General features: G+C 39.1%; 2 protein-coding genes across 4 annotated transcripts; both read right to left on the bottom strand.

The window, feature by feature from the left end:
• Positions 1–18,505: 18,505 nt before the first annotated feature.
• Positions 18,506–91,749, bottom strand: HEATR5A (HEAT repeat containing 5A). Of its 3 annotated transcripts, none has more exons than XM_086750053.1 (38): positions 91,632–91,749; positions 81,985–82,068; positions 80,185–80,486; positions 78,922–79,133; positions 74,291–74,399; positions 73,612–73,761; positions 73,177–73,348; positions 71,194–71,354; positions 67,667–67,922; positions 66,389–66,544; positions 65,309–65,559; positions 62,003–62,114; positions 59,430–59,582; positions 57,966–58,065; positions 57,136–57,245; positions 52,831–52,994; positions 52,538–52,713; positions 50,981–51,086; positions 49,999–50,189; positions 49,394–49,553; positions 48,127–48,316; positions 47,385–47,554; positions 43,085–43,111; positions 41,089–41,227; positions 39,777–39,959; positions 38,699–38,938; positions 37,743–37,924; positions 35,924–35,992; positions 35,323–35,502; positions 33,425–33,659; positions 31,653–31,901; positions 29,843–29,970; positions 28,794–28,941; positions 27,825–28,097; positions 22,540–22,764; positions 21,891–22,045; positions 20,422–20,635; positions 18,506–20,172 (listed from the first exon to the last, which is right to left on the bottom strand). In XM_086750053.1, the coding sequence occupies exons 3-38, from the start codon at positions 80,308–80,310 to the stop codon at positions 19,871–19,873; spliced, it is 6,174 nt and encodes a 2,057-aa protein (XP_086606179.1). In that variant the 5' UTR covers positions 80,311–80,486; positions 81,985–82,068; positions 91,632–91,749; the 3' UTR covers positions 18,506–19,870. The 3 variants fall into 3 exon arrangements, with proteins under 3 accessions (XP_086606179.1, XP_086606180.1, XP_086606181.1); XM_086750054.1 differs by having other exon boundaries at positions 39,777–39,956; XM_086750055.1 differs by lacking the exon at positions 43,085–43,111 and having other exon boundaries at positions 39,777–39,956.
• A 9,314-nt stretch (positions 91,750–101,063) lies between these two features.
• Positions 101,064–110,351, bottom strand: DTD2 (D-aminoacyl-tRNA deacylase 2). The gene is made up of 3 exons (XM_086750004.1): positions 109,849–110,351; positions 104,162–104,231; positions 101,064–101,575 (listed from the first exon to the last, which is right to left on the bottom strand). Exons 1-3 carry the CDS (start codon positions 110,278–110,280, stop codon positions 101,250–101,252), a joined length of 828 nt encoding a protein of 275 aa, XP_086606130.1. The 5' UTR covers positions 110,281–110,351; the 3' UTR covers positions 101,064–101,249.
• Between the last annotated feature and the right edge of the window lie 1,996 nt (positions 110,352–112,347).

Raw genomic sequence — 112,347 nt, 5'->3', positions numbered from 1 at the left:
AAAGCAAGGAGGTCAGATATTACAGAATCTTCCTTGCTGTATCAGGAAAGGTTTAGTTTTACAGAATTTGGCTATTTAGACTTATTTACTTCTTAAGCATATTGTCAAAATGATTTTCTTCTAGAAAACTTATTTTTTTTCCTAAACACAGTCTGTAAAAGCTTTTTTATTTAAATCCTCCTATGTTGTCACGGTCTCTTCTTAGCCACTTTACTGTTGCACAAGCCTGGGGAGCACAAACACGGTGTCAGCGTCTTGCCTTTCCAAAAGTACGTGTCAGTTTTTGCAGCCCTGGCGACGACCGAACAGTTCAGTGCCGGCTGCACAGCGCGGCGTGTTTGCGAGGTGCGGTCTTGCGCAACCTGCTGCAGCGGGCGCTGTGTGAGAGGTTGTCTCTTTGGGAGTCGGAGAGTCGCGGTGACACATGTTGATGTGGTGAGCGCGTGGCTAACGTTGACGTGATAAATGTGTGAGTGACGCGCTGGCGGCTGGTGTTTATGGAGGTACAGGGCTGAGTCATTGCTCTTCTTGTTAGACTCCTCCTCAGGAGAGCGTCGACTTCCTGAAAGGTTCTTATCCTCAGAGCTGAGTGAATGGACGTGGAGATGGACAGAAGAGCAGGATTTTCAGAAAACTGCAAATACTTCAAAATTACCTTTTCTTCTTTCTGAAATTATTATTCGAAATCATTCATTTTATAGGGCTTTTTCCTAAGTACACTCACATATGCGGTGGTTTTTGGTTTGTTTTTGTTTTGTAAAGTATAAGTTTACTTTTTTAGTGTTCCAGGCTGGAGAGTGAGAAGTGGGTTAACTTTATATCACTTGACTCCTTTTACCTCAATTTACCTTCAGCTATGTCACTTATTTGGACATAAAATAGAAAGTAACCCATCGTCACAGCCTGCCCTCACTCGTGTCCCTTCCATCTCCGATCGCCAAGGGGAAAGTGAGACAGAAATGGGGCAATGGTTTTCTATTTCGGGCTGCTAGCTGTGCCCCGTGCACCAGTGACATAGGCAACAGCAATAAATCTCAGTCTAAGACAAGTGCAAGGAAAGATCAGTGACTCAGATCACAGTGTTTCTTACCGTTCCTAATGGCACAGACTAGGCTATAACTTTCTGAATCAGAAGATTAATCAAGATTTGGGATTTATTCCTCATTGTTATGGGAGTAAACCACATGTAATCCTACCAGACATCTGATGTGGTTCCCAAAATTTCAATCAAGTATTACAAATTAATTTCAATTATCTGTGCTGATGAGAAGACTAACAATTAAGAAGGAAGTGTCTTAATCACCAAATGCTTTTTCTATATTTGGTGATTAAAAAAAACCCAGCTACCTAGAGTTTTATTGGAAAGAGTGTGACTTTTATAGACATAAAAGCTTACTAATGCCTTTTACTATTCTTGTAATGAAATTATGCCTGTTCATCACTGTTTAATGTCTTGACATGCAAAAAGAAGAAACAGTCTCAAGCTCCTAAAACCTGAATTTCTGGATTAGTTGCTAACTGGAAACAACTACGTCCTTAATTCAAATCGGGAAAAATCAACAGAATATTGTGATGGAGCATGGCAAAGTTCAATGCTAGCACTGTACTGGGGCACATGAGACAGACAACCAAAAATTGTATCACTTACTAATGAAACAGTAAAACTTTTTTTTGCCCCACTGGTAGCTCTTGGGGAAAATGGGAAAGTACTGTACTTCACTGGTGGTTTGTTCGTTCAGAAAGATAATCTGTTCACTCTGCAAGCTCGATTAAGACCTGGATTGTTTGATTTGTAGGAAAGGTGCCATTCAATAACTTAAATCCTTGTCAGAAGTGATGAAATGACTTTATTTAAAATCATAGGAGTGAGATGAAACCAGGTTTCTGCAGATCTTCAAGGAAAGAATACACATTCCTTAAGGAATGTATTACAGGTAGTAAACTGTGTACCTGATTTTCTCTTAATTAGTTTCTGTTGATAAATGAAGATCACATTTTGCATGTAGTGGGATTTGTCCTTCTCTATAACCTTTGGACTTACTCCCAGTCTACAAACTGTCTTAAATAGAACTGGCTGAAAATGGGAAAATTATTTTGCAAATAGAGACAAAGAACTTTTAATTTCAACAGGGTTGATCTTCATTCTTTGCACATTGCTAGTGAATGCAGTAAATGATGCTGGGGGGATTCCTCCTGTTTTCTTAACTTTGGTTTTCCTTTTGCTACTCTACTTTTTTTTAACATCCTTAACAGAAATGTTTTTTAAAAGAGCAAAAGTAACCCCCAAAGCTCAGAGCCTTGAAATTAATTCTGTTGTGTTGAATGTAAGAATGGCCGCACTCAGAGAGTGGTGGTCAACGGCTCAATGTCCATGTGGAGACCGGTCACGAGTGGCGTCCCTCAGGGGTCCGTGCTGGGCCCGGCCCTGTTCAACATCTTCGTCGGCGACATGGACAGTGGGATAGAGTGCACCCTCAGCAAGTTCGCCGACGACACCCAAGTTGTGTGGTGCCGTCGACACGCTGGAAGAGAGGGATGCCATCCAGAGGGACCTTGACAGGCTGGAGAGGTGGGCCCGTGCCAGCCTCATGAAGTTCAACCAGGCCAAGTGCAAGGTCCTGCACCTGGGTCATGGCAATCCCAAGCACAAATACAGGCTGGGCGGGGAATGGATTGAGAGCAGCCCTGAAGAGAAGGACTTGGGAGTGCTGGTGGATGAGAAGCTTAACATGAGCCGGCAATGCGCCCTTGCGGCCCAGAAGGTCAACTGAATCCTGGGCTGCATCAAGAGAAGCGTGGCCAGCAGGTCGAGGGAGGTGATTGTGCCCCTCTACTCTGCCCTGGTGAGACCCCACCTGGAGTACTGTGTCCAGTTCTGGAGCCCCCAACACAAGAAAGACATGGACCAGTTGGAGAAGGTCCAGAGGAGGGCCACGAAGATGATAAAAGGGCTGGAGCACCTCTCTTATGAGGACAGGCTGAGAGAGTTGGGGCTGTTCAGCCTGGAGAAGAGGAGGCTCCGGGGAGACCTGATAGGGGTCTTCCCGTACCTCAAGGGGGCCTGCAAGAAAGATGGGGAAAGGCTGTTTAGTAGGGCCTGTTGCGATAGGACGAGAGGTAATGGTTTTAAAATAGAGGGGGGTAGATTTAGATTAGAAATTAGGAAAAAATTTTTTACGATGCGAGTTATAGAACACTGGAACAGGTTGCCCAGAAAGGTGGTGGATGCCCCATCCCTGGAAACGTTCAAGGCCAGGCTGGATGAGGCTCTGAGCAACCTGATCTAGTCAGGGATGTCCCTGCTCCTTGCAGGGGGGTTGGACTAGATGACCTTTGAAGGTCCCTTCCAACCCTAACCATTCTGTGATTCTATGATTCTATGAAAAAGGATGAGAAACACAACCCCTCCCAGGCCATTAAAAACAAATTAATACACTCCTGATTAGAAAATATCTTAGAAGAACCAGGTTTTGAATAAGGAACTCATATGTCTCAAATGTACTTATACTAGGCTCTATTGGATTAAACAGCACTTCTAGCAGAAGGAAAAAAGTGGGTATACAGTGATGAAGGCTCAAAACATTACCCTTGGTCACTACATTTCAAACTGTGACCAAGGCAAATTAAAGAAAAACTTTTTGATCTGATAGTAGAGAGCTTTGTGGCAGAGCTGCGTGTTTATAGGAGAATAAGTGGCCACATGAGGAAACTAGTATAAGTATCCAAGTTTTTGCCTAAGAGCTTTCCGTTAGCTATCTAACACAAACATAAGGAAAATTATAAGTATACTTACTTCTTCAGGCATATAATACCTGGTTATTGCCCTATTTTTGAAAAGCTCCATCACTCATGTTTTAACTCCATAGGAGTTCAGAGATCCACATGAGGAGTGAGTGAGTAGCACGGGATAAATGATTCATACTAATTTTTCTTGTACCCTGCATTTTACCCTTTGGACCCCCATCGACTTACACCAGTAAGATGGGATTTCCATGAACAGGCCACACATTACTGCAGCTATTGCACAGGATTTTCTATTTCAGTTCTTGTGTACTTGGTATCAATACCTTAAAAAACGAGGCTGGCTGTAAAGTAGTAGTTACGACCTAATTCCAGCCCAAGTTTCTGCGGCCAAGCTTTTAATCTTGGTGTCCTGTTTGCATTGACTCTTAGTTACATATGGTAAGACATCAGCATTAGTTTGCTATGCAGCCATATTGTACTTGCTTTTGTTATCAGTTCGGTGTTACAGGGTTATATTTTTATACTGTAAAACATTGCTAATTGGGGTTTTGCTGTCTGTGTAATTTTCTGTGTAAACACTGATCTCAGTGGACATAGGTAACTTATTAAAATGACTACGTATTGTGTGTCTGAGCCTACATCAAAGCAGGAATGTACTCTACCCAGTTTTTTCATACAGTGCCAACCTTAAAATCAGCAGGCCAAATTATCTTTGTAAAGAAATGCCGTTCTGCTGAAGTCAATAAGGCCTGACCAGCTTGGGCCAGCAGACAATTTGGCTCAGATACTAGCACCTATTGTAAGAGCCAGCTAAACTTGTGTCTCCAGAAATGTAAAGTTTTGTAGAAGATTCTTGGCTGGCTTGACATTTTAAGGTGAGACCCAGACACTGAGGCACTTGAACTAAGCGTGTTGTTTCTATTCTGTCTCCAAGAAAAGATTCATCTATAGAGTCCGCGTCATACAATAACTCTGAAACCCAGAATACAGTTCCCTTCTGTAGAATTAAGTTCAACAGATCCAGTGGCAGCTCTCATCTGTTCATTTAGGGTGCAGCAAGTTGCAGATGTAAAGATTACAAAGAGCTGATAGTGCATTTGAAGACCTTCTGCTTGTATTTCAACGAGAAGAAGCACTGAGATTGCCTCTTGCAACCTATTTTTTAGGGAGCATCAAACAGTTATTTTGATAGAGAAATGTTACCTGTTTCGTAGTAAGTGGTGTGTTCTCGTAGTAAGTGGTGTGCTGCACTGATGATGTCAGCAGCTATTGTCAGTAGAAATATTTGTCTATGTCATTTTTGCAGTAGCATTTCATGTACAATTATGTTTGTATATAATTACAGCTCCTTGACTACAACACTTAGTCTGTCTCAGTCCCTGCTCAGACCCTGGTGAGAGAAGGAATAGCCTGGGGCTGCTGAATTTTATACTAGTGATTCCCAAGTATTTCATAGTAGATTATCAGTGTCATTGGTAGGAATTTTTAATATTGAAATTTTGAAAGGCCGCAACTGAGATTCAGGCCTGGCTGTACGTGTGTGATGAAAGACATCTCCACCCCAGAGTTTACAGTAAACGGAAAATTCAGACAAAGGCTACAAAGCAGATCAGAGAGTAACACAGTCCATACTGATAAGATGCTTGGTAGTTTAAATCTGAAGTCCCATACCCTCACTTCTACATGTTGGTGGTCTCACAACTATATTGAGCTAACTCTTTTCCCTGTGCAAAGAAAGCCAAGAGGAAACCAGAAGCTGTTCTGCATCTGGACTCCACATGGAGCACAGCTGCAAGCTAGCCTGCATCTCCTGGCCCAGGGACCACCCACTGAGACAAGGAAGATGCACCCCAAGGGAAGGGTTCTGTCCCAGTGCTGGAAAAAAGGGAGCAGTTAGAAGGGAGCTGGCCTTCCCAGCATGACACCAACTCAGAGCTTCTTTCCCTGTTGGGAAACTCTGATAACAAATCAAAGCCAGAATCCATTCCCGTCTCACAGGCAGGGCTGGTACCTCTGCCAGTAAGGTTGCCCAACATTTAGCACTACTAGTAATTCAATGGGAAAGTAATAAGCAATGTTTTGAGAAAAACAACTGATTAGTGGCCACAGAAGTCATATGCAAATATACTTGCAACTTTTCTCAAGCAGGTAGTCTCAGGAAGCAGGCTGAAGGCAGAAATTTAGAGGTAACTTGTGCCCTCCGTCACAATATTGTACCCCATCAGTGTGTGAAATTCAGGATGAAATCAATAGGTGTTTGTGCATGTAACTGTGGGCAGAAGTTAGCCCAAAAGCACATTTGAAAGTCAGAGACTTCCTTCCATGGTGTTAGGCAAGAAAGATGGAACTTCTGTGTTCAGGGTCAGGCACCCTATGTATACTTTAGTAAGAAGTATGCTGTAGCAACAGGATATCCAGTTTCAAATAATAAAGATAATCAAAGACTTCAAGACTGTAGCCCCATCTGCTTTTCTTCTTTACCTTGATTTACAATTATGGTAAGAAACAGGATACTGGGACTGATAGCCTGATGTCTCCTAAAATGGTATTAACCTGTACCTGTTGTAGGATGATTTGCTCTGACGCAGCAGTTTAGACACCCCACATGGCTGCTTTGGTCGTGCAGCAGAATTTGGAATAGAAAGAGAGTTTGTGTAGTTATCAATTCTAATCTGTAAATCGTAGTTGACTATTTATAGGGACATCCCAAGACAAGAGAATTTGAAAACACCATCACCGTTACCACGCATCCGCATTCATAGTTTTTAATGAAGAGGTAGCTCATTAGATTGTACCACGAGGTACATTACACATTTATCTTAAAAAAACAAAATTGACACCCTTAACACATTGTTAATATGGCTGAATTCTATATAAGGTGGTGCTGACTCTTTGTTCACTCCATGTTTGTTTTATTCCCCAACCTCTTCTTGTAGCAAATTTAAGCAGATTTCTGCAACTGGCAGAAGCTGGCACAGTGCCAGTGCGTACTGACCTGTCCTGGCTGAGCTCAGTGATGCTTGCTGCTTTACGCTGTTAGAGTAAGCACAGATCACAGATGAGGACTAAAAGCAAACCTAGTAATTAGTATTAGAAGCAGTCCTGTCAGCATGAGTTGTGATTTATGAAAACATGGAATAGCGGACTATGAAATGATGCAAAACTAATACATCTTGGACTTCTGATCTTGAAATACATAGTTGCATTGGAGAAGGGCATTGAGGATTCTCTTATCTGGTGGCCTTATAGATAAGACTGGCAAGTGAAATTAAATATTTGGATAAATTTTGTTAGTAGAAATTATGTAAATAAAAGTAATATTTTCAGTATGACTTCACAGTGAGGCTGGTGGGTTTCCTGTCAGGCAACCTCTATTGGTAGAGCTATTGTAGGTCACTCTTAAGACCAATCCTGAATGATAGAATGTCTTTTTTCCTCAGGCTGTTTCATGTCAGACGTGGAGCATTTCTGGGACTGTAGCAACACCTACCCCACCACTCCCTGGAAAGAGCTTCCCATTCTCTTTGCACATTCCCGATATCTCCAGTGCTATTTTTAGTGCAGAGTTTTCACAGGAGCTTAAAAGATTTTTAAGGAAACACATTTTGGCCTGTGCAATGCCTTAAATAGTTCTTCTCCAAAATTATAACTTACATGGAAAAAATAGTTTGTTGGGTTTTCCATCCTTCAAACAAGCCTCTCCCACTTCGTCCTTCAAATGACAGACACATCCTACAGGTAAACGTCTTTTATGAAGATCCAGCAGGACTGATAGTGGGAAGCCAGGAGTACCGCAGTACCCCCTCCATCTCTCAGGCACACCTAAGTACAAGGTCTCCTCTGCCACCAGACCCGTGAGCTCCTGCTTCCCGCCCCTCCCAACAGGATAATCGCTCAGTGGTCCATACAGTAGCTTCAGGCCTGGGGGCAGCAGTGCAGGCTGTCCTGGCTGAGAGGCCATTGCAAACACTTCTCCAGAAAACCTAAACCACTTAAATACCAATGCTGTAACATTTCTGAAAATTACCCCCCTTTAATACTTTTTTTTTTTTTCTTCTCATGTCTAAATCCAGTTTGTAGTAACTTCAAAGTTTTCCTTGCAGGGTCTCCAATTTTTTTCCTCCGTTTCTCCCATTTTCACTCCAGACTCAGGTTTACATGCAAAGCAACTTGAAATTCCAGGAAATTCCAGTATTTTAAATCAAAGTTTCACTACCAAAATGTGTAAATTTTATTTAAATAGTGCTTAAGTGTCGGTGAGGTCATTTTCAGCTTTCAGAGCCACTGGATCAGAATGCTCTTTGTAGGATAACTTTAAGCTCAGCCTCATGGCAAAGTTCAGATCAGATTTCTGAAGAAAGCAGTGAAGAAAGCAGTAAGTGGAGGACCTACATGAAAAAAAAGTACTTGGTAACACATTTTTGTCTGTTTCAGTACTTAAACCAGTTATACAAACTTCGGCTTGGAAACCAAAGAATATTAGTGACTGATCAGACATGACAAATACTTGAGAAAATGTAAAAAGACTAAGTTAATCCCATAGCCAGCCTTTCACAAACCCATCCTATTTGTCTTTTTGATTCTAAAGTGTTTTGTACAGGAAGCGGAGCAGTGATGTTGTCCCAAAACTTGGGTCCCTCACCGGGTGTGCAAAGAGCCAATCCGCACGCAGAGTGGCCGTATTTCCTTTTATTGCACACGTGCGCAGGTGTGGCTGCCTGTCCCAAGACAGCAGACCTCAAAGCTCCAAACTGCCTTTTATTTATACACAAAACATTAACATATTCAATTTTGTAATACATACACATTGTTATTTTATTGAATGATTGGGCAGGGTCTCTTTACCTAGCATGTAAATGAGTATACATGCTCAGTCCTGTTACTCCACCTACTTCTTTTGAGTCAGTGGTATGATTTGGGTAGAGGGTCCGTGAGTCCGTGGTCGTGGTTCTCTCTGCCGGAATTACCTTTCCCCTAGTTTCTTCAGTAGTTTGGCAAAATTAAGCAGTTCTTCACAGGTTGCTGATGGCGCTAGCATTTTATCATTTTATGCTTCTTGCTTTTAGACAGGTCAGACAAAGGCACATTGTTTAAAACCTTAGTTCCCCAGTTTCCATAAGTCTAGTAGGTTTAACTTTAACTTTTAACTTTTTTAATCTTCTAGATCACACTGATTTGGACATCAGTGTGATTTTAGACCAAAAACAACTCAGGAAAAAAAGCTTATGTAAACACTTTACCATATAGTGATATATAGCCAAATTTCTCAAATTTTCAACAAATGTTATAAAATTGTTATTAAATTTTGGGAGTTTTCCAGTGATGTTTTTATTTTCAGAATACTGTCTTGTTACAGTGTTAATTACTGAGAGTTTATACATCAGTTCTAGTGATCTAGTTAGTAGAATAGGAGTCAACAGTGACTGAATTGTAATTCAGCTAAGAGATTAGATGGTCTTGGATTTATAACTGGGAAAAACTATGGAACAACTTTGTTATCAAGATCAATTCATCGGCATTGGTGTAGCTGTGGATGAATTCAGAGGCTTTGATTTCTAGAGAGCATTTGCTACAGAGCAACTGTTGGGACTTCTCAGCCAGATAACCTGCACAACGAGTATCTTGTTTGCATGACAGTTGTCCAAGTGGCCTCAATATTTTTCTGTCATCAAAGTAGGTAAAACACACACTTTGCAAATAATTAGACCCTCTCAGGTGGGGTTGGGGTGTGGGGTATAGACAAGGGCACAGCAATATTCAGTCTTCACAGAACGTTTTCTCTGGCATCTCCATGATTTGTTTCTGTTAGTCCTCCCTTCCAAAAAGGGCAACAAGCACATTTATTTGTGCTTTTGAAAATCAGTTCCCCTCTTAGGCACTGCTTTGTGCAGGCTGTGTTATCAGTGGCTTCCATTTCTTCAGAACTGGGGAGTAAAAACAAGCTATAATTAAAGGCTGAAGGTATTTACCCTCTCTTCCCAGCCCTGAAGGAACTGACCTGTTGCCAGCAATTCCAGGCACTTCTCAGTTCCCTGGTATCACAATACCCAGGAACCAGTAAGCGCTCTCTGGTCTGTCTACCTGCCCTAGAAAAACTCATCTGACAGAGACAATGACGAACACTTCCCAACTCTTTCTACGTTCTTTCTGGCCTCTGAACGCCCTCCAAGGAATGGTCTTCATTTCCAAAGACTACCCACCAGTTTAGGTCAAAATCCTAATCTAAGAACAGTGGTAAAAATTTTGCAATTGAAGTAACACCTTATAAGTAATTTCAGAAATCTTAGTGAAAACATACGAAGCGTGCACGCATGGGTGTTGTAACCAGCATTGAGAAGGCAACGGAAACTAGAGGGGGTGTCTGCTGTTGCAGTTGATGAGTTACACAATTTCAAATTCGTCTTCCTACTTTGCATACTATGCAATAATTTTCTTTTTTTTTGTGTGTGGAACAAACACTGCTTTCTGGTGATGTTTCTGTCATTGTGGTGACTGTTTTCACGGGTTACTTAGAGGCCATATAGAATGTGATCCAGTTGTGGCTCCTTTGCATATTTTGTTAACAGGTATAGAGTCCCAGTATCGCACACCAGTAACTTTGCATTATTTTTTGAAGTAATCTCATTAATTTGTCTCATCCTGTGCTGCTAGTACAAAGTGTTTTGCTTTTACATGGATGGCTGGTCGTTTCATTTTTTCCTGATGGTAAATAATGGGCAGTACAAAACAGAACAAGCATCACAAAATTGTGTGAACTTTATGAACCAGAGTAGTTTCATTTGTCAAATATTTTGTAGGATTCTAGTCAACTGTTCAGCTATGATATCTCACACAGGCCGTTTTGAAGCAATGAGTCAACCACGTAACTGATTTAAATATTATTTTCTCTTCCTTCTCTTACTACCCATGCACATGTCTCTTATTCTGCTTTCCCCTTCCTCCCTCTCTGTCCTGTCCTAATCCTTCAGCATTTCTTTGATTTGAAAAATAAGCCCTCCAGAATGTTGTTGCTTCCTCTGCAGCCTTTGTGTTTGCTCCTTTCCTGCTGCTTTTCCCTCTGGCCTGCCTCATCTTCACAGCAATTGCTCTTGCTTCACTGTCTGGAGCATGTTGCCCTCTAGCACTTGGACCTGGCAGAAGTCACCCAGCCAGTCATGACTGGGTGCTGGCTCCCTGAAGGTAAGGAAGACAATCAGAAAGGATCTCTAACAGTGAGTTGCACACACTTCTGGGATGTTAGCATGAACAGGAACTGGATTTTCAATACCCGCTTGTCTGCTTCAGTTCTTGCACTTAACTGGAGATACACAGATACGAAAAAAAAAAGTAAAAAAGATTCACTTGTTTTGGGGGCATCCTGTGTAATCTAGGTACAGCTTCACAAACCTAGAGAGTCAGGAGAGAATCCCCAACAGTTAGCGTATTCGTTACCTCCTGAAGGAGAAAATTATGGCACTGAAAGCCATTCCTTTCGTTAATGTCCAGAACAAGCCAGTGATGAATGCAGTTTTGAATCCTGACCACCAGCTGTAAAGCTGATCCAGCCAAGATGAACCGCAGCCTGGAGCAGCCCGTATCCACAGGCAGCAGCAGGCACTTTGTGAGCTGCTGTCTCTTCTCACTCATGTATCAAAGCCGCTGGAAGTTTTTGGCAAATTTTGTATAATGGGAAAAAATTCTTGCACAACTACACCAAGGTGGTCCATCATACGTGGAGGTGTTGCAGCTGTGCTTGTCACCTCAAGCTTGACAAACTGGGTAAGTCCCTGCTCCCTCTTCCCTTTTCTGCTCACAGAAGCTTTGCAGTAGTCATCTCGTCTTCTGCTTCTGTGGTCTCTCTGCTCCATAGCCAGTACATCCAACAGCCTTTCCTCTTCTGTCTTGGCCAGAAAAGCTCCAGGAGTCTTTATGAATGATGGCTGCTTAGCCTAAATCATTGCAGTTCATGGTTTTGAATGTTGCTGCAAGTGCACAGAAGTGAGCAGGACAGCACGTGGCTGCGATGGCAGGCTCCAGCAACTGCTGCTCTGAAGGGTGTCCAGGAGAGACGTGTTTGCGTTATGGCACAGACCAATGTGAAGAAGAGCTCACTTCTATGTATTGTTTGGGTTTATCCACTCACTCCAGTTGCATTTGAGTACCAACAGTCAGCATGGATCCAGCCCACCGGCATTTACTGAGGAACACACATACACACAACTTAGCATTCCTGTGCGGTGGGAGCTGCATGGTCCAGTGGGATCCCAGAACAGGCAACCTGTGTGAGCAGGCACTTAAAGGAACCTACTGGAAAGGTCTGCTCTGGTGAGACCCCACCTGAAGTACTGTGTCCAGCTCTGGAGCCCCCAACATAAGAAGGACATGGAGCAGTTGGAGTGAGTCCAGAGGAGGGCCATGAATATGGTCAGAGGCCTGGAGCACCTCTCCTGTGAAGACAGACTGAGTTAGGGCTGTTCAGCCTGGAGAAGAGAAGGCTCCGGTGAGACCTTATTGCGGTCTTCCAGTATCTAAAGGGGGCCTATAGGAAAGATGGGGAGAAATTCTTCAGCAGGGCCTGTTGTGACAGGACTAGGGGTAGTGGTTTTAAAATAGAGGGAGATAGATTCAGACTGGACATAAGGAAAAAACTTCTACAATGAGGGTGGTGGAACACTGGAACAGGTTGCCCAGAGAGGCGGTGAATGCCCCATCCCTGGAAACATTCAAGACCCGGTTGGTTAAGGCTCTGAGCAACCTGATCCAGTTGGAGATGTCCCTGCTCCTTGCAGGGACCTTTGAAGGTCCCTTCCAACCCAAACTATTCTATGAGCCTATGAAATTGCCTACTTGGAAAATAAGGTATCCCCAGGTTCAGCTGCCCTCAGAAAAACCTCCCTTAGTAGTTCATACCATGCCCCCTGACTGGGTAGTGGTATGGTCTTTTGCCACGTCTCTAAGGTGATGCGGGAAAATCAGGATAGAAGGCTGCAAGCCTTTAAGCCCCGAGGGTCCACATGTATCTATATTTAGTAGAACTACAGATAAGTTGTGGCTCTAACTCAAGACCACTTGTTCTTGACTGCTTCTCTCCAACCAGCTTGAGAATTCTGATTTTACAAAGGTAAATTATTCTCAGATTTGTTGGCCTCAAAAGGGGACGAGGAGGAATATGGACTAAAAAAAGCCCTTCTACCCCCCGATCCTCCTCCTGACCACACCACTGTGTCACTTGTCTCCCAGACAGCTAAACAGGAGATTGAATCGTGCCGCAGATTGGAGGTGAAAAAACATTTACTTGTATTGTCTCTTCTATTACCTCTCTTCAACGCATCCTTGCTCATTTAATAAATATAGTTGATGAAGTATCATAAAAGAAAACATGGGCTTTTTCCTATAGGCAAATTCTTTTATTCCTCTAACTGAATTTCAGGTAAATTTGGTGGCAACAGCTTGAACCAGTTATCCTTGTATCTGTGTTTCCTATAAAACATGCATACATCTGGGACAATTTTTTCTTGGTGTTTGCCATGAACCGTACATGAGAGAGGATGAGGTTAAAAGCATTTGCCTTCATAATGATAGGTTGCATTTTTAAATTGCACAATATTTCTATTTTTAGATATAAATCAAAATTGTTTCCAGAATCCCTGAGGCCTGTACTTCCAATGAAAACCTGTCTCATACAAAACCTTCTCCTTTTCTTGCAGAAAAGGATACTGAGAACTGAGGCTTTAGGGCAGAAAAAACACGCTTACAAAATAGCATAATCAAAATCTTCCCTAGAGAAGGTTATAATAAAAAAAAGAAAAAAAATTCCCATTAGTAGCAACAGGGGATCTCGCCACTTTTATACTCATTTCATTGGCAGTGAGATAATTCATATAAATTTTATGACATGAATATTAACATTGGTTTAAAGAAATTCAATTTGAGGCTAGACAATTGCAATTCATAAGGCATTCTAAGCTTCGAAAAGGATTTTCTTTTCCATTACTAAATTTAGCGTCTTACCAGCAATTTGCAGAAACAGGCTTTCCTCATCTGCAAACTTCTTTACTTCTATAAACAAAAGGCTTTTCCGAGCAATAACCGGAGGAATGGGCACATGCGCCGATACGTACACTGAGAGCAGACTCTGCCGCGGCTGGTGCTCCTCCTCCCAGTTTGTTTTCTCCTGCGAGTGTCACGATTAAGCAGCTGGAGTGCACGCACAGAGGAAGGGGATTTGATGCCATGTTCTACCGCCCAGAATCTGATTCTGCACTTCAGATGATGGGGACTACAGAAGTGGGAATAGGATCTCAGAGCAAAATTGATATTCAGCTGCAGAGTGAGTGAATTTGGGTTCATCAAGCACAGATTATGTAGGAGCTTTTGGAAGCCTGCTTTTGCTTTGACCTGTTTCTCAAACAAAATCTCCAGCCCTACTTTTGCTATATTTAGATGTCACTTCCCTTTTCATTGTTATATGTATTAAAACATTTATTCTCCAGAGAATCCAGAGAACATTTTAGGAAAAAAAAAATCTACAACTGTACATCAAAACCAAAAAGAAGAACCACGCAATATTTTGGAGAGGCTGGTGGTGCAGCACTGGCAACTTTAGTGTTGCCTTGCACAGACAACATAGTGGATCAAATGCATCTGTTTTATTTTATTCTACATAATCAATTTCAGTACTCATTATCTAAAAATATGTTAGAGGCAGGTAAAGTGTGTCCTATCTGGCCAAATATGCTTTTTAATTTCTATATATTGAAGCTATAGCCCACTGTCATTAAGTAGCTTGAGCAGTATGTGTACACATGAGCAGCTTGTTACCTAGTTCAGCTAATTGAATTGGAGTCCTGTGTGAAACATCATCTACAGCAACAGCTCCCATGTTGCCCGGACAAGAGCACTACGGACAAATCTGAGCGCTTCTTTTAACACTTGGCTGCAAAGTACAGTTTAACTTTATTTTATTGACTGTTTTTAAGGCTCGGAGGTTGCAACTGAATGAATATTTAACGATGCCTTTATTTTACGAGACACTTCACTTGTCAACGTGCAATCAAGCCACACAGGTTTCTCATGTGCAAGAAGCAACGTCTAGCGATGCCCATGGGATCAGGGCTGTGGAGCGCTGGCCAGGTTGCGCTACCTCCGAAACACAAGGGAGGGACACTTCCTGTAGTTTTTGACACCCCAGTGTAGGGCAGTAGAACAATAATCCACCTTGCTGTATGTTCTTTTCTTCAAAAACTGAACAAAGAGTGTTAATTTCCTGAGGATTTTTCCCCTTGCTTTCCTGCCTTCCTTGAAGTACCATCGACCAAGTTTTTCAACTGGAAGAAAACACGAGCAGTAGAGGCCTTGACTGATTTCAACTACTGGTGGTCAGGAAACAACATGCTCTTGTAGGAGAAAGCTTCTGACCTCCTGTTTACTGATAAAATAGAGTTCCATTCAGGAAGCTGAAAACAAAAAATGTGTACCTAGCAGTGAGACTAGGGATGAAGCTTTAGTGCAGACTATCACAGCCACCCCTCGTAGTTACTGCTACAGATACGTCCAACTTCATTCAACTTAAAACTGTATTGAAATTCCATTGAATGAGCTGCCCGGTCCCTACTAACTAGTATTACTATTACTTCTGATAAACCAGCAAACTCTGCTGGATCACTCCACCTGTCCTGCAATTGCAACGACTCACATTGTTACTACTGTGGCAGTTTTGGAGGGCAAAACCACCCTAATCTTTAGAAATTCAAATAAATAACCAACTTTTATTAACAAAACCTTGCTCTGCTTCCCGTGCATTTGGTATTCCTATTTTGTGGTGATATTTGCATCGTTTTATGCATCTCTCAGCAACTGCTGCACCTCGGAACAAACCAGCACAGTCTCAGCCTAAGCACAACTACTAGAAGTGCTGCATAATTCAGCTGGAGTGTGACAGACTTGTATCCAATTAAAAACAACTGCGTCCCAACTGTGTCATACTTTTGCATGATTTTGACTAATTCTGGTTTGTTGCAGTCAACAGAAATTTGCCTGCAAATCATTTTTGCACGGCACTTAAATATTACACTCTGTGATGTAACCATACTTTTATATGTATACAGTTCAGGGTAGGCATAGGCAGGACCTTTTGTCACACAAAAACATGAGACTTTTTCAATAAACAGTGGAAATATAGAAAGTAAATATTCATGCAGGCCACATGCTTCATTGCAAAGACAATTTACTGGAAGAAAATTTATTGGTGGTAGTAAAGAAATGGCAAGAGAACCAATCAGCAAGGAGGCATGGGACACAGGGAGCAGTAGTGGTAAAAATGAGACTTGGGTTTATGGCTAAACATATCTTTGGCTCTTTTTGTTTGGCTAAACATAAGAGCTTGAATGCCAAGTAATGCCTTAAAAAAGAAGAGTGGTATTGTCGTAGTTCAGCCCCGATCGGACCAGACTACGCAGTCCCTCTCTCACTCCCCCCACCCTCCGAGAGAACAGGGAGAGAAAATATAAGGAAAAATGGCTCGAGGTTTGAGATAAGGACAGGGAGAAATCCTTAAAGTTACCGTCACGGGCAAAACAGACTCGACTTGGGGAAAACTATTCATTTATTACTACAAACAGCAGGATAACGAGACAGAGACCAAGATAACCTCCCCCCACACCTCCCTCTTCCCAAGCTTAACATTATCTCTACTACCTTCCCCTCCCGAGCGGCACAGGGGGGAAGAGGGAATGGGGGTTGTGGTCAGTTCATCACATGTTGTTTCACGCTGCTGCTTCATGGTTGGGGGAAGAACTCCTCACATTCCTCCCCTGCTCCGTTGTGGGGTCCCACCCCTACGCCACAGTCCTTCATGCAACTGCTCCGGCGTGGGTCATCTCTTCCACGGGTGCAGTCCCTTCAGAACAGCTGTCCCAGCGGGCCCTCCACAGGCCACAGCTGCCTTCAGGCATCCACCTCCCCCGGTACGGGGTCCTTCATGGGCTCCAAGTGGATCTCTGCTCCTCCATGGACCTCCATGGGCTGCAGGGGGACAACCTGCTCCACCATGGTCGTCACCACAGGCTGCAGGGGAATCTTGGCCAGGAGCCGCATTACTCCTCCCCCTCCTTCTGAACTGACCTTGGCGTCTGCAGCTGTTCCTCACAAAAGGCTGGTAGATGTCTCTCAGGATCTTTTTTACATCTTATTCACTTCTCATCTCCTCTCCACTTCTTGCAGCCGGGCCGGACCGAGTCGGGCCCAGTTGGCTGTCTGGCGAGAGGCCAGAGGGTGAGGCCTGCAAGGCCCATGAGGCCTGCGCCTCCCCCTCTGTGCCTCTGCCCCCACTCAGCTTCTTCACATCTTCTCTCCTCTCTCTTTTTTTTCCTGTTTTCCCTTTCTTAAATACATTATCGCAGAGGCATTATCACGAGACATTCTGCTACCAATCGGCTCGGCCTTGGCCAGCAGCGGGTCTGCCCTAGGCCTGGCCAAGTCCCCTGAACAAAGGGGAGCGACTTCTAGCAGTTTCCTACAGAAGCTACCACCTTAGGCCCCCCACTACTAAACAAAACCACGACAGGTATTAAAACCAAAATTGCTCTGTAGTCTTACTTATTTCTTCAGAGAAAAAGAAATTTATGCAAGCTCCTTGTAAATAAACAAGACTGTGTCAAAGATACCACATATCTAAAAGCCAAATTGTTTTTATAACTGAAACAAGATTATATCTGTAAGATTCATTTATAAAATCTTATATATTTATTCATGTGATCCAACTTGTTGTTTTAAGTGTACATAATAAAGCACAACTCAGGGCATAGGTATTTTTACTATGTGGATAAACTAAGCTCACACATATATCCTGATTTACAGTAGATATTGAGTTAGCAATGGTTCTCTTTATTGAATTCAGTTTTTGTTTCTGCATTTAGAATAAACAGATATATTGAAAATGGTACTTTTCCACATGTGGCTACAAGACTTGACCAGGAAATATCAAATCACATAATTACTGCACTTCTCAGTGACTCAGATGTGAGCTATTACAATGAGATCCTCTAAGAAATCTAGGACTAAGCTCTTCTAAACTTTAATTTTTGGCTTCTACGGTTTTGCTTGGTGCTCTTGCACCCGAGTCTGCTTCTTAAAGGTTTCTGAGCAAAGTAGGACTTCATTAGATTGTATTATCAACATTAAAAAATGTTAGTGAAAAAAAAAGGTTAATGCTGTTCTTGTACATAACAAAATGAAACAAGTAGCCACATACACTTATTGTAGAAGCTAACTTTCTCAGCAATATTTTTGGCTACTTTGATAGTAAACATGACATGAATTTCATTTAAATGTCTGAAGTATGAGGAATGTGCTCAGTAAAAGTTAAAGGGAAAAATAATGATATAAAAAATTACTAATGACATGAAGATAAGTGACTGCCAAATTTAACGTAACTCCCTTTCAACACAGCCAACAAACAGATTTGACTGCAATGAAGAGGTGGAACAGAGAACTTCTGGTTCTCCAGTGAAGGATTGAAGGTGTCTCAACTATAGTTCACTCATTTCAGCACCTGGCCCAGAAGAGGTATTTACACACATAAAGTCTATCTCCCTATTCCCACTTACTTACCCATTGTGCTATACAGAACAGAGGAAGTCCTGCAATGTCACATCACAGACCTTGGTGCATCTAGCCCAAACATTTCTTATCAGTTTCCTCCTGGCAGCATACAAACAGTTTCTTTCTGTTACAGAAGTCCTTAGAACTCCTCTGCTATTGGGTAAAATGACTAAGACAAATCTTAAGTGAAGAAAATTAGCTTTATTTATGTAAATTAGAAAAATGAACTGTTAGAACTTTGGTCAAATGGTTAATTCTGTACAATTTACAATTATATTTATATACAAAACTTATAATAAAATACAGTACATCACACTTTTCCTGAGTCACAGTGTGTTTCTCAGTTCTGTAAATATTTTTCTTTCTTTCTTTCTTTTAAAGTAATTAGATTCAAGAAGGAAATACTATCCTCAGCTTGATAGTGTTTGGTATAGGTAATACTGGTCTCAAGAAAGAAGTCAATACACTATATGTAGAAAATATTTTATAGCCATTGCAATTTTGATAGTTATTTTTCTATATTAAAATATGTTCCTTGAGAAAAACGTTATGAGTTTGTTGCACTTTATTTGACACAAAACAAGCTGACTTCAAATATGTCCGTCTCTCATTGCAGAGATACATAAATTTAGGTGAGTTACATGTATATATAACCGATCATTTAAAGATCAGGAAACATACATCCAGATAGAGCAGGTGTCTGAATTGAGGCACAGTATATTAAAATTGCTGTCCTATCCTGGACATGATATGTAAGCTTCAATTGCCTGGCTAGCATAATACAAAATTAACACAGGTATACATCCTGAGAAGTGAGACTGTGTCAAGCGGCAAGGCACCAAGCCTGCAGATACTTACATATGCATAATAGTCCCACCGTGTAAAGCACTACAGAGTCCTCAGTGAAGCAGCACTGTCAAGCTGTACGTAACAGCATTTGTTACGTCTTGGCCAGCTCAAGAAGTTACTAGGATTAAAGCTATCGATATTACCTTAATCGAGTTGAATTTTTTGAGATCAACAGTAATCTACTGCAAGGCTCAGAAGGATATTTAATCTGTTTACTTAATGATGCAGTGTGTTAAATTAGTAATTAGGATAGATTACAACCTGCAAGTAAATTTATGTCCCAGTTAAATCCAAAAACCAATTAGAGTAACTTATATTTGACAAGCATTGATTTAAACCAAAATCAATTTTACTTAATGGCAAAGTGCGGGTTGCTCCTAAGTGTATCTATAGTAAAGTTCACTACAGTTTTTAAATACAGGCATGTGCATTTCTGTATTTTAGTCCAAAATAAACAAAAAATATAGATTAGATGACCACTGATAGATTAATTCATAGTGTTTAGAGATGTTTAAGAAGACTTACTTGAGCAGAAAGTTATCTAGAGATTCACTTTCTCTTTAAAACTTTCGGTAATACTTCAGTGCAAAGTGAAATACATGAGACTGATTCATAGCAATCCTAGTCTGATTAGAAATTAAAAGGGACATTTTTTTTCCTGTTGATATCAAAGTGCGTAAAATGACAACAGGAGACTTTAAAGAAAATTGGTCTTTAGCTGAATGCTTGAACTTTTCCCAGGATTCTTTGCATGTTTAGCAGTCTTCACTTTGATGCTTTCTTGATTGCCTTTCACAGCTGACTCGAGCCTGGCTTTCATAGTTGGAGAGGAAGCCATTAGTTTTTTAAAAACTGATGAGTACTGTGGACCAATCTGCATCAGATTTTGCAAAGCAAACTCATGTAGATTTTTTGCTGAGTTTGTAGCAGAAACCAGGGCATTTTCATCCAAAAGAAAGGAAATAAGGATGGGAAGAAGGCAGACCACCAAATGAGCACCTATAAACATTGAAAACGCAATGTAAACATACACAAATTCTAACTAGAAGTATTTCTCTAAGTTAACATTTAACACAAGCTATAAAGCTGCTATTATTTGAACTGTATGGTAAAAAGCACCAACATTCTTGTTAGCAATTTTGTTAGCCATTACTGTTCAGGACTTGGATTCCTACTGGTTGTTTTAATTTGTTACCGATGGCAACTTTCAGCACGTCTAATGCTTTGGATAGTAGTAATGGAACTTACGGTGCTCTTCCTCAGCGGTGGCTGTAAGAGCTGTAACCACCTTTATTCCCTCCTGAATGACTTGAAGCTCAGCAGCATTTTCAGGTTTCACTTTTTCTGTTTCCTGCAGTTTTCCCACAATAGATGGTACTAAAGAATGAATATAAGGATATGACACAGTTTTGTTTGGATGCTGAAAGATGGAGTGCAGCAGCTGGTAGCACTTATACTGTACCTAAAGGGAAAATCAAATTTGCAGTTACAAAGTGTTTTACTTAAAAATACAAGTCAGAGTGTTTTAAAACCCACAGCTTCTCAGATAAAATTTTAGGGAGGGGGAAAAATGTGCCTCACAGCTTGAAGAATTCGTCAGGTTGCAGGCCTCTAATGCTCCTTCTTACTTTACAGGAGCATTATAACTTGTCATCGAATTATTAAGAGAAACTAGATCATGCTTCCTGTTTCTTTCCACTAAGTCCTAAGTATCTTCCTACATTTTTGAATTAAGGATAAAATATTATTTTTGTGTGAAGATCGTATCTTAGTATTGTTTTGAAAATAGACTCTTTTTTTTCCGCAAAAAATACAGCCGAATTAAAATAGGTGCTTAAAATGTTAAACGTTACCTCTGTCAAACTGCAGGCACAATTTTAAAAAGCCTCAACTGATGCAAGCAGCTTGCATATCATTGGAAGCCAACAGCATCGAAACTGTCAAGTTTCTACAGTTTCTGAAAGGCTCAGATGCCTAAACACGTGGATAAAATTTGCACGTGTATAGTACCATTTTCTTGCAGTCATATTTGACATCCTCATTTTCCTATCAGTGGAAATAAATTTTTATAAAACTAGAAATGCAATATATCAAAAAGTACTTTCTTACAGCTATTTCTCAAGTTAAAGGTAACTTTGTTTAAATTTTTGCTACTACATTAATATATTTAGAGAAAATGTAAGAAAACCAGTTCACAGTGAATTCTCGGTCAAACATGAAGTCTAATGTGTGTTATTCTCAGAGCTGGACTTTCAGAGTGAGGAAGTCCCAAATCCTCGAAAACCTATTTGTATTTGCAATGATCTTTTTTTTTTTCCCCTGATATCCTGTTTTTTTAGATGAATAATAGTAACAGATGAAGTGTGGCACTACAGTCCAAGGTAACTATGTAAAAATATACTAGCTCAATCATTCATCTAGTTCAATATACTGCCTCCAGCAGCGGCGACGAGCTGATGCTTGTGGGACAGCAGAAGTTATGTAGGGGTCCTTGCTCCAGCTCCAGAAGACCCACAGCTGAGTGATTTCTCTGATAAAATGCATTGCTGGACATGTTCTTGCTAACTTGTTCAAACTGTATTTTAAAATACAACAGATATAACCAGGACAGAATTATCTGGAATCAACGCACAGCACAAGTGAAACAACAGAAGAGAAAATAAGCTAAAGTCCATTTCATACGATATTGATATTCTTATAACTTCACCAGTACTTACAAGAGGATCTTTTGAGTCAAGTGTTATTTTAAACTTCTCGATACAACGCTTTTGAAGGCACTCTATGGTAGTAACTTCTGGACTGGTAGACATAACAAATACTGTAATAGCAGTGAGCAGGCTAACTTCATCCAGTTCTTGGAGAAGCCCATCTACTATCAATAAAGTAAGCAGTCTGTTAGATTTGCATTAAAAAGTAATTCTATTAATCCAAGTGTTAGAAAGAGGTGGAATAGAAGTATCAATGTCTAAATTTCTTTAGGAATCTCTTTTTTTCAAAGACATGACAAATGCTGATGCACTGATATGGACTTTTACTATAATAAAAGCCAAGGCCAACCCATAACTCCTGTTTATTGCATCATACCATGTAACTACATTGTGGCACTACATAATACAATAACTGCAGGCAGGGTAAGCCTGCAATCCCACGTCTATACCTTTACAGATGATGACTTCTCATGAATTGTGGGAACAAGATTGCACTATAGTTTCAACAGTACTTGGTAGCCAGTTAATTCTCCTGTAACTAAGATATTAGTCTTTTTTTCAGATGTGCATGAATTTAATTTAAATAAAACCAATCAACCTTTCACTCAAACAATTTCTGTTTTGTTTTTTAAACACACAACCTCCGAATTTTGCTTACCTTGATCCCAACAGTCAAGCACTGTCACCAAAGCACTACGTAAAAGATCAGTCCAAGCACTCCGACTCTTCTCTGCTCGAGCCATTGGAGAAGACAAGAGTCCTTTAAGAGCTTGTAGAGATGCAGCAACTGTCAAAGGTAACTGGCCATCTCGCGATTTCACAGCAGTTTCTTTAAGTACTCCAATAATTAGGTACAAGATAGTAGGAAGAACTGAAACACTTCCTGTAAAATACAGCAAATTAATTTCACAGATTAAGAAAACCCAGGTACCTTTTACATTAAAAAAAATTCAAGCGTTTTTCTTGAATTATATTTTTTATTTACAACTTCTCATTTTTCATCACCTATGTGAATGGAGGTACTGGTAATTTGAAGAAAGATTTGAAATATTGTGCAAAACATGGAGTCAGACTGCTTAAGTAAAGTTAAACCTTTTCCTCTTTCAAATTAGCATTGTATATTCTGGTTTTGTTTAGTGACAGGGGGCCTAAGGTGGTAGCTTCTGTAGGAAACTGCTAGAAGTCGCTCCCCTTCGTTTAGTGGACTCGGCCGGGCCGAGGGCAGACCCGCTGCTGGCCAAGGCCAAGCCAACTGGTAGCAGAATGTTCCGTGATAATGCCTCTGCGATAGTGTATTTAAGAAGGGGAAAACAGGAAAAAAAAAAAAAAAAAAGAAAGGAGAGAAGATGTAAAGAAGCTGAGCGGGGGCAGAGAGGGGGAGGCGCGAGCCTTGTGGGCCTTGCAGGCCTCACCCTCTGGCCTCCCGCCGGGCGGCCATCTCGGCCCGACTCGGCCCGGCCCGGCTGCAAGAAGTGGAGAGGAGATGGGAAGTGAATGAGATGTGAGAAGATCCTGAGAGGCATCTGCCAGCCTGTTGTGAAGAACTTTTCTTGTGAGAGGAATGGCTGCAGACACCAAGGTCAGTGAAGAAGGGAGAGGAGTAATGCGGCTCCTGGCCAAGATTCCCCTGCAGCCTGTGGTGACAACCATGGTGGAGCAGGTTGTCCCCCTGCAGTCCGTCCACGGAGGTCCATGGAGGAGCAGAGATCCACCTGCAGCCCGTGGAGGACCCAACACCGGGGCAGGCGGGTGCCTGAAGGAGGCTGCAGCCCGTGGAGGGCCTGCTGGGGCAGCTGTTCTGGAGGGACTGCACCCTGTGGAAGAGATGACCCACGCCGGAGCAGTTTCACAAAGGACTGTGGCGTAGGGGTGGGACCCCACAACGGAGCAGGGGAGGAATGTGAGGAGTTCTTCCCCCAATGATAAAGCAGCGGCATGAAACAACGTGTGATGGACTGACCACAACCCCCATTCCCTCTTCCCCCCGTGCCACTCGTCATGGGGGGAAGGTAGTAGAGAAAATGTTAAGCCCAGGAAGAGGGAGGTGTGGGGGGAGGTTATCTTATTCTCTGTCTCATTATCCTGCTGTTTTTAGTAATGAATAGTTTTCCAAAAGTCGAGTCTGTTTTGCCCATGACGGTGACTTTAAGGATTTCTCCCTGCCCTTATCTCAAACCTCGAGCTGTTTTTTCTTATATCATCTCCTCCTATTCTCTCGGAGGGTGGGGGGAGTGAGAGAGGGACTGCGTAGTCTGGTCCCGATCGGAGCTGAACTATGACATATATCTTTTCCTTAATTATTTTATTGTATGAAGTGTGGAATTATGTCATGTTCAGAGAAAAGCAAGGCAGGTTCGAAGAGCAGGTTCAGGATCATCTGAGGAACTTAAAGGTGCACAAGTCCATAGGACCTGATGAGATCCATCCTCGGGTCCTGAGGGAACTGGCGGATGAAGTTGCCAAGCCACTGACCGTCATATTTGAGAAATCGTGGTCTGGTGAGGTCCCCAACGAATGGAATAGAGGGAACATAACCCCCATTTTTAAAAAGGGGAACAAGGAGGACCCGGGCAACTACAGGCTGGTCAGCCTCACCTCTGTGCCTGGCAAGGTCATGGAGCAGATTCTCCTGGAAACCATGCTAAGGCACATGGAGACCAAGGAGGTGGTTGGCGACAGCCAACATGGCTTCACCAAGGGCAGATCGTACCTGACCAATTTGGTGGCCTTCTATGAGGGGGTGACAGCATCGGTGGACAAGGGACGAGCAACAGATATCATCTACCTGGACTTGTGCAAAGCTTCTGACACTGTCCCGCACAACATCCTTCTCTCTAAACTAGAGAGACACGGGTTTGATGGACGGACCACTTGGTGGATAAGGAGTTGGCTGGATGCACTCAGAGAGTGGTGGTCAACGGCTCAATGTCCATGTGGAGACCGGTCACGAGTGGCGTCCCTCAGGGGTCCATGTTGGGCCCGGCCCTGTTCAACATCTTTGTCGGTGACATGGACAGTGGGATAGAGTGCGCCCTCAGCAAGTTCGCCGATGACACCAAGTTGTGTGGTGCCGTCGACACGCTGGAAGGGAGGGATGCCATCCAGAGGGACCTTGACAGGCTGGAGAGGTGGGCCCGTGCCAACCTCATGAAGTTCAACCAGGCCAAGTGCAAGGTCCTGCACCTGGGTCATGGCAATCCCAGGCACAAATACAGGCTGGGCGGGGAATGGATTGAGAGCAGCCCTGAGGAGAAGGACTTGGGAGTGCTGGTGGATGAGAAGCTTAACATGAGCCGGCAATGCGCCCTTGCGGCCCAGAAGGCCAACCGCATCCTGGGCTGCATCAAGAGAAGCGTGGCCAGCAGGTCGAGGGAGGTGATTCTGCCCCTCTACTCTGCCCTGGTGAGACCCCACCTGGAGTACTGTGTCCAGTTCTGGAGCCCCCAACATAAGAAGGACATGGACCAGTTGGAGAAGGTCCAGAGGAGGGCCACAAAGATGATCAGAGGGCTGGAGCATCTCTCCTACGAGGACAGGCTGAGAGAGTTGGGGCTGTTCAGCCTGGAGAAGAGAAGGCTCCAGGGAGACCTTATAGCGGTCTTCCAGTACCTCAAGGGGGCCTACAAGAAAGATGGGGAGAGGCTGTTTAGTAGGGCCTGTTGTGATAGGACAAGGAGTAATGGTTTTAAAATAGAGGGGGGTAGATTTAGATTGGATATTAGGAAAATATTTTTTTATAATGCGAGTTATAGAACACTGGAACAGGTTGCCCAGAAAGGTGGTGGATGCCCCATCCCTGGAAACGTTCAAGGCCAGTCTGGATGAGGCTCTGAGCAACCTGATCTAGTCGGGGATGTCCCTGCTCCTTGCAGGGGGGTTGGACTAGATGACCTTTGAAGGTCCCTTCCAACCCTAACCATTCTATGATTCTATGAAAAGCAAGAACAGCAAGATCAGAACGACTGAGGAGCAGAAGAAGAGAAGCTATGGAAGTATACAAAGTACTGAATAGCAGAAAACAAATTATCAGCATCTAAGCATATTTTGCAATGAAGACAATACAGTGAATGAAATTAACAGGGGGTAATTTCAAAACTGTTAAGAGGAAATACTTCTCTCACATAATGTCTAGTTAGCCAAGGATGTCATTGCTCCAGGAAATCACTAAATTCAGTAGGATTAATAAGAGGATTGGAGACTAAAAATGCATAACAAAAAAATCCTAGAGTTATAATAAAAAACTCTAACAAATATCTTGAAAAAGAAGACCTAAGAAGAGAAGCAGATCGTCCCACAGCCTACTGAACAGATCTTATTCTCTCCCTGAAAATCTCATAGTTGTCCTGTCAGAATAAGAGACTACTAAAACAATATTAAAAAAAAACCAAACATCACAGGAATAACATGGCATAGCAGTTTTGCATATTCTTATGTCTTTGAATCTAACAGTGATACAGAATTCTGCACATATTGGGGACAATCTAGAAACCTGAATACTTATGTGTTGCTGCTATCTTAAGTTCTGATTCAGCAAAGCAGGGAGTTAAGTGTATGTCTTAATAAGCTTATGCCCTTCCTTAATCAGTAAAATGCTTATGTTTTTAAGATTTTAATATAATGATGTTGATGAGAGACCTGTCGAACAATGACATATGCATATTCATTCCTCTGAACCTGAAGATGTCTATTTTTAAACGGCCAAGTCTCTGAAAATTGACTATTGGAATTCAATTGGAAATGCAGTTCATGAGCATAATTTATTTGAAAATTTAATTATGCATATATATCATGACAGGTATCTGAAGTAAGAGACGTGGCAGTCACAGAACTATAACTTCAGTTACATACTTAAAGGGGAAAAAATTATGCAATTCCACATAGGAATTCTCTTGTCTTTGATTATATGAGTTGAATTTTGGAGATACTTCCTTATTCAATTGACTAAATAAGCAAGCTTAAGCTTCTAATTTTAGTCACCTGACTTAAACATTTAAGTTCTCTAGTGCAAACATTCCATCTGGTCTGATCCTGCAAGCTGTTAGTTTGTGGACTAACTTCAACAGCTACAGACAAAAAGAACTACAAGGAGATGATAAAAAATCACAGATTATTTTTCATACAAGATAGTTGCCCTCAGATCTATGTTTGTTTCCTTTTGCTTTGAACTGATAAATACCGAGCTGCAGTTGGAAAAGAGAAATTGTATCATCACCCTACAATGACAACAAGAACTACATACTATTCCATTTGGAGTATGCTATCCCTGGAAGAAGAATCTTGTAACAGAGAACAAATTAAGAAAAAATAAGACATTTCCAGAGCTGATAAATGCAAAAATTTACATAAGGTAACACAGATACCTAAGGTGAGAACACAGGAGTAGAGCAGAAATGGTTTATAGAGTAAACAGTACTGAAAAATCACATGTATGAATATGATATTGTGGGGAGTGGGGGGGTAACCATCTTGAAATTCGGAGTGAAGCCAAAAAGAATCACAGGTGAAAGTCAACTAATCTGAGAAATCAACCATAACTCCTTACAGTGGTTTCCTAATGTTTAAATGATGGCTTTTAGTGGAAGGTGACATGATACATTTCCCTTTTAAATTTAATTTATGTCTGCATTATAAATTCTAGAATAGACAATTCAGGTAGAATATAATCACGTAGCTATCATATACTTCCCTGTACAAAATGAATCTATTAATTGCACTGCTACTTGTGGGAGGAAAAGAAAAACTACTCCTTTAAAACTGCTTCAGTTTTGTAACTTGTTTTGTAATCTGACAGTCAAAAAATTAATTAGAACAGGAAACTGTCACAAGCAAATCAACAAAACCTGCTGCCAGATTTATCCAGCTGAGAAAATTAGGTAATAGCAAGTGGGCTCAAAAGAGCCCAATATTCTTTCATTAATCTTTCCTTGTAATGAAACAGCATACCTTCAGGAGAGCAGATTGCAGGAACATCAGAGAGAATAACTAATGCTGCTGCTACCAGTCTGTTTCCATCTTCTGACAATAACAGATGCTTTCCAGATTGAACTGCAGGGCTACAAGTTAATTTAGGGTTAAGCTGGGGAAGCTGTCTAACAAGAATACAAACACACAACTCCAGTGTTGCGAAGACTAATGATTTCCCAGGCACCAGTCCTCCTGTATCTTTGCCTTCTCCAAATTCCGGTAACGTTTCCTTTTCTGCAGCACCATCATCAACTAAAACAAAAAGAAGAAATATGGCAGAAATCTGGAAGCAAGGTACAGCCTGCAAAAAGTTTACTTCTTAAGACTGTTTCCTCACCAGGTGATAATCTTGATAGATATACATGTGCATGCATATATATGCAAAGTTCTACTGGCAAATATCCGTCCTTCTGAATAAGCAAATGATGCACTGATTGTCAAAAGGCAAACGTGTGTGCAATAAATTCAGACATAAAACGTGCTGAGGCACCATGCCAATATGAAGTCACCTGACAGAAGTGTTCTGTTTCTTCTCCCATTTTTTTTCATTTGGAAAAATAATTTTAGGAAGTTACAATCAGAGTAACTAGTGGAGTCTGGCTTGTAACAGCTGCATGTGCTGAGTCTCTCAGTTGCTCTACTGCAGCTGATCCTCGCTTTTTACTAAGACTCCTCCCACCCTGACACCACACAAGACTATCCTAACTGCAGTTCCTCCAGCTCTCTGCTTCACTTCATGCTCTCTAGTTACCACCAAAACCACCTGCTATCTATCATACCACCCCAATGTCTTATATCATGCACCTGGACTGACTTAAGTAAACCAGGATTAGTTGCAACACTTCAATTAAGATGCATCTTGGAATATCACTTCAAGAATCCAGTTTTCCAAGAAAGAACTGCTTTAACCCTGATAACATATACTCAACGTCTCATATATTACTGTACCTTCTGCACTTCTCCGCTTTTCCTTGACGTGTTCCTGCGCTGCAAAAAGAATCAGGCGAACCACTTCAAGGGCAGCAAGCTGAATATCAGGTGATTCTCTGGTCAATATTAGTCGATGCAAAACATTCAGCAGCTCTACACCCAACTCCTACAGTAAGAAAAATGCTTAATATATCCCCATTTTACTGCAGGAATTTTAGAAACTTGTTAATATTTGTTGAAGCAAACATTATTACTCTTACTAATCTCACTAATTGATACAGTCACAGGAGCTAACATTTTCTTAAAAATCTAGCTCCTAGCTCCCATTAGCAGCACTCCTGCTTGATTCTCCCCCCAAAAAATAGCAATCACAGTAATTTAGAAATAAGGCACTTAAAACTAGTAAAAAAAACCCCAAATAATCTTTATCTTACAGCTTTTTAACTCTTGAAGGTGGGGACGCTACACTGTATCCCTCCTACAGTATATGCATCTCCTTGGAGAGAGCACCAATACTCAGCAGAACTTAGGCATGTCCACAGGCTTTATCACTTTTGCTGTGTTAAACAACTGCATGGCACACAGGATGGTATAAAGCTTAATTTAAAGAAAAAAAAAAAAAAAGAATTTTGAAGTTACTACTTCTTCTTAGGATCACTGTTGTGCTGTGGTTTTTTAGGACTTTTTTTTTTTTTTTAATACCACTGCTTTTGTCCAGTTTCCTTTTATCATCTTCAATATTTACAACAGAATTGACTGAACTGGCCCTTGACAGAGGGAGTAAGATAACTTTTTTTCTGAAATTCTGTCTTTACCTGGCTCTCATCCTAGTCATCTAATTACTCCTTCCTGACCAAACGTCCTCAAGTTCTCTGCCTCTGTTCTTACAGGTTCCATGTTGTGCTCATTTTCTCTTCTCCCTCTAGGGCTTTGGTTTTCGGTAAACTGTATAATTCACCTACTACTTACATGTTGAAGATTCCTGGATATACTGTAGAGGATAGAGATATTGTTCTAACTAGAATTATGTCTTAATTCTGAGAGGCTTTTGATCATTAAGACATTACCTGATCACCACCTATTTTAGACCTTGGCCATGGAACATCAAAGAGTGCCTGCAGGGCACGTAAGCAGGCAATAATATTCTCCATTGCTGCATCTGATCGAGGAGAGCAGAGAAATTCCACGCTAATTCCTGTAAGCATCAGAAGAAAAAACAATGATATTTGCTTAAAATTTTAAGAAGTAATTTTGTCAGTTACTAAGTAACCTAAGAGTAGGTTGAGCAGACATAGAAATAGCATTTGCATTTTATATTAAGTGAATAAATCTCCTATTGCTAATACATTGGGGCAAGAGCTATATTTTCCTCAAAACGAGAGAGCTTCAGCTTCTAGACAGTATAAGACACAATTACAACTGGCTATTAATGTAAATAAATTAAGAAAAATAGAGCAATTTATGAGTAAAGCACTGAACTCTCGGTCCAATGAATAGGCAGATAATTCATAATGAGTATATAGCCGAATATTTGCCTAATCACACTGGTTTCTGTAATAGAAGGAAGTAATGGGAAAAGTAATAATAGTTCCCATACTCAAAGGCTGAGGCTTTATCTTCCCATTTTACAAAAATGCTAAAGATTGCAGCTACCACAACTGGATCACCAGCAACGAGTAAATTATATGAAAGCCTAAGCTTGCAAATCCGACACTAGATAAAAACAATCACTTTTTTTCTGAGCTTTCAGGACCCTTCAGATGACATTTTATGACATTGGAGATAAACTTCATATAAACTGTGGTCCCAGTTGTACAGCTGTAATTCCAAAATGTGTGATGACTTGGGAAACTAATCAATGTACACTAAGGAACTGCTGTGCAACAGAAAGTGTCCCTGTTTTAAATGTCTTTCAGTTTATCTGTAGGAAGTGAAAATGAACAAGTGGAATACGTTCAGAAGCAGAATAAATGAGCCAGGTGTCCATAGTAAAGCATACGAAGTCTGAAGCACTAATCCAGTAGTACAGGAAGCTGGGGAAATGAGTAGGTTTTTTTTTATCAGAGGTCCCACTTTTAACTGAGGGAGCAATGGAATTCAAAAGAAAGCTAGCTCTGTGCAGCAAGACTGGGATTCAAAAGAATCCATATGCATCTGGGTCATACAAACCCAGTCCAAATAGGGATCAAAAAAAGAAGTATACAAAAGGGAGACCAAAGGAAAAAAAATACCACCAGAAATGCCTAATTGTATAAATTTAGAGAAATGGGACTGAATTCAACTGTCTGATTAGCCTCTGCAGTATGAGAGGCTTAAACATATCTTTATGTGAACTTAAGGAAACACTTATTTACCGTGAAGGTGACTGAGCTCTGACACAGGTTGCCCAGAGAGGCTGTGGAGTCGCCATCCTTTGAGATATTCAAAAACTGTCTGGAGATGGTTCTGGGCAACTGGCTTTAGGTGGCCCTGCTCGAGCAGAGGGTGGACGACAAGATGACCTCCACCAGTCCCTTCCAACCTACACACTATTTGGTGATGCAAAACTGTACTTCAGTGATGCTAAACCATACACTCTGTAATTGCAGTGCTACAACCACTATAAAACCCACTCTTGAACTTGTACATTTATGAGTAGAGCAGTAAGCACTTGCTTAGGACTTGTTTAGCTCACACTGAGTGTTTTTTTCTACCACATTTGGGAAAACACTCTACAATTTCCTCACTAGGACTTAAAATTCTTCTGACTGTATATTTTTCTGAGAGATGCAATATTCAATGATGCAGTTAAATGTGAATGGTTAAATACTTGTTTGTTAACAGTTTTATCTATTAAAATTGACACTTTGCATCTAGACAGATTATGCACTCACTAACCCAAGATAAGATGAAATCTGTCAGTATTCACATCCTCAGGAGATTTCACCAAGGGCCTGGTAGAAGAATCTTGACACATTGTAGTTGGGGTGACAGGTCTAGAGAGATTAGTAACTCCTTCATCTGGATCAACAACGATGAAACCTGTGCTAGTAAGCCATAATGCTGTAGCATAAAGTATTAATGCCCAGGAGTTGTAGTAATGAGGTCTGGCTTTTTCGATTGTCTCTGCTGTATAAAATGTACCACCTACAAGAAGAGAAGTTAAAGTTTTAAAGATGTCATTTATTTTCAACCACCATTTCTTGTTCTTTTCTTATAAAACGAGATTATTCTTCTTACTGAAATTCTATTTACCGTATTTTATGTACAACTTTTTTTTTTTTCAAATGTGCAATATTAAAACTCAGGCTAATGAGGGCACTTCATTTAGATTTGTTTGGATAGAATCCAGTACAATTACATTTTTCTTCTTTCAACCATAAAACTACCCAACAAACAAGAATACCAAACAAACAGGTTTCACTGATGTGAAAAGTACTGTTCTCAAAAGCAGTCTTTATCTTTAGATAGGTACGTAAGTATGAGTATTCTCTATACAATTTAATCTTACCATAATCGTAACACAAGTCAGCTAGGACATTAATGATGTGCACTTACAAGTGACCTACTGCGGTAGTGTAGCCCCTCTTGGGACCAAGCTATGCAGACTTTCGCTCACTCTCGCTACCCTCCGAGGGAACGGGGAAGATAAAATATAAGAAGCAGCTCAGGGTTTGAGATAAGGACAGGGAGAGATCATTCAAGTTACTGTTACGGGCAAAACAGGCTCAACTTGGGGAAAACTATTTCAATTTATTATTAATAAAACTAAAGCAGGATAATGAGAAAGAGAAAAAAAAACAACTTCCCCCCTCCCCGCGCCCCTTCCCAGGCATAATATAATTTCAAATTATCTCTACCTCCTTCCTTCCCCGAGCGGCACAGAGGGGAAAAGGGAATGGGGGTTATGGTCAGTTCATCACATGTTGTTTTCCACCACTCCTTCCTCCTCAGGGGAAGAACTCCTCACATTCTTCCCCAGTCCCAGCGTGTGGTCCCTCCTATGGACTACAGTCCTTTGTGAACTGCTCCAGTGTGGAGTCCATTTCCCCGGAGTGCAGTCCCTCAGGAACAGGCTGCCCCAGCATGGCCCCTCCACAGGCCACAGCCTCCTTCAGGCATCTGCCTGCCCCGGCGTGGGGTCCACCATAGGCTGCAAGTAGATCTCTGCTCCTCCGTGGGCCTCCATGGGCTGCAGGGGGACAACCTGCTCCACCATGGACTGCACCACAGGCTGCAGGGGAATCTTGGCCAGGAGCACCATTACTCCTCCCCCTCCTTCTTCACTGACCTTGGTGTCTGCAGCCGCTCCTCTCACAAGAAATTCTTCACAATTGGCAGGCAGACACCTCTCACGTCTCTTCACATCTCCTCTCTTCACTTCTCTTGGCCAGGATGGGCCAAGTTGGGTCCAGATGGCCACCCAGCAGGAGGCCAGAGAGCGAGGGTCACAAGGCCCTCAAGGGTTGTGCCTCCCTCTCTCTGCCCCTGCTTCTTCACTTTTAAAAAACTATTTTCCCCTTCTTAAATACATTATCACAGAGGCATTATCACTGTCACCAATTGGCTCGGCCCTGGCCAGCAGTAGGTCTGCCCTAGACCTGGCCAAGTCCACCAGACAAAGGGGAAACCAGCACACCTATGAAAATACAATTGATTTGCCTTCTTACCTTCAGCAGGTAGTTGCAATGCATATTCTGAAGGTAAAGTTAAGAGAGCAAAATCCTGAAGTGCAGCAAGCCAGAGCTTGCTTAGTGTTCCAAGATCTTCCTGTACTAAGTCCAAAAGTCCACTGGCTGAAGATGTTACATCTCCGTAGCTTTCTTCTGCAGAGTTTGCAATTTTTAAATAGTGACTGTGTGCATCGCTTTTATTTTTCTGCTTTTCAACTGCTACTATGTAAACCTGTTTACACATTTGGAGAGAGATTTACAAATATTAACACTTGGAAAACTACTGTGATCATTAGCATGACAACTTGTTGAACATACATGAGGTTTCGCTCAGAATCTATTCCAGCTTCAAGTCCAGTAGGTATGGGTGGACCAAGCACTTGTTTTCAAATCTTCGGAATCCACTCCCCCAGCTAATCTTGAGGCAAGAGTTCCATAAAGGGAAAACTACTAAAATTCCTAAACACAGCTGCAGTTAACGTCCCTGCTCTTAAAAATTAGTATATTACTTGCCCAGCTTTAGCTTCCAACCATCAAACCCTGTAATAGTTGCAGCTACAAGACTGAAAAACTCATTACCAAATAATACACTTACAATCATGATCTGAAATCACAGTCAGATAATTCCTAAATATTTTTAACTGAAATGCCACATTGCACTTGCAACCAACATCTCAAAACTATGTATTACTCTGTGTTAGCAGTAAAGAGCGAAGAGTACAGCCTTACACCACCTGCAAACTTTGAGTGTTACCATCAGTAGGTTAACTTCAGTGTGAGAAGGTTAATTTCCCTAGATGCTGCTCTAGTTATTGAAAAACTAGTTTTACTTTGTCATAGTTTCTCATATCTGAGATCCAGTAGAAAGTTACACAGAGTTTGCTTTGAAGACTTCTAGTCATCTTAATTACACACTGGAACAATCTACAGATCTTCACTTCTTATAGTTAAGTCTCACATGTAGTCTGAATTTTGTCTCAGCTTATGACCAGTGGTAGGTTATTGTTATATGCCATTAAAAACTTTTTCTCCATATAATAATCTTAAATTGATCACAGCACCTTATCTTTTCCTGACCAGATGAAAGGGACTGATCTACTTAAATATCTCGGTGTAAGCGTATTTTCAAGATTTTTATTCTCCCTTGCTAGCTTTTCTCCAATGGCTTTCCTATTTTGCCAATATCCTTTCTCAAGTATGGACACCAGAGGTTGGTATGTTTTTCTACAAGTGTTCACATAAAAGCTATCTGTTGCCTAACTTCTCCTTCAAAATAGCTCTCTGGTTATACACAGAAGTGTCATAGTAGCTACATAACATGCTCAGATTTAGCTGGTTATCAACCTTCAGCATTTAAGGTGCTTCCTAAGACACATCTTCTAGAGATTACGTACATTGTCCACATTTTTTATTTTTAAATATCTAACCTTGCATTTAGATGTATTAAACCAGTATTCACGTGAGCCAACTTTAAGACAGTTAGCCAATGCAGTACTAAACTGACATTGTAAACTTACAAGAACTATCTGTAAGAAAATAAATGCCAATAGACAATGAGAAAAATGACACCTATTTAAGATGGTATGTTCAGTGGACCATCACCATAGCCATTTATACCACGCCAATTTAAAATTGAAATATTAGAACATGTTAAGAAATTCATATTTCTTAAGTACTATACATATGTCTTAATGCATAGTGTAATACAAACAGTTTAACTAGCAGTGCTTTTGTCAAGTTTACAAAGTTCACGTACTGTTTAGAGGTATCAAAGCAAAGGACCAGCAACTTCTATTTAATGAAGTATGTAAGAAATTCCTGAATCCATTCTGTCTGAAAGGTTCTAACTGACCTACCACATGTCGAGACTGTCATCACAGAGCTGTTAGACTAACCTCCGCCCAAGCCTTAAGCACAGCCAGTATCTCCATAGTTGAGGCGCTTTCATTATATTGTTGACTTTGTGCTTCTTTTCCAGCCTGCACTTTGACCAAAGAGGATACAAGCAACTGGTGAACCCTTCGTAGGTCATTAAGATCACTTACTACACCACTTGCTATCCAGGCACTGCATACCTAGTGTTGTAAAACAGAAATAGTGAGAAACAAGAGCCAAACACCACTGGATACTGTTTTTATAATTTATAAAATGATGTAAATGAGATTTAATTTCTACTGAAATACAGTTACTCTCAGATAACAATAAAAATTAAATGACATTACAGTTCAGTATACAAAAGTTACAAAAGCCAAAAACATTAGAGGGATATCATAAATAACAACGAAAGTATCAACAGCTACAGAGTTTCTCTAAAGATTTTAAAGTGCATAAAACCTTTGGGTTGTTACAACATACAGGTAACATGGGTGACATTATTTTATGTTCACTGAGGATTTGAGACTAGATGATTTATTTCCTTTTTCCTGTGTGGCGTATCAAGCAAAAAGAACATTTCAGAGGGTCTATTACCTAAAATTTCTGACTTTCAACACTTGCCTGACATGCTTTTGCAGTGACATCAGGAGGAGTTTCTGGAGCAAAGGCAGGCCTAAGCGCTGCTCCAACCTAAAAAGAAGTTACACAGCACGTGATAGATAGTGAGCAATTAACTAAATAATGAGTTTTCATAAGTAGGCTTTGTTGCAGTTTTCCTTTATGAAGTATAGTTTCCTTTTCATTTTTCCACTGTTTCAGTGAGGTTAAAGAGCAAGGAGATAGTTGCAGTCATACTTTTATTGGTTTGTTTTGCTTACACTGAAGACATGGTTCTCTTTCAAAGGTCTTCAAAGTTGATTCTATTTTTTGCACAGTCTAAAACTGAAACAGAATCCTCTTCCTTCCTAACATTTAACTTGATGAGTAGCCCTCAGAAGAAAAAACAATGTCCCAAACCATGAAAGACTTGCAAGACACCTAATGAGTGGTATTTCCTTACTCATAAAGAACACAGATTTAAGGAAACAAACAGCTGAAGTTGGTCAACTTTGCAACGTGAAAGAAGGGGAGAGCACAAATCCCATTCGCCTAATAAAGAACACACAAACATATACTTATCAGGTTGCAGATTTTACCTACTCTCATTGTTGAAAGGTATTTAACTAAAGGCTAACGCAAATTTCCCTTGCTGCTTTAGCTGATACCTGGAAACTCAGACTTAAGTCTGATACTCTTTGAAATGGAAGTATGAAGTGTAGTACAAGTACACAAATACAAGTTTGTGAAAATAAGTGAAAAGGGCATTGTTTTTAATGACAATTAATAACAGTTTCTTAAGATCCCCTAAAGCTCAGGCTTCATTTAGGGAATTTCTGAACAAGATTTCAGAAAACCATTCTGGAAAATCTATATCCATCTATTTCTGGTTATTGTTATGGGAAAAAAAAAAAAAAGGACAAGAAAAAGACTAGATATCTAACTGCTTCACATCTCTTCAACTTCTATGAAACAGTTCAGGAAAAAAAGAAATCTATGCATAGTATTAGTAGAAACTTTAAGGGAAATGATGGTTAAAAGGAGAATTAAAAGCTCTGCTTGTGACCTGCTTGATTGTCTTGGACACCAAGGACAGATACTGTATTTTTCCCCTTGGTAGATCCAAACTAGATCAAGGCAATTCTTTCCCACAAAGAAGTGCCTGTAGAATAGAACTGTAATGGCAAAAGCAAGATCAAAGTGGGTTAGAATGTCTTCAGTGCCAGGATCTCTCAACTTCGTGAGAGAAAATGATCCGACTTATTCAATGCCTGCTAGAAATTGAAGAATGAGAGCCAGATGAGGCTTAACATAGCTGCCTGTCATATTTAACATAAGTGCAGTCTGGAATTCAAAATGATCAGGACATCTTCTCTCTAAGTCTCAACCACGACTTAACTGAAATAGACCTTGTGAGTACAATCCACACTTTTACCTCCTCTAGCTTATTTATTGACCATGATCTCCTAGTGTGATCTCTGGTGTGCAAAAGCTGTTTATATTTAAATATTAGTTTTAAAATGATAGTTGCTCCTAATATTTCTTGCAATACTTCCAACACTTTGAAACCAATGCTTTAAAAAAAAAAAAAAGCCCCAATGCTCTATTCTCTTTTTGTGTATTCAAATAGGGAACAGGGAAAAATGCTGAAACTGGAAAAACTTTGGGGCTAAAACATTATATGCCAACTGAAAAGATGCTTTCTAAGGAAGTTAAGTTGAAGAAATTAGTAATAGTTTCAGTAACTAACTGAAACCCAACTCTAGCACTATGCACTGCAAAAAGCTAATTTCTTTTAGTGATTAATTCTAAACTTTCTAAAGTTATGAGCAATGGTGCTTACATTGGCTTGATATTGCTCCAGAATTATATGACCTGGAAACTCTGGTTCTGGAACAGCTGCAAACTTCCGAACAACAATCAGCAATGTTTGAAGCCCAGAAAGACGAAGTTGATCACTGTGATCTGTGGCAGCCATAAATGCCATACGGATCAAGTCAGCTAAATGCAATACCAAAAAGTCATCTGAAGACAAAACAGAAATTATAAAATAAAATAGTTTTATTACATTTAGACATAATATATTTTATAAGACTGCTCCCAACATTTTTGAAATGTATATTACCTTATATAAAGGTATTATATTTATATATAAGGTAATACACCTTATATATAAATGTATATTACCTTACCACATATCAAGAATTTACTTAATGCAGCTTGCATATAACAGTTTTACTTGGACATCTTATGTTAGCTGATCTTGGCTCCTTTCCATTTGAATGTGAAAAAAAAAAAGTACTTAGAATAAAACATAAATATCTTTATGTATGAGGCAGATTTTCTAAAAAAAGTGTTTTCAGGAAAAGACCTCAACATAAACACAGAGAGGTACTGAAAATTGGCACTGTGTTTCTACTGGTAATTATGCAAATTACGGAAAGAAAATAAGTGGAGTTGTTTAGTCACACTCCCAGTTATCAAACTGGGATGTTGTAGAATGGTGCCGCCTATTACTTCTGATTGCCAATGCTCATGCAGAAACAATGAATTCCTACACATATGCCACGGTACTATAATGAGGAAAGTAAGGGTAAAGTACTGCAGCAATATGCCAATATTATGGCAAATAAAAATTGCTCTACACCTTAATAAATACAGGCTTCCAATCCGAGTAATTAAAGGTTTCAACAATTACAAACAAAAAGTTTATTATTAATTTCTTAAGATGCAAACTGCTAACATTTATTTTATGCACAATTTGCATTCTGTGAAATTCTGTCAGTGCTTAACACATACCTCTTGAGTCACGTTGTTTTCTTTCCTGAGCCAAAGTTATGTCAAAATGTGCACTGCTGGCATTTTCGCACTGGCTTATAATTTTACAAACACACTCTGCTGCAAAAACTCTGGTAGACCATCGTGGATTACTGAAAGGATGGAACTTCTCATCGCTGTCAGACGTTAATACAGATGCATCATCCACTTTGGCAGTTTCCTCTTCTTGAGTGGTATCTACTGAAGCTACTGTATTGAAATCTGTATTTAGGACACAGGGGTAAAAAGAAGAAATGTAATATTCTTTCTTAATGTAACTGAAAACTACAGAAGGACTCATAAGTATCTTCAAAGACAATTTCTAGCCTCCAACTTGCTATGACTTCCTTCAATGTTGGGGTCTTAAAGTAATTAAAACTAAAATGTAACAAAACCGACCGTGTTTGGCTGATATTACTTGCTGGAAGACAAGATCAATACCATGAAAGTAAATGAAGAACTGCAGTGAAAGAAGTGACAGAAAAAAAACCTTGGAAGTAAGTGTGACACATCAGAAGCTAGTACCTTTCCAAATAAAACCTAAGTCCAAGACGTTTTTCTCCTGTACAGCAGATAAAATAAAAGAACTTCCTCCCCACCCCCCAGTATCCAGCGAGTAATTAATTTCATCTGCTCAGGAGTTTCATTATGATACAGAAGGTCTATATCATTCCTATTATTAAGAAAAGAGAGGGTCTGACTATTTTTCTTGTAGGTACTAGGCACAGGACCCACAAGCTCAAACATATTCTGTATTTCCACTTCTGATATGGAAATAAATTAATATTAGGACCAAAAATCAACAATAATATGAACAGGCAAGAATACCAAAACATTTACCAAACCTTGTTCGATAGCAAAAATGCAATCAGAAGGGAGAAAGTCATATTCCTTCTGAAAGAACTAAGTTAAAGAGTTCAGTGTTTCAATACGAAGGACGGCGATACACTTCATAAATGTCAAACATTCAAGAAACAAGAATACTTTCTCTCAGTGACATGCTGTACTGCTGCAGGCCTTATTTTCATTGTATTCTCAAATACAGTGTATTAGGACTTACCAGCTGAGGCAGCAAGAACATCTTTACAAAGCTTCAGCCAAAAAGAGAGCTTTTCAACTGCCATTGAAGTAAGCATATGAGTCAGAGTCTCTTTGATATCTTGGCACAATCTTTGATCCAATTCTTTGTCCAGCAAGCCCAGCAATGCCCCCTCCAGGCCTATTTCTCTGATGTTAATACCTGCTAAGAGCAAAGTCTGTGAGCTGAGCGCTGTACATCACAAAACTGCAGTAATAACCACAGAAATCCCATTGAAGGTTGCACACAGAGTATCTTGAGAACAACAAGTATCTAGCCCTGAAATACTTTTGAAATAATAGTATTAATTGCTTTAATACTATATCTAAGTCTTCTGAGTACAAAACAAAAACATTGAACTTTTACAGAAACATCCTAACAACAGGAAGAAAGTTATCCCAGGCTTAAAAAAAAAAAAAAAAAGAATCCTACTCTGAATTTCACAGCATTACCCATTACCATCACCACAGCATGTGAGCTCCTGAAAAAAAAAAAATTGTCTTTCACCATCTGATTCCTGACATTGACTCATAAAGAAATTCTAAAACAATGTTTTAACTTGTCTCCAACAAAGCTCAAAACCAGACACACAGAAATAATTCATTAAATGAATATTACCCTGTATTACCAATTTTAAAAATCAGCATCTTTACAAAATGGCTATAGTCTATCTTTTCTGAAAATTTCCAGATGAGCTTGAAATGAAATGCAAAGTGAAATCATTTATTACTGCTGTCCCCTCACAGGAAGGCACATGAGGATGAACTAGTGATCATTCTCAGGCCTTTTAGCAAAAAACCCAAACCTTTAGGAAGTTAAAAATTCTAGGGACCCCAGCTGATCATTAATTAACCAGTTCTCCAAAGAGGTCATCAGAAACTTTCTTCAACAGGCTTTGTACACCTTCCCTCAATGACAGATTTTTAATTTAAGAAGACATTTATGTGGGAAAATAAAATTATGAATATGCATGTAAAATGCAGGACTATGAAGCAGTTACTACAACAGCTACTGGCTAGATAGGCTTACGTTTCTCTGGAACTCCACTTGCATTTTCTCATTTAGTGACCCTTACTATCTATAGTATAAGAAAAGCAGTAGTATCTTCATTTTATCACTAAGAAAGGGTTTGGATGCTTCCATAATTTGGTACTATATAGAGAACTAAAGCAGAAAACCTTTTTGAGTTAAAGATTTCAAGAACTTAGCAAAGTTTTCACATCCATACTACAGCGTGTTTAAAATTCACTATCAAAGTGTCAAGCTCTTTGATTGCAAAACTTCAATACGTTACCTGGAGTAAAATCTTCTCTACTCTCTTTAACTAATGCAACAGCATATTCTGATACCTCAGCAGCTTCTCTTTGCACAAGTTGACGTAAGCAAGCCACCACTGCACGTCTCAACAATAGGTATGAGCTACAGAGATTTACCTAAAAGAAGAAACAGTAAGATAGCTAACAAACCTTTACAGCAATACCTCAGTAAGGCCAGTATTTTGTGAAGAATCACAGTTACGACAAATCTGTGAAGTCAGTAAGCATGTAATTGATTCTATTTTTGCTCAGTTTTTTTTTCATTTGTTTGATTTTTTAACCCAAAATGAAAGCTTTTGCAATTCCTGTAATCACTTTTAACATATCAGTACTTTTAATATTTTCTCTCCAAAGGTAACTTATAAGACTGGTTTGGAGGCAGATCCAACTCCCACTGCTATCAGCAGAAAGACCCCCATTAACTTCAACGACAGCTGAATCAGGGTCTCAGTGAACAATTAACTTTATTCTTTGACTACAGGTTATATGTAACAGGTTTGAAAACTCAGTACAAGAGAAAATTACTCAAATCATCCTCAGATGTAACTAGAGAAATGCCAGTTTAACCAAGGGTGAGACAGTCAATCAGGCTTTAGTAAATCTGAACTCCATGCATGAAAGGAAGTTTATAAGAAAGGGCAAAGAGAACAGTGCTGCAATTTCATTGCAAAAAATATATACTCAGATTACATTAAATTAAATTTTAGAGAAGGCAAGAGGAAAGGTGGGAGTTACTGGTAAATGTATCACACTGAGACAAGTCAGCTCTCCTGAGCAGTTTCTAGCAAAAGAAGTTTATAGCATCACCATATTTTAACACCACCAGGCCAGTGTTTGTTTTTTATACTGAAAAATACATGATAACAGATTCAATATTATAGGAACAAGGAAAAATAATTTAAAAAACCAAGACATAGCCTCAAGGGTTTTTTTGTTAAAGTGGGGTTTTCTGATTTTTATTTGCTTGCTTTCAATTTTAAGAACATTCTGAAGGGGATCCCAAAGATACAATGAAGCAGCTGTTCGGCCAGGGAAGACAGCTACACCAATATTTATGCAGCTTCTTTTAAATTAAGCTTGGGCTATCATGAAAGAAATTATTCTCTACAACTAAGCAATTGTGTACCCTTAGCTGTCACCATCCTTAAAATAGACAGAGCTGAGTGTCTGCTGCAGGGAAACCTTGCAGTAAGGTCATGCTCCTCATTTGTTAGCAGCAGGTCAATGAATGTTAGTCAAAATGACTAATATGTATTAGTTAACATACAGTTAAAAAGAACAACTTCAGGATAACAGGATGATACAGAATTTCAGCTTTGTTACATTAGCAAAACTAAGCTTAGTCTTGTGAATTTCTATGCATGCACATGGATTTACAATACCGAGATACATATTTAATACCCACAAAGATAGACGCCGCATAATTCTTCTAAAACAAAAGAAATCTGACTGCATTAATATATCTGCAAGACACTTTAATTGACACTTTAAAAACAAGTGAAGCTTTTAATGCAACATTTATGCAAGCAGGCTACACATTCTACTGTCAAGTTGGACATGCATAAACTGCGTGCTCATTTTTAATAGGGAAAAACCAGAGGATCCAATTCAGGCTATGGAATAATGCAAGATGCATATTTTTAATCTCTCTCATTCTCACACATTCTAAGCAGGGGACAGGACTAAATAACAGACACAAAATGCAAGCATCACATACAAACTTAAATGAACAAACAGTTCTCTTTCTGCGCTAAACATGTTAAAAACAAAATTATGCCTCACTAAACACATAAATGAAATGTATGTCTGCCAATCTGCAGGAAGTTAGGAAGGGCCTGGTTAGGATGACAATCAAATGTCACTTGACATGCTAAAAGGAATTACATTAAAATGGTTAAAAGGAAAAGATAAAAGATGAAATAAACACCACTGCAAACTGCAAAAGTTTAGGATTAACAAGGCACAAGGACCTACCAACACAGAATTATCCAACAAGATTTCCTGCACAAAAACAAATGACAGACCAGTCATGACAAAACCAAAATATCACAGTGATACCAACCACACAAGGAGACCATGTAAATTCAGCATAAATTAAAATTCAGAATATTATCTCAAACATACCAAGATCCGAACTTGCTTAGTTCATTTAATTTATATTAATGTTGAATGCACTTAAATTGCAAGCCAGCTGCCCCTAAAATTCGTACTTAAACAGAACCAAGACAACAGCACAGCATAGTTATTGACATTGTGTACTTCTTGTGTTTCAAAACATCTATCTTTAATGTCTTGCAGATGAAAATTGGTGTTCCCTACATCATAAGCTTACACAGATAAGCTCTTTAAAAATCTGTGATCACAGAAGTTAGTTTTAGAGCTAATGTTAGACATGATTAAAAGCATATGATTTCTATTCTGCTGGAGCCAGGAATTTTACTGACAGGATAAGCATTACAGTCTTACACGCAAAGCTCCATGAAAAAAGATCCAATTGACAAACAAGGAATACCTTCAGAAGCTGAAGAAGGGAAAGCTAGATAATGATAGGCACATGTACCTAATTAAAAAAAAAAACAAACAAACCAACAAAAAAACTCAGAAAAAACAAACAAACAAAACTGAGCCAGTGAAGCTGTGCATCCATTGCCCGAGTCATGTTTTGTTAGTGCTAGCACAGTCACAAACTGAATGGTCTGAATACTTCGGGGACCTGAACCATCTCATGCTCTATGCGGTGGGAAGACACGTGGAGGAGGGAAGGGGAGAGAAACAAGGAAACATTTTAAAAAGGGGGAAAAAAAGGAAAAAAAAAAAAAAAAAAAAAAAAAGAGAATGTCTGTGTTTTAGATTTTTAAAAAGGCAAGTCTGAAGATACAGAAATTTTCCAGGAACTCTGGGGAAAAAGGATGGAGAGGGGAGTTGCTTTAAATATTACTTTTAAAAAATATTTTTTTCTTCACATTTGTTTTCAAGATTTTATGAGTGAGAATTCATGTTTCTACGGACAGAAGAGGAAAAGATCACTTATCTAACTACAGATTCTTTACCTCTCCTGTTTTTTTGCCTTAAATAAAGAATGCAGTGGTGAATATTTACAGTATCTAGCACCCAGCCTTCATACTCCACTTCCCCTGAAGATTTCAAAGCGTGTTGCAAAGGAGGACATTCACACCTTGTTCCCTACTGTTCTGGTTTTGTTAGTGAGGGGGGGCCTAAGGTGGTAGCTTCTGTAGGAAACTGCTAGAAGTCGCTCCCCTTTGCTCAGTGGACTCGGCCGGGCCTAGGGCGGACCCGCTGCTGGCCAAGGCCAAGCCAATTGGTAGCAGAATGTCCCGTGATAACGCCTCTGCGATAACGTATTTAAGTTGGGGAAAACAGGAAAAAAAGGAGGAGAAGATGTGAAGCAGCTGAGCGGGGGGCAGAGAGGGGGAGGCGCGAGCCTCATGGGCCTTGCAGGCCTCACCCTCTGGCCTCTTGCCGGGCAGCCGACTGGGCCCAACTCGGCCCGGCCCGGCTGCAAGAAGTGGAGAGGAGATGAGAAGTGAATAAGATGTAAAAAGGATCCTGAGAGGCGTCTGCCAGCCTGTTGTGAGGAATGGCTGCAGACGCCAAGGTCAGTGAAGAAGGAGGGGGAGGAGTAATACGGCTTCTGGCCAAGATTCCTCTGCAACTCGTGGTGACGACCATGGTGGAGCAGGTTGTCCCCCTGCAGCCCATGGAGGTCCATGGAGGAGCAGAGATCCACCTGCAGCCCGTGGAGGACCCCACGCCGGAGCAGGTGGAGGCCTGAAGGAGGCTGTGGCCCGTGGAGGGCCCGCTGGGACAGCTGTTCTAGAGGGACTGCACCCCGTGGAAGAGATGACCCACGCCGGAGCAGTTTCATGAAGGACTGTGGCCCGTGGGAGGGACCCCACAAAGGAGCAGAGGAGGAACGCGAGGAGTTCTTCCCCCGACGATGATACAGTGGCGTAAAACAACGCGTGATGAACTGACCGTGACCCCCATTCCCTTTTCCCCCCCGTGCCGCTCGGGAGGGGAAGGTAGTAGAGATAATGTTAAGCCCGGGAAGAGGGAGGGGTGGGGGGAGGTTATCTTGTTCTCTGTCTCATTCTCCTGCTAATTTTAGAAATAAATGAATAGTTTTCCCCAAGTCGAGTCTGTTTTGCCTGTGACGGTAACTTTAAGGATTTCTCCCCGTCCTTATCTCAAACCTTGAGCTGTTTTTCTTATATCATCTCCCCCTGTTCTCTCGGAGGGTGGGGGGAGCGAGAGAGAGACTGCGTAGTCTGGTCCTGATCGGGGCTGAACTACGACACCTACCTGCTCTACAATTTAAACTTATGGACAATGACTTGCTGAGGGTCACCTTGCAAGTCAACAACAGAGTCAAGAGCAGATTTCAGGTCCAGTCCAATAGCTTATTCTGCTTCCCTAGCAAGATGGTGATATAGTGGGTGGAAACTACATGGATGGGTGGTGAGTTTTACAAATGCAGAAGTTTGCTTGTGCAGTGATCTTCTCACAGACCTGCAAAGCACACACTCAGGCCTTTTTTGTTTATGACAGCCTTGAGAGATGCATTGATGTTAACCGAATTGTCAGTATCAGCAGCATTGGCTGTAGTTCTGTAACCAGTTCATCCATGTAAGGCCATTGACTTTGCTGAACTCCTCCCCCCTGAAGCTCACAATCAGTTCTGGGATAGAGGGGCACACACACATGTGTACAGATGCAGACACTGAAGCTATGAACCATGCTACTTCTTAACTGAGTAATTTAATATTATAAAATTAATAAAGTATTGTATTAAGAACTTTGAGGCAATTTGTAAAAACAAATAAAATATGTAATACCATATAGACGACTTTATCACAACATCCTCTTTATTATTAGGTACTTGCTATTAGTTAGAGAGATCATATTGTACATGGAAGCAGACTGTACATGGACTTACATATGATCTCAAATGCTAATACATCCTCTGAGCAACAGAGTGACTTATATGATTTGTTGTGATTTTATCAATGTAAGAACGAAAGAGGAAGAGAAAATCATAGCTGGTATATGTTAAAAGAAAGAACACTTCAGATAAGTTCCAGTTCTGCAGCTAGCGTACCCATGCCTAACACAATATGCAGCTGAAACAGCTTCTCCTTCAATTTTTCTGGCTCCTACAATCATGTTTCTAGTCAAACTGAACAGAGATAAATTGAAAGAATCTAAGCTTTATACAAAATCAATATATGGTTACTATCGATATACAAGTGCTACCTAGGGGAAGACTTGAATAAGAACTGTGTTAACACAGACAAGAGAGATCAAAAAAACCCTGCCATACTTTATTGTCTATGGTTTTTTGTTTCTCTTTGATTTACAGGGAAACTAGATGGTCTGATTTAAAAACAAAACCAAACCAAACCAAACCCACAGAATCCCCCCAAATCTCCCTACATAGCCCCTGAAAACCCACCAAGGCTAATAACTACCAGGAAATTATTTTTGCTTTCTTCATAGAACTAAGTGTTCCAGAACAGCAGCTATTTGAAGACAGGCTTGGGGGCGGGGGGGGAACAAAAAACCAAAAAACCAAAAAACCCAAACCAAAACAAAACAAAACAAAAACCTCCCAGCAAACAAACAAAAAAAAAAACTCCACCTCTGTCAAACAGGGATGAAAGAGAGTTTTGTTTATTTTTCCTGAAGACCTGGTTTGACTATTATTTATGTAAGCGCCTGAAATTTTCACACTGACTGCCAAGAAGTCAGTACACTGAAGCGTTAGTGCTACAGAAATTACAAAATAGAGAAATCTACAATTTTTTTTGCCATCATGAAAAACCAAACCCAAACAAAACAATTCTCAGTAATTAGTACACACAGGTTTTTTTAATCAGTCCTTCACCTAAGACATAAAAAGCAGCAGAGGAAAAAAAACTGGCTAACATAAAATAGCTGGTAAAAATCCAGCACAAAGTTGTAATGGATGGTATATCCTGCCAGACAACTGGCCTTAATAAGAGCAGCAGAACGCACTTGCAAGCAGTTCAGAAAGGCCAAGATTTCTACAGAATGTTCTCATCTTGTAAAGGGGAAGCAGAAACTGGGGAAAAAACTGAACAAACAGAGAATACTTGCCTGTCGAAGGATATGAAACATCTCACCCCTACAAAATGATCAGTTTCTCTGGCTGAAGAAGCATCTACATTTTTAAAGTGTTTTTGAACAAAATGTTTTAAAATACAAAGATACAGACTAGTAAATGTATACTCACACAGAGGCAGCTTACAAGGCTAGACAAGTTGACGTGTCGAGGAGCAAACATGTGAAGCTGCTGAAGGCAGGAGATGGCTTGAGCCTGAACAAGGCAGTCAGGATGATCCTGCATCACTGCACAGCCCAGGAGGCAGGAAGTTCTTAAGGCTGAAACTGTAGTACTGCTGCCTATATTTGAAAGAAAAAAGGTTTTCGGTTTTTATTTTCAAAACATCAACTTTTTTTTTTTTCCCAAGACACAATAACCTGTATTTTTCCCAAGCCACACATAGCTCTCATCCTCTTGAACAATACTTCTACATCTGTGTTATACTCTGATATCAATGAGTAATTGCCATATTTCTTTCTGGAAATTTCAGTGTCCAGATATTTAAAAGTTGATTTAAATACAAATTTTAAATGTCTGCATCATAACTGAGACATAGACTGACTCCTAACTCTTGAAATATGAACACCTTCTATTCTCATGTTAAATGTAAGAATTTTCAGCCCAAAGCAAGGCTTGTAGAACCAGTTCAAACAAAGAAAAAGGTGTCAAAGAGAGATACTGTTTTTGAAAAACTAGCAGTCATGTCATCTCAAGTGCATAAACTCATGGCCTGTGAAATACTCTCTTACAACAAGTTAAAAAACTTGGCATGCACTTGATTTGTTGGTAAAATTTGAATTGCACATTCAAACAATATTTAGCAATGTTGTTGCTAAACCAAACAAAGCTGACACTATTGTATATTGCATACCTTGTAACTCAGGGCCCAGCGTGGTGATAAGTGCATTTAAACAGCGACCAAGGCTTTGGTGAACTTCAGCGTAAGCAGGAGGCACAGTCAACAACAACATGAGGACAAGAGATAAGGTAGGTTCTACGTGCACGTGATACAAGGGGCCAGCTAAATCTACTATCAGTGACAGAGAGTGTAGTGCCCATGCCTGTAAAATAAAAGAAGCAGCCATGTAATGTCTATATGATAGAATAAACATAAGATCTTTTAAAAAATTTGATAGTTCAAATGAAATTCAGCAATTAAGTGTAATAAAAGTTGCACTTATAAGTTCCAAAGGGGAAAATGGAGAGCTTACAGAAAGAAATTTTAAGAACCTAATGCTTAATAAGCCATTTTGAATATTTTACAAGGAAATCTATGTTCTGCAATGAAAGAACCATTTTAAATTTGTCATTGTCAACTAAAAAAATTAGTAAATTAATTTAATAGTGATTACTACTTCTGAAATACATTCTACTCTTTGGATAATTTCTTATAGTTACATGTGCAAGAACAAGAGAATTATGAAAAAATACAACAGAGCTGCTGAAGGAATATATTGTTTTATTCTCAATTACTTTGCTCTGATAGCCGCATCCGTTTCACGTCAACATATAACTGATCTCTGTGTAAAGATATTGTAGATAAAGCTTAAAAAAATTCTTGAACTGAGACTTAGACAATTACATGGAATATACTCAATATCTCTTAAAGCTACTCTGATAGATACTACTTGTAGCCACAGAGAAATAATTTGAATTAGTCTTCAAAACATCTTGCCTTATTCAAGGAAGTATATTGACCAAGTTCTACAGCACTGAGGTTGCAAATCCCTGTTATTTACTACATAATACTTCAACAAAAAAATGCTGTGAGGAAAATATCGTAGCCGAGAAAAACTGACACAAGCAAAAAAGTCTAGACACTATCTAGTCAAGGTCAAGATATAGGTGAATGTGAAATTAATCAATTTCTAAACCATCAAATATTTTTTTTCAGCCAGCACCTCTTAGCCTTATCAGCCTCACTTATCATTAGGTAAGAACCTTCCATTTCTCATCATAGTTCTTCCTTGGAAGGTGGATTTCAAGCAGGGGCTATGGTTTTCATTGCCTTTGCTGCTCCAGCCATCACCTGTGAGGTACGCCTATGAGGCTGTGAAGTGTTATTCTTACAAGAAAAAAAACTTATACTCCAGAATCAGTTTATTTGTAACATAACATTTTTAGGAAGTGACAAATACCTGTACATCAGGAGAAGTACTGTCCTGAGATAAAGTATAAAGGATTCCAACACATGCATTCAGGTGCTGAGTAGAACCTATTCCTCCTAGGTATCTATACAGACATCCCAGAGCCAAAGAATGACCTGTTCTTGATACCACATCCCTAGCAGATTTTAGCCTATTAATTATAAGGAAAGAAAGCTGTTAGTGTAATCACCAAGACTGACACTATCTAATGATCACATCTACAAATGGAATTTCTAGCATAGAATCAGCAAAATATTTTATTTGACACTGTTATATTGCAAAAATTCTAAGTTCATTTATCATCTTTTATCTGAAAGTACAAAAAATACTTTAGATATACTTAAATGATGTTGCTAGAACAGTAGTCAATTTAACTTATTTGAAAGTCTACACATTTACTTAGACAAAGATCAGCAAAACTAAGAAATACATGCAGAAGTCAAACAGTGCTTTTTCCTGTTAATTTCTGAACTGACATCAAATTCATGAAGGAAATCAGCTTCTAAAAATTATTATCATAATACAGGCCAGGTAGATTTCTCAAGTGTTTTTATAAACTGGACCAGTAACTTACCATGCTTTTTTTTTTAACTTACTTGTCAAAACTGACTTGTGCTAATCCAGCAGTGAAGGCACTGTCAGAAACTACCTGTGCTAATCTGGCCAAACACTCTGCAGCAGCACATCTCAGGAGTGGATTATTGCTTTCCAAGGCACCCATTACCAATGCCAGGGCAGACCTTCTAACTTCTTCTGGACCTAAATTTCCTTTGCAGTTAGCCAAGTGCTAAAAATAGATATTAAATATATTAAATAGCAAGACAGTATAGTAATTAAAACGTGTTGTTCTGTCAGTGATGGATAGATTGCAGTAGAGCCCAAAAAAACCCAACACACTAGCATAAAATTCAGGAAATAGTATCAGGAAGAAAACCTGTGAAAACAGAATAATGACACAAGGAAGAATCCCACTCAAAAAAAAAAAAATGCGTATGAGAAAAAGCTACAGCAGTTGTCTGGATTGCATATTAAATACGTCCCAAATACAATTATTGTGCAATGAAAGGTCTTGCCTATTCCGAAAACAATTTGCCTTAGTTTGAAGAAAGCCTAAGAAGAGAAGAATGAAAACTGCACATGAACAGAGGAAAAGCAGCAAATTGAGATAGTTATGAGATTACTTTATTTTACAAATCATTACCTTTTTATTTATACACTAAGAAATATGAGAGAGACAGTGATAAGGACAGAAATGTTACCAACAGAATTTTTCCATCTCAGTCCTATTTGAATGACACTAGTATGGATGATAGCATACTACAGTGTACCAGAATGGATTTCCCTAACCCTTTAGTATTAAAAAAAGGCAAAAATCAAACTGTGACTCTTCAGCACTTAAGAAAAAAGTGCAACACAAAATATATATATTATCACAGAAAACAGGACTGATCTTCAACTTGACTGTTAACCAAAATAAGAACTTCTGTGTAGACACAGTTGAACCAATAGATGCCATGTTTTAGTAACACAGAGAGAGAAACAACGGAGAGAAACAATGGAGAGAGAGGGAAGATTTACCTTTAAGGAAGTAGAAAAGGCTGACACAACATTTAGTTGCACTGTTTGCTGTCGTGATCCTTTTGTTTGCTTTATGGAATTCAACAACTGTTCTAACACCTGGAGCCTTAAACAAAAACAGAAAAGCAACTACAGAATTAAAAAAATAGGGAAACAAAACAAGCTTTAAAATTTTATTTTAAAACACATAACAAAGGCTATATATTATAGGAACAGGGGTGGAACAAATCTGTTACCATAACTCTTGAGCATTTTCCTTCAACTGGCGTCCCTGTCTACTACAAAATTTTTTTATGTTCCATATTAGAATAGGTAATTACTCTATGAATCTGAACTTTTTGTCTTTGTTTCCTTATAACGTATCTATTCACAGATAATCACTTACATCTAAGTAACATTAGACAGATGTCATTTAAAGGAATTGTGTATGGGAATGATGCAGTTTGGCTTACAACTGAGAAAGGAGAGGGAAAGGAAAAAGAAAAGGAAGTAGTTATCTGCAGCTGTTAGTTCAGGTCTTAAGAAACAGGTGAAGAAAACCAACCAGCAGCCTGGTGACATTAGGGGCAAAAAGCCCAGACAAACAGAAAAGAAAAAAAAAAAAAAAAAGAAAAAAAAAAAAAGCAGACAGAATAAGAAAGAGTAAATGCAAGTCAGAAGAACATACCATAAAGCATGTGCCATATTTGTTGGCAGGTATGCTCATATACAAACAGCTGCCGCGGGATTATACTAGATCCCAAGCATTCTAAGCAGTAAAGACATTCAGACTCAGGACTTGCATGCTAAGCACTTATCGTCACAAGAAATTACAAAACCATCACCACCTATAATGATCGCAATCCAAGGTCTAACTACAGCTGGCTTTGAAAATATAAAGCTGTTTAATTTAAAAATAACTAATTTGCTCTAATGCTACATTCAAGAAAATGACCAGCAGCACACAGAATAAGCAACAGCATGCAAAAATCTTGAGGAATTGCATGCCTCAGCAATCCGTGTGGTTATAAATGTGAAACAAACCAAAATGCTGTGTGTGCTGTAGGAAGATACATATACAAATGAAAAACCAAGAGAAGTCTGTGATCCCTTTCAAGGGATTCTTCTGTACCTTGACAGAACTATATCAAGACACACACTGTTGTTTCTTCCCATCCGCTCTTTATAAAGAATGAGGCAGGATAAGGGTTAAACTTTACTGCAGCTTCCTACTTCTTTTGTCCCTGTTGGTTCTAAGGTATTTAGTAATTAGGTATTAAGCACTATAATAATTCTGTAGTATCTCTTAAAATAACTTCAATTGTGATCTGGCTATTGAAATCAACAGATTTTATTATAATGACAGTAACCTCTTACTGGAGGTGCCTTTTCTTTGTGAGTAACTTTAAACAGAAAGTCTAATAATTTGTTATTCTGAATTATATTACTCAGATGGTTTACAGAATCCAGTTACACAATTCATTATTTTTTCAGAATTGTTTTTTTTTGTGTTCAGTCTCACTTTGACCATCTTTTAGCATCTCCCAAATTCCCCAACAGTTACAGTTACTACTTTACCTGTGAGATTCTGCTACATGGGAAAACATAACTCCAAAAAGATGAGTTGCTGCACTGATAACAGACAATACGGGAGGTAGTGGTTTAGGTACTGAATCACCTTTTGCAACTGTCTCATAAATTGAGTAAGGGTCATACTCCAGGCTGCCGCCAGCTATGCTGTTACCTAAAAGGAGCTGTAAGAAGTGAAAAAGTGAGAGCCCTATTTTTGGCCAAGTCAAAACCAGCACTGATACAAATAACTAGAACTGTATAAAAATATAATGCCACCATTATATGAGTCCAAAAAGTACCTGCTCTTCAATAAATCGATGGTCAGTCTCTTGCAGTAAGGGACCAAGTAAAAGGAGATCATTCTCATGACAAAGGGGTGGAAGCAAGAACGTAGAGGCATCGATCTGGCTATCTGGGACAGTCACATCAGCCACTAACTCTTTTAGAACAGCACAGAAGCTTCCTTTAAATTAAAAAAATATTCAAAATTTGGGGTTATTTACTTGCCACAAGCAACCTTGGGAGCAAGATATTTATACTGAAATAGCAAATTCCATCTAACATTTTTCTTAAGCCTTCAAATAGTTAATTGGAGAACACTGTCAGCACAGGGGAAACAACAGAGTTCTACCTAAGATAAGCAAACTAAGCACATACAGCAATCTAGAAGCTGAAAACCAGAAACCTTTACCTTTACAGAAGGCATAATGCCATACAACTGCTAATTTAATAAATTAGTTACATTTACAATTAAAAAAAAAAGGCAGTTACAAGCACAGACATATTTCTGCTACAAGCGTCCTGAAAATTAATGCTGTGGAATGTATTACATAACCATGCAGGAATACTTGGACTTGGCAAGCAGATGTAATTTAAAACATCCATGAGTTTGATAAATAACTAAAAGCTGCAGAATGTACTCCCCTATTTCAGGAGTTTGCACTCAAAAAGCAAAGCATGACGAATTTACTGGAGGTTATATTATGATAATTTACACTGGTAGTTAAAACTCACATATTTTTGTACATAGTATTTCAGACAAGATTGTGCATTATACATAAACAATAGCATCAGGCATTCCAAGTCAGACTATTTTAGATTATTAAAAGAGTCCCTGCAGTGAGAGAACATTTCCAGTGCTGAACCACATGTGACGAAAAAGGTCTGGCTTATCTGGTAAGTTGTGTTGAAAGACACTACAGAACTGATCTTAAAGAACATACACACTCTTCATGCAAATATTACAGAATAATTTACCTCTGGAGCATTGAGATTGCAAAGTCAAGTCCTCATGAATTGGGAAATAACAGCATTAAGGGGGGGGGAACTCCACATTCAGTTATTAGCATTCAGTTTTGTTGTTAGATGATCACAAAATTACCCATTTGCACTAAAGTCGCTTATAATTTTTTCAACACAAAGAAGTTCCAAAAAGTGGGACAACACAGTTGTCAGCACCTCACGAGCACAAGCAGAACATTTGTATAGCTGGAGTTGGTACCTGCAATCAGCTATTTTACCATTCCTGAACCTTCAACTCGTTCTGTGAAAGCTGACATCTTCCCTTCTACACCCCAAGCTCCTGTCCCCATCAGCCTCTCTCCCCTGCAGACTTCTGTTGCTTTGCCTGCCTCCCTGACTAATTAACAAGTATGTAATTTTTCCCAAAATGCTTAACTCAAATTTAAATGTAAAGGGTTATTACTATCAAATATATTCCAAGATGCACAGATAGTTTGTGAAAAGGACAAAAATTCAGTCTTTTTTAAAAACACAATAATTAAAACCAACCACAAGAAACTGTTCATTCATTAATTATTACAGAACATAATTTAAAAAAATTGAAAAATCCCCTTTCTGCGAAAACAGCTTTTCAAATAAAATATAATGGAGATACTCAGCAATTTTAAAAACAACATTTAATTTTAGTCTCAAACACTTGCCATCCTTAACACGTCAAATAATATTAAATTTTGAGCGAGAATGCCAGAATGCTGTTCCAGCATTGTAGCTATTCATCTCATCCTATTAAGAAAGAAAAGTGAATGCTCGTATTCAATTTTATGGTTTAGACAGTGGAACATAACAAGCACAAAAAGCTGAAGAATGAAAAGAACCCTAATGAGTTGTCTGACAAAACACATTAATTTCAGACCACAGAAAATATCAACAAATCTAATAATCAAAATTTATACTACTGAAATTATTTCTGTGAAATTATCAAATTGGACATTGTAATAACGAAAATTTTCATATTAACTTACAGGAAATAAATGCTTTAGCTTCAAAAACATGAGCACATCAGCACATCAAAACTAATAACACATGAAAATTATCAAGAATATAAATAACCATCTTAGAAACAGAATCTGCTTTTCCCAGCTTAACAAGCTCGTACTTTGTATCAGCTAAATTGCAGTCTTAACTATTCACACATGATGGAAGACAGCGCCTAGAACATGCTAAACATTTTTCACTGGTGTTCAGGTTAACCCAGTACATTCTTCTCATATCTGTCATTTCTGAAATAATGCAAAAAATCATCTACTACTCATGCAGACTCACAGTAAGCCTTCAAAATTCTGCTGTTTGAGCAGATACTGATTTTTATTTATGACGGAAAGCAGAAAGAGAAACATCAGAGAGGCTGAAAGAGAGCAGGAAATGACCAAGCAGAGCCTAAATAAGTCCTAGTATCTCCAGCCTCAGAAATCTACAGGTCTGAGTTGAGAAAGAGGCTTGGAGCTACGAATAAAGAATCTGTTTTCAGCTGTTAATTTTGCTGGGTATTTTGTTTTGTTCTTCTTCTGCACATTATTTGCAAACACTAAAAGCTTGAGTTACAACTCCTACTATGTATTTCCCCATCACTGAATTTCTCAAAAAGAAAAAACTTGCATGTTTCTAGCCTCTCACTAACCACTCAGATCAAAGAAAATTAAAAGAAGTGAAACCATGAACTGGTGAAAGCTTCTCACACACTGTGTCAACCTGAGCGATACAAAACGTGCTAGGCTGTGCAAAACAGGAGTACATCTACTAATCCTCCTAGTAATAATGACTAAAATTAGACATCAAAAAACTACCCTGGGTTCCATAATAATATTATTTTCAAAAAATTCTAGTATTTGCAAAGACACAGTTTCTGCATGAAGCTGTCAAACTGGAAATAATATGGAAAGAAAGGTATTTGTTTGAAGCTTTATCTTAAAAGCTTTTTTTTTTCATTTCTAAATGATATATACTTACATGTTAAAATATTTAACAGACCTTGAAAATAAGCTCTGGCAATATAGGCATTTCTGTTCTTTCCCCAGTCTCATACTGCTGTATTATAAACAGCTGAACAACTCTGAGACTACATCTGTCAAATTACTGTTTTGATTCTAAGGCTATTTACAAAGCTTTCAGCAGGGTGACCACTTATTTATAAAAAACCTTTTAACCTTTATTTATTGGTTCTAGATTGCAGCATCCCCAGCTAGGATTCTCTTTCACAAGTCAGACTTTATACATCACACTGCAAAATATTGTATATTTTTCAATATATTTAGACCATACCAAAAATCCTGAATAAACTAAGAATTACCAAAACCCACACCCAAATATCCATATTCTGTAAAATATTGCCCCTGTAATAACAGATTCAAAGAAATAACTTGCTGTAAGGGATGGAGGTGTCATTGTCAGTCTTTTAAGTCTAAATCACAAATTAAGATTATACACTATGCTTCAAGTGTTATATACAGAGTTCTAATGTGACAACAGCTTTAAGGCAAAGGTCAGGGATTTGTCCTCATGAAGACTCACTCAGTAGTTACCGCTAGATGGAGCGGATTATTGAGTAAGGATTCCCTCCATGACACTGAGGCTGGCTGGCCCATATTCTCTCTGTCCCGATGAAATACCCTGTACTACTTTTTACAATTGTCAAACACTCTGGTTCCTTATTTCGTTTCATACAGTACTCTAAGGCAAACTATATTCACATGCCAATTTAATATTAGTGTTTAATGTTTTAGCTGAACTGTTAGACTTGTCTAAATACAGTGCATAGTTATTGAATTAGAGGATTAGATTTTAAATACTACTAGTTACGTTCTGCTACAGAAAAGCGAGCTTATCCTCAGATTTTTTTTTAAATTTGTCTTTAAATACAAATTTTTTTTATCCACAATGTGCATAGGATCAGATGTATATATCTGTAATATATAAGTCTACTTGAAGCAATTAAATTTAATTATTTTAATAGACTATATTCAATTGGTTTATGCTAAGATTACCCCTTCTGGATTTAGGATTCAATGGAAAGTAAAACAGGCATCAAAGTCACTTCTTCAAGTAGTTTTATATTGCAAGGTTGTCTGCCTTCAAGTTTCAACTAAAAACAGGACAAAAGTCTGTATTTGTAACAGGGGAGGGGGAAAAAAGGTCATGAACATTAGCTTTTCAGAACCGTAGTGACTTCACTACAATTTAAACAGAGGGAATAAAATTTGTTTATTAGAAGAGGTGGAAATACTCCTTGCTAGCTGAATATACGTTAAATACAAAATAAGCCCATGGTATTTTTAACAGATCTGTCTCTTTAAGGAAATACGTACCTTCATAGGTCTTTGGAGGCAATACTGCTAGTAATTCATAAAGTTTATGTCTGTAAACCGTTGACGATGTTTTTAAAGAATTTCCATATGATTTACATATTGAAGAAAGCCTTAAAACATAAAAAGCACATCAGAGCTGTTAAAGACATTATGCAACACTCTAGTTTCATTGGTATCACTCTACTGAATACTTTAAAAATCTGTACGTAAGTACAGTTTCGATTTGCATTTCCAACAGTAGAAGCAAAATAATTTATTTCACATGTTCTGATAGAACTTCTCTGTTCTCGATTCCCAGTCATTACTTTTATTTAATACCAGAGAAATAAATAAGGCTTTCTATTGCTTTTCATTGTACCTATATTTATTACACTTTTTTGTGGATACGTCTCTGTAAATTTGAATTTAGACTCCAAATATATTAAATCACTACATATTCTGAAGGTAAAAATTTAAAAATTATATAACCCTTTTCCAGCTTAGCTCTGAATCTAAATATAAAAAAATGCCTGAGAGTATTCTTGAACTTTGTTTTTATTTTATAAAAAATGATCATGCTTAAGGATGAATCTGTATGTTTGACTAAAAAAAGTAGAATAAAACACTGAAGTATACAATAATTTCTTCCCTAGCTTTTTCACATGATACTGGAATCTGCAAGACACATTATGTCAGCTCAAGTCTTCAGCTATACCGCTGAATTCTATATTCTAATTTTTGTACTTTGAAAATAAAGTTCTTTAGAAAGTGCACTAAATAAAATACAACAAGATTACTCCATAGCTTTTCCAAACCAGAATCTCCTTTAACAGTCTGATACACACACTTACTGTGTCAATAAATCAACAGCACTTGGGAGTGGAGGAAGAAGTCTCTGAACAACTTCATCCGTAAGAAGACCAGCACAGTGGGATACAAAGCTTTTGACAGCTAGAAAAGGAATTGGATTTTAACTTACTTAGTGTGAGATATCTAGAAGAAAAAAAATCACATTAGTGAAGTAATCATGTTATTACCTCACTAATAATTTAAAAGTAGAAGCAGTATGCAAAAAAAAAAATTCAATTATTTTGACCAATAATTTAAGAAACTGACAAAAATCCCAAATGAAAAAAGTCATATTTTCAGATGCATGTTTTGGTGTCTCAGCTTGGACGTTCATACCCTGACTTTTAATTGCATATATAAATGCAAGCATTTTTGGCTTTTTGTTATGAATTGAGCTATGGGATGTAAGTCAACTTCACGATAATTCCATGATAATAATAATAATAAAGAAGAAAACAGGAGGAGGATTACGATCAGATGATCTACTGCTTACTTTGCTGGTTTTCTACTTAAATTTAGCTTAATTCCTGTACTTTAAGAGTACTTTAAGAAACAATTTATATGTACACAAGTATTTTTCATTATTTATGGAAACTTAAACTTGAGTTAGTAGTTCAGAAAGCATCTAGAGAAAATACAGTATTAAAGATGTTTTTCCAAAAGTAAAAGTAAATATTTAAAAGCTAGTTGTTTAGATTACTTCTAAAATGAAACTACTATTAAACTCCACACTTTCTGATAGATTTTAATACTGTGAGAAAGGGGTCATCACTGTAATAGGGTTCACATGTCTGCAATGCAAAGGACCCTTTAGTACTCTAGAATACATGACTGAAACACATTAAGTATTTAAAGATCACTGGAGTCATCTCTTGGAAACCCAAATTCACAATATTTCATGGTAAAAAATTGCAACCTACCAGACAGCAGCCAAATACATAGTACTCTACTGGCTGAGAATTATAACTTCCTTACTGTAATTTTCATCTGAGTCTTCCCACTCTCACAAATGTGTTTGACTGACTCACCAATTCTATTTTACAGTGAGTCAGCTATTAGGAAACAGAACTTCTATTTACCAAAGACAATAGGCTGTATAAAGAAGAGAACATACTCTGGTTTAGGTCCTCCTTTATTACTGTGATATGTATATAAAACAAGAGAAGAGGAAAGAAGCAACCTTCTTGATATCATTTACTGCTCGGAAATCAACTGATCAGAAGAACAAGAGGAAAAATCCTCTTGGATTGCTTCCTTGTTTGTTTTTTAAAAAGATGAAACACATGTATATAGATACATAGGTAAATATATATACACAAGCATGCATGTTAAAAAGTGAATACATCCTTTACCCCTAGGGGGAAAAAAAAAAAATTAATATGAAGTTGTGTGCTTCTTTCAGAAGGAAAAACAAAAAAACAGCCGAACTATAAATATGCAGAGAATACACAGTAAATCCCACTTACCACAGAGAGCACCAGCACGACCTTCCAGCGTTACTTGCCAAGTAAATGAATCTCCTCGTTTCTTCTCTGTTTCTAGGTCTTTAGGAGATGATGGAAAGATGTACTTCCACAGTAACAGCACTCGTGGCAGATGGTGTTGGACAACTGCAGGACCTGTAAGTATTTACAGTTGTCACACCAAGGTAAGGATTAACAAAATTAAATATTCTCTTCAATTATTTTATCGATGTTCACAAAACAATTACAGTTGTGAACAAAATTTTATGCTACTTTCCTAGTTGTCTCATATATCATTTCTCAAACGTTTACTGTCTTAGTACTTTATTTTAATATGTAACTATATACCCACTGACACGGTTACAAGTACGTCACCAAGCCAACTATAATCTCTGTTTTACTAAGTACAGACTCTGTGGATCACTAGCATAAAAGACATGTAATAAGAAACAGTAATGTTCAGAAAAGCAAACATTTGTTATAGGTTAATGTACAAGGTGTGTTTTCCCTAATCTAAGAAAAAACCGGGAGCTGTTGGGCAGAAATTCATGTTTTCAGCTAGTAAGGTGCCTTAAAAATACAAACAAAAGAGAAAAAATACATTATTCATGAGCAATTTAGTGATCACAATCAATAATCTGACCACTAATAAATATCAGAAAGTTCTGTAAGATTTCAAATGAAATGATGAGATCCATCCACTGGTCCTGAGGGAACTGGCGGACGAAGTTGCCAAGCCATTGGCCATTGTATTTGAGAAGTCGTGGTGGTCTGGTGAGGTCCCCGACGAATGGAAGAGAGGGAACACAACCCCCATTTTTAAAAAGGGGAACAAGGAGGACCCGGGCAACTACAGGCTGGTCAGCCTCACCTCTGTGCCTGGCAAGGTCATGGAGCAGATTCTCCTGGAAACCATGCTAAGGCACATGGAGGGCAAGGAGGTGGTTGGTGACAGCCAACATGGCTTCACCAAGGGCAGATCATGCCTGACTAATTTGGTGGCCTTCTATGACGGGGTGACAGCATCGGTGGACAAGGGACGAGCAACAGATATCATCTACCTGGACTTGTGCAAAGCTTTTGATACTGTCCCGGACAACATCCTTCTCTCTAAACTAGAGACACGGGTTTGATGGACGGACCACGCGGTGAATAAGGAGTTGGCTGGATGGCCGCACTCAGAGAGTGGTGGTCAATGGCTCAATGTCCATGTGGAGACCGGTCACGAGTGGCGTCCCTCAGGGGTCCGTGCTGGGCCCGGCCCTGTTCAACATCTTCGTCGGCGACATGGACAGTGGGATAGACTGCACCCTCAGCAAGTTCGCTGATGACACCAAGCTGTGTGGTGCCGTTGACACGCTGGAAGGGAGGGATGCCATCCAGAGGGACCTTGACAGGCTGGAGAGGTGGGCCCGTGCCAACCTCATGAAGTTCAACCAGGCCAAGTGCAAGGTCCTGCACCTGGGTCATGGCAATCCCAGGCACAAATACAGGCTGGGCGGGGAATGGATTGAAAGCAGCCCTGAGGAGAAGGACTTGGGAGTGCTGGTGGACGAGAAGCTCAACATAAGCCGGCAATGCGCCCTTGCGGCCCAGAAGGCCAACCACATCCTGGGCTGCATCAAGAGGAGCGTGGCCAGCAGGTCGAGGGAGGTGATTCTCCCCCTCCACTCTGCCCTGGTGAGACCCCACCTGGAGTACTGCTTCCAGTTCTGGAGCCCCCAACATAAGAAGGACATGGACCAGTTGGAGAGGGTCCAGAGGAGGGCCATGAAGATGATCAGAGGGCTGGAGCACCTTTCCTATGAGGACAGGCTGAGAGAGTTGGTGCTGTTCAGCCTGGAGAAGAGAAGGCTCCAGGGAGACCTTATAGTGGTCTTCCAGTACCTCAAGGGGGCCTACAAGAAAGATGGGGAGAGGCTGTTCAGTAGGGCCGGTTGTGATAGGACGAGAGGTAATGGTTTTAAAATAGAGGGAGGTAGATTTAGATTGGATATTAGGAAAATATTTTTTTGCAATGAGGGTTGTAGAGCACTGGATCAGGTTGCCCAGAGAGGTGGTGGATGCCCCATCCCTGGAAATGTTTAAGGCCAGGCTGGATGAGGCTCTGAGCAACCTGATCTAGTTGGGGATGTCCCTGCTCCTTGCAGGGGGGTTGGACTAGATGACCTTTAAAGTCCTTTCCAACTCTAACCATTCTATGATTCAAATGCCTGACAAGAGGGAAATGCAAATTATTACCTCATTTTGTTCTGGGATAGATCTCAAAAAATATCAGTGTAATTCCTCATGAACACAAAGACATTTGGTTAGATTGACTTGGAAATTTATCTTCTACATTTAAATAATAGCAGTCCCACCCGACCATTTTTCAGACATTGCTCCCAGTGAACTAATAGCAAATCTGGGAAATGATACTTTTATTTTAGAATTTTTTTCTAAAGATTCCTATTTACATTGTTTTTTAAGAATTATTTTGCAGTGCCAAATTAAATGAAACATCAAAAGAACTAAAGTCAGAGAAAGAACACAGAATAGCTTAAATGAGTTTAAGAAAAATTGCAGAAAGCTACTACCTAACGTCATGAGGGCTGCTATCAACAGCCATCCAGCCTGTGTTCGCTGCAGTGAAAGGCGACTGTTCTGAGAGGCAGAACACAACAAATCCTCTGCTACTGTCATGATTACCTTCAAAGTTAAAAAGAAAAACAGAGCATGAGCATCTTAGTAACTAACAAATGATTTTTCAATACTATTTGCTGTGATACTTAATCCTATTTCAGTGTCCCCAAATAGAATGCCATCATCTTCTCACACTGTATCAAGAAACTCAGGCTCATGAAGTTGCAATGATCAACTTCAGTACTAGTCTGGGATGGCTTCAACAGCTCCTCTGGGGTATTAGGTAAGTTACTTTGCTGCTTTGTCCCCTTCTTTTATCAGCAGTAAAATGAGAGCTGATAATTCTCACAGGAATATGTGTGGCAAGGATAAAAGCATTCTGATATTCTGTTTATGCCACTATGTAGAAAAAGGATATCATGAGACATAAAAATTAGAGCTCAGAAGAAGTGGTGAAAGGGGTAACGATCTTTTTATCCCTGTTTTAGAGTAAGTTCTATCATTCACTCTTACAGTTTTCAATCAACAAATGGTATAACTAAACAAACAAGTTCGAATGGTATGGTATGGTTAGAATTAATCCTATTTTAGCTTCTCCACAATAATTACATGTGCCTGCTATTATATACTAAATGCAAGGTGACAATCTGTGCTTGTTACCAAAGTCCAAGCTACCTAGAATTTACACGGAGGAACAGACAGTGTGTCCATGGACAATTACCACAATATGGCTACAACTTCAAAAAGTTGCAAATAGTTTGCTTCAATTATGTTTCACATATACCAAAAAAAAGTATTTCTTATATCTTGCCTTATGTCTGGTTGCGAAGACAAACTGCTTGTACATTAGTATTATAAGTATGAAGTGTCATTATCAAGAATATAATAAAAAACCTCAGTATAGCCAGTTTTCTTCTATAGTTTTTTTTGCACACTGTAATTTATTTGGCCAGTATAGACAGCATCCTTCTATAATTTATTTGAAAAATTGTAAAGCTTCATGAAAGTTTGCACATGAAAGTCTGAAATTTGTATGCTTCCAAAAATTAATGAAACATTAAGTCTGAAAATATTAATTTCTCCAATTACATAATGCTATCAGATGTCTGCAAATGAAAACATTTATTTTGACAGATTCTTGATAAATTTAAAATCTTTGACTCTAAAATTAAAACAGCACCCTTGTTAAATTATACTACTAAAAATTACTAACAGCTTAGTGCACTTAAATTACCTGACAAACAGGCATCCTAGAAAGGATTTCATTTAATGATTTCTGACAATTTTTCTCTCTATGTACTAGGAGAAATGTCTTATTTTGGAAGGATTTTTTGGAACTGAAGTATAAGCACTAGGACGGAATGCTGAATATATACAAACCCACTAATTATTTTGTTCTCTTGAATAGGTTCCACCTGCAACTCTAACCACTATCTCAAAGAAAAATGCGTTAGCAGAAAACAGCTTCTGTCCAGGTCACTACTGGCTATGTTTGATATTTCCTTTTCAAAACTGCTCTATTTAACATTGGTCTCTCTCAGCTCCTCAGTCTGGAATTTGGCAGTGTTCCTAGGAGAGAATGAAAAAGGGCTTCTGTAACTCCTCTGTTCTCCCCCCTGCCAGCTTAGTACAGAATATCGTGTTTCTCCCACACTTTTCTGTGCCTTCCCATACCTCCGTCTGGCCCTATTTCATCCTATTCTATTCCTCTAAAAGAAATCTTTATAAAGCACTACGTTTCTCTGATAAATAGAAACTTTAGCTTGGCTTAGGTGTATAGTATTTGAATGGCATTTCTTATCTATATAACTAGGCAAACAATACAATTTTTTGTTCTCTCCCCATGGTCTTTCAGTAATCATGAAGAAAAGTTTTTAACAGCTAAGAAAACAGGTTTGTGTTTTGTTTTTTTTTTTTTTACATTTAGAAATTGTTGCATCAGCAGTTGGGGCTTTGAATGTTGAGTAGCAATGTCTGTTAAGGAGTGGCATGCAACTGTTAGTACTCAACAATGCTGAAAGGCTGGGCTGGACTTGCTGCAAGGGACACTTTTCCTAATGTACTAAAGCATTCCTTTCATCTTAAAATGGTGTAATAACAAGAAAAAAACCCACAGTCCTTGTGTCAAAGTGTGCCACTTCTCCAATGTCCACTGACTCCAAAACAGATATTTTCAGAACTGAAAATGTTAAATTTCTACATTATGCAGAGAATTAGCGTGTACTGCTGATATTTGTGTGGCATCATGGTTTTTCAACTGTGAGTAACACCATAGATAAAGTTTGCATTGAGATAGGAACCGCTTCTTCTCCGGGTCTGTATTTCTATATTTGCATACCCCTAAAACTTCAGAGCACAGTATATCCCATCTGTGCTAGTGGAGAGATTGGTACAAGTACCTTAGACTGCATTAATGTAAGACATTGGTTTTTAAATTCTGTAAAATGAAAGCGTGTATCTGTTGGGCTTGATTAAAGATTTTGTTGGACTTGACCAAAGATTTTCAAGATAAGACATAAACGCTGATATTGGAATAAGCACTGACTAAACTGTACACTGGAGGGTCATTGATGGGCCTGGGAAATACTAATTTGGCTTAAATGGGTTTTGGTTAAATGAGTTTCCTTCAAGGAAACTTATTTCTAACATCACAGCATGCAACAAATCTGTATATATACTTCTAATTATTTTTTATAAAAGAAAGATTTTTTTCCTTTGTCACAGTCTGATACATTTCAGGTGTATGGACTTCATAGTAGCCTTTTCTCACTATTAACAGTGCTGAAATGTCAGCTTTCTAATTTAAACCATTGTCAAATGGGGCCAGAACTACAGAAGGGTTGATCTTGCTATAAAAAATTTAGTTTCAAATTCTGAAAAAACTAAGTCTACTCAAGAAACATTTTCTCCATGTAAACCTTTCCTTAGTCTGTTCCATTTAAGTCCTTACAGCTCCACAGAACTGATCTCTGTCCCAAAACAACAAAGAGACCTCTCCGCTAGCAAACTCCTCCATTAGAAAAAGGTAGCAGTATGAGTGGAAAGCCATTAGTGACACTTCCTGAGAAATCCACAATCCAGACACATATGAGGAAAACACTTGCTTATTTGATTTATGGTATGCTTCAAAATCCTATTCTTGAGGAAACAAAATATCTCATCAGTGTACCTGGTTATGTGATCATGTCACAAAGAAAACATGCAAATACTGCTGCATAAATATCAAAGAACTGCTTATAAGTAAAATATTCAGACCATACCTTTCCTTTTCCATGTGGAATTCCTAAAGGGCTGTGTTTTACTGCACCCAGCAAAGCGGCAACAGCAAAACTGTAGCCAGTTACTGCTTCTGGGGAGGATTTCAATGCACTAAGACGTTCAATGCAACGATCCAACAGTAGAGACACATAGGAGGGCAACGCTACTGCAATACAGCGTAAACACCAAGCTGCCGTTAGTCTAACTGAAATGCTGGGATGAAGAATGACAGAAATTACTGCTTCCAGAACTCCTGAAAAAAAAAATGCATAAACACACTTAAGAAGTAGGCAAGCAGATTGTCAAACAATCAAAAAATGTATAAAGAGGACTGATGAACGTACCACTATCCAGTTTCTGTACTTCTCTTTGAAAAGTACTATTGATTTTTATTGTGAAATATTTCTTATCAAATTTAAATACTTCAATACTTTTCAAGAAAAGTTATCCTGAATGAAAAGTAACAAAATGGAGAAAATCTAACATATTATGCAGTTATTCACCAACATGCATAGAAAACATCTGTAAGTATTCTCAAGGAAGCAGAAATCCATGCAATAGAAACAGATGTCCACTTGAATCCATTAAAAAATATATATATATTCTCACTGCAGCTAAATGAAAACAACAAAGGTAGATGAAGATACCCAGCTCAATCAAACTAATTTACTATAAACATTACGAAGTGTTGGACTTAAATACAACCTTTAATGGAGTTAAATTTTATACTGATTTTTTTTTTTTTTTAATTAACATACTAGTGCAGGCTGGAGAAGATATAGAACTCTTTGGGCAATGCCTGAAGATTTCCTACTGCATGTAAAGTAGCCAACTTGCCCTCTTCCTTTTTTGGTTTTTTGTTTTTTTTTTTTTTTTTTTTTTTGCTTGGTTGGTTGGTTTTGTCTGTTTGTTTGGTTTTTTGGGCTTTTCTTTTGTGTTTGTGTGCGTGGGTTTTTTCCCCCCAAAGGATCCCAACAGATTTGAAAGAATTTACAGCCTAGCCATAAGAAATCAGAGAAGATCACAGTGAACAAAGGAATATATTTTGTACTCTGGTTCACAAAATAATTTGGGGCTTGTACCTGTACTGGAGTCTTGTAGTAAGGGTGCTGCTGTAGTTCCTAAGCCATGGATGAGACTTCCAAGCTCCTGGAGTGCACACACAAGCACATGCTGACTTGCTGTCACTTCTGTTGTACTAATTCTTGTTTCCAAGTTACTGTCACTCATTGCAGCATCTGATAACATAATATAGGAAGATCCCCATGAAATCATTACCAAAGTGAAACAAACAGATCAGAAAAAGGATTTTGCTATGATAAGTTGTCTATATTACCAAGTGAGCTTTTACCGTTACCATTTTTATTATTGACCAAACTGTTTTCATAAAGGCTTACCTTCACTGAGACAAGAACACTTCCATTACTCAAATAAAAAGGGTAGTAATGTCTGTGAGGGCAGGAGGGTAGATAAAATGGAAACTACTAAAATTTTTTCTTTGAACAGTGGCTAGTAAGAAGCATGCTATTCTCAGCCTCATGGAAAGTGACTTGAAGACATCATGCTTTGTTGTAACTTGCCAGATTTTACTACATAGTAGGAAAAAAGAAAGGGAAGAAAAGAATGAAATAGTGTGAGAACAAGTGAGCGAGATTGTGGGGGTGGGGAATAAAGAGAGAGGGAAAAATCTGGAGGTTTTTTAAAGTCTATATTTGAGATACAAATGACTGTCAGTTTAGACATTTAACATCAAGATGTCTAACTAGGATACAGTATGCAGCTGTACACCAGGGGTGACTGGTTATGCCCAGCATTCTTTTTCTTTTCCCCTACAAGGATAATGGTGGGAGATCAGCAGCTTTTCTTGGAAGCTGTGTACAAGACTTTATCATGCAAGAGATCTGTTTTCTTCAGGAGAAATGCTCATTTTGTCAATTAGGAACAAATGCTTCTTTTTTGAAGCATCAGTAGTGTCAGCTGCTCTGAACAGCAAGGCATAATCTGGCTAGACATATATTAACCGCCAATTTAACTTATTTTACAATACTGTCTGTATTTTATTACTGCATATATTTATGATTTTATTATATTTGTAACTGGTTAAAATGATATTTGCCAGGGAAGAAGTGCTAAAAAAAGATATTTACACTTGTGTGAGTACACACATGCAGAGACACAGACACACACACAAATAACCAGCCCAAGTTAAAAACAAAGCAGTCCATCAAAAGCCCTCTACATTATTATGGTAATAAATAGGCACTATATATTCTTTTTCTGCAGTCTCTGGATTAGAAGTTGGACAATCACTTAAAAAAGGAAAAACAGAGCTCAAATGGATAATCTTGTTAGATCCATACCCACAACTTTCTTCAGTTTCCAGATGGCCTGACAAATCTCTTTGGCAGCTGCAATTTGAGCTTTTTCCCCAAGAAGGCCTCCTACTGTAGCTCGAAGGATAAATGAAACACAGCGGCGACAGCAGATAGCATCCATCTGACTCTGAATAGCCTTAGGATGAGACTGAGACACGAGATCTAGAATATGGGAAAGGAAGGCAGAGAAGTTCCTTTCAAGCCATTGTGCTCCTAATGTAGAGACAAATACCACATATGCCTGGAAGAGATTAGAAAAAAAGTCATATTTTAGAGCAAAATCATCTGGAAAACCACCTCCAGCTATCCCACATACATATTTTTTTTTGATCTTTGCACATTGCCACAACCAGAACACCACTAAACTCAGATTATTTATACATTTATGCATCCATAAATCGCATACATTCTCACTTCAGGTGGCTTCAGGTTTTTTGGATCTATTTAAATAATTTAAACTACTAACTTTACAAGCAATATTGCAACCTGCTTTGACTGTAAGTTAATTCAAATTGCTTGCCCATGTTATTTCATTCCAGAGTGTGAGAAATGGCAGTTTACCCTGCACAGGCACTTGTTATGTAAAACATTGCGTTTGGTCTCACTGAACAACAGCTTCCAGCTATTTAACATTCTGCACATGGAACTCAAATTTAATGTATGAATGCATTTTAAGAACTACTATGTTAAAAAACTATAACCCATAACCCCGAGAGAATTTTGTTATTTTAGGCTTTGAATTAGAGAATATTTGCAGCCTCCAAGCACTGCTCTTCATCTCAATGAATTTTAACTGTTTGCCTTGCAACAGAGGTACCATAAAAAGACTGTGTTTGTCACAACAAAGAGAAAGAATGCAGAGTCACTTTACAAACCTAATCACCACAAGACCATTTATTTTGCCACATAATACGCTCCCTTACAAATGCCTTCCATGTGCCTGTGTTAGATTCTTTTTAATGAATAAATGTGCTACCACCAAGAAAAGGAACCACAAGAAATAAGAATATGCAAATAAACACAGAAAATTCTTCGTAAGTTCACAAATACTACTCATGTCAACGAACTTCTCTGTTTGCCTCATACATACTTTGGCTCATCTCTAATATTAACAGCAAAATTATTCACGTAAAAGAAAGTGAAGTACTGTAGACGGAGAAACTGTGCTGCTAGATCTTGTTAGCATCTAATAGCTCTTGAAAAATATTACTCAGGCTTCGTAATGTACGAGTACATCACTCCTGCTCTACAGATTTGAAAACTAAGGAATTTAACAGGATAGACTTGTGAAGAGTCATACTGCCATCTTGAACCCGGCTGTGTCTTCAACAACTGTGTCTTCTTCCATATGTAAAAAGCTATCTTCAATGTTTTTCTTATTTTTTAAATTTACAATAAGCTGCAATTCACATAATTAATACATTTTATAACTGCAAGCATTTTCTACTTACAGGCACTGATATATGCATAATTTCTCAAGTTTTTCTTATAGAAATATTCACTATTTTAACTGTTCTGGTACAGTTAGAGTGTATCATCTAGCACAGGTATTATTATCTTAACACAGAACTGCATGAAAAGGAGAAGGCCTCCAAAAATCATAGAATCATAGAATGGTTAGGGTTGGAAGGGACCTTCAAAGGTCATCTAGTACAATCCCCCTGCAAGGAGCAGGGACATCCCCAACTAGATCAGGTTGCTCAGAGCCTCACCAAGCCTGGCCTTGAACGTTTCCAGGGATGGGGCATCCACCATCTCTCTGGGCAACCTGTTCCAGTGCTCTACAACCCTCACTGTAAAACATATTTTCCTAACATCTGATCTAAATCTACCTCCCTTTATTTTAAAACCATTACTCCTTGTCCTATCACAACAGGCCCTACTGAACAGCCTCTCCCCATCTTTCTTGCAGGCCCCCTTGAGGTACTGGAAGACCGCTACAAGGTCTCCCCGGAGCCTCCTCTTCTCCAGGCTGAACAGCACCAACTCTCTCAGCCTATCCTCATAAGAGAGGTGCTCCAGCCCTCTGATCATCTTCATGGCCCTCCTCTGGATCTTCTCCAGCTGGCCCATGTCCTTATGTTGGGGGCTCCAGAACTGGAAGCAGTACTCCAGGTGGGGTCTCACCGGGGCAGAGTAGAGGGGCAAAATCACCTCCCTCAACCTGCTGGCCACGCTCCTCTTGATGCAGCCCTCTTCTGGGCCGCAAGGGCGCATTGCCAGCTCATGCTGAGCTTCTCATCCACCGGCACTCCCAAGTCCTTCTCCTCAGGGCTTCTCTCGATCCATCCTCCGCCCAGCCTGTATTTGTGCCTGGGATTGCCACGACCCAGGCGCAGGACCTTGCACTTGGCCTGGTTGAACTTCATGAGGCTGGCACGGGCCCACCTCTCCAGCCTGTCAAGGTCCCTCTGGGCAAACAGTCAAAACACTGAACTGAAATATTTATTCCTGGAAAACTAATAAAACCACCATGTATACAGAACACCCTAGGAGTCTGGCACACATTTTCTAGGCAAATAGCTGTCAAGGTATTATTGTTCCCCAGCTTTTCTGTCTCTCTGCCACAAGTTAATGCTTTCCCCCAGCATGATCTGAGCATAGAATACAATTTGTGAGCACCTTCCAGCCGTTTCAGTGCAAAGTCTGGCAGCTTCTATTTGTAACTCAAGCTAATTTACAGATTTTTTTTTGCACTGCAGAAGTTGAAATGCACTGAAAAATTCCCTTACTGGCAAAGGGGATGCATAAAATAGCTGTCGAGATTGTAACATATTAAAACAATCACAGCTGTTTGATATGTAAATGTTCATCATGACCTTTAGTCTTGATTCACAGGTTTAACATTTGAATCCCTAGGTCTTAGCATGTAAACGCCGTTTACGATAATATTTACAGGAGGCCTATCTGGTATCATCTGCAAAATTTATACTGTTTTTACCAGCATGGACTATATGGTCTAACTTCAGTCCTACTCAGTTAACAAGATTCTAACCTCTCAGTGAGCATCCTGAAACACAGCAAAACAGATATTTGATTTTTTTCCACTAAATCATGTTTTCTGCATTTTTCATGCACTTACTCAAAGCAGAACCATTTTTTTTCAGAATGGGACTTGGAATGTCCCTATACAGAAGGAAAATATTCCAAGTTCAAAGAATTCTTTTAACTTCCTCCTTTCATTTTTAGACATAAGGTATTAAGTTTTAAATTAAAAATTTGAGGAAAGTACTTATTTATATCACTTACACAAAATTCATATCACGTGAAGCTTTCACAACTAATACATCTTTAATTTTGAAAATTTCAAACCATCAGGTAAGCAATAAGCAACATCAGAAATCTTTTTCCTTTTCTTTCTAGCATAACTCAAGATGTAAATCGTTATTTTAAATTACATATATTTCATCACAGAGCCAAAAAAGGATGAAATAAGAGATACATGGAGAGGAAAACAGTTATTATAGGAATGTTTAACAACCTCAGAAAACTGTAAATGACATAATTCAAACCTGTGTGACTCCAACTCTAACATCTCTGCTGACTGAACTGGTCCCTTTCAACATGTCGCCACTGGCTCGTAGAAACCCACAACTTCCGCGCAGAAATCCAGTTCCCAATAGCTCCATCACTTCTTCCAAAGAAATTCTGTGGAAGTTATGCCTGGTGGATGCTAAGAATAGATGTAAATCTTTAGAGAAATAGCTCTGTAAAACTTGTCACATTCTAGAAGAAAAAGTTTCAACTCTAACTGTTTTAGAAAAAAAAAAACATTTGCACAAATTCAGTAGCACAACCAAATTTAAATATTGTTTGAGCATGATTTCACAACAGAAACTAAGTCATTTTAGGACTCAGTGCTCCAGTGAACCACAATATTTCTCAAGTTTTTCTGCTTCAGCTATCTTTAAATAGTTTAGGTCATCACCTAGTATGTATACCTATGCTTACCTAAGTTCTGACCTAAGTTCCTTTTGCAAAAAGGTTTGTATGGCCTAATCCTACCACCTGAAAGCCCTGATTCTAACTCATTCCAGCTTACTGCCAAAGACAACCCTCTACTACAAAGGCCAGACAGGGTAGATTACCAATCTGCTATGCCTAGCCAGATACAGGCACAGCAACAGGGTCTCTTAAAGCATCTCACCTTAGTATTAAATTAGCTCTCCAAAATAATAAGAGAACATGTTTACAATCTTCTAGGAAAATTATTTATTCCTAGTTCCTATTCTGCAGGAATACTGGGAATATTCGGTATTGTATTGGGAAAAGAAGTGAGAGGATTTAAGATAATCATGTCCAAAAAAAATTAAAAAAACCAAAGATACAAAGCAGAAACTTCAGGACTAAGCAATTCTTCATGCATTGCTCCCTCCACTTCTCCCTGAGTCCATTCTAGCCTCCACCTAGCTTCTGTCTCACTCGGTTCCAACTTGTTTCTAACCAGTGCTTCCCTCTAAAAATAACCAACCAAACAGCTGATGAGCTTCTTTTATTTCCAAAGTGCTAAGGCAAGAATATCTAACTACATTGCTTACAAAGATTAAAGAAAACTACTGAGTTTATAAAGAGGTCAGAGTATTATTGGTTTTTAACTTTTAATGGGAAAAGTTAAGTGCTGATTGTTTTCTGTAACACAAAAATTGTCTCCAAAGAGATTCTTAGAAAATTACTTTATAAATCAAGCCTTCAGAGTCTTCAATGCCAATATAAAGTCTCAAGAACTTTGAAAGGCAGTAAACTGGGCTTAAAAGTATGTCATTTTGTCATTTGCTGCTTATGGCCCTGAAAATCTTCTCTGATGCCCTAAAAGTAGAACAAAGAGTCTGAATCACACTTACTCGGCATCCTGTTGTATTTCGTTTAGATTACAGTTAAATATTTAGCTTTGGTCTCCTAAGACTGGAACAAAAATACTCAGCCTGAATGACACCAAAGATCTGAGATGTTAGCTTTGTGCCAGGACGCTTCAGTTAGATGCAGTACTGTCTCTCAGCAAAAACTGTTACTCTGTCGAGTGAACAAAACTGTATGCTCGTTCCTGCTTCTGACCACATTTGTATTGCTAGACAATCCAGATGTAGTACTGATGATTGTGGAAAAACAGCTTGAAAATATATCCTTAACTCTAATTTGACAAAGGGACAATCCTTTAAATCTTAGTGTTTTCTACACTTTTGAAATTAATACCGCCTTTAAATTCTTGAGGCTACTTTCTCTCCGTATGATAAAAATCTTCTAACAGAGCCAACCAGTCTTATCAAATATTTCCTTGTTTATGAATGTACAAATATAAATACAATGTATAGGTTAACACAACAGAAAACTCAGTACTTCGCAAGAAAAATGTTACAAAAAAGACCAAGCCAGAGATACGCACAGCCAGAGGGAGTTTACATTGTGATTCTACTTTGGGCTTCAACAGAATTTGAGTTTCTGATCATCCGATGGATTTTTACAGGTGAAGAATCAGCAAACAAAAGTACATACTTTACCTGTTGACTGTTTAGACGTTACAGCTCTAGCCAATACTGTGCCTAAAAGTTTTGAAACTGCTAATCGTACATCATAATTAGAACCTTCAAAGGACTTAAAACACAAGGTCACAACACTATCCAGGTCTGTACTCCACATAAATACCGCTTCGTTCTGAAGTTCAAGAAGACACTAGGCAAAAAAGGGAAATTAAAAAGTTTTGACATGGAAAAGCACTCTGTACAAATTTTAGTTTGCTACATAATATGCAGAGCCCTCCTTAACAAAACAAGCATGTTACTTCATACTAAAATGACTTTAATTTTTGCTGCCAAGGCAATATCAAAGAAATAAATATAAGCAAACAATGTATTTACTGCTGTGTTCATCATCCATTAAAACAGAATTTTATTTAGGGAGTTTACTTAATAAAAACAGCTCTTAGAGCACTTTACCTTTGCAGCAGCACAGCGGACTGCCATGGATCGATCCGTCAAACACGATCGGGCAGCTTTGTAAATATCTCTATGACAGGGGATAGCAGCAGCTCCTAAACCACTTAATATATTTTGCAAACTAAGCATGATTTCATAACGACCTTGAGACTGAAAAACGAAAAAGGGAAATATCAAGGTTTTGTAACGCTAAGCTCGTTGGAAGTACAAAATGCTGACTACTGAAATAGGGAAACAATGGTTTGAGTCTTAGATTTTCAGAATTCTTTTTATGCGGAAGTGAGTTAAGGCAGACAACTTACTCTACAACACTATAACCAAGTGGAAATAGTAATTCTGTGTTCTGCTGGCAAGTACCCATAAGCAGTTTAAAACTCAAAACGCGAAGTACAAGCTGAAGCAAAACGTTCTCATTAATAAGGCGATTAGATTTTCTAGTTTCTCAGGTTCTTTCATGAAATAAGCTTCAGAATAGCTATGATCCATCCTTTTATAGTCATAATCCATTAACTCTATAGTAATTATTTGGAATTCAGACATTTATTTTAATCCTATGACTTTTCACTTTTTTTTTTTCATATTTTGGTATCATGCACTTTCTCCTATTCAGTGGTCCAGCTACCAACAGTAAACATCCTATCACTTTTCCAATCATTTTTTAAACATGCTGTTCCAATACCTCTGCATTCTTCATTGCCTTAAGCACATTCCCAACGGAGTCAGTAAAACTGTTTCCCAAAATTCTTCCCAATTTTTTGTATAAATAGCCCAAGCATACCACCGCAGCACTAAAACAAAAGCAAATCCAAAGACGCGTGAAAATGGATGCAGTAATAGATGAAAGGGATTAAGACAACTAACATAATCAATGGGCAAACAACAAAATAACTGAACAGATTGTCACAAAAATATAAATGAATTATCAAAAGGAAAAAAAAAAAGTCTGTGGCACATATTCATGCTCTAGGAGAAATGCGGATACAAGGGTTGGGAAAACAACTTGGGTAATATAAGAATTCAGGTAGTACAATCTTCCAATAAATTTTACAACAGAAATACAATTTTCATATCCACCTTTAAATCTTAACATTAATTTTTAATGAAGCATGTCCTGCATCATGTGTTACGTAGAGGCTGGTAGAAGTAACCAGGGACAGGTTTATTCACAACTTGATGTTAATAGTAGACTGCAGATGGTCCAGTAATCAAAATTCTGGCATTTATGTAAAATAATATATAATAAGGAAACAACCTGAAGGAAATAAAAGTATAAGCCCATGTCCTTTTCACAGCACACAGATTCTGAATTTAGCTTCCAAGTGAAATATCTGACAACTGGAATCTGTGTGCTCATCAGTATCTCCTTTAGCAAAAGTAAAAATTGCTAAATATTGAGTATAAAAAAAAGAAAAAAAAAAAAAAAGAGAGTTGCCTAATTAAAGAGCGTTTTCCTTTGGTTTAGTATTGACATACCTATAACTAAACCAATTAATTTTATTAATTCAAGGAAAAAATAAATTATGTCTTTAATCAGTTTTCAGCTCTTTGGCCAGACCTACTTAAATATGGAGCAACACTTTCCAGCAATCCCTTCAAGAAAAGAACATTTTCCTTATTCCCCAACTGAATTCAAGTTTCACATAAAGAATTTTAACATCTTATATTGAACACATTCTTAATTAGAAAAATGCATTAAATATTAACAGTAATTCCCTAAATGACAAAGCACAGTAAGAAAAACAAAACCTACATTATTTATCTCCTATCATACCAAAATCTTATTTTTGTTAAAGCAACATTTTGCATTACTGGTCTTATCCAACTCACTACACACCAACAGCTTGGATTTTAATTTTGTTCATGGTGTGACTGGCATAAAATTACAATTGTACCATCTCACTACTAAATTGACCATCTGACGGTCACAGATACTCTCTTTAATTAGCTTTAAGACTAAGTAATATGCACTTCACACCATAATCCAAAGGAGGAATATTTAACAAATACATACGGAAAAACCCTTGAGCCAGAACTACCTTACAACGCGACGGTATAACCTGCAAGGTCCTGCATGGTTGGCTGTAGTGCTATGTGCTGAAGGGTGGCACCAAAGAGCCAATCTGTGTTGAACAGGGGTTTCTAGCAAAAAGGTGGCAATACGTTCTGATGAGTAACATCTAGCCAGCTAAAGATGACAATCCAGCTGCTTCTGCACATCAATATTTAAGCTTCTACAGAAGTTCAAAGAATAGAACTTAGGAAGCTCTTCTGACTGCTTTCTAGGTTTGTATAATGACTCTAGTCGTCTATTTTTTTTCCACAAATGTTTCTTCACTAAGTCCAAACTGTATTGAGTAACTTTATCTGCCAAATCACAAGCAATGGCCAGAAGTTTCCAAGGAAGCCTTTACATGTATACAAGTTTTGCAGGGAAAAGCTTCTCTGGCTGTACTTTTTCCTCCCTGGCAGCACACCTCCATTTTGATATACATCTCTATATAACATACATTTAAGTTGTTTTCTCTCAGATTTTGCCTTAACAGTTGTACTTGGAGAGGTACCAACAAAAATGCAGAATGAAGATATTTAAACATGTGGTAAAATAGCACTGAGATCAGCTATGAAAGTTTTCTGACCAGCCAAATGCTATCAAAATGCTTATGGTTTAAATACAGCCCTAGTGGATATTTTAAAAACGTTGTAATTTAAAGTTAAGTAATAAGATACATTCACACTGTATGACCTATTTATCTGATCTGCTGTGGCATTCACACCACATTGAATTTCAGTAGGAGATGAACATCTAACAAAGGTTCTTTTAAAAATGCTTGCCTAAATTATTTTCATCTTCCACATATATGAAAGAAGAAAAATTATAATTTATGAGATAAGAGAACAATTCACAGGAAACTGTATTTAGAAGAGTTTCCAGGTGAATCGACATATTGTGAACAATGATGGCAAAGCGTTATTATCAGACAACATGGATATGTATGCTAAATAAGGACAGACAGCAAACAAAGACAACACTCTAACTGAGATTTTTTTTAAAAAGAAGGAAAAAAAGCAGTCTTTCTTCACTGAACACCAATATTCCATATACTTGCAGCCCAAGATGAAAGATTTTACTCAATAAAGAGCTTTGTAGTTCCAGTTATTTTTCTTTAGCCTGTTGTCTCAGTGTCTGTACTGTAAGAAACCCCTTTTCCAAACCTTTTTTCAAGTAAACTATATTTTACTGTTACCTTTTTCTCCACTTAATCTCTTGTTTCCTCTCTTCACCACTGTTTTCATACCCAGAAGGATTCTGAACACTGCCCCCTCTCTCTTTCTCCCCCAGCTACTTCTCTGCCTTCTGAGTCTGCGTACCTGCCATTTCTGCCTGTCTTCACCAGTTCTGCCTTTTTGCCGATGGACTCCATCATCCCTCCTTGCTATGCTGACAGCATCCCACTTCCTTGCTTTGGCTGCAAGATGCCACACTGGTGGAAGACTTGCAAAGCTCTGTCCTGCACTACAACTCAACTATAATGTTAATGCATCACACTGTTGAGGAGCCAGTAGTATAGCAGTAATTTACTTTGCAGGACAAAGATCCTTTATATCAAACTTATTCGTAATTCAAAAGACTGCACAAGAGGTCAACTCGAGTAAGAGGGAAACAAAAAAATATTACAGTATTGGAAAAGACAACTGACCTCTTGCAAAAATCTGTTTTCAGCAAATTTCACTTGGGTTGCTGGAAACAGGATTAGCATGTGAAACAAAGGGGGAAGATAGATTCTGCTCTGCTTTGTATACTGTAACATTAATGCACAATCATGTTTTAGTAACTCTACCTTTACCTTTACTTTTCTTCACTATTTTGAAAGATGTGCATTGTTTATTCATAATATTTCTGCACTTTAAGATTTGGTTTCACACCTTGCAATAACAGTTCATGTTTCTTTGTTCTCTTGGCTAGGCTTTAGGCGTTTAGTTACAAACATTTCAGATGTTTCAAACTAACTACATCTAATCTCCCAGATGGATTAAGAAACATAACAACTGTATTTTGTACCTGGAGTTATACTTGTCTGTTTTCCTGTTCTTCTCAGCAGTATTATTACCTTCTCCTTGTTTTTCAAACACCTGCCTCCTCATAACTCTGTTATCCATTGCTGGTGTTCTCTCTGGCCTGATTTTCAATTGTCTGGCTGGAGATCACCACCTGTCTTCTAACCTTTCGATTCCTAATGCACACATACAATATCTACTCCTACCATATTCTGTTTAATTATGTATCCTGTGGTAGTGAACTCAGATGCATCACGTCAGGTAAATATTTTTTTTTCTTTTACTAAACAAGTTAAAAGCCACCTTCATCTTTTTTTGCAGCAAGTGGTTTCTTCAACTTGCTGTAAAGCATGGTCTATTCAATATGGCAGTATGCAATATGTACTGCAAGCTGGTTTTGTCCCCTCACTGAACAAAAAACCTTAAAGCATAAACCAGCTGCAGTTTGCTACCTGAAAGCATACTATGGTGATTATAGTTCTGAATGATAGTAACAAGTATAGCATTCCTACACTTCTAAATAAATAAACTTAGCTTAGCTTTCAAATCACTCACGGCACTTCTTTCCAATGGATTCAACAAATACTAGCCAGCTGGGTAGGTCAAATTTTGTTCTACGCTGGCTTCCATCAGCCACCAAATTGCCTCTTCATTAAAGGCTTCAAAAGTCATGTGATTTTAAAGCATTTTAATGTGATTGATTTTATGTTATATTTATGTGAGTCATAACAAGAAACTTCTATATAAGGAAGAAAAATATAGTTTAAGCTTATGAAGCTTTCAAGGGCAATTTATGTTGTAAAGTACTGACTTAACTTTTTTTCCCCACCGTGCTGCTGAACTTCTTACTCAAAACTTTCCAGTAAAGATGCAGAAAGGAATATATAAATTGCTACATGAGTACTTAACCAATTCTGCCCTGAATGCAGCATATATTAAATGACTAAAATAAAATTGTTATAATACCTAAAGGGAAAGAAGCAATCTGAATTTCAGATTCTCTTCATAATACTTAAGTCTAAAAATTTTAGAGATGTAATACCTAAAAAGTTATTTTTTACTGCTGGGTACACACACAATAATGATACTAATCAGAGAGGCTCACAAATTCTGTGTGTTGTATGGTAAAAAGCTTCTACTGGACAAAAGGCAGAAATGAGGAAGCATACTGCCTACATCAACCTCTCACCATGTAAATCTGTCTCTCTTGTTATTACTGGATTTGAAGGCTGGGGTTAAAAAAAAAATACTTACAGTTTCGTAGGCAGATAACTTGGTGAATCATCTTTACTCCGAATGAGTTCATTGCATTTGTCAATTGTTTGGTAAACAGCAAAAGTGTCTCCAGTGCTATAAAGTACAGCTAAATTCTTGGCAACAAGCCGTCTGGTAGGAGGTCCTGGTGAATTGTTTAATAAAGAAGTCAATTGTTCAACCAGTTTCTTCTGCTTTTCCCTTATATCAGCCTGGAAATAAAATCAGTAACCAGTTAAATTTCATTACTTAAAGATCATTAATGCTAATTCTCTTTACTTGTCATTATTACCATTCTGACACTCTGATAATCTTAATTAAAAATGAACATTTTATTGCATCTTTCTACTTCACGAAAAGCCATCTCAAATGTGATTGGTTTACTCCTATTAAAAAAAAAACAAACCAAAAACATTTTTCAGAGCATAATTCTTTCTAGTAGCATTTCAAAAGTATATTCCCTATGGCACTTGAATAGTTATATCTTGATAAAAAAACCTGCCATTTCTTGCTTCTTTTATGCCTGTTTTAAAATAAAACAATTCATAAAAATACAGTAATTTAAGTAGTAAAGTAAAACTTTAGAAGAGTTTCAAGAACTTGAGCATTAGAAAGGAAATAACTTCCCTTAAAATAATAACCTATTTTAGTCCTATCTCAACTTTAATAAATTTATTAAAAAAAAAATTAAGAGCCTGGCACTGTATTTCATTTACATATTTTAATACAAACAACATAACTCTTAAATAGCATTATCAAGGTTGGTTTACTATTAATATCCACGTATGCTACTTCATACACACTAAACATAGTAAATCAAACAATTGGACTGGAAACAGTTGGTTGGAAATAGATCTTTTATCATTTCATTAGGAAAATAAAGAGAGAAAGATGTTCCATTATTGCTTGCAAGAGAACTACCAAAAAATTGTGCCATGCTAGGTGGAATCATGGCTGCCATTCTTCATCATAGGGTTGCAAAATCTTGCAGTAATAATCTGAGTTTAAAAAAAAAAATTAAAAAATAAATTATTTATTTCTTAAATTCCTTTAATTGGCCAGGTGGCTCTGTCACTTGAAGGGCTGTGACTGAAAACTCGTAACATTTAGAAAATTACTGCTAACAATGAAGATACTTCCATTGCGCTTACGTAAAAGACATGAAGAAAAGGAAATCGAATACTGCTCTTTGTTTTTAAAGAAAATAACAAAAAAAGACAGAGAAATAGCTCTATAACGTGATTTTCTTCTCATTATACTTACTCTGCTTGTCACTGGTAAAAGTTTTTCCAAAAACTGTAGCCATTCAAAAATGAACTCTGCTTTTTGAAATTCACCAAGCTGGTTATATGCTTCTTCATTAAGTAGTAAACTGTGAGCTAACTCCATTCCTTGAAATTTTCCTCAAATGTCTCCTCAAACACCACAGAATTAAAAAAAAAAAAAAACAAAAAACAAAAACCACCAAACAAAAAACCACAAAACACCGAACTACCAGAACTGTGTTAATCAATCAGGTTTTCTTCCCCATTAATATGAGGTGACTGAATCAGAAGTGTAAGAACCTAAACAGAAAAAGAAAAAAATTACTAGAGTCAGCAATCATAGTATATTTATGCTTGGCTTCTTAAAACTAAATTTTCAAAGGAAAACTTAAAATCTAAAAAAAAAAAAAAAATTACAGCAGTTTTATTTAGATGGCTTTAGTAACACTTAATGGTTTTGGAAATGAGATAATGGTATTGATATAATATATGAATTAAAGTTAAATATACTTCAGAAAAAATCAGAGGGGTTCTCATTGAACTACTATTTTTTCTTAATCTTGTTTTGCACGAAGTAAGGTTTACTAGTACCTGATCACGCATATACTGGAAAGTATGATCATCTGGCACCAAACACAGTGACTTTTACGATCTAGAATTAAGTGCAGCAACAGCAGTAACCTACACATAGCAAACTCAATTATATTCACAAATAGAAATGCTAGCATCTTATTCTAACACTCTGTTTATTCTCAGTGCCAAGTAAGCCATAAAGAAGAAACAGAACTCATTGCTGAATAACTTCTAACACTGTCTTTTTTCAAAAAAACCCACACTTCAAAAAAGGATGTTTTAAAAACTCAAAGTTCAAAAGAAAGTATATTTTGCTTATGTCTTTCAGACTATTTTGAGAATTTCCACATTGTCGATAGGTATAACTAGAAGCAAATCAAGATGAAAAATACTTCTAACAATAACTTTTTTACATTATTTAAATGCCGTATAGCCTCAAACTACAAAATATAATATTTGCAAACAAAAATCGACAAAGAGATTCTGGTAAAATGTCAACTGTATTTTAAACTTCCAAACAAATTATGCTTTCCAGAGGTCACTGAGACTGCTGAGCACACATTTTTTCCTATGCAGTAGCAATATTACAGTGTAAAATGATCCATCAAAGAGAGACGGGCAATACAAAGCAATGGTAAATAATTCAGTACTTGGGTTGTCATCAAATGCACAGCAGAAGGTTACCTTTACTACTTTCTGCACATTTTAATGTGAAATTTACTCACAAAGGAAATTAATCACATCTAATTTACTATAATGAACTGTCACTTCAAATTTTCCTGAAGTACCAGGCAGCTTGACAAAGCACCACACTATAAAATTACAATTAGAGATAAATATACACAGCTAAGTATACCTATATATATTTAATCTGCCTAGGTGAGTAGATGTTCACAATTTACCAATTATCTCACTCTTGGAACACTCACAGAACTTAACTCTTTCCTCACATTTTTTGAAATGTACAAAAAAAAAGTTGGATTATGTATGTCACTGAATATTTAAGTAGAGTTTCCTGACTGCTCAGCATGGAAATTACACATACAGGTCACAAACACTCCTTTTTTCCTCACCCAAGGCTTGTCCCAATGTCTGCTATCTCTAAGTCACCTACTACCACAGCAACTGATTCACCTTACATACCGAGCTGAGCTTTACAACTCATAGCTGTTTTTCCCGACTGAAAAGATCACAGATGGTTGCCAGACGTTGGCACTTAGCTTACCTAGCAGATAATTTCTGCTCATTGTAAAAACTGTCTCTCTGCTGCTCCAGGTTCTTGGATAAAGGATGATAAGAACTCGATTTTCTAGGAAAAGAATTAACACAAAGATCAACTTCAGGAAAGCACACAAGATAGAAGTGTCTTTTCTACAAAAACCAAGAATTCCGAAGTCTTGCAAAACTGACAACTTTTATTAAGTGATAGCTCACCAAAAAGGCACCAGACTGGAGCTCCATAAATACTATTCGCTCTTATACATCACATTTAATTGGGCAGACGTATCATATTCACCACGGAATTTGGTTCATTTCACTACTGAAATCATCTTTCTTATTTCTGTTTTGTTAACTCAGTTTAATTCTAAACCCCAAAAAAGTAAGCTCAAGCAGAAAAATACTTTAATTATTTCCTGAAAGATGATTCCAGTGCCTTCATAAGATGTACATGTACATTATTTCAATATATATATAAATGCATAGGTGCAAAATATTTATTGGACTAGTCTGGAATGCTATCATAAATGACCATATCCTGATCTTTAAGTCATAAACAACGCGACAGCGTTCATGTCAAAATCAACAACCAGCAGAGCTGGCAAACATGACTCAACTTGAAAAATTCATGTACAATACTATAGATACAATAAGACATAAGGATTACCAATCAAGTCTCCTAGCTCCCAGATATAATTTTAATATTAGAATCAATAGGCAAAGCCATTTCCTTTTCAATCTCCTTCAACTTGAACTTAGCATGCAACCTGTATTTCATGTCCTGCCAGGCTATCTTAAAAGTAATCACTTTTCCACCAGTCTTTAAAAGACTGAAGTTGAAAACAAATTGAAAGTACATGTAGATTTCAAAGTAACCTAAACTTCTTTCAGCCTAGTGAAGAGAAGGCTCAAGGGGACCTAACAGCAGCCTTCACAAGGGACAGTTAGCAAGAAAACAAAGACAGGTTCTTTACTGAGGTGTATGGGAAGGAATAATACAAGAAGTGTCATAAATTAAAACAAAGAAGGTTCCAACTTGAGAGAAGAAAAAAGATTTTCACTGGAAGGATTATCAGCCACTGGGACGGGTGCTGAGAGGTTGCAGAACCTTCACCCTCAGGGCTTTCTAAGACTCGACCAGACAAAACCCTCAGTAACCCCATCTGAAGTTGTTTCTGTAACTTGTTTCTATTTGAGACACTTGTACTGTATAAGCACACATTTGCAAAAATAATCCGAGTTTTTTTTTTTTTAGTCTAAATTAAAAAAGAAAAATGTTATGAGGTAGTTGCTGATCTTGATAACAAACACCTGCTAACATGGCTAGAAACACTAGCATCTCTCAAAGGAAAGGCTATCAGTTCTGAATTACAGAGGTTGATTGTTTATTATGTAAGATTTAGTTTTGTAGAAACTGAGAACTGCTTATACATACATACATACATAAATAAATAAATAAATAAATCACAGACCCAATCTTTCCAGCGATGGTCAACAATCAAACCTTGGTTCCATGAAGCTACATACAAAGTACATACACACTCTCAAAGTAGTACATACATACTCTCCACCCTGCTCAAAAAACTTATCCCAAACACCTCTGAGACTCCCTTTAACGAGCTGTAAGCCTGCACACCAGGGATACTTATGAAGCTTCAAAAATAATAATAAAAAAGGGCACATGCATACAAACTTGTGAGTAGAAAGGTGAGAATGTAGAGAATCAAGTGTTTACTGCAGCATATTGGTTTTGCAGTCAGATTGGAGAACAACACAAAAGGCACAGTGCTTACAAGGCTACGCAAAACAGAACACAAGCACAGCATGCAGGGATGAGCTGGGTTTGATTAATATTAAATATGTCCTTGTTATGCATACAAGATGTTACTAGGCAATTTCTAAGCACAGAAGGAAACACCAAACCTAAACACATACCATCCAGACACAGGCGCAACTCTGCTCTAATGAGAGGCACAGCACAGCCACGTGGTGGGCTAGGCGAGCGCAATGAAGGACTGAATGTTACGTTGCTGGTATTACAGTTCCTTGAACATCCTCACACATTAGTAAATCAATGCAAGTACAATCTAAGCATGTAAAGATACATCTATATTTACACGAAACCCATGTTTAACAACGTTGAATTATTTGATAGTCCCTTTCCCCTGGTGTTATAAATTTGATCTTTTTCACTCTGAAAAAGAAATCTAAAAAAATAAATGTGAAATCTAATTGAATGAAACATACTATGCCTTCAACAAAAATTAAATGGCATACATGGCTGTTTAAAAAATCTGAATTTTCTAGCTAGCATGACGCATCATCCTTTTGGTTTTGTCTTTAGATAACTGAAGTAATTACAAGATTTACTTTCCCATCGGTGCTACAAGAGCACATCAATCAAAAATCTCTCTTTCTTTTCATATGAGGTAAGTTTATTTTACATTTATACTATGCTCTAAAACTGTCACAAAGATTTATTGGACAAGGCAGCAGTTGTTCCTACTTATTACTGATGAAAAATTTCTTATTTGCCAACTGCCAATTTGGCAAGCAGGATTGTCCAACTGATCAGAAAAGTGCTCAGAAAAGCTCTTAGAACAAGCACTAGATGGAACGCTGCCCTGTAAATTGAAAGGAATATAGGGTGAATCAAACATTAAAAGGCAACAGCAATTCAGTTGCTAAAGTTCCTACAAACCACAAAGAGAAAAAAAAAAAAGGGGGCTTGTAGTCTTTTAAAAAAAAGGAAAAAAGTTACTAAAACAGAGTGAGATCAATCTGAATAGCTGCCTTTAGCAACTGGCTAAAATATGAGAACCAACAGATCACTCGCGACAAAGTTCTAACACAGCGAAAAAACCCAAATAGATCTATTATGTGTTTGAAGTCTGTTCTGAGATAGCTAATCTTCTCAGGCTTTAAAAGCTGAGGGAAGCATGCTGTCTATAGAATGCTGTATTTCTTTCACGTGGAAGTCTAAGACAAAAATGAATGCACAACAAATGAATAGCAATGAACAAAAGTGGTAACTTAATGAATTTTACTTTTCCCCTTCCTTCTACCCTATGGCATTTTTATCTCTGCATTAAGGAAAAAAAAAAAAAACCCAACAAAAAAAAAAAACCCAAAAGTAATCTGTAATAAAGCAGACTTCTAACTGATCTCTCATTTAAAAAATTAAGCCTTTCAATTATGACTCATCATTTCAAGGAAGATCAACACAACTAATGGAAATTATCACACAGATCAAGCATATACTTACAAATTTATTTTCTTTTAAGATTTCTCACATTTGATCGCTCATTGTTTCAGCAGTTTGTCTCTGTTTGCTAGGAACAAGTGCTTCTCAAACAGAAATCAGATCAACCTCAGCTCTTTGAGTATGATACTCAGACGAGGATCTAGTGTACAATCTAGACGAAGATCTAGGTCCTTTACATCTACTACATAGTGAAGAAAATAAAGTGCTTTTTAACTTACGTTAATAATAATAATTAATATTTTTCTAATTTCACAAGTATTAAAATAATTCTGCACTAAATCTGACATAAAGCAAAGACAATAAACCTGTGGATTCAATTTTGTACCAGACTAGTCTAGCAGAGAAGTAAAAAGGATATAATTCTTCTAAGAAATGATCACTGTTACTCATTGCCAGTAATGAGTCATAGCAAAAAATGTGTAATGAGTAATAGTAATGAGCAAGATTAAAAAATGACCAGTAACAATTATTAGTGTTTCCATAACAGCTGCCATTGGGCTGACTACACAATCAATGCCATAAGCATCACACTGCTGAAAAACAGAGCTGAAGCACATTCATTAGCTTCAAGTTGTCCTTCACTGCATTGGAGTGGTATTTTAACTGACTTCAAGTTCCTGTTCTTCTCCCATAGAAAGCAGGATTTATTATTGTCTATCAAACAAGTGAACCAACACAGTTAAGAGAAAGCCTTCCAGCCTGACACGTTTAGATCTAGTCATTAACAGTTCAGATCAATGTTACTCCTGCAGCACTGTTTTAAAAGCTTAATGGGATGATCGTTACCCGTGCATCTGAGCTGACTGCATGGAAGGACGATCGATGCTCCAGCCTATGGCAAGCCGTTGCACATACCTGTTTAGAGTGTTTTCCAAACATAAACAACACTCCTGCCTCGCTCCCTCGGGCTTACTTCTCATGCGAGAAACTCAGTATGATGCTCTTTTTGCCAGCTGGCCTGAAAAAGCACCTTAAAGCACTAGCCAAATTCAGCTACTAAGGAATGAAACATAGACCCGAGCCCAGCAGTTACAGTGTATTGTTCATGCCAGTAGGCAAACATAAGGAGGCACAGAGGGAGGTCTGGAGAAAGCAAAAAGTGCAGGTTCAAACTCCCGGCAACTTCAAAAGGGAGACCTGATTGCCGAAGAAACCAAGGATTGAGTTATCTTCAGCTGTAACTGTGCTAGAATTTATAGCACACATAGAAATAATCTAATTTAAATAAACTACAATGTTAGAATCTCAATAATTTGATAGGAAATAAATTCTGATTATTTCAGTGCCAAAAACTAAAATCTCAGCTCAGACAAGCCTGGAGTTTAGACACTGGAAATACTATTGAAGTGGGAATATTCAACATCTAGACAAAGGTATTTATTATTACTCAAAAGAGAGGGCAGCCTTTGTTTACCTACTGACTTCTACAAACTATTATCAACTAAAACAGAGAAGCAAAGTCTGCCTCAAAATCTTCAGTAAGGAAGGTAAAGCTGCATAAAAGTGTCAGCGTAAGTACATCAGTACTCCAACACCCTTTGTGCGGCAGAATCCTCAGCATTCAGCCAACTTGTGCCTTTTCTCTACATACAGAAGCCTTAAATTTCTTGCTCCTCAGAGCCAAGTGAGGCAATGGCAGGCAGCTGCTGGGTCCTGACATAACATTGACTCCTCTGCACACATTTTATGTTCAGCAGTGCTAATTACTCTTGGCCTCTCATTCAACTGAAAAAAAAAGCTGAGAATTTAATGTGCCCTTCCACTGCTTTCTTGCATGTAGTTTCAAAGAAAACATACAAACAAATTCAGGACATTTCAGCACCAAGACACCAAGAGAAGTATGAGAAGGAAGGGGGAAAAAAAAAAAAAAAAAAAAAAAGAAGAGAGAGAGAGAAAGAGAAAGTTAACTTCCCTGAAGACTGCGTCTTCAGCAGAAGCACTGGTATGTTGAATAGATTAAACCCTTGATGAAGTGGACTATGAAGAGGTTATGAAACCAGAGCTCAGTCTTTCAGAGCATACACACACATGCTTGAATTTATCAGTGATCGGTCTTATAAATTTGGACCAAACTAGTCCTTGTCACCAAATAGACTTTATTGCTTTTCATTCAAAATTAATACACTGGCATAAGTATGTTAGGCATTTTGCAGTGTTATATTGGTCAGCGGTGGGGAAATTTGAAGCCAAGCATGGAGAAGATGGGACTAACAGTGACGCTAAACAGCGGTTTGCAAGAACAGGACACAGGAGAATGTCATCACAAGACCACAGCCCAGAACACACAGAAAAAGAACACCAGGCCATAGAGAAGAAGGTTCAAGATTTTAAGACTTACAAACTAAGCAGAGCCATAACTCCTAATATCAGATTTTAAGTGCACTTAAAAATGCACCAAATAGTAAATCTCACAGTTGAGTACTCATATGTTTTATTGCATATCCTGTGTTATGAAGGGATTAAATTCCACTCACAAATCAAGCTATCTTCCCTTTTAAATAAAAATATGAATGCACTTGTATCACATGCTTATCCCAAATAGCAACAAGCATTCAGAATTTGTTTGACTATGAGCAACAAAAAAGAACAGATTATCACACAACCATCTATTTCCTCTAATTACTGCTGAAGATTTCAGACTGGGACAACTTCCACTTACGTTACATTTTTGTATGCAATTATGCAGTTTAGAAACACGATTCTGCAATCACTGATGTTGAAATAAGACCCCTTTCTTTCAGGGTCTCTGTTTAACACTGTTGTCAATGAAGCAATTTGCCCCAGGAAAAATACGCATCTGTTCTATCATTGAAAATTTGGTAGTATTTATGCAGGTACTTGTTAAAGATGTAATCCAAGCGCGTCTTCATATATTGCACCTTACATGCAGCTCTTGCCACGTTCGCATAGCATTTCACGCTGTGCTAAAGAACAAATATCACGCAGCCCAAACAGAATTCCTGTTAGTTTCTCAGCTACTTTCATCCGTGTTGCAAAACAAAAGAGCTGTATTTTGATGTTTTGTGAACAATGATGCTCATACAAAGTACTTGTTTACTCCTACAGGAACAGTTCCAAACGACTGGTTTTCCTAGCAAAATGCTTATCAAACGCTATTGATTTCCAAGTTTCAGAAGAATCACCCTGTATCTTAAAAAGCAACAAAGCTCAAAGGCAACAAAGATCTAAGTGAAATCTATCAGAACCCTTGTTCTGGGCTTGCTGGTTTTAAAAATACTTACACAAAGAATGTGACCACCCACAACCCTCATACATAACAGTGACATTGATAAGAACTACAACACAATATACATTTGCTGAAGTGTGAAAGAAATGAGAAGACAATGTCTTCTAGGAACACTGAATGATTTCTGTGAAGTTTTGAGGACAAAGCTTGACACAACTAGAGAAAAAATACCCTGAAAAAAAAGTGCCTGGACATGCAATAGTTCTTTTAGCAATGCAAAGCATTCAAGACATTTTCAAAAACTCAGATTTTGAAAGACATCAATTCATCACGCTAAGAAGTACATATACTTTGCTTTCATGTTTCTTATCATCATTTTAATCTTTTTCTTCACATGAGAAGAACTATTCCAGGAAACCAAGAAACAGCTATATTCAGTTATTGAGAAATATAAACCAACCATTTACTGAGCTCCACAGCGGGCACGGGCACACTCTGTCTCCCCTAGTACCCACAACTCTTGAGTATTAGTTAGGTTCATTTTGGAAAGTTTCAGTCAAAATATAAGCTTACAAGGACCTCAGAACACTATTTCATTTACAGGCAACCTAGCAAACTGCATAAAAATAATTAACCAATGCTTCTAATATAAAAACAGTATCATATCTGGAAGGCTGACTCTGACAAAGTGAGTTTACAAGATTATTTTTTCCCCACAAAATTTGACGAACTAAGTTTCCAGAAGCAATAATAAGCAATAAAAGCAATATTCAGTCTGAATAAAACCACATAGAATGCTTTGGTTTTATCTCTCTGCGCCTTTGAAAGCTGGTGTGATACCAAGGCAGGTGCATACAAATCACAGAATTATAAACATCCACCTAAATCCTAACAATAATTTCAATATATGTCTGAACATAGCTTTATTCCTGACAATGTTGTAGATGATACTGCTTATCTAATATAGACAAAATGTATCAAACTGAGTATACTGAAAGGGAGGTTTTTATCACAATGACAGGAGTTTCATGGAATTATATTATCTGTTAAAATGTTAAATTGACTTACAGTAGGTCATACACACACATATGGATAATCCAAAGTGCAGCCTGATTTTAGCTACCAGTTTTACTTAAGAGAAACGCTGAATCCAGTCTAGCTAGCATTAAATCACAGGAAATTTTGAACATATCCTGAACATACTTATTTTTCCTGAAAATCATTACAGCTATCATAGTACTAGCTTACCTAGTACTATGGCTAGACTTCAACTGCACTGAATCACATCAACACAGAAATTTAGCAGCAGCAGAAGCCCTCACAGGTGCAAACTCTGCAGGAGACTTGCTTGGCAGATGAGAGACCACCATCCAGGCATAAATCACTGACATACCTCACTGCGATGGCTGATTCCCTAGATATTTTAAATGGCTATTCCCCAAAGAAAACTCCAAAACAGCTCAAAAAGTGTACTGGCACAGAGGTTTCATGCTTTTTTTTTTTTTTTTTTTTTGGTTTGTGATGTAGATATAGACATAGTTCATGTCTTTTTTTAAGGTTCTGCTTCCTTAAAACCAGCAAAAACTGCAATGGTAAAAACTGAATAAAACAAACATCCCACAGTCTGAAAATATTTATGTGACAAAGTGTTTCTAACCTCCTGCTTCATTAGGATGTTCTGAATTTTAAAACAGAAGATCATACTGCACTGAGTAACAAAGGTTTTGACATGCTGGGATACAATGCCACGAACTAGTCAGTAACTCGGATATTTTACTGACAATAAAACCAACCCTCTGTTCAAGAGTCAAGCACAAGTTTTCAGTGTATCCCTAGCCTCAGTGTAACATTAAACTAGCTTCCTCCTTCCCCTGCCTCCTTTTTGTCATATCAAACCATCAGGAAAAGGAACCCAAACTTCAGTACACAACCAGAAGTAATATATCTTCTGGGTCTCAACTGTTATTTCATATATGAGTTGAGAATATTACATATCATGTAGCAAAACACCAAAACATACAATATACCTTGACTATTTCTGAAGACAGGGAAACCATTTCTGGCATGCGAGACTAAAATAAAAATTTAGTACAATTCATGGTCACAACTATAAATATTTAATCCTACTAAATCAAAACCGAAACTTAAAGAAACATGACAAATAATTAATCCAAACTTCAAAAAATATCAAGTTTCATTTACAGAAGCACAAAGCTGAACTCACTTTATCTGCCTTCATCCTCCCTTATCACCCTTTCACCCATATCTCAATAAACTTTACTCTTATTTTGACTAATTTTACAACATCTATTACTCTTTCCCTCATTCCAAAATGCCAACACTAATGCAACTTTACAGGTTTTACACCCCTGTGCAAAGTTTTTACCAGTTACACAGGGCAGACTTGCTCGTTGTCCTATCCGGGCAGTCAGGAATTCCAACTGCAAAAGCCTGCAATAACGTTTCTGCACACTGGAATGTCCAGTACTGCCACCCTACCCCCAAAATACTCTTAATTTAGAAGATTTATTAAAACAGCCCCTAAAAGCGCGCACACTGGCTGCAAGCGAATGCCAAACCCGCCCCTGCAGCCGTAGGACCTGTACGGACCCGCACCCCACCCCTGCTCATCCCCAGCCCCCGGGGAGCGATGGCTCTCCCGCACCCCCCACTCCCCCTGCGTGACATCCTGGCGGCGTGGCGGGGCTTGCCTCACCCCCCCCCGCAACGAGAAGACCTTTCTTTCCCGCTCCCCTCACGGGAGTGAGACCTGACCTGCCCCGCGGCGCCGGGCCGGGCCGGGCCGGGCTGAGAGAGCCCGGGAGCCGCCCGGCCGCTCTGCCTCGGCCACCCAGCCGGCTCTGGGGGTGACCGAGCACTTTCCAGGCACAGGCCTCGGGCAGCCCCAGCCCCTCAGCGAGCTCCCCGGCTGCCCCCGGCCCTTCCACCACGCCAAAGCCCCTCGCCGAGCCCGGGCATCCCGTCCCGCCCGCCGCGGGGGCCAGCACCCCGCTGTTTTAGGATCATCCCCGCCTTCCCCGCCTCGGGCGGCTCCGTGCTCCCGTCCGGGCCTCCCCGCCCTCGCCTAAGCGGCCGCTGGGGCTCCCGGCTCCCCCTTCCTTGCCCCCTCGGGCGCTCGCTCCCCGCCTGCCCGGCGGGGCAGGCCCGGCGCCCTCCGCCCCTCCCCGCCCGCGTGCGGTACCTAGCGGGCACGGCGCGGCTGGGCTCTGCTCGGCTCGGCTCGTCCCGCTGCAAAAGGCTCCCGCGCAGCTCTGCGGGGCGGTGGCGGCGGCGCTCGGCTCCCTCCCTCCGTCCGTCCGCCCGCCCTCCTCCGGCGCGGGGAGGGGGGGGGCGCCGGGGGCCTGCACCCGGGCCGCCGCCGCCGCCGGCCTCCGGCGGGTGAAGGTGGGGCGGGAGGCGGGCGGCGTTGTACGCTCAGGGCTGTGCAATCGGGCCCGGAGCCATCGAGCGCCCGCGGTGGCCGGCGCGGGCTCCGGCGTCCCCGAGGGTGGGAGCGGCCCAGGGGAGCGCGGACCCCAAAGGCGGCGGCGGCGGGTGGGAGGCGCAACGCCGGGGCAAGGTGTCGGGGTGCCGGAGGGGACGGAGCCACCGCTCCCCGGGGTCGCTCCCAGGCTCGGCAGCCACCGGGAGCCGTGGCGGGGACCGAGCTCCGCGCCGCTCCTGCCCGTGAGAAAGGCACGGCAGGAGCTAGCGCTCTCCCACCGAAAACAACAACGAAAGACCCCCTCTTGGTCATTTTTTCTTAAGACAGCGATTTTTTTTTTTAAGGTAGTTCAGGTGGTTCCGTTCAGATTTGTCCCCGGCTCTGATCAGTCTGCCATGGCTTCTGATCTTCACTGCACCCCACAGGCACCCACCTGTCCTTCCCAGGGAGGGCCCCGGAGCACCGCGGCGTGCAGCGACAGAAGCACCCCGCTTATGTTCTTAACCATTTGTCAAACCCAACGTTTGTAAAAGTTCTTACACTTTGGCTTCAGCAGTTGAAAGCTTTAAACCCAAATCAAGATGAGATCCCAACTCAGGGAGTCACTCTCTGCCTTACTGACAAGGCTGGACATGGGCTCCTCCAGGATTTTCACCGGTTTTTTTTTCCTACTGCATAGGTGATCCAGCTGAAAGAGGTTGCTATCTCGCTGGGAATGACTTCCACACTTAGCAATCTTCCTAAGCAAATTCACTGGTCACAAGAAAATTTCTGTTGGGGGGATTTTCTTTACCGAATTCTGCCTTCAGAGTTGAAGTTCTGCCTTAACAAAGGGAAAATAGATGTCACACAACCATTGTTTAGTTTAAAATAAACAAACAATAATCGTACTGTAGTTTTGTAGCTGATGCCCAGCCACGTCTGGACTGTTTTTGCATCCTACCAACAACCCACCAGGACAAACTGGAAGACAGAAATCAGGTCAGGTTTCTGCTGGCAGCAAGTTAGTTTGGTGGGCTTGAGATGTTCTATTTTATTTCTGCTACCTTAGCTGCTGCTACAAAGTTGAAGAAACAATGCCTCCGGAATTAAAGACTGGTTTTGACTGGACAACAAATCTTAAAGATGATCTTTTGTCGTCTTATTCCCACAGTGTGACTGTGGTTAAGCCTCAGAGTGGGAAACTACGATTCCTCTCCACAAACTGGGCCATCTTCTTTGAAGTGGTGCAAACCGTCACAAGAAGGGAATAATGCCCAGGATGCATAAGTGTAGGAGCCGAAATAATGTCTAGCCCTTACACAAGGTTGTAGATTCATCTTCAAATAGGCTCAACATGTGAAGTTTACATACAGGGTAATCCTCTGTGCACATCTGTATTCAGTCATGGAGATGACACCACTGAGGAATACTTCAAAGAGCGCACACAGAACTGCCTGATTACATTTTGCTATAGATGCCAAGAGCACCAGGCTGCATTACCGTATATGGACACTGGTTTCATTTTTACTAAATTGCCTGTGATAAAGAAACACGAGCATTGATGCAATGACCTTTTACAACAAAATTCTGCCACTGGATGTGGTAATGAAGTGCCTCATACCTGAAGCAGGAAACTATTTCCATAGTACATCTCACAGAAATTGACTCTACAAACTCCTACTAGTGTAAAGGTGTTAACCCCTCGTATCGAATATAGCCTACACCCCCAGAAAAGAGCTATTTCCACAGTTAACCTCATTTTGATCAGAAGATGAGTCGCTGCTGCTCAACATAAAGCGATCTACCATTCAACTAGTAAGAAAGGTCAACTGAACAATTTATATTCCAAGAGTGTTGGTGCTATGATGTTTTCCATAATGAACTCCAGAAAAACAAAGGCTGCTGTATCTGACAGTCCTAAGGTAACAGAAAGACCTGGTAATATTTGTGAAGGATTGATTGTTTAGCCCAGAAACAAATAAACAAAACCAAATCTAGAATAATTTTTAGAATATTATTGGTGCTTTTTCTGTTATTATGATGATTATTCACTCTGTGGTGGTAACAGGCAGAGACCCACTCAAGATTAGTATTTCATAAAGTTGAATGTTATTAGAACACAGGACGAGACAAAACATTATCAGTAAGAAATATAGCCAAAGAAGATCTCTCCCAGCCCCCAGTATACGTGATATCAGCTCTAAGTAACGCTGTGTTAATGCTCAACTCATATGAATCAGTTGGAATAGCAAGGGATACTGATGCAGAATGCTCCTTCCATCTCCAGGTACATCAGCTTTAGGGTTGCTCTGTGCCAGCAGTGCTTTCATGAGGGTAAGAATCTGTATTTATTTGATTTATAGCTAGCCTTGATTCTTCAATATGATTTCTTCCCTAAATCGGTCAACAGCAGGTTAACCATGCACTGATTCAAACTAGCATCTACTTTAGCACTGATCTGCTAAGGAGCAGTATCTTTCCCCTTTTCAATCTGAAATAAAAAATATTGTCATGCAAGTTTACAGTATTCTGTTCAAAACCAGACAAAAATAGGACAGTTAAATGTATTCACCATGTATTAATTCAATTTCCCCTTTCCCCATTAGTCCTGACTGAACTTCAATAGCAAATAACTTAATAAAATAAGCAACTGGCAAATAATTGCGATGCACAAATCTACTGATTAGTCTTCTCATTAGTCAGTGTGTTTTGGTAAAGTGGGTTGACTGATTTAGAGCATGAATCAGTTCTGCCATACAAATTCCAGTCATAGTAGAATATCTACAGAGTCACACATGCCTCTGAGCTAAATATTTTCTTCCTTACAGCTTTATAATCCTCAGTGACTCTAGAGGAAGAGAAAAGAATGTATTCCTTTGAATTCAGTGAGACTGTCTACGCATGAGTAAGAATCGCAAGACTAGGGGCCTGATTTACAGGAGATGAAACATCACCAAATAATTACATAGCACACAAAACCAAATTGCATTATATTTTCAAATCAGTAAGAAGGAATGTCTTTAGATTAATTATAAGAATAAACATTTATTTTTACTTTATTTTTGCAGTTATATTATACAGTCATATATATTATACCCATTTAAGTACAGAGTCAGACCATTATGGTCTGATTCTGCAAACTGCTACACTAACAGCAACAGGCAACTTACATTTGGCTTTCATCTGCATAAGGATATTAATCTGCCTGTAAACATTATAACATGTTCATTTCTAGAACTGCTGCAGCCCTTAGCATCCCTGGCTGTCCATCAGTGCTCCCTCAGTCGAGACAGCACTTACGTGTGTGTTTCTAACCCCAGAAGTGAAGCATTCAGGTCCCTGGAGTAGCTGCTTTCGGGGGGTATGTAGAGTCCAATACAGTGTGATCTGTCCTAGCTTTTCCAAAGCCTTAGTTACAAATCTTTATTTTTTACTCTTTGAAAATAAAAAAGAATATATGGTTTTATTTCATGCTTAAATACTGCTAGACTTCTCTTTATTCCCAACACGGTTTGTTTTTTGTAGTATCACAAAACACAAGGCCTGAATTCCTGCCAGGCAATTAGACAGTCCTGCTGTCATTTTTAATCCTAAAATTTAACTAAAAGTATTATGCAGGCCTAGATCATGTTAGATACAGCTACCAAAGTGGAAGTGGGAAGTAAGAAAGGGAAACGAGTCCTACCAAAACCAGGACACATACATCTCAAACAGTTCAACATGTGAATAAATGACCAATCTTCATTGGTAACAATGAATAATATATTTTTGTCAATTTTAAAATTAAATACAGAATCCTGGACAAAATAGTCTGAAAAGAATTAGCTGCACATTAATGAGATCCAGATATGGATTGCCAGGTGAATACTAAGGCCTCCCAAGAAACTTTTGCTTTCACTGTTAATCCAAAATCTACGTTGCAATCTCTTTTCTAACGGAGCACATCTAAATCACTTTAAGCTCCTTACTTGTGCATTTTTAATATATACTGATGTAACAGGGCATATATTGTGGCGCTTACACAGACAAACACCATTAAAGTAAACAGAAAGCAATCTTAAATTCACAGTAACAAGATACATAAATATATATGGCAGTGCGATAGGAATACCACTTATTTGCTTTTCCATGCTGTCTGGGTCATTCTTACTTTAAAAATAGTATGTGGTCTTATCTGTAGTGATGCCATGCGGTTCATTGAGCTACTCAAAGTGCTCTGTGTACCTTAGCTCAAGTCACATTAGTGAGGCAGAAGCTGAGGTAGGTGGTAGAGAAAGGCAAACTCCTGTAGCTCCAACAAAGGTGAAGAGATGCAAGAGCGTACCGCCTTCCAATGCACAAAGAGGAGCAGAGGTGATTTTTTTTGCCTTTAGTAAAAGGAAAAAAAAGCAGTGGTTTAAAATCTCTTTCCCCCTCCATCTTCACTCTTGCTTTATCTGACAGATGGAAAAAGTGGAGCAGAAAATTACTTTGCCCAAAGCCAGACAGTGGCAGTAATTGAACTAGCGGACAGCATTGGTTTAAATAGAAAGTGTGCAATATATTCATATTATTCAGGCTATTCTAACTGCTGTTTTCTTTCTTTTGTCCACATATGCCATTTACTTTTCAACTGTAGTTGTGCAGGACTTCTGGTAGCAGAATCTTGTAGGGATTCCCAAATTTTGAGTTGCTTTCAAGGAACTTCAAGAAAATAAGAAGAAATAGGAGATACCAAATTTACTAAATTCTTAAGACAGAGTCTCAAATTTTGGATGCTGTTTTCCCAAGAAAGAGATTAAGAAGGCAGCTCTGATTTCTGTTCTTGTCCAGCAATTGTGACCTTGATTTCTAATATAAAGCAGCTGGTGGATCTCAGAGAGAGCCTAGCCTCACTGTGCTGTGCAATACACCAAACATAGTGACAGTCATTGTTTTGCTCAATCTACAGTCATAAGTGGTGACACAGTGAAAAAAAACCTCAATACCCATTTATTCAATGAGAATTGAGATGCAAAGAAGTTAATATTAAGCCAGTTGCATAGGTGTTTGGTGGCAGACCTCAAGTAATGCCTGTGGATTTCTGGAGACCACTTTAGCCCTCTGCAGCGTACTGCCACGCTGGCTTTGGAAGAGAAATGCAAAGTGTTTTAAGGAGACCATAAAGCGAAGTAGAGACTGTTAGAGACTAAAAGCAGAAAATAGTGGGAACTTAAAAGATTCATACCTCCTTCTGTAAAGAAGCTAGTTTTATACCAGAGGTGAGGTTTAGGTTCACCAGATCATACTTTTAAATCCAAGTAGATGCCTCACATTGACGGAACTGACTTTGTTCTCAAGGAGGGGCTAAAGAGCAGTTGTTGCATTGAGTCACAATGAAGAAAGAAACTTCCGTGCAGCTTTTGTGGTAAATGAGATCAGACATGACAGCTGCACTAAAGGACCTGGTGAAAAACACCACAAAGGCTGGCTAATATCCAGCAACCCATCAAGTGGGTGCCATTTCAACATGGGGAAGCAACAATCTGCAGGAGCTGCTACATGCAACATATTGTTATGGGCAAAAAGAAACTCACCCTATGTGAAAAGTCACACAAAATATATTATTAGTATAATTGCAACCTTAGCATTCTAATAAAATAATTATTATTAGTCCAGATGTAATTACTGCAAAAAAAAAAGGAAAGAAAAATAAAGAAATTGTATAGCAAGTATCAATAATAATACTACAGTTAAAATCGTTCAGCATATGCACTATCTAGTACCTACCCCTTCACCTCCCCATGGCTTCCATCTGGTGGAGGGAGCACCAGCATCCAGAGGGTCATCAGCATCCAGAGTCCTGCGCCTGAAGGAGCATGATGTTGGCGTTCCTCTTTCTCTCCTTTTTCCTCTTTCGGAAATAGCTCTCACCTGGGCCTATTTTTATGTGTTTTCTAATAAAGTTTTACACCTTGCTTTTTCTTCACTGGTCTGCAACTATGTATTTTGTATTTTATTTACCTTAGATACTTGTTCTGTCTTCTCTTTTTCACTCATACGCCTATTTTTATCCAGCTCCAGGTCTGCATTTCTTTAACTGACCACTGGCAAGTTGTTTGTAGCCACGGGGTCTCCAGGGCCAGCCTGTGCCTCATCTCGTATCATCCCGTGCCTCTACTCTACACTGCAGCTGGGGTCCTCACTTCTCAAGGCTGCTGCTGTTCTATCCAGCCTTTATTTCCGTATGCTATAATATCATGTTAGCGTCATTAATGCATCATTCTACACAGAATAACTACTTGTTATTAATATCTATATAAAAATTGTGGTTACACCATACAAGGCCAAATTAAAACAAATTAGCTATAGTCTCCTGTCATTAGCAAAGTTTTGTTACAGCTAAATCAAGTAAAACCAAAGCTCCAAGAAGATCAGGGGAAGTTCAGACGAAGCACATAGGATAAGCCTCCTTCCTGAGGTCTTGTAAACTCAGGGCAAAGCCTGTGGACTGTTACGAGGGACAGCAATACAGTTGCAGCATTGTTACTGGTATTACCTGGCTACATGCTGTTTATTACCTTCCAGTTCTGGATTAGTATTTGTACGCTGCATACTGTATGTAGCAGTAGAGGTAAACGTTTCCATAAAGGGCAGGGGGAGGAAGCAGGAATACTGCTGACTAGAAAACACGCTATTGCACCTGACCTCACTGGTTTTATGAGCACCGTTCATAGTCCACACGCGTTCAGCTTAGACACACTGGGTGTGTACGCTGCAAACAAGGTCGCAAAACTCCACTATAACAATTACTGTGACAGTTGAATTGGCGGCCACACTAGAATAGCATAATGATGACTCCTGATTTTATAGTTTATTTCAAGGAAGTGGGGAATATTAAGCATCTTCCAATAGATTTTCTCTAAGTATAGAGCAGGATAATTATTTGAGCTTTTTGTCTAGTCATAGAACAGAAACTATTTAAAGCAGTGTCAGGTCATCCGTTTAAAGCATACATTCATGGCAGAAAGGAATAAGCACTTGGCTTTGAAAAAATAATTTTAATCAATTTTTTAATCAGTGTGGTCCATCATGTTATTCAGAAATGGTTTCCTTCAGTAAATGGATTGTGAATCAATAGTAGGTATAAATAAAGCAGTACAAAGGGCACAGCATCAACAAGCTGTAATCATTGGAACAGAAGACAGCAGAAATCAGTATTGCAAGATACAAGTAAAATACACAAATAAATCAGAAATGGGCAGATAATACACAAAGATGACACCTTTTCACAGAAACTCCAGAGTTCTGTCTTGTCCCAAGAACCACTGAAATACACGTCTGCATGTGTTTTATATGAGAGACGAGTACGAGATGGAGTTTGGTCCAAAGTCTTTTTCACTACATGTTTTCAAGCTCATCCCTCTTAGAACTTGCAGAGTTCTTGAAATATACAGAATTAATTTCCAGGCTGCTAAAGATCTTTCTGGAGCCAAGGAAAAAAAATAAAATTAAAACCTGCTGACTTTGTATTATACCTCAAAGGATCAATTCTTGAGATATACTGAATACCTACAACTCCTGTAAGGTCAGTGAAAAGTGGTATTACTCAGCACTTTTTAGGATTTGGCCTCCAACAAAAAGGGGAATAAAAATGCTTTTTCAAGCACACAGATCATAATGAATTTGTATCAGTTATTCACATCAGGACAATCTTATTTAAATATCAGTAGTAAGAACTTAGAACATGACTCATATTGTGTCTATCATAACTGTTAATTATTAATGAATAAATATGTCATTTGGGACCTAGCTAATATTTCCAGGCCATTTGTGTGAATAGTTGTTTTCAACTGTGAGAGTGCCAGCTGCCAGGAATTCAACATCCTTAGCTATTTCGTAATTATTAACCATATATGATGTTAATCTGAAAAATCTCATTACTCTCTTATCAAAACTATGAGGTTTGTGTCCCTTTAAAAAATATGATACTCATGGCATAGTCTGAGCCTGCAGATTACACATTCACTTATATTAAAAAAAAAAAAGATAAGGACAGAATATTTGTAACTACTGACCTACAATTTAAGATTGCACAAGCTGGCATGCTTGCTAACCATGAGGCTTTACATGTTTTCCAGAATAATTTATTATTTAAATGAGAATTATGGATAATTACTGCAAACCATATAATTGTCTAATTCTACTTTGAACCCTTCTAAATTACTAACTTCAAAAACCACGATGCTGCAAGTAAAAGAGAAACTTGACTGACAGGATGAATGCACTTGAATCAGTTTTGAATTTGCCACATTTCAACATAGCTGTTCTGTTCTTACTACCTTACAAGACAGAATTTTCCATTCTATCTTCTTAACAACACCTGTTAATAATGTTTATGTCAGTATTGCATAGGGAATCAGCTGGGAATGGGACCCCAAATATGCCAACACTGCATATAAAAGAAATATAAGCTAGTTTCTGCCTTGCTGATTCCACAGACAAAAGGCTGCCGGAAGGAAGCAATAAGGGCAGAGAGAACAATGAGATGGCAGCATACATCCCACCATTTTTACTTTTGTTTTCATTTGAATATTTCAGTCCATTTCCTGAGGCTCTGTTATGAAAGAATTGAGTAGACAAGACGACCAAGGCAACAAGGACACAGAACAAGCCATAGGAAGCAGCCGATCAAAACACATTAGAGGAGATTTTGGAGTGCAAACTTCAAGAAAGCAATTCAGTAGTACAGCCTTGATTTCAATTTCTAGATGCACCTCGCTGTTTCTTCCCTGTATAGCCCATGTTCAGTCCTAGTACTACCTTAAGTGTCCCACCCCTACACACTCTGGATGAGGGGGATGGACTTTCTTATTTAGTACCTACCCTCTAAGAGGCTAAAAATTCAGTGAATTTGTGCTTTCAATCTATTTGTTAGTTAGAAAGCATTGCTATTTTATAGATAGAAAACAGAAAGACAAAAACTGTCTGACTCAGGGAACAAATAAGTACATCTACAGCATTTTATTTTTTTAATCTATGAACTTCGCTTCCTCAAGCATACTTTACAATAGCTAATAGGTGGAATACTTTTGTCATTATTTTGTAGTAAGAAACGTATGCATTACCCCATTTTGGTTAATAAAGCCTTCCAAATGATACATCTTCATTGGATCAATAGTAACAATTATTCTGAGCACACTTCATATGAATATGGACATAAAACAGACACTCATTATCGCAAATCAGTCTCAGGCATCCTTCTGTTTAATGGGATTGGCAACACCAGTACAGACGAGTGAAAGTCTTTCTTACGCTTACCTACCAGACCATTTAAGTACATTAATGCTTAGAAATGAAAAAACAAACAAACAAACAAACAAAACTGACAACAGTTGCAAGCCAGTACTGTATCCAGGATATAATTTATTTTTTTCAAAATTCCATCAAATGAGTGTAAGGTCCATTTGTATCCAGTTTTAACACCTGCCTGTTTCCATATGTGCCGTGCTTGACGAGAACACCTGCTTCCACACATTTGGCATTGGCAGCTAGTTCTTTTTCACACAAAGTCACAAACTGAGAATAAAGTTCCAGCCCTTTTTCTTTTTCAATGTTTGCATGGTACTGCATCTTTCTTCCCTTCGGTTTACCGCCTAGGGTAGCTTGTGGTATGATTAATACATTGCCTGGTAAATCAAGAACAGAAACGTACTCGCCGCTTTCATTTTCACTTAATTTAATGTTCAGCAGCATGTTGACTGCAAATAAAAATAAAATAAGAGTTAGTGTAACTAAAGTAAATTAAACATCATAAACAAGATTCAACAAATATTGTGATGCACGACAAACTATTCAAGTAAAAGAAACTGCTTATTAATGAAATGAAACATGGACAGTCGATAAACACTATTAACCAACTAAGACTGAGTATTGTGATAAATGTGAGGGGTATTTATGTTCATATAATATGTCTAAAGAGTTATTTTTGGGGGGAAGTGGTTTGCTGTCTGGAATCCTAAAGCTGATTCTAGCTGGACATCCCTAAAGGAAGCCAGGATCCAATTACTGACTCTAACTTAATTGCCTGATACTCAGGCCACAATTGCACAACACTACACATTGTAGGAGATAACACCATCTTCAGTGCACTTTGGAAGTTTCTGCCCTGATTGTCTTTTCAATCTGGTTGCAGTAGTTTGCAGCAGGACCCAGCACTGATGGGAGCTGACGCCACAGGCTCAGCAGTTTGTTCTCAAGCAGAGTGAGCGCCCTTCAGCACTCCACTTTGAGACATGCAGGTGCCAGCTTGTCTTTTGAGAGAAGAAATGGGCAGGAAGGTCAGAGATGCAATTTGGCCCATAAGCCAGAATACATAAACTTGCAAATAAAATTGATGCATTTACTAACATTATGTTTTCCAGTGTTTCTATAACAAATTAAATCATTCCCCCAAAACTTCTTCCAGTTCTGTAAAAGCAGTGAGGATACTAGTCACGCCTCCAAACTCATAAAAGTTTAATGTTGTTCAAAGCAAAAAGAGCTGAGTTGTGATTCAGGAACGAAACCCACTAATTTAAACAGTTTCAAAATATATTTAGGAAAACCTATTCTGTAAGACAGACACTTAAGGAGGATGGTCACAGATGAATCTCCTAACAGGAAATAGATCTTTCTTTTTCTGGCCTGTTTCAGCTGCCACACAGCTGAAATGGTTGTTATTCTCAAGTAACACTCTCATGAAACTCTCACAAGAACAAAATCTATTTTCCTATCATAGCTTTAAATACACCCAAAGATTTCAACTTAGTTTAGCATCACAAAAAGACTGTGCCCTCCAAGACCAAGAGAGAACCCCCTCAGGAGCTGCTCTCAGCATTTTCAATAGCACCTGTGCTTGCACACTGCCAGGTCTTTCTGCTGGTCGCAGCAAGTAGCCTGAAATAAACTATTGTCACACGACCTTTTGTGAAACCACTAAAAGAAAAGGGGCACAGCCACAGAAAAGGGGCACTTTTATCTGGAGTATGTAGCATCATGGAATTTCCCAGGTGATTCGGTGCTACTGATGGAGGAAAGGAGGAGAGGAAATGAAATAAAAGTAATAAAGAAAACAAAACCAAACCAAAAAACCTCAAGCCAAAACAACAGTGGGTGAGGACAGAAATCAATACCATTTGACCTTATCCACAGCATCTTCTCTGCTCTGATGTAAATGTTAAAGTGCATGTGGAGAAGAGGGAAAGAACTGCTGATACTGCTGTCATCACTTCTGAACCAGAAAACTGCACTTGAAATCCTAGCAGTGTATATAGTATGTCTGAAATGAGACGGGAAGGACACTGTTTAGTTATCCACCCAACTCCCTCTACTGGCTATAATCTCAAATATTCTGCACAGACAGTGAGATCAGTGTTAAAATACTTTTCAAATCAAGCCATGGATTATTTGAAAACAGTTTTCCCTAAATTCAATTCTGTCCTGGACTAAACCTGTTGCCTGATACATGTAATATGTCAAGCAGCAGGTGCAGCACTTTTTTTTTGCTAGAATGTTACAGAATCATAGGATCATAGAATAGTTTGGGTTGAAAGGGACTTTAAAGGTCATCTAGTCCAACCCCCTTGCAAGGAGCAGGGACATCCCCGACTAGATCAGGTTGCTCAGAGCTCCATCCAATCTGGCCTTGAATGTTTCCAGGGATGGGGCATCCACCACCTCTCTGGGCAACCTGTTCCAGTGTTCCACCACCCTCATTGTAAAAAATTTTTTCCTTATATACAGTCTGAATCTACCTCCCTCTATTTTAAAACCATTACCCCTCGTCCTATCACAACAGGCCCTGCTAAAGAGTTTCTCCCTGTCTTTCCTATAAGCCCCCTTTAAGGAAGACCACTATAAAGTCTCCCTGGAGCCTCCTCTTCTCCAGGCTGAACAGTCCCAACTCTCTCAGCCTGTCCTCACAGGAGAGGTGCTCCAGCCCTCTGATCATCTTCATGGTCCTCCTCTGGACTCTCTCCAACGGGTCCACATCCTTCTTATGTTGAGGACTCCAGAGCTGGATGCAGTACTTCAGGTGTGGTCTCATGAGAACAGAGAGATGGGAAATCATGGGAACTGATTTTCTAACAGGTTGATCACGAGCAGATGGACAGAGTAAGAGGTATGGACAATTGTCAAGAGAAACAAGACTTGCCAAGCTGTTCTTTCAGCCAGGTGATTGATTTGGAATGATGCTACCTGATGGCTTTTTGACTTCTTCTTGTCCAAATGGTTACCCCTTCTCTCCGTCTACTGCTTTTCTTCTTTTTCAAAGAATATAAGAATTTTAAAGGATTATATCATACCAATTTTTGGAACAAGATCCTCATCAGCACCCTTGAAGAAGCATATGTAGATAACAAGCCCTCTCTGGATCTATGAAAGATTACAGAAAACTATGTCAATGTTTCTCATTGTCCACCATGCACGCTTATAATTAAAATTGGCATAAAAATGACAAAACTACACAACAAAAAAAGCTTCCTAGAGTAGTTTTAGTTATTTAGGATAGCTTCAGACATTAAGTTTACACACCACACTGTGAAAGCTTATGAGATACATACTGATTATCTGCACAATGCTTCTACATATAATCAAGCCAATTTATTAGCTCCATGTGAAACCAAATTTAGTTGGAATGTACAATGTACAGTATACACATAGACAAGGCGAGAAGATGAATTAGTGTACTTAAATCTAGCCTAGAAAGGAATTTAAGCTTTTATTCCTATCAAACATACAGATAAAATAATTTTCAGTGTGAACTGTGAGTTTATTTCCAATTACGAAACATGACAAGCATCACAAGACTTGTCAGTGAACTGAATTACATGTTGATGTTAAAAGTAATCTAGTGCAGGATAATTCTGAAAAAAAAAAACCAGAGTCTGTTAATTAAAAATGTAAGTATGATGACCAATTTAAGTATGATGGCCAACAACTATGACATTGTTCAGAATATTATAAAGTTGTTCAAAATATTACTTATCAGTTTTGGTGAATTTTTTTTGGTGCAATGAGACCTTTCCCCCGATTTCTGTAAAGGATATGACACTTCTTTAGCATTCAGAGAGATTACTTATAAGAACTACCTATTGGAGGGAAGTGTTAGGTCTGTATTGAGGAAAAAGCTCCAGGAAATCCTTGGGTAACTTTTCTGCTCTCTTGGTTAGTTCACAAGGAATGCATGTGCAACAACCCTGCCTTATTGGGACAAACTGACAGGCTCTGCAGCCAACAGCAGTTATGTCCCACGCACAAGTATACCTGAATGGTTTAACTTTGTCAGAAAAAAAAAAAAAAGGCTTACAATATCGACAGGCATAAAGTATCTAAAAAAAACCTCACCACTCCTTTGTTAAGAATAAGTATCTTTATATTTTTGTTAGAAGAAAAATAAATGTCAGCTGATGAAATACCACCTTACGAGTTGCTAACTAGAGTGGGGCAGGAAGGAGTCATTAATACCAACATTATCAAAGCAAAAGCATAACAAATGTGAATAGTTTCTTAAAAATACTCTTTTAAATTTTTTTCCTCTCTCTTCTCCATTTTTCCTTTCTCTTTTTCTTTAAAAGATAAAGGTTTTTGGTGAGGAAAACCTAGCTATACATGTGAGATTTTATCCCTTTGCTAACTGCAGAGATTAAACAAAATGCTCAAGGCAATGACTGAGAAGAGCTATGCCTTCTCAACTATTTTTCTAGTGACTAACTTCTGGAAAAAGAGAATCCTCTTTGTAGCCAAAATGTCACATGCTGAGGACTTTCAAAAGCTTTAAATGGCTCCTTTCAAAACTCATTTTGACCACTGCAGAATATTATACAAGTTCCCAAATGACTGCCATATTTCATAAACACTGTCAGAAATTTGATGGCCTGAGCCTCAAATGACATTTCAACCCGTCTGTTCAAATACGGGAGAGAAATGCAGGCTGCCAAAAGTCAGATATCCTTACATATTTAGCCAAATCTTCATTTCAGAAACAGATCAGCATCAGGATATTAACAGAGAATAACAATGCACACATGCTTACTAATATGAATGTTTGTGATAAAATAGGCCAAACACATTTACATTGAATATATCTGACCACTGCATTAGCAATAAGTGACTCTGATAAAGCACATTTCACAGAAAATCATTCTGAGACTTCTGACAGTGTTTTCTGCATAGTCTCACATACAGAGTAACAATATTCTGCAAGCAGCTCATTTTTAAAGATAGAAAGATAAATAAAGTGACATCTGCAAGTCCTAAGGCCGGGCAGCTAAAGATTAAGTAAAAACATTCATTATTTTTCCAGCCTCTCTCATGATTTGATGCCTATTTTTGAACACACTTTTAATCACAAGGTAAGACATCCATATTGAGGGAAATCAGAGGGATAGGTGGTTAAATGAAAAAAAAAAAATCAATTCAGAGACAGTTAAAAGCTGCTAGAAGATGCTTCTACTTATATTGCATGTTTATGATCTTCTAGAATATTTTTCAACCATGTTATAGTTGACAACTAGTCAACTGTGTGTAAGTTGAAACTTACGGTTTCTACTATGACTGAAAATTGGAGTTATTGACTGCAATTTCAAGAGCTAACCTAATAATAACGCATCTCAGCCCTCTGATCTTATATTCATGGTTCAGATGTCCTAGGCCTCATTCTTGTTGCCAGTGTAAGGAACAGGAACATGTAAACCTTCGAACCAAAGCAAAACATTGCCAGTGCTGAAGATCCTCTGTCATCTATGAAAGCTTAGTTGACTGCTCTTCAGAGCTCTATTTAATGCAGGAAGAGTCAAGCAAAATAATACAAATAAGGTGGTTACAAATTCAACATGCTGACATGTGAACAGCCACTGCAAGGAACTCACGTAGTGACAGGCAGGTGGTTGGGCTGCGAAACTGTGCTCTCTGTGGATTTGCTGTTATTGATAAAATGCCTACATAAATAAACCAGCAGAGCAAGTTACTTTGCAACACTGACATTTATTATACAACTGTCCTAAGTCATCATCAGAGCAGGCAACCTGCATCATGAAGGGCTGAAGTACTCAGCCCCTAAGGCCACACAGCCAGCCTCAGCAGCGCTGCCTCCAAACACCGCATTTTACCTCTTTTGCAGGAAAAGCAAGTAACTAACCTCTCCCTCACCCTCTTGATTAAATTCATCTGAATTTTGCAGGATTTAATTAGCAAAGCCCAAATATATTCTGCAAAATGTTATCTCAACTCTACCTTTTTTTTTTTTCTTCTTTTTTTTTCCAGGAAAATGTAATGCAACTGTTAGTGAAAACTGAAACATTTTAACCCTTAGGAAGCCAGTTTACGAAACTAACTTCTATAAATTATTCTTTGACATTTCCATTTCAAGTTCAGATTTGCTACCCCATGAGAAGATTTCTTCATATTTCATACATTCAGCTGCAGCAAACAGAGATTACGTTATCTACCACAGGTCACAGAACAAGTCTGTGCCTGGTACTTTGCACCTCTTTTTGCTATCATAACCAGAAAACAAACCAATGGAAATAAGATAAGAGAGAGACAGTTTTCATTGCATAAAGTGTAGGCACTTGTACTTTTTAGATGAATATTCATTTTACATTTCTTTTCTCCCACAGTTGTGAAATACAGCAAATCTCACCTTATTTCTCCCCTGCATTTACAAGGAGGATTCCTTTTTATCTTCCTTTGCTGTATACATAAATCTTTTTTTGGATGCTATCTATCCAACATTTCTCCATAAATAAGACATCCCATCCCCAGTAATCCCCAACAGGCTTGAAAAACTCAATCATGAAAACACAACAAAGAGCAGTGATTAGTGTATAAGATAAAGTTCACTCCTAACCTTTCTCCAGACAAAGAACATCCTCTCTAAAGTTCCTAAAGTACCTACAGGGGTCTCTTAAAGCTCAAAAGCTATTCGAAGCCACCTACATAATGTGCTATTTATAGTACACTAGAAATTTCTCAAGGTGAGGACCTACTTTTAAGTTGTTCTAGATGATCAGGAACACACTGGTTATGTAAATAACAACTTATGAGGTCTATATTTTTTACTTTTGCGTTGACAAGCAGATATAGGGCGTAACATTACCCTACCAGAAAACATCAGCAGAAAATATTACAATGTCCTCTAAAGTACTCACACTAAAGAAACGATGAACTTCCCATGGTTTTTTGCTGCATGGAGACTAGTTCTTGTTACAATATATTTCTCCTAAAAACACCCACGTATCCAGGAAAGATTCCCGAGTACCCATGATAAATATTAGGAAGGTTCCTGTCTGAAAAATATCTGCTGCTGAGACTGCCCAAATCTCTTGCAGATGCCTTTAGTGCAATCTATTACTTTCCCAGTGATTTTGGTTAAGCCATTTAAAACTTTAAAAAAGAGCTATAAACAGCATAACCTCCTTGCAGCAGTGTTAGGCATGATACCTCTAAACATATGCCTCTTTATGAAGAGTTTAAAAGACAGTCCGTGAAATGACATTTCTGCTTTTATTTACTAGATCTACAGTTAGTTCTGAGATTAGCAAGCTAGAAATAAGGTGTTTCTCCTAAAGTTAATTTATGCGGTGCTGAGCAACTTTCACTTTAATTAACCTTATACTGAGAGGCAAATAATGCAATACACACACAGATGCACTTCAGTCAAACAGAGTATCTGTGAGAGGACACGTAGTGCCTTTGAGTAAAACGTTCTGGTTTCCCAGACCACGCTGCAGAAACTAGGTCTTATGGATCCAGCCGCACCTTCCAAACAAGGAGAGAAATGTTTTAAGAACAATGTGAAAGTCAAACAGTGGCAAGACCTAGTGACAGCTTCAGATTTGTCGACGAACTCATAAGCCCTTTAAACACAGTAGAATTTTTACTTTTAAGTTACAGGAGTGACTGTATTTAGCCCCTTCGGTTGTAGTAGTCTTTAAGAAGGGAAAAAGACAAAAAATCCAAGGGCTAAATAGTTGATACCTGGAGAGATGAGCTATTCTAGTGTAGGTAAGCCATAAACAGTGACATCTACAGCCAGACAGCGCATCCCAAAGGGCGGCCTGCCTGCTCTGGTGAGTAGCCCTAGGCGGCATGCACGGTGCATATCCCAGTCTGCAGACCCACCTGCCTCTCCTGACAGAGGACTATGGGTGGAAAAACGGGAAATGGCAATGCTTCCCTCAAACGGTGTGACAGTCTACATCCTAAAGTTAATTTTTGTTTAGTAGTCTGGAAAAAAACAAACAAACAAACAGAATTACTGCTGCCATAGCCCTACTGCTCTACCTGGCCTTTCTTTGCCAAGTGTACGCCATCACAAAAAGTACACAGCTGAGCCCACCGGCCAAGCCTGCAGTGCCTCTGTGCAAGTGTACTTAGGCAAGGGCAGAGAATACTGAACAGGGAACAGCACAGTCAGAGGAGGAGGAGCTCAGTGCTGGAGCACTGGAAAAGTGAGAGGCAACAGCGGAGAGAAACCGCTATGCACTGTCCCCAGCCCACCGCGCTGCTCCTGGCCTCGCTGGAGGGACCGAGTGCAGTCTGCTGGGGTGACCGGGGGGAGGAGAAGGCTTTGGAGCGGAAAGTTGGGGCAGGAGGGGTGCCTGAAGAGAAACCTAGCCTGGAAAAAGAGGAGGGGACCCCTAATTCCCGCCCCCACCCCGGGCGCTCAGCGGCTTGCCGGGGCCAGCCCACCCCCACGCCCCCGGGGGTCGTGTCCCGCACCGGGAGCTCTCGGACGGGCGCATCCCGGCAGGCGCAGGCTGCGGGCGTGGAGGGCGCGCACAGACAGCGGCTCAAACGGGGTCCTGCTGCGGCTCCGTGGGCCTCACTGCAGGGCTGCTCTGTAAGGCCGGCCGGACCCCTGCAGCACCCCACGGCGAGCGCCCCCTCCCTCTGCCCCCGCCGGCGCTTGGTCGCTACAGGCAGAAGCGTTCTCCGGCCGCCCGCCCCGCCGAGGGGAGAGGGGGAGGCGGCCCGCGGCAGACGTTACCTCCACCCACTCGGCCTCCGAGCCGCGCTCGGGCGGCTTCACCTGCAGCCGGGCGGCCGCGCATTGCTGCAGCAGGGCCCGGGCCAGCGCCGGCCGCCCCGCCGCCATGGCGGGCCCCGCACGGCCTGAGGGCGGGGCCGGGCCGCTGGCTGCCGCCGGGGAACGCCTTTCCGGCACCGCAGGCTGCTCGCACCGGGGCCCGCTGGGGCTGGGTGTCGCATCCCCAGGAGCCCGCCGTTGTCCGGCTGCGATCGCAGGCAGCTGGGAGTGGGGGGCAGGGGTGGGAGACGGGACGCTGGCGCCGCCATCCCGCGGGGCAATAACGGGGACCGCGGGCCGGGCCAGGCCTGCCACCGGCGCCAAGGGCGGGGCCACCGGTGGGGCTGCGGGATGGCAGCGGCTTTGCTCCCCAGATATTTTGAAGCGGCTCATTTGGCATGCAAGCGGTAAAGAAAATCCTTGCTAAAAATGCAAGATAAAATCGGCACATACTGTATACCTGTAGCAGAAGGTAAAACGGGGCTTGTGAAACAGTAGTGTCTGCATAGAAATGTAACACAATTCTTAATCTGAATATTGTTTGTCGCTTCCTTAAAAACAAGTAATGTTTGTGTTTCAGGTGACTGAGGTGAACCTATCAAGTTGGAGCATTTCTCTTCAACGGTACTGCTTCGGAGCAGAGGAAACAGGGAAGAATGGAGTTAAAAGGGATCTGGATAGGTAGGGATCAAAATCAGGATTGGAAAAAAAAGTGCATCGTTCTGAAATGAGCTTCCATGCCTCACAGGAAAAGTTAAAGTGTTGTGACTGCTTATGATTTTTCAGGTTTTTGGCTACATACCCTAATATTCATCAAACAGCTACACTGGAAGAGTTGTGCCTTCCTCCCATCCGTGAATTCTGATAGATTCAAGTTTTTAATAACATTGGCAGCAAGGCCAGGATAGAGTGACGCAGAATTCAGTCTCTCTCAGAATTAATTTTAAGACTGAAAATTTTATTTTTACAAACATAATAATACGTAGCAGTGTGGGTAAGAAGCCAAATTTTACTACCTGGCCTCAATCATAGAGTAAGATGACTGAAGTTCTCTGTTGCACAGCAAGGGGCAATATCCACTCATGAATAGTCAGTGTTACACATAGGGATACATTCAGCTTCTGTCTGTATTTTAAATAATGCTCTTTTGCATGAATGAGGTTGCTCTTCCCAAAGCAAACCTTTGTAAAAGAAGAGGAAATTGTGCTAGGTGGTCAGTGCATAAACTAGCTCATTTTTGCTAGCTGTAGGGTATTGTTAAGCATGAGCTGTTTTTATTTAAACTCAGCTAATTTTATTTAAAATACCTTCTGTTCATTTACTCTAAAGCTGTATCCCCAGACTTGTTAAGAAGAGTTTAATGAGGTAGAAATCCATTTAAAGTGAGAGTGTTTCCTTATATATGGTTGTGATATAAATTGATTGTTAAGGAAAATGGATTATACTACACTGTGCGCAAACTGTAAGCAGATTATAAAGGGATATTAACATACAAGGATATTGATTGTTCTTTGTTGCACTATTGTTGCATTATTTATGCCAGAATTTGATGGAGAACATTTACTTGTGCAAGTTTCAACACAAATGCCTGTGAAAGAATGTTTAGAAAAATTAGTATGACATCATTACTTATGGATTCTTGCTGTAATTATGTCATCTTTTCCTTGGGAAGCCAAATTAATTTTGTTGTAATGCATCTTGCATTTCTTGAATCTTATGGGGCCATAGTTAGCTTAAGGGCCTCTCTTTGTATGCCAAAGACTGAGAGTAAATTTGTTGGTTAAATTCTAGATAAGAGTTTGTATTTGATTGTGGGTTGTGGATAAAAAAGAACCTCCTCAACATCTGAAGAATATATCCATGCATAAAATATAGTGATATTTTAAATCAGATATTATATAAAGACATTTTGCTGCATGTTTTGGATTTCACAGCTGTCCCATAACATGTTTTGTATCCTCTCTGCTTGTCCCTGGAGCAGAGAGTATGTATTTTGAGACTGGTATCCATAAGACATTTCAGGTTATTTTCACACCAGTTCTCTTTCAGAGGGGCAGATGGCAGTATGAACCATTTCTCACAAATGTCAGTGGCCATGTGTTTTTCCTTACCCTTTGTGTGAATGGTCATGCATATTTCATGTATGTTTAATGGAATGGATCCTTTTGTGATGAGAGAGGTGGGTGCTGGGAGCTCCGCCTCTGTGGGTGCTTGGCTTTCCCCTGTTTATCAGAGGATGAAATGCTAGGGATCTTTCATTACCAAAATAATCTCAGGTGGTCTTGAAGTCTTCCCTAGGGATGATTTTTTGTTAGTAATAAGTTTGGTGTTGCATACCATTTGGCAGAGGCAGTAGTTAGCTGGAACTTTGAAGGGAGACGATGCATCTTAGATGTTATTCCTCTGTCTGCGGTGTCTGAAACCGTGATCAAAGGTCTTTCAAGCTGCTATCACATCAAC

Source organism: Chlamydotis macqueenii, chromosome 5, assembly GCF_036417535.1.
Source record: "Chlamydotis macqueenii isolate bChlMac1 chromosome 5, bChlMac1.mat, whole genome shotgun sequence".
Taxonomy (NCBI): Eukaryota; Metazoa; Chordata; class Aves; order Otidiformes; family Otididae; genus Chlamydotis; species Chlamydotis macqueenii.
Note: the sequence above shows the minus strand (reverse complement) of the source record. Positions and strands in the feature narration are given on the sequence as shown.

Coding starts and splice junctions, on each gene's coding strand:
- DTD2 (XM_086750004.1), bottom strand. CDS start 110,280: ATGAGCCGCTTCAAAATATCTGGGGAGCAAAGCCGCTGCCATCCCGCA. Junction 104,232..109,848: donor CGGAGGCCGAGTGGGTGGAG/GTAACGTCTGCC, acceptor AATCTTTCATAG/ATCCAGAGAGGGCTTGTTAT. Junction 101,576..104,161: donor GGATCTTGTTCCAAAAATTG/GTATGATATAAT, acceptor TTTTATTTGCAG/TCAACATGCTGCTGAACATT.
- HEATR5A (XM_086750053.1), bottom strand. CDS start 80,310: ATGGAGTTAGCTCACAGTTTACTACTTAATGAAGAAGCATATAACCAG. Junction 74,400..78,921: donor AGTTATCTGCCTACGAAACT/GTAAGTATTTTT, acceptor CTTTTGTTTTAG/TGCTGCGGTGGTATGCTTGG. Junction 20,173..20,421: donor CACCGCTGAGGAAGAGCACC/GTAAGTTCCATT, acceptor CAATGTTTATAG/GTGCTCATTTGGTGGTCTGC.